A 144,179-nucleotide genomic window follows, 5' to 3' on the forward strand; every position below is an offset into this window, starting at 1 on the left:
ATGTAAATCAACAGCTTTTGCCAAAAAGCTGGGATGAGGAGGAGCTGAAGCTGCACATGGCCACAAACTGTGCTTTGGGAGAGGTAGGAACTGCTCTTTTTCAGAAGGGGTGTCAACACTATGGTGAAAATTTAAACACCATGTAATTTTGCCTGATGAAGGTCAGTGCAGCAGCACCTGCAGATATCCTGAATTAGTGGGTTGGGCTTTTACTGAGCAAAAACACCTCTCCTGCTAAGGGCCACTTGGAAGTTATTTGTAAGTAAAGGAGGAAAGCTTAATCAACCTGTATGACTTTAGTTCCTGAGTCACTTGTTAAAAAAAAAAATAAAAATAAATCACCTAAATGGTTAAGTAGGAGTGGAGGTATAAGAGACTCAACAAAATAGGCCAAATACATTATCAATAAACCTATTCTGCTGCTGCCTAGTTGAGGATAAAGTGCTGAAGACATTGTTCAGTGCCACCACCTGCTCCCTCAGATAGAGGAGTACTTCACTTTTGATTAGATGCTGAAATTCCCTTGAAACTCAGCCACAGGGTGTGATTCTTGGGTGTCCCATGCGGGGCCAGGAATTGCACTCAATGATCCTGATGGATCCCTTCCAACTCAGCATATTCTATGATTCTACGAAAGCAAAATCCTCCCAGAGGAGGTGATTTGGAGATAAATTCATGTTTGGCAAAGCCTTGTCTGGGCTGTGGGGCTGTGATGTTCCATGGTGGCAGCAACCCCACCCTAGGACAGTGCTGAACACAATGATACCACGGCACTTTGTGGCCAGCACAGTGCTTGGTCCAGTGTCCCCTCCTCAGATGGCACAAAATTGCTCTCTGTGAGTCCGAAAAGAGAGCGGTGATGTCCAGGTTCAAGTGCAGGGCAAGTGTGAAGAAAACAAAACAAAGATTCAGCAGCTTCCTGTGATTCAGATGGGCAAAACTCCCACACTGGAGGACAAAACTGCGCTCTTTGGAGAAGTGCTTATCGTTCTTGAAGCTGGCACAGCAAAGCGGAGCAGTCCATGCTTCAAAAAGCAAAGTAATTAATTCTCCTTGCTCTCAGCCGCAGCAGTCTCCGATATGCAATGCTGCACTGCAACCAGGCATGGAGCAACTTTCTTCCCAATCAAAAGAAGTATTCATTTTTTTGCTCTGATACAGCAGGGTTGGTCTTCTCTTTAATATTAATGGAGACAATGTCTTCCTTGCCTTTCCATGACCTTCAGTGTTTGTGCTTTGTGCTAAAATTTCCATTCCCCCTCCCTATTCAAAGGCTGGCATTAAAAGGAAAAAAAAAAAAACCAGATTAAAATTCCTTTTGTTTAAATCCCTGATAAAGGAACCTTAGAGCATGCCAGCCATCAGATACAGGGATAGGTTTTGTCTTGCACTCCTGGCTCTGGACTCTTCACCTAGGCCATGCTGGGACAAACCTCTGGACCCTCACCCCAACACAAGAGCTCTTTGCTTGCCGTTTGCTCAATTGTAGTTAAGGTATGGTGGTAGCTGAGTCTGGGCTGGAGAAGTTTGGAGCTGTGCTTCTTAACCTGTGGTATTTCTACTCACCCTCTGTAAAATGGGGCTGATAGTGCCAAAACCTCTGGCATCCTGTTTCTGTGGCAGATGCTCCAGTTGTGTCCCCTTGCTCTTAGCATGTGCAGTGGCCATCTCCAAATGTGTCACAAACAATAATGAATAACTAGACCAATTAATCAAAATTAGTGCTGATGTAAATTCCTGCCCCAGCTGAGATGACAGGGACTGCTGGGGTTATGGGCGGACTTAAAAAGCAAAGTACGTAAAATTTGAACATCTAGGTACAGATATATGTTACATGCCACTGTGTGGCAAAATGCCTTTTGGTATTACGGATTTGGTGTGAGTGGTTCAGGGAGGCCAAAGAGGCTGAGTGGTTCCATGCTTCTTGGTCTGAGAAGATAACAATGCTCCTTAAACCATGAGGAGTTTAATTGCATGTTCTGATGTGTTTATAAAGAACCCCTTGACATCTGTGACTTCCTACGGTAACGGAAAAGGATGGGGGAATCTTTCTGTGTGGGAATAAAACAGCAGCTGCAGCAATGACCAGAAATGCTACCCAGGCTGGGGGGAGCACCTGGCACCTCCCCCTGGGGTCCCCTGTGCTGATTTTGGTTGTGGTAATTTTCTTTACAGTAGCTAGTTTGAGGGTATATTTTGGATTTGTGCTTCATTGAGTTGAATATGGCAAGGTCCCTTCTAACTCCAACTACTCTATGAGTCTCTAATATCCCAAACCATAGGTCATCCTCAGCAATAAAAGCTGGGGAAGAAGGAAGAGTGGGATGTTCGGAGTGATGGTGTTTGTTTTCCCAAGTCACTGTTAGGTGTGGTGGGGCCTTGTTCTCCTGGAGATGTCTGAACACCTGCCTGCCCATGGGATGTGGTTAATGAATTCCTTGTTTGCCTTACTTGTCTACATGGCTTTAGCTTTACCTATTAAACTGTCTTTATCTCAACCCATGAGTTTTCTCACTTTTAGCTTCCCAATTCTCTTCTTCATCCAGCTGAGGGGGAGTAAGTGAGCAGTTGTGTAGGGCAGAGGTGCCAGCTGTGGTTAAACCACACCACCACCCAAAATGGGTCTCTGGGAAAGGAAAATGGATGATGTTCAGGGAGAGACTTAAAGGTGGAAGGAATTAAGTCAGAATGGTGAAAGCTTTGCCTGGAGGGCTGGGCTGGAGAAGACACATGTCCTGGCAGGATTGTGTGGAATGAGGGTCTCTGAGAATCTCCAGTCCCAGGATGCTCATTTCTGCCCTTGTGCCTTTGCCCTTTGTGGAGGGAAAGGCTTTGGGTGAAATGCTTAGAAATGCCAATGAAACAGCAATGATTTGATACAAATATAAAATTAAGCTTCCTTGCTGGGAAGTCAAGACTAGGCCAAGCTGAGCTCAGCTCTTGCCTTTAACACATTTATCCAGCAGTCTTATGAATACCTACATACATCTCAGTTTCTCTGACAAAAAACTTGGGTTAATGCTATTATTCCTTTAGTTGTCTTACTTGCAAAACTAATTATTTTTTTAGATTAAAATTGCTGCACACTATATTTTGCATGATATATTGCACTGAGATGATCCAGATTTTAAAGAAAGATTAAAAAAAAAAAAAAAGAGGAAGGTGAGGGTGAGTTTGTGTACTGAGGAAACTACAAAGATGTTCCATTTACTGTGCCTGAGCCAGCTTGCTGGATGTGTTAGGTACATGTAAATTATGGTAATTTTGATATAATTGTAACTACCATTTTGGTGCATCTGGCTGAGGGAAATAAGAAAACCACAGACTCCCCTGCTTTTGCTTGCTGTGCTCAAGGCATGCTGTGTGATTTGCTCTGACAATTACCCGGTCACTCAGTTCTCACCTCTGTCCTAGCCAGAGCTTGCAATAATCTGATTGGGATATGGTTCAACTGCTAACACCTGAGGAACCCTGCCTGGTGCTTCTTATGCTGCTTTTTCATTCCTTCACTGCATGTCTCACATTCTCTTGCTTTTACTGAATGCACTCACGTTTCCTGCTGTATTAAGAGTATTTTCAGAGTTATGCTCAAGAGCCACAGGCCCCATTCATAACTGCTTTCCATTAGTCTCTGACCAAATGAGTACAGATTTCCCACTCAGGTTTCTCTTTTACCCAGCAGACAGTAAAAAAGTTTCATTTCCATCACTGGTGTGCTCTTTCCTTGTTAACAAGATCCCAAATGGACTTCCTACAATGCTGCCTTATGTGCTTCTGAAATTCATTCTTTTCCTCTTTCTGTGAACTGGTAAATTTCAGGATGCATCTTTTTGCTACCTAATATCTGAGGGGCTACAAGATGAAGAATGTTTAAGTGGTTAAATTTCTGCTGATGGAAAATATAATGCATAAATATTACTTTTATCTTGGTTGCCATTTTATCTGCATGTGTATGTCTCTGTTTAAGTTATCATCACATAATTATCATTATGCTCATAATCACTCAGGTTTCTTGTATAACCCCATACTTTCCTTCCAGTTTGTACTGGTCCACATGGTGCTGGAAGACTTCTTCCTAGAGTGATCGCTGCTGAGTTTCACCCTGCAGGTGCAGGTTTCTGGCACCACTCACTGGCTGACTTTCAGACTGACACATTAAATGAAATTCCCACAGGTCAGAATTGGAAAGTTGGTTAGAATGGTGCTACTGCAGAATTGTGATTGAAAAGTGATGATCTTTTTGTTCTTTTCCTTCCTTAAAAACAAAAAAAAAAAGAGAAAACTGAACTGAATTATTTGGACTGCAGGGAGTTTACAATTGCTTAAGTTGCTCCCCAAAACGTTCCCAAGGCTTGGTTAAATGTGGCTTTGAGCCACCTGATCTAGTGAAAGATTATCCCTGGCAAGTGCAGTGGTGATGAGATGATCTTTAAAGGTTCCTTGTGATCCAAACTATTCTGTGGTGCTCTTCTCTGTTGTCTGAGCAGTCTCTCACTATTCACATTTAATAAGGCTTTTGACATGTCTAAATTGTGCCCCCAGATCTCTAACACTGGTAAAGAGCTTCCCAGCATCTTATGCACCGAGCAGAAGTAATGTGTGTATATAATGAAAATCCATCCTCTTGTCAGCAAAAATCGGACAAAATTAAAAAGTCAAGGCAACCTAATTCAAGTCATTACCGATTTCCCAGTGACAGATTTTTCTACAAGCCACATTTTAGTCTTGTACAAGTTTAAAAATATGATTTATTTTTATTTTCTGTTTAACTAGATTTCTTCTGATTAGAAAATTTCAGCACTTAGGTGTTAAAAATGCATTGTGGAAGACATCAATCAACACCTGAGCACTGGGGCCTGCTGGTGCTGGGGGACCCTGCCCAGGAAAGGCTGTCCTGAGCCGTCTCCTCGCTGCAGGACTTTGCCAGGACAGGCCCTGCCCTCCGTGGTGCCAGCACCAGGCTCCGGGGAAGCAGGGCTGTGTGGGAGGAAACTCGGTGTCAGCAGCCTGTTTTCATCGTGTGCAATGAAACCCCAAGGCCACGGCCGTCCCTACTGGCTGCCGTGCACAAACAATGTCCCGATTGTCCGTCGCCGCTTGGACTCTCCTAGAAGCACAGTCACTGTGTCTGTATTAATTAAAAACAAAGCCTGCTTCCAGTGCCCAGCTCCTGAACCCATTCTGGCAGCCACACTGAAGCAGCCTCTGTGGGGAGCTGGGTTGCTTGAAGCTCAGACAAAAAGGGTCGTGGGCTCGGCTCTTCTGGGCTCTGAAAGTTTGGTACCACAGCACGACCTGCCCGCACAAACCCCCTCAGTGCTGCCAGGCTGCCCACGCTGGCAAAGGCTGTGCCGGGCTCAGGCCAGCCTGTGTGCTGGGGGACAGCTTCAGACTTATTATCTGCGTAATGACAGACTGCAGGGCCACTGCTATTGTTTTATTTGAATTGCAGAAATCTCAAAGAGCCCCAGTCTTGTGGCCTAATCCACTGTATCTGGGATGTACAAATACAGAAAAACCCAGGTGGGTCTTGTTCCTCCTAAGCTCCCTAGGAGCACTGCTAGTTAAGCAAAGTAGGTCAGTGCTCCAAACACACAGATGTAAAACACACATCAGACTGGAGAGATGCAAACTGGATTATTAAACCATCAAGTGGCTGTTAGAAACTTCCTAAGCGCAATTAAAATATTACCATCCTTTCATACAAGCAATGGAAACTAAAGTGGCAATTAGTTTCAGTTACAGTTTTGGAGTTCTGGACAAGCATCTTCAGATGCTTTTTCTTTCTGGTCACCTGATCTGTACATCCATGACTGCACAGGCATCTGCCTCCACCCTGCAGATGAACATTTGAGCTGTGTGTGATGGGACAGGTGCATGCTCCCTGTCTGGCAGCTTTTGTGCAGGGAGCAGCTGATGTCACCTCCACACCTTTTGCTGCTGACTTGTGACACACAAATGGAGCAAGCGAAGTGCTGCCCCATCCACTCACTCCTCTTTAGCAATGGGCCAGACAACTTTATTGCAAGGGAATTAACTTGTTGCCACTCACTGCAATTCTCCCTCTACACTATGTTATATGTTGTGCTGATGATTAATAAAAATAACTATATATAGGTGAATCACAGGGGTGATTTCATTCATTCATTGAGTTTGTGTATCTGCAATCAAAATAAAAGGTGTTCCCCAAAGGCTTATTCCCAGGCACTATCTGTGTCCCGCCTGCAGGAAAGTGCTGACTGACACGGGGCAATAAACTTTAGTATTCATGGAGTTCACTTTATAATAGAGTTAGTATCTGCCAAGTCAAATACTGCAAAACCAGTAAAACCCTCACTGCAGCTCTAATGACATGAAGTTCCTGTGCATAAAGTTTGGGCTGAGGTTGGGTGGGGTTTGATTTTTTTGGGTTTTATTTATTTATTTTAAAGAGGGGGGAAAAAAAGAAAATAAAAAAGAGTTGAGAAAAAAGTTAGCAAAATTTTTAGCCTTTGTTTTATTGAGTTACAACAAATGAGCAACAAGTTAGAAAAGTTGGGTTTATTCAAACTCCCTAGCATCGCAGCGTACTGAAAGGTGGACAAGTTTTCCAGCCCAGCTCCTCAGACAGCTCTTGCACCCAGGCTCCTGCTCTCCCTCCATTCCCTCCTCACACATGCACAGACAGACATCCCCACACAAATCCAAATTAGCAGTATTTGAAAAAAAGTGCACTCAGGAACCTAGGAGTGATCTAAAAATTTAGTGGCAAGGATTAATAAGGAACTTCTGCTGTGCGCTACAAGGTCTAAAGCTGGAGGGCAGGCTGCTGGTTATGGTGTCCATCGCTGTACCAGACAAAGAAACACAAATAAGTTTGGATTATGAAGCATCCTAATTTCCTCATTTCAATCCCTCTGGGAGTTGTACTGCATGTTTAAACAAAAAGTGCTAAAAAAAAGGACCCCAAAACCAAACCAATAATCAATTAAAGTCATTCCAGCCAAATCTTCAGAGACCCATAGGTGGGGCTGGCTGGTGAAAAGTGAAGTACAGGAGCTGGAGAAGACTTGCCTTGTAGGAGCATGGAAAAGCAGAGATTTAAATACTTCAATCAGTAGCAGGTGGCCATAGAACAAAACAAAAAAGTCAAAACAACATAACAAAAAAAATCAAACCCCACTGCTCCAGAACATGTTTAACTGGTCTGAAATGTAAACTGGAGTGGGGATCTGGGCTCAGGTGTTGATCTGCACCAAGACAACTCCAAAGGATTGCAACTCTTTCTTAGAACACTTCAGGAAAAAAAAAACCAAACCTCCCTCCTCCACAAAAGACACTTCCCTCTCCCCAACCAACCCCAAAATTTCTCAATTGCATTATATGCAAGAATAACTTGCACCTATTAAAAAAATTAACAAAAATTCTTATGTTGTACAAATCTGTTGCAGTAGAGGAAGAGGCTGGGCAGGAAAGTGGGTGGGAGAGAAACTAAGAGAAAACTATGTACAAGAACCTTTTCCTTTTTCTTTCTTCTCTTTTGCAATGCAGTAGTAGGACTTTGGCACTATCAAGAATTCCATGACGACGCTCCAAGAGAGTATTTCTTACTGTGCCTCCACAAGCACAGTTTGAGACCTGGAGTCACAACACACTCTCTCACCCAGGCAGGAAAATAGAGTTTTCTTCTATTTTCAGACAGCATTTCCCCTTCAACATCAGGACAGTGCAGCTGAGGAGTACCCCTGCAGAAATTATAACAGCAGCATATTATTTTTTAAGGCACTATGAACTGTTTGAACTATGTTACTACAAACTGTTAACTATGATGAGATCTGGTTTATATCCCTGCACATATGGTAACACTATTTTGTGTTAGCTGTACCCTGAGGCCTATCCCTATCACAGCCTCATGTGGTAGGGTGTTGCATTTTTGCTGCATGTAACACCCAGCTAATAATCCCCTACAGACTTCCAAAGGGATATACGGTCCAGCCTTGGCTCCGGCAGATTCTCACACTGACTCAAAGATGATGCATGCACACGTTTGGGGCAACTACTTTGCAACCACAGGACAGACAGTGCTAAAACCAAGAAGACTTCAGGTCTTTCTCCCCCAGTAAATCCCCTCGAAATACCTTTTGTTTTACGTGATTTTTGAAAATTATACAAACTAAAAGACAATGGAAAAAGTTGGATGTGCCTGTGCTCTGCAGAGCAACTTCCTGGTTCTGCTATGACTCCTGCAACCTACATAAAGGTTCCACAACCAGAGATTAAAAAAATGACCTCTCAAAACCCAACCTTCAAATAGCCACCAATTCACACAGATCACCAGTTCCCAGCAAAAAGCAAGAGCTCTATGACAGGGATTATGCTCAATTTTTCCACACTGAGGTGTGAATGTGCAAGAAGTGCAAACATCCTTTTCACCCACCACCCTGCAGCAGTGCTCACTGAAACCTGAGCTAACTTGTTATTTCACACCTCTTATGGATGTTGCTATCTGGTCTGCTATTTCCCACAAAAAGAGTGAGCTCTATCTGGCATCTGCAATGCAGTCAAGCTCAGGAAAAGGCCATAGGCTTGTACCAACATCAAGGGGAAAAGTCCTTCCCCCACCCTTGAGACCTTCCCACACAGACCCCTGTTCATCCTGACTCACTGGAAAATTTTAATTGCTGCACTGGGTTTTGCTTCTCCCTCTGCAATCTTTCATTATATTAGAGCTTGGGTCTCTAATGCACTTCACTTGTTTCAGGGGAAAAAGCATGTCCTCCCTACTTCAGCCTCATTCCATCAGATGTTTTAGGGTGACCTGAACTCTGCAAAAACGACTGGTCAATCCATGCTAAGTTACTTCAGGATGCTGACTTGGGGCCCAGCACCAGTAGCAGACACTGCTGAGAGCTTTTCTAAACAGAACCCTAAGCCTCAAGAGAAGTGAGAACCTGGGCAGAAAGTGAGAAACTCCAGTGATGTTCACTTTTAGTGGTTTCAGATGCACTGGGTCACTGGCAAACAAGTGATCTCGGCTCCTGCAACAGTGCAGAAGGGGCTGGAGATGCCAAGAGGACCCAGCCTACCTCTGATGCTCAGAATCATGCATTCAGCAGATGCAATGGATGACTGCCTTCAGGCCTCTTTTTTTCCTACTGTGCAACCTTCACACATGGTTTGACTTTGGCAAATCTCCACAGAGCAGCGGTCACAGCCATCAAGATTCAGGATGTTCAGCTCGTTCCCACCATGAGCCACAGGCTTTGGTGCCTACATCTTGCAGGGCTCATGCTTAAAAAAGGAGGTAATGAAATAACTCCAAAAAAAGACAGTTTACTGTGGAAAGATGGTGATGGGGGAAAAAAACCAAATCATTCTGAGAAAAACCAAAAGCTCTGATCTTGGGAAAACCCCACAGGGAGACAACACTGAAGAAAGCCAGCAGAATCTGCCAAACGCTGGGATGCTCTGGTCCTGCTCTCCTCTCTGAGCTGTAGTTTGCTGTATTTAATTCAGATTAACCAGTTTCTGTTTGTCGAGTTTGCACAGAGGAGGACAAGGGAGCTAATTCTGACCTGTGCTGTAGGAACACAGGAACCTCTCTACTGATGGAAAGGGAGCTAAAGCACTCTCTTGACAGAGCAGTTGGGCCTCACTACAAGAGGGACACAGAGCTCCATTAGAGTCTCAGGAACACTTTCAGAGGTGGCTTTAGTGCACCTTACAGAAGCACTCAACATCTGGAAGGCCCAGTACCCTATGGGGGCAGGCTCCCAGCCTCTCTGTTCAAGAAAGCTGACGTGCTCCATGGAATAAATCAAATTTTGCCAGAAGCTTCAGATACAGACTTAGTAACAGAGCCACTTCTTAGTCCCAGGATGGTATTGCAGAGCCTGGCACGGATCCTGCTCTCACAGAGGCCCAGTCCCTTGTGAAATTCCTTCTAGCTGCAGCAGCATCTGCCAAACATGGATCAGTTTCAGAAAAACTCCATTTTTTAAAGCATAAGGTCTATCTAGGCTGTAACACAAATGCTCTCTACATAGTTCCAAAATCTCCTAAAGCTACATACTGGAGAAGAGAGTGACTGAGATGGTCTGGAAGAACTGAGTTTTACAAAAGCCACACACAAATTCAGTCAAGAAGGTATGGAGGTAAATCACCAACAAATATTCATTTTAGACTACATAGATCAAGCTGGCAAAACAGCAACACCAGGAATATGAAATGAGCATGCTTCTGCCTGATGCATAGTTCAGCAGTGAAAGACTCACACATTAAGTGTGGCTGTGTGAGAGACAAGAGGAATCCCTTGTCAGCTCTTCAGTCCACCTCTTACATATGGTACCTGAGGAGCATGTTAAGAAAAATCCAGCTTTTATGACAACTGACAGAAACAAGCTCTCTGTCAGGTCATACAAAAGTCTCTGCTTTGGAGTCATACCCTGGATGTCACTTAGGGTAATACCTTGTTAATTTAACACCAAAGCTTTAGCTGAAAATTTCTAAGCCTGGCTGCCCAGTAAAAGCTTAGAAAAAGTAGCTGAGATTATTCCATGAGTCCCATCAGTGTGGGGTATAAAGATTCCAAATTGTGTGTCACAGCGACTGTGGCAATGCCTCCATGTGCACCACAATGCACAATGCACTTGCATTTCTCAGCTGAGACTTACAGGCAGAATATAAGAAAATTAGAAAGACTTTTTCAAGTCCACAGGCCAGCACACTGAGAAACTGGCAAGGAGCAGAGGACAAAATGTCCCTCTGACCATTACTGCACACTCTTTGCAGCACAGGTCCTGCTCCAGTGCACATTTCTCACTAGGTGTATCTTTACAGACAATCACTAGAAAGCTCCTCATCGAAAGGATCACTCGGCAACAGTTTAACTGAGATTAAAGTTCTTATAAAATTCCTCTCTGATAATACTTGAGCACCTCCAGAGCCATGAAGCTTCATGGTCAACATCTGTACCAGGGCACAGAAACAGGAGGTTCACTCCAACGTACCTGACATTGATCACAAGCACAAAAGCGCAGGCACCAAACCTATGCTGCTGGAAGAGAGCTGTTGCAGATCTTGGTTCCATAGTACAAGAGGTTTGTAAGAAACAGGGATTTCAGGCAACTCCCCCTGCTCCTGCCTTCCTCCCTATCACCTCTCTGAGGCCCTGATCTGCTCCCTCTCCTCAGAATCAATATTTGTACCTGGAAGAGGGAAATGTTCTGGAATAACAACACAGAGAAAAATAATCACTCAATGCATTTATTCATCACACATTTGACGTTAAAAGGCAGATCAGATCCTGGCTCTCCCTTCTTATGTGGCTGCAAAGCAGTGGCACCCCAGTGTGCCTCTGGCTGATGTTCCCACATCCTTCTTCCTTTAATCCCTGCCTTTGACACACAGGTAACACCTGTTCCTCACATCCCTAATTACCAACTTTTTCAAGGATAATGCAGTACAGTGCCTTGCAATGCAGTCTGAACCTTTAATATTTTGTTATATAGATGTTGTCAAAACATTTCTCAAGATTAGCTAACAGAATTCACAGATAAAAATAATACTATTTCAGTTTTTTTTGTTTTCAGCTCAGACAATCTTGGTCAAGTATTGCACACAGAGAAAGTGGAGTGCTAGCCCGCAGTGCTCACTACCAAAAACTGCACCTCTGTATCAGGTAGTTCAATCCAAGTACTGGTAGCTATAATATCAGAAGTCTTAAATACAAATGTGGAGGTATTTCTATCAGTCCTGACTTTTGTATTTCTTTTTTTTAAATTAATGCTAAAGTATATTTTACTTATTAGATACCAGAAAATTACTAATTTTCTCAAAGAAGTGTTCTCTCACAATGCAGGATGCTTTGTTTTTAATGCAGGATGTTTTTAATGCAGGATGCTGAGCTTTCTGTAGGATAAGCTCTAAAGCTGTGGTTTAAGGAAGCTCTGGTTTGGGAGAGACAGATCCATTATACTGAGCACAAAATGTTACAGGCTCCAGTGAACTCAATTCAACATGCAAGAAATACTGACAGTGCTCGATCCAGATTTACACCTGTGCAACTGTGATCAGAAACAGGTTTCAGCTCTCCAAATAACAAGTCCTTTCACACTGTGAAAGATCATATAACCTTCCCTTTAAAGCCAGGCTCTGCAGCTTGCTTTTAAATTCAAGATCCTGTGAAGAAGAGCTGCTAAACACCCACACAGCTTAGTCTCGGGCATTTCCTAAGCCTCTAGTGAGAGCAAGCAGAACAAAGCGGGACTGGAGAGAATTCTCACTTGCAAGAAGAAGAAAGCACATTTGCATGAGCCACTTCAGTCCCCCCCCCCTTTTCTTTTTTTGCTTGCTTTTGCATAAAGAAGCATCTGTGTCCTAGGCCCTTCCCCCAGTGACCTTTTGTTTTCAACATGGCAGGATGCTGCAAAGGAAGGACCTGAGATGCAAAAACAGGCACAGCCTCTGTTCAGTGATCTCTCACCAAGGGGAATATTAGCAACTACTGTTAGTTACTATTTCTTCGTGTGGCTCAGCCAGCATGTTTTATGTAAAGTGCTACAGAGGTTACATAGGTTGTTTTAAGACAGAAAGTTTAAAGGTTTAATCACTTGTTGCCAAAAAAATATAAATAACGAAAACCTCCATTATCCAGGACTTGACCCACAAGGAGACAAGAAACAAAGCAAATGGCACTAACCCCTCCTCTACCATGCAGTTGGCTTTAACCTACAAGGGGAATGGGTCTCCCTTTTGTTCAGGCATCCAGCAGGCACAAGCATCTGGCAGGGACGGGCTCCAGGGATTTACACTGAATCAGGGCTACAGAATCTGGAAGCACACCCCAGCAAAGGCAGGCTCAGAGAAACAGGGCACCCTCAGCATTACCTGTCTATACGTGGGAATTGTCTCCAGATATACTTTCTGAGTCCAAGTCTGCCAGCTCCGTGTGGCCCTCGGGGGCTGTTTGGCTCCAGCTGTCTGTACAGTCCGAGGCAGCGTCATCCTCGCCCACCGTCACCTCCACCCAGCTGACCTCTGCCGGCTCCTCGTTCTCCTCGCTGCCGTGGCCATCGTGGCTGTTGCACTCCAGCCTGTCCACACCCTCGGCTTGATTCCCCAACAAAGAGTCTTTCAGTGGTTCGCAGTCTCTTTTTGCTCTCACCACCGGCTTCCCCCCATTCTCTTCATTCAGTTTTTTGTGCTCCTGGTAATGCTGTCGAGACACCTCATTACCATTCTTTGGACTCTCACCGTGTTTTGAGGTCTTTTTCTGGCTTTGCTTGTTACGACCATCACCAGCATACTGCTGCTGGTACTGGTCAATCCACTTAAGTGACCCTGTTCTTAGCGAAGACCTGTTTTCCTTGAACCAGCGAACTATTTCAGTTCTTGTGAGCCCAGTCTGAGATGCTAACTGGTCATACTCCTGGGGTGATGGCCACTGGGTCCTTGCAAATGTGCTTTTCAATAGATGAATTTGCTCTTGTGTTTTCTTCAGTGTGGTGGAGGACCCAGATAAAGCACCAGGGAGTTGAGAGCTACTCAGAAGTTCTGCCTGGCTTATTGCACCATTGGGAGTTCCTTGATCCTTAATTTTTCTGTATGATCCCATTGAGTCCAAGACAGCTTGCTCCATGCTGTCCCTTATCTTTCTCCGCTCAGAGAACCATGAATCTATCTCCCTCCTACTCAGCTTAGTCTCCACTCGAAGCCTGTCCAATTCTCCCTGGGTAGGAAAAGAGCATTTTAAGAAACTCTCCTCAAGGGCCCTAAGCTGCTCTTGAGTTTTCTCTTTGAATCTCTGGGGAGTGAAATCTGTGTACGGGTGAAACGACCGGCCATGTCGCCCAGCTGAAGGTGCTATTTGATCTTTCCCTAAAGCATCACCAGGAATTTGCACAATGCCCCTCTGACTTCTGTACCTGTGGTCACTGAACCACTTCTTGATCTCACTCCTGGAAAGACCTGTTGCCTCTATAAGCCGGTAGACTTCTGCATCGTCAGGAAACTGGCTTGCCATGAAACTGGCCTTCAGCTCTGCTATCTGCTCCTTGGTCTTTTTCCGCTCGCTGGCCGGTGTCACAGGAACAGCAGTCAGCTTGGCAGGAATCTCAGGCACCTGAACTATGTGAGGACGCTTGGCCTCTGGGGCACTTGATAAGGTCTGTATCGTCCTCTTTTGCCCCTGGTTTGGGGCAACAGCAAGTGTAACTGGTGAACAGGAAACAGTTGAACCATTTGACACAGGAGTCAAAACCAGGCCAGTCTGGCCCAGTATCTGACAAGGCAAAGCTGTCTGTATGATAGGCTGTGGCATTTTTGCAGTTGCCAAAGGGGCTGGCAGGACAGTGATGGTCTGGGGAACTGCTTGGATAGTACCATTGAACATCTTCTTCCTTGCTTCCTCCACTTCTTCAGGAGACCAACTTATACCATGTTTCAAACGTTGTGTAGCAAACCAGATTCGGATTTGTTCTTCTGGATGTTTTGATGCTGCTGTCAGCCACGACAACTCTGCTTGTGTTGGGTAAGGAAACTTATTAAAGGAGTTGATCATGGTTGCATTAGTGTCCAGTGCAGAGTTGTATTTGGTGCTGTTCAGAGGGACTGGGACCTTGGGGACAAGGTTGATATTTGGTGGCAGCTGTACAGAGGGCATAACATGGGCTAACACATCATGGAGAAGGTCTCCATTTATACAGGCAATAGCTTCAGTGGCTTCAGTTATGATGCGGGGGAGAGCACCATCCGTGTGGTTTTCCATAACTCCCTCTTCTGACTTTTTAGATCCCTTCTTGGTTTCCCCTTTAGGCTTCCCCGGTTTCATCACTGGCACTTTGTTTGCACTGATTCCCCCATGAAGCGAATCATCACACTCTGCATTTTCTAGCCCACTGCTTGTGACAGTGCCATCGTTAGTGGTGGTCTCAATGGACTGCTCTAAAACAGTCTGATTATTGCGTTTAATTAATTTCAGTTTAAAGTTAGTCTCTCCTGGGTGGTATTTTGTGTTGTGGTCAGATAAAGAATCGTATTTTTTGGTTGTGAAGTTGCATTCAGCACAGACGTACAAGGGGTTGAGAATGACATTTGGATGCTGAGTGTCCACGTGCTCTGTGAATTCATTTAGGTTTTGTGTCGAGTAAGGGCAGTATTTACACTCATAACCGCCCTGGGGTTTCTTAGACTGATTTTCAGCTGGGGGCTTTGCCTCAACCACTTCGCAGTCTTTGACTGAGTTTTCTGAAGGCAAATTTTTTTTGGAGTCCTGCTGCAATGCACCAGTCCCTTTTTCTTTAGGGGTCTCCACGCCCTCGGCACCTTCCTGCTCCATCACTTCAGAGGTTCGCACCATACAGGGAGTTGTGGACTTCCTTTTGCTGGCCATGGCAGCTGCTGGCAGTGTGTCGTTGTCCCAAATGGTGACTTCTTTTAACAGGGTGAGCAACCAACTCACTAGATCTTGCAAACAGCTCCAAACTTCCCTGACTATTTGACTGTTTTGTTTAAAGAATTTCTGCCCTGGCTGTGACCATCAGCTCTGCCAGCAGACCTGTCAGCTGCATGACACCTGTGAAACAAAGCACATGTTGTTAGGCACTGATCAATACAACACAGATTTAGCAGAAAGCCACAGCTCAAGGTGTGTAAATTTGCAAGGCACGTGCATATTTTGGATATTGCTGAATTCTTCCTCCTCTCCGTCATTATTTTAAGAGTCAAAAATCTCCCCACAAAGAATAAAAGCAATGGGTAATTAGCAATGAAGTGCACCACAGGAAGAAAATGACTGGAACAAATAAGATGAACAGACAGGGGATTTTAATTTCCACTAGACTCAATATGTTTAGTTAGGAAAAGAAGATACTGCTATAAATACTGCATCTTTTTATAGAAGCTGCAATTCTATTAATTACTATTTTGAAGCCTGCAGACTTGAAATTGAGTGTGATTTATATTAAACTTAATTACTTCCCACTGTCACTTACCTTGTAAATATGTCTACTAAATGATTGTGGTTACTAATGATGGGTGATTTCTAAATAAAGCTATAGTATAAGATCTGTCTTGGTTGTAAAAGTAATGGCAGAAAGAAGAGTTAATGCAGATCAACACTTCTGAAGGTCTGTGTTTTGAGAAAAGGTGGGCTCAAAGAAACTGTAGCAGGAAACTACAGCAGAGTTGTGGAGGCCTATCAAGTCTTTTCCAGAAGAGAAGTTTCCTTAAAACACCGCTTGTCACTCAACATTGACAGAAATAGCTACCAAAGGCCATGGAAGCCCTCAGATTCCTTTTAAACAAGATCCCTTCCTGTGACCCCACTGATGGAGTCCCAACTTGTGCATGTCATTCCCTACAGAATTAAAAAAGCCAAACCAAAACATTTTAAAGCTTTATTTTTATGCTGAAGCACTTTTTAAAGTTCCCAAATGTGAGAATTCTGTAAAATGTAATTTTTGAAGGATTTGAGGCAAACATCAGTCAGAACAAGCACAAAGAAAAATTACACCACCATTTTTAGGATCTACCTGCACTCATCAGGACTGGATGGAGGGAAAAAGAGCAATTTAGTTGTCAAAAGAGTTTCATTAATCAAAAATAAGATTAAAAAGGTCACTTCCCTATTTGACAAGATGCTTTTTTAAATATATCATTAATTCCAATTTTCTATTCTTCCTGATCAGATGGTCTCTGGCTTCATAATACTTCTATAGTCTTGACAGAAAATTCAGATTTAACAATCAAGAAGTTCTTGGAATTGAGTGGGAGACGCACTGGTGTTTCCGTCCTCCTCCAGTTTGTAAAGTGGAGATTTGCAGAGTGGGTCAGGCCTGCACTGAATTCTGCAGAAGTATTCTAAATGGAGAATTTGAACTAGAGATCCAACAGAAGATACCCCTACCCACTTCAGGGGGGACAGACTGGGTGATCTTTACAGATCATTTCCAAACCATGATCTCGTATCTAACCAAATGTCCACTTCCTTATTGTGAAGATTGTAAATGATAAGCTGCATCCAGATCCGAAGACACAACGATCTAACAAAATAAAATATCACTTCAGTCCCATCGGACACATCCAACATCAGCAGACGCTTTATAACCACCTGAGTGCTGTCCCTGTATCTGCTCCTCTTGCTTGAGCCTTGGCATGAGAGAAACTGTGAAAGCAGCCACCAGCTTCTCGGCTGTGTTTGCAGCTGAGGAATACTCTGCAGGTCTCCAGAGCATAGTGCTGCTCTGCCTGTCATATATCATACCATTCCTGTACATATGGAAACTCAGAGTGGTATACTGCCAGAGGAAGCAGCTCCAGCTCTACGCACTCAAAGCCCAGCATGAAGCAATTCCCCGTACACAAAACACTCCATGTGCAAATTTGACATGCAACACCTTCACAGTAAAACTCAAGCTGTGCAACCCCAAACACACCATGGAGAAGACCCCATGCAGACACTATTTACTATGGTGCAGATGCCTCTGCAGAACTGCAGGGTGCTTTGTGTTCACAGCCACTGGCACCCCTGCCCCTCCCAGCCCTGACACAGCCCAGGCATGCTCCTGCACACTTGGTGAAGCACAGAGCATCTGGCTGACTTTCAAGGGTGCATTTAAGCTCCAGGTGCTTCCCTGGGAAACACAGCATATTTGCTGAGCTCTGTGAAATAGGGATGGGACTGCCCACAGGCTTATAGCTCTGCCTTGGTCAGGATGACCCAGTGCTATTCCCCCTTAACCTAGGACCACCACCATTGTCACCACCACTCTTCAAAGCATTTGTCTGAGCCAACATTTCCTTTTCTTTTTCTTTCTGCCTTTTAATGATAAACAGAAGAACAGCGCCAAGGATGCCTGGTTTTCTGTATGTTTGTGCTGATTGACCATTAAACTGGATCACACTGAATGTTCTTCATGATTTCCACATATGCCTTCAAAATTCCCCTTCTACTTCACCTCACATTTGTCTGTCCACAGATATCTTGGCTGTGATCTGTGACTTGCTGCATCCCACCAGAGGTGGGATCCACAGCTAGAGACAAACAACTGTCCCAATGCCCATCTTCCTGATCACCTGTTTTCAACTGTGCTGGCAGAAAATTAGTTAGCTTTGAAGCTTCTTCCCTTATACCAAATTTGTCTGAAACAGGCCAAAAGATGAGAGACAGGGATAGAATAGGGTCTGTAAGTCCAGCTGGTGCTGGAAACAGGGTGAAGGTGATCAAGTCATCTCACTCCTCCCTGTAGATCCTGTAATATTTGTGATACTGACTTAGATGAGGGAAGAGAGGTGCCAGGCAGTGTCCTGGGCCAGGGTAATGAAAATGGAGCCATGGCTCCTGGGATGCTCCTCTGAGTTCTGCTCTCCCTCCCAGGCCACAGCTGCACCTAGTGGTCTGCTCCTGTTTTAATGTATGATTTCATGCAAAATTCATGTGGCAACATCAGCAAAAGAAAGAAAATTTGAAGGACATCAAAGACAGAGCAAGGCTTATTTATATTTCACTGAACTTCCCCCTGCCTCCACAGGAAGAAAAAGCTAGGAACATAAAGGAAAGTGATGGAAGAGGAAGAGTGGAGAAGGAGAAACACTAGGTTACAGCTTTGAATCAATCAAAGGTTTTTTAAAAGTCAGACTAAATGTTTTGAATTCCCCAGTCTCTAGAAGCTCAGCAAGCTCTCTGCTGCACCAAGCTCCCAACTCTTCTCAGGACAGGAGGACTGGTCTCAAACAAGGATGCTCCAATACAAAGGAAGGGCCAAGGTCCCTTCAAAACATACCTAAGTGTGTGGAAAGATGAAAAATTGTCTGCTACAGTTTTTCTAGAAAATTGTACAGATTGTTGCTTCTCTTCCTTCTTAATTTCCACAGAGTGGTTTTCTGCATGTCTAATTGCTGGCTTTCTAACCCCCCACTTTGAGTAGCTTTTTTTTTCTGCCACATGAGAATCACGATGCACCAAAGAAATCAAGCTCAAGTCAAATGCTTCTTTTTAGAGGTCAATTAAAGTAATAAATGACTTTTAGTCTAAGATGTATAGTCTTGGGCACTCATAACTAGCTACAGACTGTCCCTTTGACCCACACCCTAAACGATGGGGAGGAGAAGCTCAACACTTACCCGAGCAAGAAGGATTTATTGGGATCTCCATGCAGTAGCTCATCCAGGACCTCAGTAAGGATGTTGTTTGGGATAAAGCAATACAAGGTTCCAAAAGAGGGCTGGACTCCCCCCCCAGACACATCCTTGGGAGGTGCATCATATACATTTGCAGGGACTGCCACAGCTCATCCCAGAACATTAGAGAAAGCATCAAGAGTATCTCACAGCTTTCAAACATGAGCCACTTGCCAGAAAACCAAAGCCCCAGCAGACAGCTTTAAATATGCAGCGTTGCTCCAGTCAAAACTGGTAAATGATGCCACTTCAGCTCCTCCAATGCAATGGCTTAGCAATCCTGATGGGAACCTGAGCTGCACTTTGTCTCCTGAGCCCTGTCCACAGGACATGCATTCCTTCAAGCGGCAAAATCCACGTCTGATAGTCAATGTGGGGCCGCACCACAGTCACATCAACCTCTATCCTTACAGCTGGTCCTCTTATCCTTATATTTTGTTATGGGCAGGACCATGGACAAATAACCTCTTTTTTTTGGGCTGCTGCCACTGTGGAGTGCCCACAGTGCAGGGTCAGCAGCTGCCTTGTGAGCTCACTGTGTACTCACCGCACATGGGGAGGGAGGACTATCCTGATCCCTCCAGCTCACCTGCCACATCTCTTGTTTGCCTCCCCATACTGCAGGGGGTTGAAAGGAAAAAAAAAGAAAAATCTCATTTTTTGAATTTTCTTTTTAAATGAGCAAATACACAAAGCAGCAAAAGGCAACCAGGTGAAAAACAAAAGTGTTTGGCTCCAAGCAGAATCTGTCATTGTGAATGAGGTTGAAACCAAACCACAGAGAACCTGTGTGCAGGAACAAAAACTTTCCATTTGCTTTGCTTCAGCAAAGCCATCCAAGACAGGAGCACACAAGTCAGAAATGATGCCTTCTTTTAAACTTATCTCTCCAAAAGTGTGCCACAGCACTTATGATTGAAGCCCTAACCAGTCTTAATTTCTGAAATTTGTTTAAATAATGAAATAATCCAGCCACAGTCCTTGCATCTGACAAGAGAATGAAGTGGGATCTGTGCATGACTGAGGAAATGCCAGATTTCCTATCTGGTCACCTGGCCCCAGACTGGGGAAACTGCAGAGAGTCACACAGGAAAAATAAACTATGCTTTTAGGCCTGGCTGGCACTGGAAACTGCTTGCCTGTGGAGCAATGCCACCTTCCATCAGCATAAGGTAACTGTACAGCTCAAGCTAGGGGACGATGAAAACAAATCCAAAAGTTTTCTCTTGCTGAATACTGAAATCTTTTCACTTTCTCCCATCTTTAACCTTGTGCACACAGCTAAATTTTTCACCCTACTTCCACCACAACAAAAGGCAAATATTTGGGTAGAAACTGAACTCCTTTTCTGCAATGCTGTTCCCACAGGCTCCTCCAAGGTGGTGGCAGAGCAGGAATTCTCCACCTGGACACAGCTCGGTTGTACAAAACATCACTCAAAACCCCACGAGCTGTGGCTGGGGAAGTGGTAGGGCAGGGGGGAGACAGGGCAAGATGCTGCTTGTTTTCGCTGTCTAAAGACAACCAAATTTGAAGATACATCAAATTAAAAAGCATGGAAAACTTCAATTTTAGCAGAAAGGAAAAAGTGCATCAGAAATATCAATGCTTTGTGCTGCATTTCACTTTCAGCCAAGGGCTGGAATAAAGTAAAGAGAGCCTGAAAGAGGTTGAACCTCCCAGGCAGTGCAAATGGATCTTTACTTTTCACAGATAAACCTTACTTTTTAAAAACAAACAAACAGAAAAACCCCAAACACGTGGGGGACATTTGTGTAATTTGCCAGTAAAATATTTTTTTTTATTTTTTCATCTTGCTGCATTGTTTGCTCTGCCCTGTGCTGGCAGAGAGTTCCCAGCACCTGGCCTCATTTGAAAATGAACAGTGGGAAAACCACCAGCATGAGGATAACTGCAAATAAGCACACAAATATATAGCAGTGCTCATTTGCAAGGGCTGGCTGATGTTTGAAGAGGATGGAAACGTTTTATTGCTTTACTGCTTAGGAGCTCAGTCTCCACAAACAGCGTCCTCTCTGCTACACAGGACAAGCAACAGCAAATTACACCCTTGTAATTCAACACCCACAGCCCCCTTGTCTGAACATGACATTTAACATCACAAAGGTAAAAACTCCTCCATAGCGCTTTCCCACGCCCCTTCCCCAGCCTGAGGACACAGCAGAAGTAACAGAGGAGGTATACAGCACAGAGCTCACTAGCAAGGACTTGCTGGGCACAAATTGTCCAGTCCTGGGTTCTTCTGGAATATCATCCCACATTATCTCACAGTAAGTGGATCTCAGCAGACCTCAACACAGCTGCCATGCTCTGCCCTTGGACACCAGCCAGGCCCTGCTGATCACCACCCTGCAAACACTGCAGGTTGCTTTTAAAGCAGAGACACCTGCACCACCCTTTTTCCTGAGCTGAAGAATTTGCCAGCCTTTCCAAGACATGCGACCAACCACACTGTGATGGACCTCAGTGACTGCTCATTCCTGGATATCTTCAGTCATCTCCTCTCACAACCTTCCAAGCCTGTGGGTCCCTGACCTGCCCAGGATGCAAATGCTGTGTCCCTCTGAGCATCTTAACACTCAACTCCAACCTGTGTGGCAGCCCAGAAGTCTTGCTCAGGTTCAGAGTGGAGCAGAAATGAACTGATACTACTTGACAGCATCATAATCCTCCCTTGACCACCTACTCTTTGTCCACGAAGGCTGCAGCAAGGCAAACACAAGTGGCACAGGGCAGAACTGCCATCCTGCTCCCCCATCAGAGATGCTGAACTCACATTCATTAAAGATGTGGCAACGTTTTTCTCCTACAAATACAAGGATGAGAGGGGAGATACACGTTTCACGATGCAAAAAAGGGAACACGCCTAGGGTGATGTTCTTCCTTCCTTAGAACTGTTTTCAGCATGCAGCTGCTACAGTAATATCAAAAAGCACATCAGCTAGCACAGCAAAAAACATGCTGTTGCTCTCCTCTGTGATAAAACACTTAAAAACATTGCTTAATTACATACAGAAGAATAAGCGGAAGCAAACCAGGGCAAATAATTCCTGCATGATAGATTGGGACTCTAACGATTTACAAAAAAAAAAGAAAACCACAAAAAACACACAGAAAGAAAGGCAGGTTTTGTGAACTAGGGCAGAGCTTTTAAAACAGAATTTAAGTCAGACCAGCACAGAGCTCCAACACGTCTACAGTTTTTTGTAAGCTGAATAAACCCCAATTTAAGGGGGAGTATACAGTATATTGTTATAGCAAAATTTTTGCATACATGAAAAAATAAAATTGAAAGTTTGCATATGTTGGTGCAGACATTTCTAATTATAAAAAATTCCCACATAGATGTCTGTAACAGGATGCCATGACCATGAATATTTTTCTACAGGAAAGCAGCAATTAGTAATTTTTATTTCTTTTAAGGATGAGAGACTCACACCTTTCAAAGGTGATCAGCAAACCAAACTGCCTCTGGGACTCCTGACTTCTCCAGTAACATGCCCTGTGAAACTGGATGTCAACACATGAATGGGGGCAGAAGCAAACCCAGTGCATATCTCTGCCCTGCACCCCTCCCAAAGCACAGTCACTGAGAGACTCTAAAAACACAAAGATAAAACAAGAATCAGAAGTTTTGGTGGGCTGAGGGTAGAATGAAAGGGTTTTTAAAAGGCACCAACAGCTGTAGAAAATCCTGGAGAACTGCATGATGAAATTAATCATATGAAAGGTGCCTCTTAACATTAACAGCTCAGCTGTGATGTGACCACTGTGTAGAGATAGAAGAACTTTGAAAAACGCAGGTAATTTTGGGGGGAAAAAACCCCCTTTGTAGGTTTCACCAAAATAGGTTGTGTGGCAGCACCATGCAATAGGTTTACTTCAGAATACACTACTAACGGGCTGTTCTTTTTGAACTAAAATGTTCTCATTCAAGCTGCTGCTAAGCCAAAGATGTAGAGAAAATGGTGGAATGAACACAAGAGGCCAACCCCTTCCCAGAAAAGGGGAAGATGAACATTGCATGATGTGAATTTTCTATTACAAGTACCAAACTGCAATCACTGGCCTGTACTTTTTTCCCTTTTTTTAAATGCAGGCTTGCAGATCCAACTAGCTTTTTTGCTTTGTGAAAATATCTACTAGTGATTAGAAACTGCACTTTACAAACCGGTTCATGCCCTGAAAAAATACTTGTATTGTAGCAACAGTCACTTATTCCACCTAAGACAGTGGCCTTAATCTCGGTGAAAGTAGGAGATGGTCCCTCTCCAGGAGGGCACACACTGGAGCAGGAGGGAGAGCACCAGAGTGCCGACGTGGGGACAAAATCCAGATTTCCTTGCTTCCCAGCCACTGCTTTCTCCACAAGAAAAAGGGCTGGCAACCCACAGCTTGCACACAAAACGGGACATGTGGGTAACTGCGATTGCTGCAGCTCACACTGGTTTGTGAAGTTGGTGCAGTCTGGGAAAAGCTTTTTTTTTGTGGTGTGTGCTTCTGCCAGAGGCACGTGCATCCATGTCCTGCTGAACCTGTGACTTGGCTGGTGCCCTGATCTGGAGTCAGAGATGCTCAGGGACACAAAAGGACCCCAAATCCCAGTGCCACCTGACTGCACACTCCAAACCCAGAAGGTGATGGTGGATGCCCTGCTGAGGCCTTGCTCTCTCCCTTGGGAAGGAGAAATACAAACTGAGCTCTTCCAAGCAAGATGATGCACGAACAACCCATGCAAGGTACAGTCAGATCAGCAAATGTTCTGAACACCCACAGAGGGGCTGATCCTCTATCCAACACCCTCCACTGGCGGTTTCCAGGGGCAGCAAGCTCCAAAATAATAGTCATGTACCCTGTCAAAATAATCTCCTCTCATCAGTGGTGTATTTAGTGTTTACTCCTAGGGTGGATACTTGCATGTTCTGAAGAGAGAAATAAAGACCAATGCACTTCCAATGAGAGAAATAGAAATGCTATAAAAACATTCATTCTAATAAGTTTAATTGCTTGTCTGGGCAACTCATGGAGTTCTTGCCATTGGACAAAATTAAAGTCACTGGATATAAATAATTTTTCATATTGAGTTTTCATCCAGCATCATGTGGTAGGTGGACAAGAGACGCACAGACACAAAGTCAAAATTATCTGTAGACACTACCTTCAGCTTAGTGGGTTACACCCTGGATGCATCTGTCTTTTATGTTATGCAGAAAAGAATAGTTTATCCTGTTAGAATGTTCAGCTTAACTTCTTTTCAGATACACTTTAAAGAGCAGTATTTTTTCTAGGAAAGGGTGGGTATGTTAAAAGTAAGTATTCTTTGCTTAAAACAGTTTTTAGTAATAATTTATTTGTTTAGATCAAATATCTTAACAGCAACAACTGGTCCACTTTCTCCTTTGTGTCATCTGTCATTCCATAACACTGCCACCTAGACAAGGACCAGCTGTACACATTTCCAATGTATTATATATTATCATGTATTTTTTCTCTTCAGATTTATTGTTACTATAGAGACACTCTAAGTCGAATTCTTCCAAAGCAGAAAGAACACGAGCTGAGACAGAATCAAGACATTTGATTTTTTCACTTTGCTTACAAAACTCAAGCAACAGTGCAGAAGTTTTCCTGCTTTACTATTACTTGTATTAATAGTACTACTACTACTACACTACTTGTCTCCCTTCTCAAATCAAATTCTTCTGCTCTGGAAACCACAGCACCCTGCCTTTAAAAGTTTAGTGTTAACTTTTTCCAAATAAAATTATCAAGGCACTCCAACACTTTTTCAGGTGAATTGCAAAGGAGAAAACAAAATAAAAATCACATGCACATTCTAGGTGTCCCTTGTACAAGGCTGCAAGGTAGAAATGAGCTCCAAATTTCTCAAAAAAACCCCAAAAAACCTAAGAGCTTTCACTTCTCAAGAAATAGCCCCTAGTGTCCCACGCCTAGGCTCTGACACGTACATGGCACACACCACAGCAGGAAAAGGGAAAAAGCGCCCAGAGGACCTGATGGAGGGGAAGGACAGAAGGCTAAGGCCACAAGACTGTTTTGGTGACCACTTCTAAGAAGTGTTTCGATTTGAGTGTAAAAGGAAACAGAAGAAACTTCTGTCACCAGCATGTCATGTCTGAACGAGACAAGCAGTACACATACCTCTGGGAGGTTTGGGTCAACCCTATTTGTCCAATATGGGAAGCAGCCCTTCCATCAGCCTCATTCACCCCAACTGCAGTGCTGAAAGAGTCTAGGGAACTCCCAGTAGAGAGGAAAGAGCTCAGTAATTAACAGAAAACATTAGTAACCTGTGTGTCTATAGCTGCATAGCTCCCCATTTGACTCATTCACGATGTGTTAGAAAAACGCAGATGGTTTGTGATTTGTACCACTGATGAATCACTGTACCTCTTTCCTCCCTCCCCAACGGCTTCTCTGTGTATCTTCACGTTCCCCAATGAGATGCACAGATTGGAGGATAACATGCTACAAGCAGAGCAGCATAATGTCTCCTCCCACAGGTTGGTTTTACCTGTGGCCCACAAGCACTGCTGTTCTCTCCTGTCCCCATTTCCCTGTCCATTCGCCAACACATTGGTGAATTCAGCAGCTATCTCTTCAAGTTGTTTTGACTGACACTGCTTACTTACACAGCCCGAACCTCTGCACTACTGGGAAAAGCTTCAGTACACAGTGATTTTGCCTTATAAAACATCAGGTCTGGCTTATAAACTGTAACAACCAAAAATACTCATTTTCTGAAAGGAAGCTCTTGAGCTACAGTACCAGATGCTATTCAAAGAAGAAACCCAAAGCTGTGTTTGGGGTACAAAGATGTCTTGAAGCCTACCACACTGAATATTTGCACAGCAATGGAAACATTTCCACCTCAACACTTCCACAAGCAGGAATTTAAACACATCTCTTTCAAAACAAGACCACTCCTGGAAACTGCCACACGACTTTTCACAGGACCTGAACACCCAGTGACCTCCAAACTCAGCCAGGGGATACCAAACAAATCTGATGTCCAAGGCACTTCAGGGCAGCTCCAGTTTTAAGCACACAAAGAGTCAGCTGTTGGCCTTACAGAGTTCAGTGACCTGCTCCATCAGGAAACTCTTGTGATACAGATGAACCCCAACATTGCTAGGAAAAGACATGTCCTTTCTTGAACCTGACTTGATTTTTTCATGACTAATCTTCTAGCCAAGACAGAGACAAAAAGCAGCATGTGGGAAAGTTGGCTACTGCTGGTTAAGAGGAGTGAGATGCTAAGGAGAATTGCATCAGTCTGATCTCCTGGGCTTCCTGGTGATGAGCAGATTTGGTTCAACTGAGGGGCACTGCAAATATCATGCTGTAAATAATTTTCACTCACTCTCATCCTGTCGCATTTTACATTACCTTTTGTTGTGCTCTACTTGCTTAAAGGAAGGGCTGTTTTAAAAGTGATCTTGTATCAGACTGTGAAAAACAAGTTCCACATTTAGAGGCTTTCCTTCCCTACAAGCAGTGACGTGACCTCCACCCACCACGTAAAACAAGTATCTTTTCTAGGTCCCTTCCTCTCATGTAGGAGTCTGCCTTGGATAGTTAATGACCCATGGTGATCAGAGGATCCCACTGGTCCAGTATGTGGAGGCTTTACAGCTGTTAAGATACCTATGCTCACAGCAGGCTTGTGAGTTAAGGCACTGCTATTATTCCCATTGCTCAAATGGGCAATTAAGGCATGAAGAAAGCACAGCAGAGGCTTTGCTAAATGGCCAAGTCAGTCAATTTACAGCTTACTGCCGCTGAAACTGGGTATCAGAGTGCAAAAATCATGCCTTACCCAAGGTCTTCAGCAGGGCTGGAAACTGCATCGAGGTTTTTGGCTACTGCTCCAATCTCCAGTAAATTCAGGTTATCCTCCCAGCTCACAAGTGGAAAATATTTAACAGCGCCTGGGAAAATGGCTGGTACTCAGATTAAGTCCCAGCAAAAAAGCACAGAAGTCACAAAACCACCACAACTTTCACCAGGAGGTTTATGGGAGGAAGCAGAAATCTAAAGATAAAAGGTCTGAACTCCTCTGCCTCATTTCAGAAATCGCTCATTGGGCCAGGTGCACCTATACAAGAGAGAAGCTTCTCTACTGACGTTGCTAAATCTCCTCCTGTCCTTACACAAAATAAAAGCTGTCTTCCTCTGCAGCTGCTGCAAGGCCTATCATTAGCAAACCACACCAATTCCTCCTGGTCTTGCTTTGCTTGAATCCTACAATTCAAGAACTCTTCCCCTTTCCACTTTTCGCCAAAATTCTGTGGAAATAAAAGTATTTTAGGGATGGTTTCCATGTGATGAAGATCATCTTGGAGCAATCCCATCTCACACAAAGTCTGTGGGCACCATCAATACACTTGTTCCCTTCTCTCTCTGGAGGCCCTGGATGAGTTGAGCCACACCATTTTCAGTCAAAAGCATACATTTTGTTCTGATTGCTGGTGATGCAAGCTAAGCATTCCTAGCATGCATCACATTATCTCTTGGTCAGTTCCTCAGTCAGCTCCGAGGACAAATCCTGAAAAAGCAACCATCTAAAAGATACTTAGTTACACTGCTGCTATGCCTGTGATTGCTGAAGTTGCTTTATTACATCTGCTGTACTTCATCTCTTGCAATTCCCACTCAGATCATCCCTACACATAACTTCCTCTTTATTACCTTCAAGTTTTATCTCAGCACTTTGATTTCCAAGTGTATTTAATTATTTCTCCTTCTCTCAGTAAACACCCAGTTCTCATATGCATACAAACCACTTTGTTTTAGCATACCCCTATAAACTGTGAGACAGAGAACCTACCACACGTTCCACAGAAGAGGCTGAGAGATAAACAGCAAGTCCAGCAAGATCCTTTTGAAACATTTACATGCTTTCCCTTCACTGCAGATTACGTAACACTTCCCTTAGCTTACTGGGCATCTAAGGCATCTAATACAAGACCAAGACACCAGCTCCTGTCTGCCATCAGAAACCAGCTGAAGCATCACTGATGTTCCAGATGTCTACACCCTATGAAGTGTGAAAACAAAAGCTGTTTGAGGTTATTCACCAAGTAACACTATTCTAATCTCTACAGTCGTCCAACAAATACACTCCCAATCAAATATTTATTTTCCTTAGGAAAATCACTGATTATAAATAAAATTTTTAATTAAGCCCCCCAAAAGCCAAACGAAACCCCCAGAGTCAGAAAACCTTTCAAAACTGTGCTTACTTATGGGGAAAAGGCCTGTCTTGCCACACAGGATGCTGAGGTTTCAGGTGGGGTATAAGAGTTTAAGTGTCCCTACAGGCACCTGTCAGGCAGGCACACAAACGCCATTTTCCCCCTGAAGATCACGGGATCAAACGAGCTTCCTCTTCCTCCCTGCAGCACCCGTGGCTGCTGCAGTTTGTCACAGGACAGAGCCACTGCCCTCTGTGCACTGTAACAGTTTTGCTGCCGGGAGAATTTGGCACGGCCACAAAGGACCTTTGTCCGTGCCAGAAGTTGAGCACACAATGCAATCCTTCCCCCTTGTCACAGAGTCAGGTTTCCGTAGCTGGGTTAGAAACGCTCTCCCAGTGACTGCAACCCACAAACCCAAACACTTTCTCCCTCCCCAACATGAGATCTCCTTCCCGTATCAAGTACTGCAGGCCAGCAGAGTCGCTGCTTTTGGGAGCCTTCAGTTCTGATGACCTCTACCCAGACTTGCTGCAAGGATGAGTCTGAGTGAGTGTCAGAGCTCTGCCCTCAGCCTCTCTGCACAGCTTTTTCCACCTAGATACTACAAGACCACCTGAACATAAGGGTCTCCAATTTCCAGGTATATTCTTGCCTTCAAGAGTCCAGAAACTCGGCAGACTGATCTGATCTCATCTAACAACATGTGACTCCTTTTTGCAACATTTCCCAGTTTGTGCTTGATCTGCCAGCCTGTGTATAGATGCCTGCATGTATATATAACTTTTTTTTCCATGCAGCACCTCTGAATCCAGCCTGTCCCATGCTTCCCTCAACTGGTCCTTGAAATGAGGGTCCCTAGGCCAGGACAAGAGATGCCACCGCCTTGGAGCTCTGGGAAATGATGCCAATGTGGGATGTAGGGGACAGAGGATGAGCACGCCCCAACACTACGCTGCTGGAAAAAAGTGGGATTTAGCAGGATACAAATGTTTCTGTGTTTTCATTTCACTCCAGAAATACAAAGAGGAAATCATTACTGAATAATTCACAAACTATTTAATACCAGTTCAAAAGAACTAGGGATTCTTCTGGAAATATACAGTGAAAGAGTGTGAAAAGGATATTTGGAAGTACAACTTGATATGTATTAAAAAATAGTAGGAATTGACACAGTTGTAAATACAGGATTAGCACAATCCATGCCTTTGGAGACTTTTTCCAGCACGTGATACAAAGAAGGACATGTTTTGTTTCTTCTACTTCTCATTTTAAGCATCAAGGGATATTGATGAAACCAGTTCCCACTTTCATACTGAGTGTGATCTGGACCATCCATAGCCTGGATGCTTTGGCACAAAACACCCCTGGAACACCCCTTACAATCCCAAGCCACAAAAGGAACCATGTTTCACATGGAGAAATCATTACCATATTGAGGAATAAAATGCCAAGGAAAACAACAACAAGAGAACTGGCTAAACCTCCCATTCATTTATTTCTAACCAGTGGAAGAGTTTGCCATCAGAACACCTAAGTGTGACAAAGTACTTGGCAGTTGCCTCCTCCCATCTCCTCCCACACGTTTTAATCCCAGCACACTCAGTATTCCCAGCTCTGCCTCAGAGAGTCAGCGCAGGCATCAGCCTCTCTGTCTCCCTGGTGCTTGGATTTCCCCTAGGGCTACTTCACAGCTCCTCCAGATGAAGAAACTGTAACAATGATGCTTGAGCAATACTTGAGAAATGCAGAAGAGGAGGAGAAGTGCTCCATAAACCAGTTTCTCACTGAAGGGTATTTGTTAAAATATTTTTTTTAGGAATTTTTTAAAACTTGGTTTCTCCTCCTGTTTCTGGGATGTCAGGACCAGGCCTGCAGCAGCACGCCCAGGGCTTACGCTCACCCCCACCATCTCTAGCAAATCCTCCTCTTTCCTGCTCTCCCCTCAGAGCTGCAAAACAGGCTCCAACCACCCAGTCATCAAAATCCAGTGTGACACTAACATTCAGTATTTGTTTGCCAAAACACATGTGCTCTCTTTCCAAGGGAAGGAACAAAAAAACCAACCAAACAAAAAATCCTTAACGATGTAATTTCAGGACACACCGATTCTGTGACCAGCTTGAGTTAATTTAGATGGTCACCTGGTTTTATAATGCGTGTGGAAATTCTTCTCTCAAAAAGGACCAGTCACCAAACACTCCACTCTGAACTCTGTGCGACGTGGCAGTTCTTTCCATGGCAACCCACCAGCACCGGCGTGCTTTTCTCCACAGACTGTGCTGCACAGAGGAGGAGGGCAGGGAAAGAGCCTGCTGCAAAGCTCCGGCTGTCGCTGCCATCCTGGCAATCCTGTCACCCCGGGAACCAAACACACTGGGGACAGGCAGCACTCCCACAGCCTCACTGCTCAAACGAGTCTTAGCTCCAACTGCTAGCCAGCTGCTCGGCCATTTGCAGGTTGGTTGGTTTGCTTGCTTTGTAAATCCCAGTCAATGTATTTTGTTTTCTAGACAACATGAAATACCACCTCTGTAGTCCCCAAATCATTCTCCACACCAGAAGGGAGTGGAATTCAGGCAACTGGACCGTGCTCTCAGACAGCCTCCACACGCAACAGCAGGATGCTCGCTGGGGGCATCTTCTGGAGGACAGAGCTGCCACTGCTGTGGGCAGCCTGGCCAGTGTGGAGGGCAGGCAGGGCACCCACGAGCTCCCTGATGTTCTGCTAGGACCAACTAGACACCAGTGAGGCTCTCAGGCTTGTCTCTGCAACTACACATTCTCCTTCTAAACACGCCCCTTGCCCATGCCCTTTGATGAACACTTTGGCAGTTCAGCTCCCCCACACACGTGGGAGCTAAGCTAAGACCTTGCCTTTGGCTAGTCCTCAAGCTAGCCATGTAGCCAAACCTCTTGTGTAACTACAGGCAATCCAAAACTGACAGCAAGCCAGTTCCCCAGGACTTCCTTCCCTCCACCTCATCTCAGGCACTCCCTCCCTGTCTTGTTGCCTGCAACGATGCCTTATACACTGTGACAACCCACACTGGAGTCGTCCTGGGTTATTTCTCCTGAAGCTTTATGTGAAAATTTAACTACACAGCAGTTTCTGAAGTTTAGGAAAAACTATATTCCACAGCAAGAGCTGATGCTGTCATTTGAAGTCACCTGATCCCAAAATCCCAATAAGAAGCAGGAAAGGGGACAAACAATAGTGCCATTAGTAAAGCTGGAGATGGCAGAGACTTGAAACTAGATTTCAGAGGAGTATTCATCAGCCATGACCTCTCATATCATCTGGGTTTCAGACCTCTTTCCCAACAAAAGCATTGACAAAACAGATGCTTATGTGGAGAGCTTCATTTCCAGCGTATCAGCTGCCTTCTGGCAGGGAAACACTCATTCATGACCATTTCCTGAAGCAATTCCTACCTCAAAAGACTTTTGTGACATTCAGGGAACTAGGTCAAGACTTACTTTATGCTTCTCATCTGAAAGAGGAGCCCAAGAAAAAAAAAATTAATTACTGAATTACTTTTGTCTTTTCTCCCCAAAATTCCTCTTCTCATCATGATTTCTTTGCCTTGTGGAAGTGATCTGTGTCTTCTCCAGCACCTTTTGTCTTCTCTACCCTCACCAAAACGTTCACAGAATGAAGAAAGCTTAGGTGGAAGAAACCAGACAAAATGTTTACAGAGTTCCTGGCTTGTGTGGTCTCTAGAAATGCTCCAGAGACGCAGTCCCTGCAGAGAAGGCCTGCTTTGGGCTTGGAGGAGAGTTGGGCCATAAATGACCCAATTCATTCTGTTTCCCTGGTATGTCCTTTGGACTCACAACAGATAATTAAAGGGTAAAAATCAGAGGAGAGAGAAAGGGAACAAACAAGGAATCCTTAAAATCCCATCTTGCTCATGCAGGTGGATGGGCTTCTGCTGCCTTTTTGAAAAAAAGATCATTTCTAAAGCAAAGTTATCCCATGTGCAGTACTGCAAGAGGAGGAAAGAGCCAGGAAGCAGGAAAAGACTTCAGAGCCTGTGATGGAAAATCCTCACTTGGTCACTGAGCAGTCCTCTTGTAACACTTATTAAAATAAAGTGAATATGATGAAACACAGCCCAGTTGTACACAACGCTGCTGAGAAATTGGATCCAGCTGCTGAAACTGGCTCTCAAACCCCTCCTCTCCAAATACTGGCAGTTCACATCAGTTAATTGCATCCAAACCACCCCCAGACAAGAAGGGGCAGGAGAAACGAGACAGGATGGGTTGCCCCATATTTGATTCATCTTCAGAGCAGGGCCAGTGTGTATATCTTCACTGGTCTCTTTTGTCACTTGCCAAGGTTCAAACGTAGCATCTCTGGCTATTCCCTAATGATGAAAGGTGACACTAACTAAAAGACTTCAAGGACAATGTCTGTGGAACTTGGCCTTAGCTACTGCATGAGCAAATGAGAAAATAGCCTTAATATTAGGTATAAAGAAGCAAATTAAGAAAGGGCTTGATTTTTCTCATCATTTGCTTTTAATTCTATATCTTATTCTTTTAAAACTGAATTCAAACAAGAACAGACAGATTTTCTTCCTTTTGTGGAATAAATCAGCCCAGCTGCTGAGGTCAGTGTTTTCAGACCAACACACGAAAGCAGAAGATGTGTCTGAGGAAATTCAGTGCTGGCTCATTCCTCCTTTAGAAAGGATAAAGAACAACCATCCTGGCACGTCAGGTTTGTTCCTTTGAAGGCAAAACAATTTAGGGTTGGTATCAAGATGGCAGGAACTGGAGGGGAAAAAAACAAACAACAGGCAACCCTGTCCAGACTGCCCTAAAATATCTTTTCAGGCTTTAGATGCTGAACAACAAAAGAGCCTCTGTGGCTCAAGTCTGCACTGAAGAGAAGTGAGGTGAAAGGCATCCTTCCTTGCTCACTGCTTGTATGGTGGCTGAGCACTGCTGCTCTCCTCATGTCCCTTGCCACAGACATGCACACCAAGACCAGGGCAGCACAGGAAGAGAACCACTAATTATATGACCCGCTGAAATGCTTCTGGATGGAATCCACACCTGATGTTTCAGAGGAAACAAAGCACAGCCTGAAACTTGTGAAAACAAAACTGCACAGAAAAAAGTCACCAAAAGCAGTGTGAGAGAAAGAGTGAAGAAAAAAGGTGCACTCAGATTTCATTCAGATTTGGAGAAATCAATAAGGTGTTGGTAGAGAAAAAAAAAAAAAAAGTCCTTGGACAGCCCCATTTCAAGATGCAGGTACACATACACACAATGTGTATTAAGCTATATTAAACCAGCACATGCCATTGCTATTTCCTTAGAGTGTAAATAGCATCAGGAAAGAAACACCTTTCAGCCTGGCCCTCTGCTTGCTTTCAGTCCCAAGTGATTCATAAGAAGGGCTGTCTGAAGATGCTCAGTAGCAGGTCAATCTTTCCCAGCAGGCAGAAGAGCTATAAATCAATTGCTTTAAAAGAAGAAAAAAAAAAAAAAAAAAAAAAGAAAAAAAGGGACAAAAAAAAGGCAAGAAAAAAAAAAGAAAAGCAAAAAACCCCTGAGGCTTGCTGGGAAGAAGTAAAATTGGGGGGAAAAAAGAGGTAAGATGAAAAGAACCTGTAATCTCTTTAATGCAGCACTGAACTTCTTCTGAACAGAAAGCACAGAAATGATAAGAAAAGGAAAGAAAGGGAAAGAAGAAAGCAGCCCATTGACACTAGGTACAGATTTTTTTTTTAATGGGCATTAGGTCAGCAGGGCATTTTCCATCTGCCCTGCTTAAACCAGATGATGTTACAGGTGTGATTTTAATACAGCATTTATCCTGGTGGGACTGTAAGTTTGTTTTATGTGTGTGCACATGGATATTTTGATGGGTTTTCCTGAGGGGAAGGGCAATTTGTAGGCAGATGATGACAACAGCAGGTGCTGGGTTGCACCTCTACTGATTTTGGGGCTGCTTAGAAGACAGAGAGAAAGAAATCATCAGCAACAAAGGGCTATGAGGGCTTGGAGAAGAAGGGGAGAATGAAGAAGAAACAACTTTGCCCTCAGCCTCCTAAAGTCTTTCTGAGTTTAGCTCAAATGGCCACAAGGGCAGCCTTGCTGCTGCTGACTCCCACCAGGCAGGGGCAGCTTGCCTTTACCAGCAGAGCCCTGGTCATAGGCTCTGGGCTTTCTTCTCCCATGCATTCAAAATGCACAGGAACTGCAATAACTCTCAGTCCTGCCCAGTTTTTAGCCCAACCTCCAGGCCTGCCCATCTCAACTCAGAATCCTGATCAAATGATAAAAACACATTTTTTCCTGTATTTTTGTTAGTCATTTGATGATTCATACTGATAAATGACATTGCAGTCTGCCTCCTTCAAGAAGTCTACATAAAAAAGAAAGATCATGATTCCACATTCTCCTTTTCTTTCAAATTCCACAGTGCTTTTCCAATCTAATTCAATGAGGACTGTGCAAACTCACTGGAGCCTGCAAGAGTTCCCAGCTAGCTGCTTGACTAACACAGTGGAAGTTAAAGAAGATTAGTCAGAAGCTGAAGTCAATGTTTAAAACACAGATTACAGACAGATAGGTTTGGAAGTCAACTCAGAAAACTATACCCTATAACCTCAGTAATCTCTTAAATTTAATTACCATAGTTTTAGGATAGGCTGCCATGATTAGATTATACATTCTCTAAAGGTGTAGAAGATCCCTGGAGAACACCACCATTAGTGCCAGCACCAGTTCCCTACACAATTAACTACATGCAATGCCTTCTAGTTGCACATATCCTAAATAAACCCAAAACAAGTCCAGACTCTTTTTCTGCCCATTGATATGCATCAGTGGTATTACCCAAAATGGTCACTGCGTCAGGAGCCCTGAAGACTTAAAAAACATCTGGTGGACCTGAAGAACAAAGCAGAAAACATCCACATCTGTGGGGAACCTCCATCACATGCAGTACAACTGTGTGCTACAATGGATGGTGCAGAGATTCACTTTGTCCTTGGCATGTGAGGCTGGGGTGGGAAAAAGAGACCCAATGAGAAGGCTTAATCTCCACAAGCTGCTGTAAGAACCACCAAGGAGTTAACAATTTCCAGTAGTTTCACTTTTCAAGGGGCAAGGCAGAAATGGGGATACATTTTCAAAATTAATTTTATGATCCCTGAGGATTATATTCCAGGAAATTACTCTCTTATGTGAATATCGTTACTGCATGACATTTTGGACACATTATCTCAGACTCTTTTTGGCACATCTGTCAGATGTGACTCACCATATTTTTAACGACATGCAACACTGGTTCAAATATAATTTACTAATACAACAAGGTAAGAAAACCTTTTTCTTATGCTTCAGGTTACAGCTTAATTCAGAAATGTCTTCACACAGTACTCATACAATTTTAAGATCTCCCTTGTAGATTTCTGGAATTTTAAACAAGAAAAGAAAACACGCCCCACTCAAGACAGATAAAACTGCTTTACATAAATTAGAGAAAAACAAGATACAGTTTGCACTAAATCATCTCAATCCTAATAACTTCTCTAGCATTTTTGCATTATTCATGCTAAGTAATTTCTCTTTGGAGAAAGGATTTCTATGGAAGATCAACAGCCCCACTCCTTGTCTCAAAGAGTTTACACACTATGTCCCTGCTAACATGGGAGTCAGGAGGACTATTAAATGTAAATTGCTTTGAAGGTTAAAAAAAAGTGTTAAATATTGCTGTCTTCACCAGTCAATATACTTCAAAACTCTCTGCTAACACTATGGTAAAAATAGTAATTTTGAGCAGCAAGCTAGAGGTTCTACAATTGGTGGCTCAGGAGCAACAAGCAACACCAAGCATAACTATCTCTGACAATAGCCCCATGCAGGCAAATTTATTTTAGGGTTAAACCAAACAAATTTCAACTCATGCAGCCAGACAGATTTTGCTCAAACCCTTCAGGCAATGAGCTGAGTGTGCTTGTACCCTGCAGAGGGCAAAGAGCAAGTGGTAGCCACCAGAATGACACCAAGCCTTGCAAAGGGAGGAGTACCCTCCTGGAGTTCCAATGAAACATGGCTCACTTTGGGTCAATTGCTGCTGTGCTGAAGGTGCACAGGGCAGTGGCACCCAGCCTTTGATGAGGAAGGTCTTGGAGAAGGGGATAAGGAGCAGCAGAGGAACACCAGACACCTCCAGTAACCCACACAGGGAAGGATGCACAGACTGGCAGCATGCATGGATCTAGCCATGCTGTCAGCCACTTTTTGATCAAGCAAACAAAAAACCAACCCAACAAACCAATAAAAAACCAACTCACCAAATACACTGACAGGAATACAAAGCCCTCCCACCCCCAGCTTCCAATTGCCTGGGATAAAATCCAGCCTTTGTAAAGTAGACACAACTTAATTCTCCTTTGTGTTCTGTACTCAAATCTCCAACATTATGTGGGTCAGTGCTGCCATCCCAGCCGAGGATCCCACCAGCAGGAAGAACCAGGGAAAGCCCCAGGACACACAGTGAGATCTTTAAAGAACACCCTGGCCAGCGAACAGGACAGCTGGCTCCTTGACTCAAGCAGATTTGGGAGTATCTAAAAAGGAAATTGCAGCTAATTACGTGAACTCTTTGAACATCTCTGTTTCCTGTGAGGTGACCCAGGGTTGTCCTGCCTTTCAGAGCTCTTAAGGCTGAGTGTTTGAGGGAGGGCAGAAGCACAGAGCACTGTCACGCTTAATCCTGCTGGAGTCCTCTGGAAAGTGAACTGACAGCAACCAAGAAGGCTGCACAGAAGAGCGTGGTTTCTCCCAGAAAGAGACCTGGTGCTCCACAGTCGTGAAGATGACACAGAATGTGAGCACACTCAATACAGAGCCCAGGAGCCTCCACCTGAGCAGACACTACACCAGGATCAAATGAGGCCACAAACATGCACTGCATGGGGAAAGAGCTGAGGCATTTGAAATCTCATGTCTTGCAATATTCTGGCATTTGAAAGCAATACAAAAGCAGCACGTATTAAAAGACAATTCAGTCAGCAGCCAGTTTGTACAACATCACCCTGGTGGCTCAGGGTGTTGAGAAGGGGTCTTGTAAGGAACAACTTCTGGAAAATTGCAGAGTTGATGCTGCACATTGCTCAAGGCTCATTATGATGACGTTAGCACCAATGAGTTTACTGATGTGTTTCAGCAGCCAGGGAAAAGGACCTGAGCCCAGTGCTCCAGTCCCCTGACATATCCCAGAGCACAGTACACAGACTGAGGAGGAGAAGCCACATTTAACAGGTATCTGTATCCATGACTAGCCTCATAGGCTAGACCCTCATAGGCACAGCTATGTGTTTGCTGGCAGGCAAGTGAAGTGTGGCAGAAGACAGGTGCCAGAAGCAGGAACTGTGATTTACAGGGGTAATTCACCAGCTGTACCTACCAGCTGCTTTGATGCGTTTTCATTTGCTAAGTGGGAAGCCCCAGTCACTGGCAGTGGCACAATAAGCCTCCTCTCACAGACCCAGCACCTCTGGGCAAGGAGAGTATGGATGCACAAGAAGAAGGAGGTGCTAGACAGGTATGGAGCCAAGCTTCCATGAGACTGAAGCAAACTAAGACACTAGAATGATCACATGGCTCTCCTTAACCCTGGGATGCCGCTGAGAGATGTAGCCTTGAAACTCTCCACCCTTATAAATGAGATTTTTTTCATGTTTATTACTTTTGCAACTAGCTTATAAAACCCTCAAAATACCTTCTACATGTTTTGCTATTTAAATGCTCTCGAGTCACTCCTCTATCAAGAGCAGCTAAATCACTGTTTCCTTCCCCTCTGCCACCAGTGCAGCTTTTTGGAGGTCACCATCTCCCTTCTCTCCATTTATCCTGTCCCTGAGTGCACAGCTTCATGTGTACCAGATATACCACAACTGCAGAGTGCTGCTGGGGCCATCTCAGGGGCTGAGCACAGGGATATTTTTTTCCTGGCTAGCTTCAGGCTTGAAGGACACACTGAAGCCATTCTCTGCTGGGAAAGGAGATGAGCACCACCATCCCCTCATGCTTGCCAATGCCACCACCAGGGTGGCATATCATATCACATGCCAGGAGATGCAAACCTGACCCCCAGCCTACTCTGTCTCCTTCCTATGCTCAAAACTACTCCTAGGAATCCCCAAAGGTGATGTAAGGTACAGCAGGCTCTGGAAGCTTTACACTGCTTTTAACACCCAGGGTGTACCTCTTGATTTCACTGGCAGTCAGGGCTAGCACGAGGCTAATGTATGCATCAGGAGTTTGTCCAAATGACACAATTACTTATACAGACTTGGCTGGAAAGAGATGCTCAGAGATCCTCATGACATGCACAAAATGCACCCTTCAGATTTTCACAGACAGCAAAGGAAGGTGCTTTTGGATCTTCTCTTACAAAAAAGGGTCAGTTTCTACAGTAACAGATCAAAACTTACTGCTGCCACAGACAGCCCTACATGTTATGCCACTGCTGAAGAAATTTCTTTCCTTTTGGTAACATGCAACAAAAGAAACGTATTCATAAAGAAGCAACACTTATTAATAAGGATGTGCTCCCTTCCACCCCATAGGCACATAAGGGCTGCTTCTCACCTACTCACAAGTGCTTTCCCCTAGTGCCTGGGGAGCATTTTTAGAGGGCTGATCCTGGCTTATTGAAGTCCTCTGAAATTTTGCTACTGATTCCAGCAGTGGCAAGATCAAAGAAGAAAGCTGCTTCTTCTCTGCACTTCTCCAGTATCAGAGGGATGTCCTGTCCATGGGCACTCAGAGAGCTCTTTTACTGAAGGCAAAACCATTGGAGATGTTGAGGAATACATTCAGAGGAGCTGCAGATTTGAGCTTTGGATGGAGGGAGCTGGAGGCAAGAGCTGGCACGACCCTTTGCACAACAAAGAGCACAGAGAACCCCTGTGCAGCCAGGTGACCTGATACTCAGAGAGACAGCAGGAGCCAAAAACTCAGCAGGAAGAGCCCAGACTTACATGCATATAGACTGTGGGGATGTAAAAGCCCAAGGATTCCTTGGTTGGAGGTCCCACCTCCAGAGGCATCAGTTCAAGCTGTTATTCTGTTATTGCATCATGATTATTTTAAGAATCCAGACATCTGAAACTCTGCTATGGAAAAGCCTGGGTTGAGCTGGTAAGGAAGCCTGTCTGACTGTCAGGAGGCAAGAGAGGCACCCTTGGCCCACTGGACCCACCCGTGGTGAAAGGGCTTCGGTCCCAGCTCAGGTGCTGGGGGTGCAACCACCAAAGTGAATCCTGGATGGTCAGACTGGAAAATTTCCTGAATAGGAGAGCAAGGTCACATCAAGATGGGAATACAGTGAATGCTTTATAGAAGAGCTAAAAAAAAACCCAGTTCCTCTTTGCATTCACATAGTATATAACAGATAATATATACTCACTAGATACTATTACATATATAATGTAAGTTATATAAAACACATTTTAATCCAATATTAATAACAAAGATAATGAATGCAAGGCCATTCCCTGTCCTACTAGAGCTCAAGTCTTCTCCTGTAGTAGGTGCTCTTTCTGAGCACTGCACCCCCTTCTTGCCCTTCCCTACACACACTCACAGCAGCGTCTGAAATGCAGCTGTCCCAAGCACTGCGGGGTTTGATTCATCTGTTGCAAGCCTGGCTGGATTTCAGAGCGTGGCAAACACAGCGATAGTCTGGTTTGAGGCACGCAAGCAGAAGAGTGTACTTGGAGAACTGCAGACAGGAAACATGCCAGATTGTTTATACCTGAGTCATAACTAATGTTGACAATAAAAACTGAGTCAACTCAGAGACCACCACTGTGCTCAGTGCCGATGGGATGTTCTACCCTAATGCCACTAACAGGGAAATTGGGACTAAGCACAAATTACCCATACAAATATCACAGTTGTTTTGTGAAACTGTTGGTGATGCAAAGCATGCGATACCCCCGCTGCATCTGCTGCATTAGGAGACAGGAGCACATTCTCCAACACACAAGCAGACTCACAGGTCCAAGTGCTCCTGCTTTCAAGACATCAGGCTCCTGATTTCCAACAGACATCTTCATGAGTGAGCAGCTACTGAGAAAATAACACTACCAAAAACTACCAATGATGGCAAAAAAAGAGGAAAGGTCTGGAACAGGTGGAGATGGAAATCCCACTGCAATTTTTGTCACTTCCAATCCCTATCCTTTCAATTCACTGAACTCTGTTCTATCTCTTGATTTTCTTGTTTACCAGGCAGACATGGAAGTAGCAGTGTACCTTTTAAATCCACTGGGACCAGTGAAGAGGAAAGCTAGCAAAGCCTGGTCTAGCTTTAAGTGGAGGGAATGATGGTTTAAGTGAGGGGAGAAGACCCCACATTTGGTTATGTAGGGATTTGTGACAGATCACAGACTTGCAATACAAAGTACGTACATGGATCCCAAACCATATTAAAAAAACCCATAACAAAATCCCGTAAGCTTCGGGCTTCATTTTGGGGGAGTCCTTGTTACTGCAGTATCTCTGAGCACTCACCTGGGCAAGATGTGACCTTCACTCCCATACAGGGCTTTCTGCCAGCCTGGACCCACCCTTATCCTCAGGGGTGGGAAAGTCAGACCTGAGTGCATGTCATACCTCTCCAGACTACATGCAAATTACTGTAAATTGAAAATCTGTATAGCACATTGCACCCATACAGGGAGGCTGAGTAGTTGATGCTGAGCTGAGGAGCTGACAGGTAAACTCTCTCACAGCAGTCTGTGCTCACAGTGGAGCATTTATTTCCCCTTATAAATCACATCTCAGCCCTCCCAATACAACTCCCGTGCACATCTACCCAAACAGAAATACAGGCTCCTATCTTCTACTTTTTCCCCTCCTGATGATCCCAATTTCCCTCCTTGGGAACAGCTTTCCAGACCTGCCACCCATCACAGCACTCAGGAGCACTGTGCATCAGGGACTCCCCCAGATCACTTAGCACCATGTCTGCCTCACCACACAGACTCCTGGCACAGCCATCCTTCCCCAACAGCCCACTGCTCTCCTCTGCACCACCTCTGCTCAGGGACAGCAGAGCTGTCCTGACCTTCCCTGCTCTCCCATCTGCTGTACTGCCAGTATTTTCACTGTCAGCCACATCTCTCTCACCCATAACCTGGGGGCACTTATCTTAGCATGTAGCCCAAACAGGACTGCTATTCTACAGCACTTTTCTCTGTGTCCTTTGCAAAATTGAGCCATACGATGAAAATTTCAGGACAGAAATGTTATTTGTGTATCTCCCCGCAACAATTCTCATTTCAGCTACTTAACCCACTGCCTTTTGATATTCAAAAGCATCACTGCTCAGACCTCTACCTTTGCCAGTCACCATCAACCAAACCCTTCCCACCTCCTCCCAAGAAACAGTTCCATAAGCTCCCTTTGGTCAGGGCATTTGGTTCAAACCCCTCAGCCTCCCTTGTCCCTCTGAGGTAGCCTGATCACATCTGTTAACATAACAGTACTCACCTCCTCCACTCCACTGGTAATGCCAGCTTCATCCATCTGCTTGTCAGGTTCCCCCACAACAGCCATTGCCTGTCCCCACCCCATGCTGCCCCTCCAGCATGGCAGGGCCTCCCACCATCCCACTGCAAAGCTGGTCCTGGCTATTGCCTTCCAAGTCCCATGGAGACCCACGTTTACCACGAAAACACTAAAAGTTTTTGTAGTGTCCTTGTTTGCAGAAAAGAAAAAGGATTCTTTCCCAGACCTCTCAGGGAGCAGCAGCTGAAACAGGTGGCTGCAAGCATGTGCTGCTCTGTGGCTGTCACTATCCACCCAGAGACCCTGCTTCCATCACAGCTCCTGCCACATCCTGGGATCACCACTGGATTTGATGAGGTTACCATCAGCTAGTAGAGGGGTTTAAAAAGACATCAAATAACTTAGCAAGAAGTATGGGATGCAACTCACAAGGATTTTTTGAAGAACTGCCTAACACACCCATGCTACTTTGCTGTATTACTGCAGCAATAATATTATCACTCTAATTTTGGTCATAACAACACACTTTCAGTGTAAATAGGAAGGAAAGCCTTAGTTCTCTTCCTGGCTTGCTAGAACAGTTTAGACAAATCTTTAGCACCCTAGTTTACATGCTGGGGACTGGTTTTGCATATCCTTCTGAGTTGTTAAATCCCAGATGTCCAGCTGTGAGCAATGTGTAGCAGAGCTTACCTGTGCTGCTTTGGGCACCTGACACTGTGTGACCAGATCAGTGCAATGAGCAAGGACATCCTGCAGCCTGGAACACTGTTACAGACCACCCACAGAAATTGTATAGGTCATCTTTGGTCAGGGTGGCATTCCTCCTGTCTTCTGTTTCCCCATCTAGTTTATGGCTCAGAGTTAAATGGGGAGAGACAGACAATTCTGAGGGCTATGCCTGTGACCTGCCTCAAACATCTATCAGGGTGAAATATCTCTAGAAATGGTGCAGTCTTTCAAGTGATGCTGGAAGTGGTTAGACAGCTACTATAGAATAACTGCTTAACTTACAGGCAGCTGGGGTGAAACAAATCCTAATCTATCTCTCCAGGTTTACTTTCACTCATTTATAAAATGGGATAATAGCACCATCCCAGACTCTCAGAGTGAGAGGTTGAGCTCATGAATCCTCAGGTCTTGGCCAGCCACCACACTGATACATGATGGAGGTACACATAGCCTCAGACCCATCTGCAGAAGTCAAAACCTTTAACACCCTTCCCCTCCCCTCAGGAAATAAAGGTGTCACCTTCCAAACAAGGTTTCAGTACAATATTAAGGAATGTGATAGAGATGAAGTGTGCAATACTGAAGTTAATCACAGGAAATAGGGGCTGGAAGGGAATCCCATGAGAGCGACACATTTATTTCATTATTATATCACAGACGACATTAAGCATCCACTGAGTCCCTCAAGGCAGAATTCTTGCATAAAAAGCATCCCCATTTACCAAGCATGATAGAACCTGCAACTGTTCTATAAATAAAGGTTATTTACAAAGAGCTGTTAAATATTTATTTTTCTCTGGAGACTGAGTTCTCTGTTCATTTGTCTCGTTGCAGAATCACTTGGTATCAGGGAGCAGAGGAGCTCACCTAAAAAAAGACTAGGAATCTGTCCAGAGCCTGATCCGGACACAGCACCAGCCTCCTCCACAAGCTGCTGAGGAAAAGCATCCAACCTGACACAGAGGGAACACGAAGCAAACAAAACAGGAATGATCTCATTCAGGAGGCAGAGGTAGAAGAAGGAACACCAGTGACACAGCAGCGATTAATAAATGCTATCACACTGCTTCATCCTTACAGGGCTGCCTTGGCACTGTACATTCAAAGAAGTGACAACCTTCAATTGTGAAGAGTAACTGCAGATTTGCATTACATTTGCTTTGTGTCTTAGGAACAAGAATACATTTCTCACAATCAATAAATCAGTGATTTTTTGCTTGGCTTTTTTTTTTTTAAATTTTTTGAAGCTGACAGATCAGAGATCAGAGTGGGGGACACATGACACAGGCTCAACCAAAAAAAAAACGTGGCTCTGGAATACACTTCATTGCTAACCCTTTGTAGTAGTAATTGTAATAGTTCTTACTCCAGCTTGCCAAAAGCTGAGTTTTAATTAAATATTAAAAAGCTATTTGTTAAAATAACGTTTCCATAGCAACTAGAGAAAGCTAAAATACCCTGGCGCTTCTGACTCACAGCATATTAATCAACCACCAGCTATTATATAATGAGCACCTCCCTGCAAGCACCAGCAGGAGCCACCGAATGCCTGAATCCAGAGCCGGACTCTGCTCTCTGTGTGCCTCCTGCCTGCTCCCAGCACAGGCAGGCCTGGGGAGTTACTTCAGCTCAGCCCAGGAATCACATGCCCAAATATTTTGGGGAAAGCCATGCTGGAGTCGCCAGGGTCAGTGGGTCCCTGTGGGGGCACAAAGGGGGGTGGCACTGGGCAAGGAGAAGCTGTGGCAAGGGCTATGTGGACGGCAGCTCCCCATGTGCCTGCAGTGGTGAGGAGCTGAGGTGGCTCCTTCCCACCAAGCCCCAACCACCTACCTCTAGTGCTTGTCTTGGAAATGCAGTGCTTATACCACATCTATTTCTGTAATTTATTTAAATTTTTTTTATATTATTTTTTGTAGCAAGCACCTTCCTACTATTAGGCCAACTGTGCAAAACTGAAGGAGTGATTAAATCTTGCAGGGACAAACAAGCTCTGCTGCTCAACCAGAAAAGCTTATTTTACAGATTAAAGAAACAAAACAAAACAAAGAATGACAAACAACTACCCCCTCTCATCTAATGCCCCCAAAAGATGAAAAATCCCTTCTATGCTCTATCCATGCACCACAACAACAACGGCAGGCTTGGCCATCCAGCAGTTAAACTGCCTGACATATGGCTGCTGCTGGCCCTCACTGCCAGCCTCTGGGAAGCTTTGCCCTGGGGACACAGCTCATGTTAGAGGCAGTGGAATGTCTCCCATTGCCTTGTCCATGAGGAGCATCATCCTATGGTCTGAAGTGATGGGAACAACTACTGAAGGGAGTTAAGCAGTTGAGGCAAGAGCAGTATTACCTCAGGGGAAGAGTACTGGGAGGGAGAAGTGCAGCTACATTGGTCAGATGGAGTTGCAAACCACCTTCCACCTCCTCAGTGACTCAACTTTTTGCTTTTAAACCCCCTTCCTCCTTTTTCCCCAATAGAAAATAAATACCTAACCACACAGTTATTAACCAAAAGGAATGTGATGAATATTACAGCATCTGTATGCCAGCTTTGGTTTCCTGCTGCTTTGTTTGGGTGTCACACACTGTGGCTATGACAACCACAAGCAGTTATTGGACTGAGGTAATTTGTGACATCATACTTAATGGAAAAGGAGACAGTATCAAGAAGTATGGAGCAAGATCCCAAAGGACCACCACACTGGGGCTGCTGGAGAGCCAGGCAGAAGCAATCCCATCCTTACCAAAGCCCAGGCAGCCCTCAACTCTTAGGAAAATCTGCCCTGGGCTGTAATATGAACTGCAGATTTGCAGCTACATGAATGAAATCCTCTCACCCCTTTTCATCTTGGAACTGTAATGGAGGCTTTTGGCTAAGCCTCATCTTTCCTGACTAAATTTCTCCTGCTCTCCAACCAACTTCTCCTCCACAGCTTTATCCTTCAGTTATAATAGTATTTTCCCCCTTCTTAAAAATAAAACAGTCTGTCCAAAATTTCCAGAGTCACCTGATCGAGCATTGGGAGAATGAGCGTTGATTTTGTGAGGAGTGCACTGTTTAGAGAGGTGGCTTTGCTGGTGACAAGTACAAGTGACAGTTTCAGGGCTGCCACAGATACAGCCCAATCTCTTGCCCCATGTAAGAGCAAGGAGACGGCACCACTGCTGCATTTGGCAAAGCAGTTTCTGTATGTAGTTCTGGCATCCCTAAGACACACTGTTGTGATTTTCTCTGCAGAAAATGTTTGCAAATTCACTGCTCAAACTCTAAGAAACAAAAATAACCCCAAACACATCTAAATCTCATCTGATAAGAGAACAATTTACTGCAACAAGTATGTATTTTTTAAGTTATACATCCAGAAGCCTTGACATAAGCGAGTTAATTTTTCCAAGCTACTTTTGCCCAAAGGACAGCTTCTCTGTCCTTCCTGCTCCACTACCAGACCTGCTGTGTCTTTGCAGTCCAACACTGCAGCCTGCCCTGGGCACCCTGTGATCACCAACCTGTCCTGACACAGGGCATCCTGGGGTGGGAGAGCAGCCACACAATCGTGTGCCAGCTAAGTATGCTTGTCCCCAAGCACATACAACCTGAAGGAACCCCTCCCCTGCATCCTCCCAGGGCTTGGTTCCCTTCCAAGAGATGGCTCTGCCTTGCAGAGAACAAAATTCCATCAGGTGAATTTTATAAAGTGAGTATTCCTTTTAAATAGCAGGACAGGGATGCTGCCTTACAAAGGGATGGTGAATTAGAGCCTAACAGGCGAAGCAATCACCACTCACAGCTTGCTCATAAATGTCCAGGCCCACTGGAAGTGGCAGGAGCTTCCCAAACCATCACTTTCCCTGACAGCTCATATAACACTGTGTGTCAGCTCTTGGTCTAGGCCCTTCTGCAAGGATGTCAGTCAGAGCCACCCCAGCCACTGCTGACACCCACACTGTCACCCCTCACAGGGGACAGGCACCTCTGGAGCAGCCACTGGCAAGCTTCATCTTCAGCTGCTGGTGGTCAAATGGAGAAAGGGAAATGACAAGAAACTTCACTCCATCAGCTCTCTCCTAGAGCAACTGAAACATTTTGCAGGGCAATACAAGAGGACAGAGAGAGCAGACATAAAGGAGCCAAATTCTTCTAGCTCTGGGTTTTCCTGATCTTCTAAGCAGGAGGTAAGCTTCTCAGTCAGCATGGTCCCACTGCAGCCATCTCATGCTCCCCAGTTCCTGTCATGCAGCCAGAGCATAAGAACACAGGTAAATGGGAACTTCCAGTCTCCTTTCATTGCTGAGCTGACTGTATCTTGCTGCAGTAATTTCAGAGCCACTTAAGACCATACACCAGTTGCCTGGGGAGCTTCCAAGGCAGCTACTCTTGGCTTTATCTCTCACCCTCTTAACACAGCTGCAATACATCAGAGGCACCTGTGGACTACATGCCTGTATCAGCAGTGCTGTTTTACTTTGATTTAATGACATAGACATCTACCTGGGACCAGCAAGTCCTCCTCTGAAGAGAAGGAGCATGTGACCAAGTTCAACCCCTCTGTGGAACCAATCACCACAGCGATGCATTAGGATGTAGATTCATTAGGTTCTGAGAAAATGATTCCCAGATTTCAACACTGCCTACCTAACAGAAAAACAATCAAGTTTTGATTTTGAGATGAGCAAAGAGCTTTTCTAGGATGTGGATATACTTTGAGAGACACAATATATACAAGTGGTATACTTCTGCTGAATTTTGTTCACTTAAACTGGTATCTATTCATCACTCTGAAGCCAACACAGTTGTTAAAAGCAGAGGCCAGAGCCCACCCTGTGCAATGCTTTGTAAGTGACTCACAAAAAGTAAGCCCCACAGCAGGGTGGGTGTGACGATTAGCAGGTCTTGTGTGACAGTCTAAACACCAAGGAGATAGAAGAAACCATTTGTGATTCAAAGGAAGAATATGAACCATGGACCTTACTGAGGGAGATCAACACCTTTTTTCTCCAGTAACTGCACTCATTGCCAGCAGCCTTCCCAAAAGGCTGAAAGGAGGATTCAATTTTTCTGCTTAGCAGTTTCTGAATGCTTGATAGGTGGTTATTAGGGAATTTTCACCATACCTTTACCAAACATGGATGAACTCAGTTTTTCTCCTTTAACAAAACTAGCCCTCTTTTTTTTAGGCTGATTTCAATTTGGGATTTAATTCTACTCTATCCCAAATAGATTTTGGTTGTTGTAACAGAAAACAGGCTTAAGCCACTGAAATGAAAATAGAAACAAAACTCTGCTGATGTCCAAGTAACCACAGATTGCCATCACCACAGAACAGGGAAAAAACAGGACAGAAGTTGACCTGATTATAAAATCCTCAAAAAACACCCTTATTCAAGCCCTCTGCTAATAAAATTTACTTACAGAAAGCAATGAAGCCCAGAGCAACAGCATCCAAATTTGAGCCATTATCCAGCCTCACAGCAGAGCAACTCAGGAGCCCACACTGTGGCAGCTACACAGCCAAAGGCTTGAATCAGGACTTCCTGAGGTTCCTTAGCACAGCACTGGCTGGACCACCTGGAGAGCTGCAGACTAGCCATAGCTGCTGGGAAATCCCAGCCCATACCCTTTAGCAATGCATAGGAAAAGGCTGTAGGGCAGCTGCTCTTCAAATATATACTTTCAGGGTTTTTTTTGTTTTTTTTTTTTTTTTTAATATATATATATAAAGAAGCTCCTGGCTAAGCTGCTTTGAAGCAAATGTTCAGGTGTCTCCTGTGATATAAAACTTCCTTTAAAGTGACTTTATCACATCAGTGAAGACCCAAATATTGGATAGTTTCCTATTCTGATGACAAGAATGGGGTGCTGTCCATACATACAAAAACAATCTCACAGCCAAGCTGTGCGTTTTTCCCTTGCAAAAAGATGCAAGCTCACTTCCCAAGGAATGCCTCAACTCTTCAGCAAGATTCTGTCTTTCCATAGCTGGTAAAGCCTGGAAACAACAAACAAGCTTCAGATGGTGCTAATGGTCCATTCTGCTGACCGTATTCTCAGTTAAATGCATTCATGTGGTTTATATCTGTAGTGAGATAATTATTTGGCCTGTGTGGTAATACAATGGTAACTTTATTTTGTGGGTTGCAAAGAGGTGCCAAAGGCACTCAACTGGTTCCAAAACACTGGATTTGCTTGCTGTAAACATTTCTTGAAATGTCTTTAAAAAAAATAAATTACAAGATTCTCCTTCTGTTTGGGCAAGCTAGGATTTCTCATGTAAAGGAAAATGGAAAGAAAAAGCTACTCACAACACCTGATTTCTTACATCCTGGGAATTTCTCAGAAGGTGAGCAGTACTTCTGATCCCTACAAAAGTAGAAAAAAACATGTAAGTCAGGGAGAAAAATAAAATAGAAGAAAATAGCAGCCACCCGTTCCCCTTTATGACTGGTAATTTAGTTTTTTTTCACCAGCACCAGGAATGCCAGCAGGAATTCCAGCAATTCCCTTTTCCACTGACCACTACTGACAAGCAATTTGAAAGATTTGGTCCTATAGCCCTTTTACAGTAACATGATGAATCTTGGGAGCCTCTCGGGGGGGCGGGGGGGAAGAAATACACATTTCTTAGGCCAGGCAGACAGTGAAGAGCACTCACACTGATGTCCTAAGATACCACCACCATGGTTTGCACTAGAAATACCCACAAAACATCTGCTGCAGCTGTCGTGTTCCAGAATGAACTCTTTATCTATTGGGAACTTCTACAAAATACCATTAAAATTGTCCTTTGCCTCCTTAAAAGGTCTCACCTGCTTTCCTCTTCCCCCCCCACCAGAAAAACAGGAGAGGAAGGTTTAGCTTCAACAGCTGCAAGAGCAGAACTGAACAGAAAAATATTCCTCTTTGGCACTGGCTGTATACACATCTAAAAAACACTGTGCCTGCAGAAAGGCTAAAGAGATAATAAACAGCCAAGGGACTGCTCTGAGTAAAAGAAATACAAACAGAAAACCACCCCAGAAGCCCCCCAGGAAAAGAGGCAGAAGCTTATTGATTGCTTCAGCAGGACTGCGAGCACAACCTGCACTTCCAGCTCAAGCTGAAGTATTTGGGTTTGAAACTCCAGACTCCTCTTATCTGGCCTGAGGAAGGTCAGCTGACAAACCCAAAAGAAATCACTTGGAGTCTTTTGCTGCTTCCCAGCAGGTTAGGTTGATATTTTTTGGGATCTTTTCAAAGGAATATATGACTTGATTTCCTGAAAGAGCACACTGGCTACTGGAGGAGCTGGGAAGCCAGAAGCTATTACACAACCATAACCATATTTTAAGAGCTTAGGCTAGAAAAAGCTGCATGTTTATTCACAGATAAAAGGGAAACTGCTTCCCGCTTTGCTCCATCTAAGAGTAAGGCAAAAAAATGCTAGTTTCACTGAATTGTAAAAGAGAAATAAAACACATGGGATAGCTGCAGATTTTGTGCTATTTATACCTCCAGCACTTTGGGACCCAGCAGGCCACCTTCTGCTGCACTTCCTCCCTCTTTCGGGTCACATTCGCCATTCTCACATGGCAGGCTTAGGATGAAGCTGTTTCTGTATTTAATGGGTTTACTCCAGTTATATTTTACTAAAACTGCTATCTGAAATCCTGCTTTTTCAGTGCTGTGTCCAACACACAAAAGCATGTGTTTTGCCAGCAGAACTAAATCCAAACCTATGAATAAAACACTTCTAAAGAACAACAAAATCACCTACAATGCAACACAGCCCTGTCCTTCCACGATCTCAAACTTCTGCTTAGAATGTTAAGTAAAATAAATATATATGTGCATGGTGCTGTTGCTTCTTGGGACTGTATACTGACCATCACAATTTTTGGTACTTCTCCTAAAGACCCAGCTGGTGAAGCTTCTGCAAGGATCTTCTCCACTTTTGGAAACATAAAGCAGAAGGAAATCTTCAGGGTTATTACAGCCAATCCCTTGCTGTTGTAATTGTACTGCATGATCCTCTTCAGAAAGTATGCAAAAAGTTTCTACCCCTCGTGGCTATGAGAATATGATTTGGGTTTAATATAACAGCTCAGAAACAAGTTGGTAATATATGTGTATGTATATATATATATATACACACATACATATTTTAGATCTTTCAAACTATTTCACAGTTCTGGGAGATCTGCTACTGCTTTTGAATGCTTAGAGTTAGGCAACAGTGAATTGAAGGAGTCACAAACATGTTTCATATAGAAACATCAACTTTTTTCAACAGGTAGGTAATTACTATTGAAAACTCTTGCCTGAGTTTGTTTGTCTTGAGCATCCCTGCCATAGGCAGCTCTTGAACAGCCTCCCATGGGGACATGCTTATTCCAAGGCAGCACAAGGCAGGAGAAGCAGCTTTCCTTGCCGTGAAAACATCACTTCCCTGAAATGCATTGCAATGTTGGGATCGGGCAAATTCACAGCAGACCTCCCCTCTGCACAGGAGACATTCCTACAGCCATCAGCATTTCACCCACATGGGCTGTGCCACACCAACACCCACAGAGTAATGGACAGGAGCTGGGGAGATCTGTATCTGCTGGCTCCCATGTGGTGTCATGGTGAGTACACGTACAGAACACTTAATGGTGCTTTCTGAGTTACCACACTCCTCCTGGTTAACAGGAATTGCCTGTTTGTGTGTTTACGTGGCCCACAGCATGCAGTGAATAACTCCAGCTATCCCAGCCAATCTTCATTCTCTGCACACTGAGCAGGAGACTCAGCCACCAGCTGCTTCATCATTCTAGATTCTTTCCAAAAAAACATCTCATGGCAAAACAAAACAAAATAAACAAAAAGGCTTTTACGTACTTTATAAACACCAGCACTCCACATGGTTTCTGCAACCCAAACACCAAAGCACAAACCACCTGAAAATGGGATTGTTTTGCTTTATTCACCATGGAGTTTTTCACAAAAAAGAGAGATTTTCAAGATATCTTCAGAGAGCTAAAAGGTAAATCTCAAGCTGCTGTTAAAACAGGGAGGAAAAATAATGGTACTTTTTAGATGCTTGACAGAAAAGTTCCTTTGAGACTCTCTCAACCTACAGAAACTATCAATTTTTCAAAAGCATCTTTTATAGAGAGGAACTGCTTTGTAAGCCCTGAAAGCACTTGCTTTCCCAGGCTATGCTTGAGATGAAGGAAAATAAACCACACACTCCTCCCGACTTCCTAAAGGTGCCAGTTTGGTGGTTTAAATCCTGGGGTCAGCTGAAAGCATCCCCATGGATTAGGTCATGCCAGCTCCCACAGCACTGCTGATCCATCAAATGGCCTGACTGCCCCAATGCCCCAAATTGGTGGTACAGGCAACAGGTCAGGAGAAACTTCCTCCACCAAGCTAACGTGCCCAGGATGTTGCCTTCCTTTGCTGCTGGCTCAGCAAGGCAGAAATACAGCAAGCCCAGGATGCAGCAGGGTGGGGTGCTGGCAGCCACCCACCATGTCCCTGCTCCTCACTCCCTGGTGTTTGTATCATACTAGGCATTTATTAACTTTTCAGTGTAGCTTACACCTATATTTCCCTAAAAAACACCATGATCAAAATTACCACCTTAGCGATCTGAATTACTTCTAACAGCAGACTAGAAATGCCTTCTATCAAATTAAATGTGCACAGCTGTGTTGGAAATGGGGGGTTTGCAGCCTCTCAACTGCAGACTGTTATTATAGCATGATTAGCAGATACAAATGTTCTTGAAAGTCGTCTGTCTCCACACACTGAAAATCACAGTTATCCCAACAGATCCCAAGAGCCCAAACAGCTCCTGGCTGCTGGTCCAGTCCTCGTTAAACATTCACCAAGCCTAGCAGACCACAGCACCATGGACTAACATGCTCATGAGCATCCTTGCCTTCAACACCTTTCTGTAAAGCTATTAAAAATAACCCATCCCTCCCCCCATTCCTACAACAGACAGAATACAACTGAAAGTTTACATCAAAACCCTAAACATGCAGTGAAAAAGCCACTAAAAACCCCTAAAGAGCTCTGAGGTCTCTAAGTGCACACACACTGTGTGGACAGTAATGCTTGGACAGACCACGGAGTATCTCCCACAGCACTCCATCCCCAGAGGTCTTATCCCTGTCCTGCTCAGCATCAGCTGTCCTTCTCCAGCCTTTTGAACAAAGCTTAAAGAGAGGGGTATTTCCACCCCAGAGCAGCTGCTGCTGGCAGCTCCTGAGCTCCCCTGGAAAACCACTGGTGCTGACCTGGAAAACACGGAGGAGGCCCCTGCCAAGAGTCATCTTCTCCACCTCATTAGTGTGACAACCACTCGCACAAGATCCTTATCCACGCTGCACACTTTCCAGGGATCTGTGAGCAGAAGCTGTCCCAGACAGTCAAGCCAAGGCTGCACTATGCTGCAGATCTCCAGACTTAGCTTCCTCCAGGAAAATTTCTATAAACTACAGGAATAGACCAAATCCCTCTTTGCAATGCTTTTGTCGTATTACCAGCTGCTTTTGAAAATATTAAGAAGCATAAAAATAAGTAAAGAGAAAATAACAAAATAAAGAGTAAATAAGATCTAAAACCAAATCAGCTGCCAAAAAAATAAAAAAGGAAAAAAAATAGGAAAAATCTCATTGTTTTAGCACATTTACACTGTGTAGCACCGTCCCAGAAATGATTCCTCCTCTCTCAGAGGTTTAGAAGATTTCAGAAAGCATGTTCTCTGCCAGGTTGAAACTGATATCCCTCTAGGGAGAAGCAGGAGCATGATACTCCAGGGAAGCGGATGAGCCAGGCAGGCTGGGCAGCCATCGAGGCCACCTTTGCCTGACTGCCACCCCCAGGGGACTGCTCCAACTCCTCGGGCACAGGCTGCTCAGGGCCAGCTTGTGTCCATCCATAGAAGCTGGTAAGAAATGGTGTGGCTGCTGGCAGCAGCTGCAGTTGGCCTTGGCTACAGGGTGAGACAGGGGCTGGCAAGGGTCCTGGCCTGGCTTCCCTGGCACTGGACAGACTGACAGACAGTGATCCTGCCACTGCTCACCTCAGTGCTTTCTTGAAAAATTTGCAAATGACAAACAACATTAACTCCAGAGCCCCAACTTCTCCCATGGGAAGATGACCACCCATTTCTTCACAGAGGTCCTACAGCCTTTCTGCACTTCACTTTCCAGCACTAAGTCTAGTTCATTGGGAACTAGAGCATTGAACCAGAATGAAAGAGAATGGGAAAGCATTGCTCAAAGCAGATTATATTTACTTTTCAACACATCCCCCAGTTGCAGATGTCAGCACAGAGAAAGGTACATTAGTTTCTTTCCTATCTCCTTAACTGTTCCTAACTTCCTTCAACAAATCAAAGTGTTTTCTTGAAGGGTGAGAAATCTCAGTCTCATACTATTTTAAATTGGCAGCAAGGGGTTTAGAGCAAGGAGAAGAACATTTGATCGCGTAAGAAAATTCAGCCAGAGAAAGAGAGTGATGTCCTGTAGGGTTCTGGCTAAGAATAAGTTCGTTGTTAATTTATTTGGCTTTTAGTAACGTTAAACTATTTCACATTATTCCTCTTAACCCTTGCATTTCTGACTGTTACCCTCTGGTTAGTTACCTACATGCCCATAGTAATAAAGGTGTTGGAAAACAGTTGTCAGACCCCTCCTCTGCCAGGGCCATGACTAAGAACTGTTTTCCAGCACAGTGGTTGCTGCACTGTTGTTGGACACTACTTCTGCCCAACATATGCACAGCAATAATTTTTTAAACAACCAAGCTGTGGACTGTTAACTTGCTAATTAATTTTCAACACCATGGGATGTCCCCTTATATAATCACAGAATCATTTATGTTGGAAAGAACCTTTATGCCAAGTCAACCACTAAACCACTTCCCTAAGTACCACATCTACATGTTTTTTAAATACCTCCAGGGATGGGAACTTCACTGGACAGCCTGTTTCAGCGCCTCACCACCCTTTCTGTGAAAAACTGCTAATATCCCATCTAAATCTCCCCTGGTATAACTTGAGGCCACTTCCTCTGATCCTATCACTTATTACGTGAGAGGAGAGACCAACCCCACCTGGCTCCTTTCAGGGAGTTGCAGAGAGGGTAAGGTCTCCCCTGAGCCTCCTTTTCTCCAGGCTAAACACCCCCAGATCCCTCAGCTGCCCCTCATCTGATCTGTGTTCCTGACCCTTCCCCAGCTCCATTGCCCTTCTCTGGACACACTCCAGCCCCTCAGTGTCCTTTTTGCAGTGAGGGGCCCAGAACTGGACACAGCACTCGAGGTGTGGCCTCACCAGTGCTGAGCACAGGGGGACAATCTCTGCCCTGGTCCTGCTGGCCACACTGTTCCTGATCCAGGCCAGGATGCCATTGGCCTTCTTGGCCACCTGGGCACACACTGGCTCATGTTCAGCCACTGTTGACCAGCACCCCCAGGGCATTTTCCTCTGGGCAACCTTCCAGCCACTCTTCCCCACACCTGTAGTGTTGCAGTCTCTGTGTTAGATCTACCCAGGTGTCAAACAAATCTGATGGAGATACATCATGTAAGCTGTACACTGGGGACAGAGCCAAAAATCACATACTTCTTCCACTACCCACCAAATACCCAAGCTCATAACAACAGCAGTGTTAAGAATAGGAAGAAACAAAGAGAGAACTGAACACAACAGAAAAATATGCTACCATACACCAGTCCCCATGGTATCTGCCGATTCGGGAAGGACAGGGGTCATCATCTGAGGCTGTCTGTAAGAGCAGGCAGGTGAGGAAAGTGCTGTGAGCAGCAACCCATCAGCACAGCTTCACATATGGATGATGCCAGACTGCAGCCAGAAACATTACCAGCTATTGCCATTGTTTAGATCCACTGTCAGAGTGACACAGTTCAAGGCCTCCCAGTATGACTGTTAGGTCTGGCCTGGTCTCTCCAGTTTCAGCCTGATTTCCTCACCACATGACAGAGCCCAGCAGCAATCACTCTTTTCCCTTGCTCTTTATTAATTCCCTCTTTTGTTTTCCTCAACCCTCAAGCTGAAAAGAAAAAAACAAACAAACAAAAGGGAAAAAAACAAGACTGATCAAGACCAGACAATAACTACATTTTGCTGCCATAAAAATAAATACAAGAGGATGGGGTTTCCCTTTTCCAGCTGTTTACATCATGCCTACTTTTGGCTGAAAGCACTGATGTGTTTGCAAATTCCTGCCGAACACAGCAGCCATCGGTGCAAAAGTGGTGCAAGAAATGAAATGAGCACAGAATATAAACATAAAGCAGAAGATCACTTTGCTCCTCTCAAGTAATTGTGTCTGTGCTCCATTTGCTCATGAAGACCAGCACTGTTAGGTGTTACTGAGTCTCTCGTTTTTAGTAAGAGTCCATGTCCCTATACCTGGGAAGTTCAGTGAGAGGTACCTGGGTCAGCTACAAGTAAACAGAGCCACAAACAGACTGCAGGAAAGGTTGCCCAGAGTCCCTTATATGTTGCTATACATTCCTGCTTGGTCCTGAGCTTCAGCTGCTCTCATCACTGTGAACTCCTGGAGCTCCTGTTTGATGGGAGCATCTCCCAGGGCAGGCTCCTGCCCGCTGCACTTCTCCCAGCTGCACAGCCCCAGCCCTGTCGTTTCAATTTCCCCATGCTCCAGTAAATGGAGCCAACAGGGGAAAGTCTGCTTACAGGCCTTAAAAAAAGTGACTGACCCCTAGGACTGGGAAGGGTGGTGGAAATCCCCACAAAGAACTTGCTTCTGTGGCCTTTTCTCCCTATCCTGGGGACAGACAACACAGCCCGGGCAATTAATCTGCTTATTCTGTTAAGAATCAGTAACTTTGGGCCCATCCTTCCCCTCCAGCTAGACTTTAACTTTTAAGGCCAAGAATACAAAGGGCTGGAACAAAACCCTCCTACAGCCTGTCAGTCTTGCTGTCCCACAAATTTATCCTATCAATTTATCACCTTCACTGTACTTATGTCTGTATTGAACAATAATTTGTTATGTGTCCGGGTACACAGCCCTGAACAGCCTGGGATGTTTTTGGAAAACAAAGCAACAGAGGCTCACTGAATGTGTGATTCCTCCAGATCTAAGTGCCATACTGAAATAAATTTAAGGTTTGGCTCTGCCTTAGTTTGCAAAGTGGGCCCATGGGAATCTCATGAGGTTTAACATGACCAAGTGCAAGGTTCTGCAACTCCCAGTATCAATCCAGGCCAGGGGATGAACAGGCTGAGAGCAGCCCTGCTGAGACTTGGGGGTGCTGCTGGATGAGACACTGGACATGTTCCAGCAATGTGTGTTTGCAACCCAAGATGACAAAACATCCTGGGTTGCATCAAAAGCCCTGTGGGCAGCAGGTTCAGGGGAGTAATTTTGCCATTCTACTCTGCTTTGGTGAGACCCTAGCTGTGTCCAGCTCTGGGACCCTCGACACAGGGAGGACATCAAACTGTTCAAGTGAGTCCAGAGGATGTCACAAAGATGCTAAGAAGGTAAGAAGGATAGACCACCTCCCCAGTGAGGAAAGAATGAGAGAATTGGGATTGTTCAGCCTGGAGAAGAGAAGGCTTCAGGTGACTGAAGTGGGAACTGTCCCTGCCCACGGCAGGGGAGGTGGAACAAGATGATCTTTAAGGTCTCTTCCTACCCAAATCATTCTATGATTTTACTGGAATATATCTGGAGCACCAGATACTTTTTACAGCTTTCTTCCTGATTCAGGATTGAGGATATAATTACATTTCTGAGAGAGAACCCTGCTACTATTTGAATACACCTTTACCACTCACTCCAGCAGAAGCAGGTTTGAACCAAGGAGATAAAGCGCAATTCACATCTTGCTTTGAAGACTGTTGAGGAGAAATGCACTTTCACCTTTTAAAAATCAGACAAAATCAGATTTCATACAAAATTTATGTTATCCTTCCACATAATCAGCAACATGACATTAAATTTCTTCTGTTTCATGATATATTTAATGAGAGGGAGAAAACCAGACAAGGGCACACCCCTTTCTCCAGTACTCCTTGTTATTCTTCCAGAACAATTCTTCAAAGCTACTGAGATCACTGTATGTTACCTCCTTTTTGAAGGATCAGATACATTGCATCAAAAAGCATGCAGGAAAAGTTCTAGGGCATGAAACCAATTTTTGCGCACTTTTATCTGGGTCAGCTTTTCTATTGATTCTGCAAATACTGTATCATTTTTTTAAAGTTAAGGGGTTTTTTAGTTTAAAAAGAAGAAAAAGAGAACATCAGAACTTAAGTCAAACATCCATCTGAGCCAAGGACTGGTTTTGGTGGGTGACTCCAAATCAAATAGATTTTTTTACAATAAAATCCGTCTAACAGTGAAAGGGCATCTGGATCAACTTCTAAATTCAGTAAATGCCCTCTTCCCATACTGCGGCTATTTTCAATAATACCATTAATACCATCTCTGCTGTTAGGTGTACAAAACTTAACAACAGCTGACAACATCTAAGAAAGCTAACATGAAACAAACACATCAAAACCACTCAGACACATGTTTTAGCATTAATTCCTCCCTTCCTTTCTCTGCTCCTTTGCCAAGTTTTCCTCCATGGTTATGAACTATTTGGCACAGCCTCCAGCTTTGCTCTGTGTTGTTTCATCAACTGATGTGCATCTTGAGGTGCTCTGAAATAGAAATAATAAGTAAGAACTGGCCTCAGGTAACATCCTGTATTAGGAGGAGATGACTTAGTGCAGACATCCTGAAGATCTTGTATCAACTTCGTATGTAGACACACATGGTAGATGGAGAAAGGACCCTTCTTGGAGGATTCCTACCAAGAGGTGACAGTTTGTATGGACAGCTCAGAAAATTTGCTTACAACTTTGGATGACATCAGAAAAAATAAAATGGTTGGAAAGAAATAAATAAGATAATAAAAAATAAAATAATTGGAAATCCCAATTAGGTTGGTGAAAATAAAGAGCTAATGAACTGCCTCTCAAAGGCTTTTCCAGAATGGAATGCTTTTACTTCTGAGAGATACTTTTTGCGTATTTTGATGGTGGTGGTATGCTAGGAACACCACCACGTTGTCCAAGAGCCTGATTATCACATGCTGCTGGAAGCTGGGTGCCTGTTTTGACAAAACGCATTTCACAGAGATCTGGGCACATGGGAAGAGGGCCTGTGCACTCCCAAGGCAGAACTCAAGAGGGGTCTGACTAAAATGAGCATTTATTCCCTGGCTGTGGGACACTTGTCTGGCATGCTCAAGATCCAGAGGATTGTCTGGACAGATCCATCAACCTTTTTATACTTACTTTTCCAAATCTGGAGAGCTCAGATGGAAAGATGAGTAATCATTTCCATCACACCCACTGTGTGACACAAACAAAGCCCCCAGACTGATTTCTGATATGCAAATGATTAAACCCCAACACTTTCTTGCCATGATTTTACTCCATTAAGCCTTGTCTTTATTAGGAACCTTGCCAGTTCTGGCTGGCTCCTCCAGCATTGCACATCTATAACCAAAGAGCTGTAGCCAAGTGAGCTGCCCTCTCTGAAGAAGGGCTGGAGGTCCCTTTGCCCAAGGATGGCCCTCCTTCCACCACCCCACGCTGCTGTACTCCATCCATGGCCCAAGTGCAGTTATTAATATACTTATATTGCAGGAATTATTGCTCTGTTACACTATGTCTTCACTCTTCCCCCATGCATTAACTGGTTGCTTGGAGCTTTGCAACCTTTCAAAGAAAATGCTTTGAAAAATAAGACTGAGGAGGCTCACGTTAAATTGGGAAATGAGCACGCCTTGCTGGCTACCCCGAGAAACTAGGACAGGCTTCTCTCGACCAAATCTCCAGGTATCTCTGAGGCAGTAACAGTCGGCACAATATTCTTAAAATACGCACAGGCTGATTAAAGGCTGGCTTACAGCACTCACTAGACTCGCAGCATTAGTGCAGGCTTTTAAAATCAAACAGGCGTGACAATTTATGAAAGAAACCTTCACTAAATGCAAGGCTGCTTGCTGGACCCCCTTCCTTGCTCTCCCACCTCACAACACACCTGAAGCTCCCCTTGGGAAAGCGTGAAGTACTGAAGTGGGCACAAGCAGAGGTACCCACACCTTGGATGTCAGCCCAAATTCAAACTAGCAGCCGTTTCAGTGTTAAAGTTGGGTTGTAATCCACACTTCTCCAGGGCTTCTAACATCCAGCCACTATCCTGCTTTGTCCCTTGCTGGGAGATGCAGCACAGATGTCTGAGGGGAAAGTGGAGGGCTGAGCAGGGACAGTGGGCCAATGGATCTCCAAAATGTCAGACAAAGCTGCAGAGCAGACTTTAAAACACATATCCCTTCCCAACAGGACACTTTCTCTGCAGGAAAGGCTTTCCCCCGTGCACCACACCCCAGGCCCTCTCATTCATGTGCCTGTCTCACACTGAAAAAGCTTCCTAGGTGGAGAGGAGCCGAGTGCTGCCGGGCCCTACACTCCCCTCAGTGACTGATTAAAGCCAGACCGAGTAACCAGCAAGTACCTTCCTCTCTGCGCTCTCGCAGCAAGGGCAACAAGGATTGCTTCCCTTCCACTGCTTCTCCACCTTCCTCTCAAGTATCAGAGCACCCCCATGCCAAAATGAATTTAATATGGTGTTTTCAACCTCTTATTATGGATGAAGCAAAGCAAGACTAATAGTTTGGATTTACTTACGTCCGTTTAAATTAAGGCAAGGTTGCAAATCTGGCTCTGTCGCACCCATTACTCGACTGAGCCCACCGCATCCCAGCAGCGCCTGGTTACGACCCTGGCAGACCCCAGCTGTGGCAGATAGTGCCCTGGCAGGGTGTCACCCTGGCCATCACTGTTAGCTGGCACTGTTTCTGTGCCAGGCTCGGGGCTGTGGCACTCCAATGCCTCTGGGAGGAGGGTGGGCTCCTTGACACCATCACCCTGCACTGACACCCCACAGCCACGAGCATGCAATCCAGCCAGCTCACTGACACCTCCTAATTTAAATATTCAGGCCACTTTGCCACAAATGTAGGTGCTTTTGTTCCTCTGCTCTTCCATGTGGACTTCAATAAACAGCTTTCAGCCACCTGTCCCACAGGTCACAATACAGAGGACAGTTTAGCATCTTGAACAGAGCTATCAGGCAAACAGGTTTATGGATGAATGTTAATGTACAAATCCGCTGAACATAAATGGACTCTCTCAAATGAGATTCAGAAATAACTACAAGAAATATAGTCAGAGGTCACCAGAGAGACCTACTCGTAATGCTCAAATTTATACAGAATCATAGAATAGTCTGGGTTGAAAAGGACCTTTAATTATGTATTAATTACAATTAAAATGGATCTTAGTCCAATCCTCTGCATATACACAACCTCTCAGTGAAGGAAACATTGGCTCTAAAAAATCTCCTATAAAGCAAATTAAGTAAACACCTTTAAACAAAGCTCAGCAACCCTCCAAATCCAGGCAGGGAAATTACAGCTCTCTTTAGCCTGTCCTTCATGGATCTTCACAGCAGGCTGTGGAATCAAACCACATTCGTCCTTTCCAACACTATGACAATTTCCAAATAACCGGGAAGCAGCACAGAAGCATCAATTGGAACATGCTCCACTGTCCAAAGGCAAATTGCATAGTTTGGATTTAAGTTGTATTTATATGGCTGTGTTTTCCAGATGAAATGTGTGGTCTAAGCACAAAACACATCCAGAGTCTTCAATGCCTTCATCAAAAACAACCAGGGCCCCACCTGTGCCTCAAGATCCCGTAGGGCATTCTGCCCTTCAGGAAGCTCTGTACTCCTCTGTTGAAAGATGAACAGTGCTCAAAAATTTTATTCTTCATGGAGGCTGTATTTAAAAAGATTTTCTACAGTCCTCGGTGGAGTTTCACATTTTGGATGTGTGACAAAGCAGACATTATGTGCAAGGAAATATAAGTTCTGACTGCACAAAACTACCCTAAAGCTAAAACTTCAGGACTGGATATGGACCAAATTTGACTCCTTGAATCAAATTGCTCAGATCTTCTGAACTGCTGCTAAAATAAAGGCATAGTTTTGTCCTGAAACCTTCCTGTTGCTCCTCAGCAGAGTTTAACTAGAGACCTGTCAAGTTTCTAGTCCACACCTCAAATAGCCTTGTCAAGTCATACAATCAGCAAGAAGCAGTCATGGCAGGGTTTTATTGTCAGGGAATGTAAACAAATAACAGGCAGTGCTGTTCATCTATCTCAGGTTGGTGCACATAATTTTAATTAAAGCATTTATGTAAATACAGATGCAAATTAGGTTCAATATAGCATCTGGCAAATTACTATCGAAGACCTGAGGCTACTGGCAAATTATCAGCATGAGCTCTCATGATGTGAAGGCATGAAATACAATCTTGGTCCAGACACTGTATATTTTATTTGGCTTAAATTGGTAGTAAAATACCATACTGACACATACAAAAGAAGTTAAATAGTCTTCCATTTGAAAAAAAGAGCACTAAGGAGGTCCAACGTCCTTAAAATCTGTCCTTTAGACAGCCTGTGTCTAGCAAGAAAAAAACCCTTTTTGTACTTCTGCAACACATACCAGAGAAACTCAAAGCATCTCTGAAATGGTAATTAATCCATACTCTCCCCAAGGGATATCTATTTTAAAGATGGTTGTATGGAGCCTACATTCATCTCTCATTTGCCAAAGACTCGCAGGGGAAAAGCCATAGAGATCAAATCTGGACCTTGGCCCTGCTCCTTCACATTCTCATCACAAGACTTCCCCTCCACAAAAATCACAGGAACTCACTCATGCCAAAGAGGTGTGAACTTCTTTGGCCTAGATATCGCTGCCTCAAACTAGTGTTAACTTCAGAACCTTGTTTAAATTGCAAACATTATTACAGGACAAGAAAAATAAAGGAAAACAAATTACAGGAGAAAAAACAAAACACTCTCAACATCTGAAAATTTAAGGAATCTTTAGATCATGCTGAAAGAATCTTATCTTTAGAAAATTAAAAGGTATGACCAAGGTAATCCTCATAGGAGTAGCAGCAGCAACTTCTGCTACTTCTTCCCTCCAGGTTGAATTCCATCTTTAGGGCCTTGGAAGGGGAGAGCAATTCTCCTTCCTTCAGAAACACCCAGTGCTTGAAAAGAGGCAATAGCTCCTAAGGTTCTATGGCAGACTTGATCAACATCAATGATGCTTAAGTACAAGCTTGGTATTTTCCCTTGCACATTTCCCAGGGTATGAAATTCCCACTGGCACTGACAGAAGTGAAATCACATTTCCAATTTATTTGGAACAGATGCATTAAGCTCCTTGGAAACAATTGTTATTACTAGCGATGAAGAAAAGAAGGGAACACAGTAAGCTTTGGAGTTACACAGGTACATTCACAGCTTGACAAAATGTGACATATACGTGTCATATCATTACTATGACAAGAGTGTTTGGGGGACGTGTAACTGGCATTTTGTAAGCATATGGTCACATAATGGCCCCTTCCTTGGCTCAAAATTAAAATAACCCAGAGGAACAGGAGCTAAAGCAATGAAGCCACAGACTGGCCAGTTTGCATTCCTTTGCCCTGATATCAGTTATAATGACTGCACAGTCATTCAAATGCTCTGCTTTTGATGTGTTTGTCTTTAGCACCTTGCTTCCAAAAAACCCCAAGAAAGATATAGAAATAGCAAGCGTTGGTTTTGAACATGGGACACCAGTGTGAATTCCTACAGTAACTGTGATTTCATGGCTGCAGGGAGTGTGTGGAAGAGGGGAACAAGAAACACTGATGTAATTAAGGACATGATACTGAGGTCACACCTCCTATTATCTGTTAGAACAGGCTAAATGAGAGAGCTTTATGCTCCTGGAAATTGGATATCTCTACTTTCCATGGCTATTAAGAGAACTGGTGCACACACACACACACACACACACATATATATAAATATATATATATATGTATGTATGTATATGAAACTTGCTGGAGAGCAGTTAACATTTCAAGCTCTGCTTCTCCACAGCACGTTTGCATCTTTAATGGAGTACCTGCTGCAGCGAAATAATTTCCTGGGTCCCCTTTGCAAGAAGAAAAAGTGCAGAATTTCACTAGAGGCAAGGAGGGATCAAGACTGTTACAAAGGATGAGACACCTCCTATACTTATTTTGGGTAAAAAACCAAGCCAAAATCACAGCCTTACCTTGTACTGGTTCCAAGTCAGAGCCCACATTCCTAAAAGAGGCAAAGTTGGCAATCTTGACAATTTGTTGTTGATAATCACATCACAGTCGACTTTTTTCTTATCTGATGACTTAATCAGGCAATTTCAACAGATTGAATGATTGCACTAGTTTTGCCAAAAGCAGTAAGTGACTTTTCAACATAAAAGCAAACAGATAAATAAGAGACTTGCAGGTCTGATGTGGCCTCAGCTGGCACATCCTTAGGGAATAGTTTGGAAATTGGTGATCCTATACTGTACTGAGAAGCTAAGCCACTCAGGCAGCAACTCATTACCCAGGGACATGGGTGCATCAGAGGAAAAGGAGAAGGCTGGAGGGTATGGTTTCAGCCAGGCTATGGGAGAGGTTTTAATTCCCTGCCTTTGTGTAAGCCATTTTTACTCCCCAGCGCTTCTTCACTTAATTCTTGTAACAAAACCTTTCTGTATCACAAATACTGGTATGGTAAATACCCAAGAGGATACAAGGTGCTTATATTTTAAGAAATATGAGCACCAATAAACCACTCTCCTACTCTTCCAGTGAGGCTTGGAATAACCCTGAAGTGTTCTTCTTGAGCAAAGAAATGTGTAACTCTAAATGCTAGGGAGGAAGAGCAGTATTTCATCAAAGGACCTCTACTAGCAGTCTAACAACATAATCTCTTGAAGGGAGACAAGGATTAGAAGTTGGTGCGGAAAGACATAGGAGTTAGTAAAATTACAAGAGTTTCCATCTTTCAAAACTCAAGGGATCTTGAAAGAAGATGCCAGGAAGCAGGAAGGGAGTTGCTCTGCCCAAGAGGTAAAGTTGTCCCTTGTTTCCTCTGCATATTTTTCCACCTTTTATTTTTGGATCTCGCAACATTATCCAGCATTAGATGGCACATAGCTAGAATAACAGCCACCGTGCCCTGCTCCAGGGTGCAGCAGGAGTACTGGAACCACCCTGCAAAGAAGGGGGGTAAGAGGGAACATTAAAACGCATCTCTCACCTGTTTTGCTTAGGAAGATTTGAAAACACACCTTAAAAAATTTACAGGAACTAATTTCCCAGAAGTACTCCAGCAGCAGAGAAGCACCCATGTAACCTCGGACAGGGCTGTTGTGTCAGAGCCTGTGTGCACAGCCAGAGTTCCCTGCAGGCTGCAGGAAGGGCAGCCTCCCCGGCACAGGCACGCTGTGGCTCGGGCTGTGCCAGCACCGCCACCTCACCCGGCAATCACACCTCTCCACGCACTTGGCCAGGACAGCTCTGCTGGCAGGAGTCTGCAGTGTAGGCACGGCTTAACCCCGAGCTATTTTCAGCAGAAGGCGCGATGCGAGCTAACTTCCCAGCCTGTGTCGTAATACAAAATCCAGCCTTTGTGCCTGGCTACACAGAGCTGCTCAGTCCATTGGAGGTGGGGACCACCGGATGCTTTAAGAGCCAAGATGCTGATGCCATGAAACAAATGATTTTATAAAACCCCCAACAGGACAGTTTTCATTGATATATAGCTCTAGATGAGCGCTGTTTTGGGCCCCATCACATCAGGTTTGTGCAGAAGGACCCAGCTATACAAGCAGGGCAGTCAAAAGGCCAAACTGCAGTCCTTAAGCCAAGGAAAGCAAAATGCATAAACAGCATCACTGGAAAAAATGTGGAACTAACCCATCTCAAAGGAGATTAAACTCTTCTGAAAAGGCCATGTTTAGCAGGTGTCCCAGGACAGCCAACTCAACCAGAAGCCATTTTATTTGGCTGGCTGACCTGTTCCCCTGTTTCTGCCCATGAACTGGTTTTGCCCTTTTGTCCCTTGATTTTAGGCCTGGGTAACATTTACCTATATCAGAATTTACTATGACCAAAAGTGGCTGCTGGTTAAAGAACCCACCAATCTAAACACACATGAAAATTAAAACACTTCCAACCCTGTGTATCACCCCTGAGGACACAGGCAAACACAGATATGGCTAATCAATATCTGGTTTCTGCCAAGAATGCAAGAGACCTGTAAAGTTCCAATGAATTCTCAGTATCCCATGGATGACTTAGATGCCAAGACACCATTTCAAAGGCTAGACTTTAGAAACCACTTTTCATAAACCTTAACAATCTTTTTTACCTTGACACAACTACATTGCAAGAAAAAGAAAATTAATTATGATTTGTAGCACCTTCTAAAGAACAGTCCAGTTCTCAGTCTGAAAGTGTTGAAATCAGGAATTTACCCAAGACTGCAAAAACATGCTTTCCTCTTGGAAATGTAGCTTGCAGCTGGGCTGCAGGCAGAAGATACATCTGGAATTTTTCTGCTGCCAACCACTGTTTTAGTTCATGTTATGATACCAAGAACTGAAAGTTGTTGTTTCTACTGAGAACCCCTCCTTCTCTCAGTTATTTTATAGGATACAGTAAGTTTCTACTTACTGGAAGTGTTAATTATCACTACATTTTCTCACATAATTGATACTTGATAATCAATGCCTTTGGCAGTGGTAAGACACTGCCCCCAACATTCTGAATTACACCGATCTTCCCTCTACTCAGGAAAAGATTTTACATCCCTCACCTTATTCAGCTTGATTCAGCCTCAAACTCAAGAGCTGGAGAAATGGTGTCTGTTTTGGACGACAGACTCCTCCTAACTACCAAGGCAAAAGTGAGGAAAAGGCTCCCAAAACTTAGATGGAGCTTTGTGCCCGTGCTAAGAGGCATACCTTTGTCAAGGAAGGGAGCAGCTCTACAAAAGGAGAGGTAATGGCACCCACTGGTAACTAAAGAACACCAAACAATCTGCTCTGCAGCCTCCACTGCAGCTGTCTCTAGAAGAGCTGCACCAGCCAACACCTAGGGACTCGATTCTTACATCTACCCATTTCCCAGCTTTTGCAGGAATTGCCTCAATGAAGAGGCACAAAAGTAGCTTAAGATCTGGATGTTATTCTTGTAGCAGTAGAATCCCAGAAGTCTTCCCCAGAGACACTTATGCTAGTTTTGAGGGCAAAACCAGATGGCATTCAGTACGCTGCTGGAATATTCCTGGAAATCAGCGTGACAAAGGAGTCCCATCAGCGCCTACTGGAATCATACAGGGCACAGCATGACCACTGAGTTGTGTCTACCACATTCACCTTGCCATAGCTGTGTGAAATAAACATTAACTTAAACATTGTTTCAGTGAAGGGATTTGAATTTCTACCCTGGGTCTGCCCTAACTTTGCTCCAGCAATTGAAAGGAATGGCTCCAGGAGAGAAACCAAGCGTCTGTTGCAATTTGATATAATGTGGGATGAAATATTCACACTCTGTAAGAAATAATGAGAAAGTTGTACCAGAGAATGCTTCTGATATAGATTTATTTTGCCACCTGGCTCCACTTCACCACTACCTGCAACCCCAGAAGCTCAGAGTATTCAAGGCTAGTCATTCCTGACACATCCCTCATCTTCAAGACACAGAAGACCTTTTTTACTCTGAAGGCCAGCTGCATATGGGGAAGATGTTAAACACCGTATGAACTGGTCCTCATTCCTGGAGTCATACCTGTTCTCTTTAAAGCATATCTCCCTACTTTATCAAAAAATGCCTCCCACATGTATTTACACCAGTGTTCGCTCTGCAGATGGCTGTAGGAAAGAAATAGAGATTTTAATCTGTCTGCTGCACCACCAGCTGAGCTGCAGTTGGGATTCAGTGGACAGACTCTTTATTGCTGGTAGACTTAACTAATGAGATGAACACAGTTTTATCTCCAAAATCTGGATGGAGAGGTAAAATAGCTTCCCTGCTGTTTCTTGGTAGCAGAGAGAACTAAAACAACTGGCTCCTTCCCAGGGAAAGCACTACTCACTGCTCATTTCTACAATCATGTAGGAGCTCTGTTTGGAATGGGACAGGAATGACTTGTAGTAATGGCTTCAGATGAGGCTTAGCAAGTGTCCCCCTCTTTCACACTAAACAGACTTCAATCAAAAGTATCATCACAGTTTGGAGCAAAACGTTTCCACCCTCTGCTGGCTGTCTATGACTTGACTCCAGGCAAAATGTTCAACTTTTGTGCCTCAGTTTCCCCTCCACTTAAGAGTAATAAAATATCCTGTGGAGGTATCAATTACACCTTGGTGCCTATATAGGAGGATGCAAAGGAAAGCACTACAGGAACCACAGATCATCAATAAAGCATAAAAGACTCTGCCACCGATGCTTCGGCAAACCACCAGTTCACTCAACCTCTAGAGCCAGATGTGCAGCACTAGCTCAGAAAGCCAAAAAACAGGAAGAAGCTGTCAGGTTCTTCATATTCATGAGCTTTTTAATAAAGCTCAACAAAACTTGGAGGCATGTTCTCTGCTGTTGCTCTTGCCCTTTTGCACAGCGAGCAAGTCATAAATATTTCAGGGGAAGAGTCCAGAAAATTTGCAATACTGGTCCTAGCCTTTTACAGCATTAATGAGCAGGCCATTAATAGTTAATGAAGCAGCTGCTGGTGATCTCAGAGGTAAAGGCAAGATGAGAACAGTAGTGTCTGCCCATTCACTACAATGTGATAATGTGAAGGAATGGCTTGATCCTTCTATCAAATTCTCCCCATCACAGCAAGACCCAGAAGCTTATCACAGGACTTGCAGCTGAACCACACACAACCCCCTGCCCTACTGCTGTCACCCAGCAGGGATGGAGGCTACTGAAGTGGTCTGAACCACCTGTCCTGATGCTCTGGCCACATCTGTGGGACTGCAAAGGCCTCAGTGCTGTGTCTTACATTTAAGACTAATGTTCCAAACAATCAGGTAGGACCACGCAATGCCTATGCGCAGGTATGCATGCACCCCATAGCCACACATATGTAAAAATGCCAATAAAAAGAGTGGGGGTTGGAGCCTTTTAAAGGTCTCAACTGTTTGCTCAAAGCTGCACTTTGAAAGCTAAATTCACAATACAACTGGGCAGCCAACTTCCAAGAACAGTTTCTGTGATTTCAGCCTCAGATGCAGCAAGGACTTTGGTGAAAAGGTATTCTTGCTGTATTTACTCTTTCGTGTATCTGAACTGACATCCCTTGGTTGTATGTTTGCAGACAGGAAAGCACCTTGCAAACAAGAAGCCACCTTTTGGCAACTCTACTTGTCAGGAGCTTTACCAAGGAAAGGCACCACTGGCCGGGCTGCTTGGTGCAACTGCAGCCCTGCAGCCCATGGAGGGGCAATATAAATGGGCATGGCAAGAAGAATTGGGTAAAAGTTTGGACACTGCCAAACTCAATTTCCTTTGTTTTGTCCCTGTTAGTATCACCGATTTTTAAAGTATTTTAAAAATTTTCCATCTTCCTCCACATTCATGTGTACGTGGGTCTGTCAATCCCAGCACAGTAATTTCCTACTGGTCTAATTATAAAAGGTAAATTGCGGAGAGACCCCCACCAATTGTGCTCTGGAGAGTGTTTAGTGTGACCCCATGCATGCAGGAATTCAACACCACAAATCAAACAAACTAATAGTGTCAGTCCTGCTGGCTCCAGGAATAATCAGTCTCCTGGATTCCAGCTCACATCACATCTGGATTGTCACAGATTAAGCCTTTTCTGTGGTTTTCTGATAGGGGTCTGTACAAAAAGCAAGGATTGGTAGCAGAGAGGCTCCCTGAAGACCCCCAGGTGGATAGGGACAGCACAGACCCACCTTCTTCAAGAGCAAACTGAGCGGGGTTTGGATGCAATCTGAGTATCTCCCTTTTATATAAGTGTCCTTAGCACAGAGTGCAAAAGTTCATCTGTTCCAGCCGTTTAGGACTGGCAGTCAAGAGCCTTGCATTCAAATGGAAGAGAAAAAGCAAAAGAAAAGCTTAATCTCAAAGTTACAGTCTTAATTCCACCCTCCAAACCAGAGATGTTTTAGTAGTGCAGGAGTCAAAGGCAACTGCAGCACTGGGCCCTTTGTTAAATAACTACCCTTTGTTAAATAACTAGCTACGATTTACCTAATCTAGCCGCAGGTTCTCACTGAAGGGACAAAAAATATCCCCATCAACACCCCAGTCTCACCTAAGCAATGAGCTTCCTACAGCACCTCCTGAGCTAATCCTCTAGTTTTCAACAAAACTGGTCCTTGACTTTTCTCACCTTCAAACGTGATTCTGCTTGCTGCTTTCAATGCAAATCAAAGGCGACCTTAGTAGATCCTTACTGCGCTAAGACATAAAATAAATTTATTAAGTAAAATTTAAAGTAGTTATGTTATTCGGTAATGTTATTAAAAACTATCATTTGCCAAACATGCTCTGGAAAAAAATTACTACTCAGACTTAATAATAAAGTACATAATTAGCAGAGAATGTATGGTGCCTCTTTTTAAAATCCACAGCATGTAATGCTCCTGCATGCTTTGAGTGGGGAGTGTCTTAAAGTCATCATAAGCATTGATTTAAAGACTTTAATACCTTGAACTAATTTATATCACATTAAGGATGAAACATCACATAGGAAGAACCCTGTCAAATCCAGATGTGTGTTGGGCTGTTCCTCACTCTCACACCATCTATTTTACATAATTTAGGAACAAATATTTTAAAACAGCAGACAAGTAAAAAAAATCTTTAATGACCAAAACCACTATCTAACCTCAAACGTTTCTTAATCGACTTCCCATTAGGTGCCTGTTTAATTTAAAAAAGAAGGAAAAAAAAAAGCCAGCATTTTACCTTCTCCTCCAGCTACACGGCAAAACTTTTAATGATAAGTGTGTGTTACATTTTCTGTTTCCAACCCTTCGAGAACCTGTTTTTTACTGATTTTACAAGACAGAAAAGGGACATGGGCCATTCATGCACTAGCAAAAAATTTATCAAGCTGCAACCCCAAACAAGACAAGTGGCCACAGCAGAAGCTGAAGAGTGCTCCAAAATGAGTATCTGTAAGCTGTAAAGACCAGTAATAAAGGGTTCCAAATCACAGTCCTTTTCCACTGCTGTACAGACCAGCAATCACAAATTTGAGCAGGAGAAGGGTCTCTCAGCCTATCTGTGCCAGAAGCTCAGCATGGAACTCACCTGGAAGATGCTACAGCAAGGCCTAGATACACAAGCCAAGCAGTGACCTTGCAACAAACAGTAGCAGCATCCACGCTGAGACTCAGTAAAAGGATCAGGACAAGAGAGAAGGAACAAGTAAAACCCCTATCTACACAGGGATGAACAAAATACAGGCAGATTAAAAAAAAACCCAACAAATAACTAAAGCATGTCAGATGGAAACATGGACCAGTGGAAGTGGTCCTACTGCCTGTGCCAGTGAGAGGCAAATCAGAAAGGATGCCTTGAGTGCAAGGCAGATAACTGAAAAATACAATCAAATTCCAGCCTTGGCTGCAGAAATCAATACAGAGAGGAAACTCGGGTATGAATTCAGGTTTCCTGTGCAAATACACCATTCAAAATGCATCAAACTACAGCTCACACCGCTCCCCACAACATATCTAAAAGCTAAAAGCATGGCAGAGCCCAGGTGATAATTCCCATCCCTCTTGTTGTTTGCTACCATCTGTAAGTAAAGCAGCCTGCAAACAGCCGCAAATTCTTTGCCATACAGTACTGCATACCATTTACATCATCACCAATTTTGGGATGCAGTTTGTGTTAAAATACCCAGACTCACTTTACCCAGAGTGCCTCCTATTCAATAGCACATTTCAAAGCAGATACCTCTCCCCATCAAGCACCACAACAGATGGAAGTGCTCTCCTTGTCCTGTGAGCACCCTGCCAGAGCAAGCTCCTTGCTGGGATTCGGATGGAGCCCTCCAAAAAAATGTCAGGGTAGGAACAGACTGGTAGGGGAAGAGGTGAAGGAAGAGCGTACCGCGAAGAAATTAAAAATGCAAACCATGTGCTCAACAATGATCCTCCTCTTAATCGTCTGCACAGGGTGCAGACAGGGATTTGTGTACTTTATTTTTTTTTTTGATTTAGAAGAACCTTATATTTAAGCCCCCCAGAATTTTTATGGGAGAGTTGCAGAGGGCTCAGCATGAAACTGGAGCCAGCTGGCAAAAGGTGTCTGGTGCCTGCTTACCCCTTGCACGCTAGGGTGGTAGACCCTGAGGTTGAAAGAACTCCCCTTGAGCGCTTCATGGTGAGATCAAAACCATTCACTGCTCACCACAAGGAAAGAACAGAGCAAGGAAAAAGAAGTTCAGATTTCAGATTAACTTTAAATCCATCAACTCAGTGCTCTGATTTGTTGCTGGAGAAGAGATGGGACTAGAGCTAAGATCATTCCTATGTACAAGCTCTTTTCAGCTTAAATATTACTGTGACACTCCTCTCCTAGCTTGGACACGTACTGAGTGTTTGCATGCTCTCCTGGACCATCACACAGAGGGTAAACACATAAAAATAAGGTTGATAAGGCTAAGATCCAGGATAACAGGACAAACAAACAGAATCTAAGGCACTTCAAGTGTATTTAGAGTTGAAAGCAAAATCCTTCAGATAGCTAAGATTTTTTTCCTTTATCTGATTAAATTCGGATCTTGAAACTGGCATTTGCCTTAAGCAGTATTTCCCAAACCACCTCACCCCCTTGACATCACCAAGGCACAGAGGCAAGATGCCAACAGATATACAGAGGAAGGGCATCCTGTGAAAACTATTTTAGCAACATTGAAATTGTGAGGATACTCTAAAGAGACGCCAATTTAAAAGTAGTTAAGAAAACAGCTCCCTCCAAACACATTCTTTCTTGTCATTCCAGCTGTTTTAAAACACATGTAGAGCTGACTCCTCTCCTATGCTGAAGAATCCCAGACAGGCAGAGGGAAGTAGAGGCTGCTTTGGGTAGCACTTTACTCTGAATTTGTTCATCACCATTTGCTCCTGGAAACTTCTTACCCGCCGTAGTTGGGCAAAATCCTGCAGGTCCTCAGTGGCCACCAGCCCCTGTCCTTGGCAGCTTGGCATGGGCACACTGGGGTCTGATGTATTTGCCAACTCTTCCATGTGGCAACCCCTGGCACTTTCCCTGGTTTGAAAATCCCAGGTGAAGCTTTCTCAGCATCATCAGCCAGCTTTTTCAGCTGGCTTCTCTAGGAAAACTAAACCTAGCCCCCAAAATGGTCACCCAGTGGAGCTGGTAGCTTCCTGGCAAGATACTTGTACCTGAGCACAGGTTGGGAGGACCTGTGCCTTAGGTTAAAGCCCAGATAAAAGGGCTACTGTCTCTCAAAAAAAAGGGTGCAAAGCCCTGAGATATGAGAAACAGATCCCAAAAATGGTCATGACTCCTGGTACTCAATATCACTTGTTTGGGAATGAGAAGCAGCATCGTAATGGTAACAGGCTGCAGGAGACGACATGGGGATGCCAGATAATAAATACATGAGTGATAAAGGACTCTGTAACTACCTTTGGCTGAGCAGAAGGAGGGCACTGGTGTCCTGGTCCCACGGGTGGGAGCAGTGACAGTCATGAGGACTTCCAGCCAGGCAGCCAAGCGCTCTCCCCGGGAGGGAGCTGAGCACTCAAACAACTTCCTCGCCTTTCAATCATATGGAAATAAACAACACTCTTCACAGAAGACCAGGAAGGGGAATCTCTTCAGAAAAATGCAGAAAAAAACAGCTTCAGGGGAAACTAGGATTCTTTGGGATAACCCCATCTTCCACGATTTTCAAGAAAGCTGTACCAAAGCCTGGAAGACAGCAAGCACCAAAGCTTTTAACAGCAGTGTGCTCCCAGCATATCATTTAAATAAATCAGTTTCTGGAGAGACAAAAGACAAGGAAAAACTCCCTGTGGTGCCTGACAGTTTGTGCTCAAGAAGATGTTGAAAAAAAAAACCACACAACAAGACATATTTTCTTTTGAGGTGGGCGGTAGAAAGAGGGGCGGGGAAGGAATATCCCCAGAAACACTCGAGGCCAGAACCATCAGGACTTTCCTTCATTTTGTGCAAAAGTGAATCAGCAGCGCTCTGCCAGCCCGGCTACAAAGCCTGGAGATGCTGCCGCTGTCTGCTTCATACTGGCTTCCACTGGCATGAGAGGAGGCAAAAAGCTCCCTTCATCACTTCCCAGGCCACCACCCCACACACTTTGAAACCCTACAAAACTTAACTGCTTCCAACTGGTATCCTCCTGGATTTTCATCTTGCTAGTAGGATTTAAGAAAAAGAACAAGTATTTTCCCACTTCTGCTATCTAAGTGAAGTGCAACAAAAAGTAACTGAAACTAATAAGCATGAAATTAGGTTGAGAAATATAAAATATAAATGTCCAAAACTCAGAGTGAGGAAAGAGAACACACACATCAGAGGCAACGGAAGGGGCACAGAGTCCTTGAGACATACTGGTGTTTTATTAAATCCCTCTGAGAGTGCCTTCAGCAGCAGCTCAGAACCTGCTTTTTTTGGGTGGTATTTAAAAAAACCAAACAAACCACAAATACCAAGATTGTGCTTAAAAAGAAAGGAACCACATTCTTCCCTATTCAGTTTTGCACACAGGATTTCTTCCTCTACTCATGAAACTGGACAAGAGGTTAAATCCCACCGAATCTGAGGCTTCCTTAGTTATGGTCACTGACTCAAAAGAAGCAAGAAAAGCTCTCTCCATTTGTTTGTTCGATGGGGTTTATTTGTTTTAAGCTCCAGTGAATTAATATGCAGTCTTAACGCTTATTAAAAATTGTGGGAACGACATACAATCAACTACAAAAGAGAAGCCAAAATAAACAGGTAATTTGAGGTTGCAAGTTTATAAAAATATTTAGTATTTAAGAGAGGAAAAAAGGTCAGGATAGGCAGAACAGGGGGAAAAAATGAAGGAAAACCCAAGATTTCTTGCCTCTAATAGGCTCAATAATTAAATGAAAAGCCATTAAAGATGTTCCCATCCCATCCAACCCACTGCTCACATGAAATCATTCATCCCCTTTACCAGCGCCAACTGAGACCACACTGCAAATCACAGCATCAAAATACTACAGGTTAAAAGCCAACACTAAAGATTTATATCTCTACATATCACTTAAGAAAGGAGGGAGAGAAGCAGAGGGCTGCTTCTCTTCAAAGCCAAAGTGAAGGGTTTGCTAAGTGGAGTAAGACAAGGCAAGTCGCTTTGCTTTTCACCTTGCAACATTTTTCCAGGAAAGAAGACCAATTTCAGGCTGTGGATGAGTTTACTAAGTGAACTAAAATACACCATGGGCAGGCAATACCGGTCTGGAGGAAACTCTGTGACTTGCACAGAGCCATTTGCATTTGCCAGGATGTGCCCATTGCTGTGATCCAGAGCCTCCACTGCCTGCACCCGCAGGAGGGGCTGCACTTAGCTGGGACTTAACTCCAGCAGTAACAAGGGTTTTCCAGAGCACAGGCTCGATGTGCAGACCCGCACAAGCACATGACAGCAGGCATGTCTGCACGGGCACATCTCACATCAGGTCTGTACCACCACTTACCATGCGTTCTATCAGCCCAGGGCAGGATGTGCCACTGAAGCAGCTGTGCTGGCAAAACCCTCGAGAGAAAGGGCAGCCAAGCGATACTATTGCCAATGTCCCACACTGAGACAGGGTAGGGATGACAAACCCACTATCAGCACATTCACCTGAGGATAAAGTTCTTGATGTGCTTGTGGGATGCTGACCAGACCAAAGCACTTGATAACCCGCCTAATGAGATATTTAACAGTCTCACTTTTTACTGAAGTCTGTAGCCATGGGACAAGGAGCAATGGTTTTAACCTGAAAGAGTGTAGGTTTAGATTGAACATCAGGAAAAAATTTAAAGATCCCTTTCAACCCTAGCTTTTGAGCCATGCAGACAGAAACTGAATCCAAGGCTGAGCCTGGACCATGGCACTATTTAACCTGTAGTCTGTGTGGGTGTGAGTTGTGGATATCTGCAAATTCCTCCCAATAAGCCTGTAATAGTTAGTTTGAGAGGCGAGCAAGCGGTGAGCAGGCTGCAGTTTGCTAAATCAGGTCTCCACTGGACAACAACCTAGAGAAGATATAAACCGCGGATGTTGTTGGGGAGGCTTGTTCTCAGAGCAAAGCTGAATTCCCTTCCCTTGCCCTGCTTCCAGCACCCAGTGTGTGCCTGTGCCCCCTAGCCAATGTGCAAAAGGTCGTCAAAACTCACTGCAAGCTGACCCCCTCCACTCCCGATGTGCAATTTCTAACCATGCAGGTGTTCCAGATCACCTCTTCCCCATTTGCCTCCCAACCCTTCCTCCCCCGTCACCCCTCCGGATGGCAAACGCTGCCCTCCATCAAACACCGACAGGAGTTCCCCTAGAGACACCCCACTCGGGGCACTGCCCGCTGCAGGCCAGGCACATGCAGTCTCATCCATGAATTCACGGAGATGTTGCACCACAATCCACCTCCTCAGCTAAAAGAATCTCCCAGAATGACTTTTTTAAAGTCCCCTCCTAGCTGCCAACACCTAAACCTTCTCTCCTTGCCTGTGTCGTTCTATCTCTGCTCACTAACCAAGCCATCTGAGCCTTCTGCAGTGCTAAATACACAAAATCGTTTCACACCTCTCCTTCAGTTTCACCAGCAGATTCACAATACTGGTCATTCTACATAAACTCAGCTTATGGAAAATTCAGTTTTCACTTTAGAAAGTGGTTTGGGGTCCCACGGTTCTGAAAAAAAGCTTGCCAAATGCATTGTCTTATTTTCAAACTCACACCGGTTTTACAACCCCAAGAGCTAACTTTTAAAAAAACAAAATAACCAACCAACCAATCCTTCTGGCTTGCAAAGGCATGGTGGTTTTGGGGAAAGGGCTGGCTTGGTGTTTTCTGAACTGTCTCTGGAAGGCAAGGCTGGAAACGAACACTCTTCCCTTCATCTTCCAAGCACCCAACTTATTTTATTTCCATTTTGCTACATCTTCACAAACCAAACTCTCAAATATTACCCCATATGAAAAGTATTTGAATTATTCTGCAAATCAACAGCTCTTCCAGCTTTTCAGAAAAAAAACAACTTACTGCTACCCTGGGACTGAACTGTATCATTACATCCTGTAAACTTCAGATCTATTTTTGAAAGGTTGATAAAATAAACTAACCACAATATTAGTTCCAGCTGATGTGACACATGTAAACACACCTTGACAGAAGAAAAACAATTATCTTAATGGCTTTAAGTTAAAGCCTTTATAGATTATTTTAGTGCCAACATTTGTTTATTACATACTTTCAGTATGAACAAATACCATCATGGAGATGTGCAGTAACTTTTAGGGAAAGAACACACTTGCTGAATTACCATCACACTTGAAAGAAAGTCAAGCTACAATTACACTCCATGCAAAATGTGAATGCAGTTTTACCTGAAAGTCATGCTGAAATCTCAGGGAATTCAGCTGTGACACTGCATGTTTCTGAACAAATTCTAATTAAAATAACTCTATTTATTTTCAGTGGATATTTCCATTCCTTAAGTGGACACAAAGAAAATTAATTTAGACATGGATCAAAATATCCCAACTAGAAGAGACTCCAAATAGTATTTCTGAGGATCATCCAAGTTAGGGCAAAACAAAAAGAAATAAAACCTGAAGATGTCACACATGCAAATACAGTGATGTCATGTCTGGCATTAAAATCTTTGTCTTTTACGAGGATGAGCAAAACCTGCTGTGTTCTCATTCCAGCCTGGAGCAGTTTTAAACTGGTTTGAAAATGCAAAAAGATGCCAGTAACTTTACTATATTTAATGTTGGCTTTTTTTGACTTTTAATAAAAACACAATAAAACTTTCGCCTCCCCACAAGAAAAAACACAAATATGACACTACAGACTCAGGCTGCTTCATATGACGGATTATTCATTTCACAGATACTGACTAGAAATTGCTGATTATAACTAGAGTAAAAAGGAAAAAAATAAGTGGAATTTTGAGAGAAAGCAATTGGAAGGAGTGTGCTACTTTCAAACACTGACAGCAGGAAACGTCCTGTGTGACAAAACTCTGACAGCTGAACTCTTGGGGTGGACAGGCAGGAAAAATGTCATTTTAAAAAGGTGAGTAATCACAAGGTCTTTGGGCTGATGACTGAGATCTAAACACCTATCCATGCTTTCTGGCACTGAGTTTACAAGAAGAGAGGACAGACATGGGAGAGTTCATGGCCATTGCTTCCTGCAGAAGCCTGAGGGGATAAACATGCATATGGGGGCAAAGTAAAATAAGGACCAGCCAATCCTTAGCATTTTTATTCTTCCCAATTGCTGGCCAGTCCCTTGCTTTCACTGATCTAGAAATCAACTTGCAATTCTGTTTCAAAGACCTGCAGGGTTCATACAACACACCACTACAGAAATATATCACACTGGCAAAGCACTCTGGTCACAGATACCTCTTAATAATACTGCTCATCTACTGGTCTAATAAAACCACGGCAGCACACACCACTCTTAATTCATATGCCATTTCCCAGTGAGGCTGCATGCATGAGGTTTCTGCTAGAGACATCAGATCTCCTCTAGTTACATCTGTGCCTCCGCAACCCAGCCCCAGATAGGAGAGAAAAGCCCCGCACAAAGTTTAATCTGTAGATTAAAAGTAAAAGGCACCTCACTGGCAGCCTTGTGCTGTGGCCCCGCTAGTGCTGCAGGAGATGCCCTGTGCTGTCACACGAGCAGCTCCTCAAGGCAATGCACATTCTGCGCTGCTGCTGCGGGACCCGGCGGGCACGAGCTGCTGATGCCCAGCAATCCTGACCACCAGCTCCCCTTCCCACCCAGCCGAGAGTCCTCCTCTTCCCTCCCATTCCTACTTCTTTGGATGTTTTCTCCCCTTTTGCTGTCCACCTTCCAATCCAGAACTTTTGCTCTGTTCCCCTGCACGGCAGGACCCTCGCAGGTTCACAGGGTTTTCCACGGAGCACCTGCCCCAAGAAAGGATGGGAGCCGCCATCGGAGAGGTGCCTGGGCAGCCAAGGGGCGAGGAAATCAGAGCCATGCTCCGCCTCCCCGGCCGTCTCCCTCAGGAGGGATTCCCAGGCTCTGAACGAACAAAAGTGCTCAGGAAAGAGCTGGGTATACGGATACCACAAAGTCAGACAGGTACATCCCTGAATCATTTCCAAGTTATATTCCTAGCAAAGGAGGGAGGGGGGAGGAATCAGTTTCCTTCCCTGTCGCCTTCATCCCAGAGAGAAGGGAAAAAAAAAAAAGAAGACGGTTCTGTGATGTCTTTGAAAACCGGCTAAAACAAGTCACCCCTCATTAAAAAAAAAAAAAAAAAGTGGATGCAACGTGCCAAAGACCGAATTTTCCCAAATCTTCCCATTCCGGGGAAAATAAAATGCCACGGGAAGGCAGAGCCTTTCACCGAGGGTGGAGGAGGGATGGAGCGGGGCGCCCGACTCTGCCCCGCCGCGGTCCCGGCTCGGTGCCGCCGCTCCGCCTCGCCGCTCCCCGCAGTTACCGGCAGCGAGCCCCGCGCCACGGCCGCGGCGTCACGGGTGGGAGGGGGGCTGCCAAAGAGGGGAGGGAGGGCAGGAGAAAGAAAAAAAAAAAAATCAAAAATTAAAGCAGAAGAAAGCGCTGCCAAGTGCGGCCGCGGGCGCGGAGCCACGCGCGGCGGCGGCGCCGGGCCCCTCCCGCGCCCCGGGGCGGCTCTGCCCCCCCGGCCCGGGAGCCCGCGGCTCCTCGTCAGGGACCGCGCTGACAAAATCCCCTGCTCGCCTCTACGTAACGCCCTGTCGAAAGCGGACGCCATATTTTGTGTTGCTGATGTCGACATAGACAAACGTAGACATGTTTCCCCCCCCGCTCCTGCTTTTCCCCCTTCACCCAAACTTGCGATCGGGAGGCGGCGGGGAGCGGGAAAAGGGCGAGGGGAGAGAAGCTGCATGGCCAAAAATGAAAAATGTAGCTAAAATAATTAAGAGCCCACCCCGAACAACCCTCCCGGCTCCCACCCCCGGCGGTGTCCCTCGCCCTCCCCCCCCCACCTCCCGGCCCCCGCCGAAGTCCAGGGAACCGGACAGTTTCTCGCAGGAGGAAAAGTTGGGTGCGAGCGGTCGGGGCGGGAGCGCCGGCGAGCGTCCGTGCGCAGGGAGGGGGCGGCTGGGGAGCGCCGCGCACCGGGGGAGGGGGCCCCGCCTGGGAAGTTTCCTACCTGCGCCCAGGGCGGCGGCACCGACTGTCCCGGGCGGAGCGGCACCGGGGCTCCGCTCCGCGCCGCTCCGCTCCGTGCGCCGCCCGCGGCCGCGGGACCCCGCGCCCCCCCCCCCCGCCGCGCCGGCCCGCGGGGAACACGCGCGCCCCTCCACACGCGCACGCACCGGCCCGGCCCCGCCGCGAAAAAAAAAAAAAAAAGGGGGGGGAGTAAAAAAAAAAGAAGGGAAAAAAAAAAAAAGGGAGAAAAAAAAAAAAGAGCCCTCGATCGGCGGGGATCTACGCCAAACCCCACATGATCTCTGACGTCAGCCTGCGTATTTGCATACGATACCACCGCCGGCGCGGCCGCCGGGGTCCCTCGGCGCGGCGGAAAGTTGCGCGCGGGGCCGCGCCCGCCCCATCGCCCGCCCGGCCCGGCCGCGCCTCCCGCGGCTCAGCCCCACCAGTTCTCCACGCAGCCCCTGCCCCGAGCGTGAGCTCCGCCGGGCGCCCCGCTGCCCCTCTGGTGACGCCGCCAGCCCCTGCCCGGTGCCATCGCCGCTCCCCGTCCCGCTCCACGGGCGGAACCACGCGGACCCTCCCGACCGTCCAGGTGGAGCCGGGGCTCGCAGCGGGGGACTCCCCTCCCCGCCCCGGCCCCGGGCGGAGCGAGCGGCGGCGACGCCGAGGGGGATATGGACCCCCGGTAGAGGGGCTGGGAGTGAGGACCCTCGGAGCAGTATCCCGTGGGCTGGAGCTCCCCGTGTGGGGGTGGCAGCGGCTGGACCCTCGTTCTAGGACGTGGGGACGGGACCAGCGTCTCGGCATCGCATCCCTGCTGTAGAGACGGCGGGGGTGACCCCCGCTGTAGGCACGGCGACGGGATCCCGAGGGTCTGGATGAGGCTGTGCCACTACCGTGAGACTGCCCCTCGGAAGCGGGGCAGATTACCTAGGGACGTGGGAGGCACTTCATCTTCGGCTTGTGATAGAGGTTTTCCAAGCCACAGTCTTCTGGGTGGGCTTCAGGCGGTGTTTTTTATATGCTTTGAAGAAGGTAGTGTGTATTTCCAAGGGATGCTACCGCAATCTCTGCTCCTCTGCTGCCACGCAGGAATCCTTTCCCCAATTTAAAACTGCCGTTGAACTCTTTGCCTTTCTTCCAAAGAGATGTAGACAGATAGGACCCAGGGTATTTTCTGTTTACTTCAATGAATTAATTAAAAGAAATAATTTACCGATTATATCTTGCTACTAGATAGCAGATCTTCCAACAAGTCCAGGCTAACAAGATTTAAGAGTAACATAATCTCACTGTAACTTCAGGGATGTTCTATCTAGATGTGGTATCTTTGATTAGGTCACATTAGATTAATATTTTAATTGTATACTCAGTGCTGTACGGGCTTTAAATCTCAGCTTGCTGCGGCTCTCACCCTAACCAGCCCCTAACCAGCATCGTTTTGTTTCCCTTCCCCGTGTAGGGCTGGGGACTGAGGACTGGCTCGTGTTTGAGTGTCAGACGAAGAGTTCTAAGTTATTGCAACTGAATAATCGCAGAAGAACGTAAATATGTCAAAGCAGTGTCAAGAGATTTCTTTGCAGGGATACCCTTATCTGAGTAGGCGTGTTTTTGACTGCCTGACTGAGTATAGTCTCTCTCTGTAAGTACTTGATAACAGGATGGATTCCTTCCTTGCTGCCACCAGCCCCGAGATTCCTGCTAACTTTGCTTTCCCGATGGAATCTGTCAGGCAGGGACAACCTTGGGCATCCTCTCTGCACTTGTTAGGGGCAGGGAAGATGCCCTTTAAAGCTTGCTGATGCTCATCAAACTCTGGTATTTGTCCTGAAAACTGTTAGAGGCTTTGGGTTTTTTTTTAATGGAAATTTCTTTCTCTTTTAAATATTTCTGAATATATTTTGTTTAAGTCTTCAGTAGCTGTCCAACCCTGAAAATGTTTTTGGTTTTTGAATACTTGGGTGCAAATAGTTATTTTAGAGTGCAAAAATTTTCCCCCAGGATACACTTTTTTTTTTACTGTCTTGAAGTCCTAAATTCCTTTTCTAGGATCTAGAAAAAGAGACAAGCCTAAGTGTTTTAATAAGAGTACTATACTTTTGAGTATAAAATGTTCTTGAAAGGGCAGATCAATGGAAAAGCATGTAAAAAATCATCTGCTTGCTGTTGTCCTAATTGACATGTACTTTAAGGCCTGTTCAGCTTTTTTTGCATTTCCAAATGCAGAAGGCTCTTTGACTGATTAGGTGATATGGCAGCTTATGCTGCCTTTCAAGTGCAAAAACGGGCTGTCACTGGGAGCCAGGTTCGGGATTTCAGACCTTAAGCCCGGGTTGTAACAAAGGAAATTCTGACCTGAGGCCAAAGAGATCCCTGCACCAAGTAAGGTCGCAGTGAGGCTTAGCCACCTTCCCCAAAATCGCGGCTGGTGCCACACAAATTAGGAACTGGAAGATCATTAAAAATTAGGCATAATTCGCTGTATTTAAGATGAAGAGGATGTGGGTTTAAATTTGGAGCAATTTTTATTACTATCCTAAACGAATAAACTAAGGATAACTTTTTGGGCAGCTGTGTGTTCAGTGTTACTGCTAGAGAAGCTGCTCACACTGTGTCATCTAAGAATACCTGCTTGTGTCTGATTTGGCGTTTTCCCACACGGAGGTACAAAATATAGTGCACAGAGGTTGGTTTTGTGAATGTTTTTTGACTTGGTCATCGAATTCCTCCTCTGAATCTTGAATAATGGGACAAACAGCTGTGTGGCATCTCTACTCAGATGTTGTCTTTTAGGAAACTTATAGTTGGTCGGTTAGCTCTGATTCTGTCAAATTTAATTGAAATTAAGTGAAACGATCAAAGGTTACTGAGGGATGGGAGAATGGTGTTTAAGATTAGAGTTTATAATTACAAAAGCCTTGATTCCTTGGGAAATCATGCAATAAAAAAAGTATCAGTGATGAATGCAATTTGAATACTCTTACTAAGTCTCAGTATTCATTTATAAAATCCTAACATTAACACGACGCAGGGTAACATAGCAAAATGGAAATTGCTTTTGCAGAATATAGAAAAGGAAATTTGCAATTTCAAATTTCTTTTGCATAAGGCCTCTCTTTATAATTAATAACACAATGAAAGCCACACTGAGTGAACATGCACTCACAATTTCCCAGGAAAGTGAAGGCAGAGTACTTGCTTGCTTTAAATCTAGTGCTCTCTCTGTTCCTTCTGTGCACTGTTTCTGGCTTTAAAGTGACATCTGCTCCATAGAGCCCTCAGATGAAGTTGCAGTCTCGTCTGTGAAGTAGTGCCTTGGTCAGACACAGTGAACTGTGTACTGATATGTAGTTTTCTTACCGTGTGGATATGAGTGTCTGACATATGTATTGTTCCATATATTTCAGTCTTTTTCAGCTTAATGGTTTCTTTCTGACTGTTTAATCCTGTGCAATTGCAGGCTGAGCCAGCACTACAGATCTAATTCCCTGTCTTGGAGGTCCAGCTCTAACTTTTGCTCTGAAGATACTGCATAAATATCCTAAAAGGGACTGTACATCCTCTAAGAGCCACAACACAGGCATGCAAGTAAAAGAAGTGTTTTCTGTTGAGTGCATGTCTACATGTTTCTCATTTTTATGCTGGCCTAACTTTATGAGAGCAAGTGGAGTTTTTCCTACAAGACGTAGCAGCAGGCTAGGCTGTGAGTTTTGGAATGCATGTGTTTGCTTCTCCCAGGGCAGGTCAACCAGTCCTTGGCTGGTGGGCCAAGCTACTGCCTTGGAGCTGGTTTTGGGAGGAAAACCAAACTCCACTTCTGTTGCTAATTTTGCACCTTGCTCCCATCTCCTCTTCTGCCCTGTTCTTCTAACCCTGCATGGACATTGCGATTTACTGGCTCTCTGTTTTTAATGCCAGCTCAGTAGTAGAATCAGGCTTCTTATACAATCAGAAGGAGAAATTAAGGTAAAAACGAATTAAAAAAAAAAATCAGCAGACAAGCGCTGATACCTTTTTTCCCATTCTTGTGGAGACCTTGATCTCTGCACTGAGGGCAGGAAGTGGTGCTCGACTGGTGGTGTGCACATCAATGGCAGAGAAACAAAGCTCTTTAGCCTGGTGGGGTTTTTTCCCCACCCCAGCAGAACAGCTTCCCAAAGCAAGCTTTCTCCTTTGCTAAAATGATTTGTCGCTCCTATCGGTGTTCTCAATCACAACGTGTGCAAATACAAGCTGAAGTAGTAAGCACCAATAAGATGTGCTGTCTGCAAAATGAGATGATAATATGAATGCACAGAAAAGGAAAACAATATCAAAGTCTGATCCAATTATAAAGACTAGTCTTATGATTTGTAGTGCCCTTAAGCTGGGGGAAGCTGTCAGAAGGCAAGATGCCTCCCCTCCTGGAAGAAGGGCTGATAGGGAAGATAAGTTGATAAGCCTGAATGGAGAGAATCTCCTGAATACAACCTCCCTAAGCATTTGCACTCATCGCCTGAGCTTAAGATGGGTCCTGGCAAGAGGCACGCAGGCATCTGTCTTTTTCTGTTTCAAAAACTCCAGGAGAGCTGATCACTTATCACGGGCACCATCTGGCTTATTCTTAGAGAGATCAACAGTTAGTCACTGAATGAACAAGGAACAAGCTGCATTGAAGTCTGCTCTCCCCATTAAATATGAGGACTCAGCCCAAGGTCTCCGAAACACCACGTGCTTTGCCTGCTACAGGCAGAAGGGAGAGAGATTTAATTCTGCCTTGAGGTTGCTGAGCTGCTGTCATGTGGAAGAGAGCGTCTGTGGTGAGCTGGGGGACGTCGGCGTCTCTGCAGCGAGCTGTGGTGGCCATGGGGATGGGGACCTGAGGCTTTTCTTCCTCAAGGTCACCTCTGCCAGGGATGGAGAAACCCAAGGAGGGAGGAGGGAGCAGGGCTGCACCATGGCTATCTGGAGCTTGACTCCATCTGCTCTGCCTCCAGTGTTCACTGTTGATCTCAGTTCCCAAGTGCCAGGGCAAGAGGTGGGAAGGGGGTATCATTCTGTGAGAGCTGCTGAGGTTGCAGGACAAAGCCAGTGTAGGCTGCTCTGGGTCAGTGCTGCCCGGCTGTGAAACTTAAGGAGCTTAGTGTAACTTAGTGTTTCACTCTTACTTTGAGGAGTAAAACTCCACCTTGTCCCTGGAGGGATGCAAGCATATCTGTGTGACTGTGTGCTCTTCGTGCTTCATTAAGAAGGACTGTAGAAATAACTGAGCCAGCTCCTTGCTAAAAACTTCTGAAGTCAGGCCACTGTACCTCCTCTTGTGTCAGGCAGTTATTGTCTTAATAGAGCCTTTGGCAGCCTCTGCCTGCCCTCTGCCATTCCTGTCAGGTCCCTGCGAAGGGCGGCTGGCTTTGAAATGCACTGATGGGCCAGGGGGGCTTTGCTCACCCACCACTGCCCTGGGCCTCCTGTAGCTAAGCAGGCTCCAGCCTTTTTTGGACCTATCACTGACCTGACAAGCTCAGTGAACTTGGAGCAGTAGCTTGGCCTTTCTTGTGGATGGCCTGCAGATCCCACATGAATGCTATAACCTTTGCTGAGAGTGACAGTTTGGGGATTTTTCTTCTCTTTTCAATTTTTTTTTTTTTATTTTTTTCTATTGCTCTTGCTAATTACTAAAGCAATTTTTAAAATTTAAATGAGGGCTTCCTCCCTCACAGCCCATCTGCTGTGAAATCACAGCGCACATCCTTTGTGACAGTTCAAGCATTGCCATGGCAACGTGCTGTGATGTGATCAGCCCTGAGTTATGACCTCACTGTGGGACCAGGCAGGCCAGGTTGCTTTGGCAGAAGGAATAAAAACCAGCTTATGTATTAATGAAAGTGGTATCTCGTCTACAAGCCGGTGGGATTTGTCCTGGCCTAAAAGCCCAGCTAAATCCCTTTCTGGAGCTTTTTACAGGACTTCAGTGCTAGGGCTTGGCAGGGGCATCCACTTAAGAAATCATCTATTTGTTTCCTTAGAGAAAGTTACTTTCTTTGAAAAGTCTTTCCCACCAGTTTATGGCACTATTTCCGCAGAAATTCTTTGAATTTTTAAGACTTTTTTGTCCTTTTTTTTTTCCCCACCCTGTTCATCCATAGTCCTGGAGACCAAACTCTTTTTCCTGTTTGGAGGCAGGTGCTGCATGGCCAGTGGCAATGCATACTTCACCTGTGCTCCCCTGTGGCTTTGCCCCGACCCCATCCAGATGATAACAGGGCTGGGGTGAGTGGTTTGACTTTCTGAGGCATTCATCTCTCACCTCCCTGCTGAGCCTGGCGTGAAGGGTGACAACATTGCAAGCCTTTGTGGACAACTGGAGAGGATTAGTGACCAAAGACTGCCCAGCAGGTGTCATATCCAATGTTATCCATTTCCAATTAACCAAGGACCTGGTTCAGAGCCCCTGGTTCAAAGTAGGGGACTTTATAATTTATTTTTTTTTTCTTTTGTGACTCCTGCTGATTTTGGATCAGATTTTAACTGTCAAACTGAGCTTGCTCTTCAGGAAGCTATTTGCACATGTAACTAATTCACCGAGACAGCTTGTATATTTATCTCTACTGTAGAATGTGTTTCGGAATGTGTCTTTATCTGTCCCTTAGAGTAGAATACAGCATCTTTAGACTGATGGTGCAAACAGAATTGATGAGGATATTTCGCAATTCTAGAGGGACTGGTGGTACAATTTTCCACCTCTCTGGAGACCTGGAAAGTTCACAGGCAGCCTGGTTTCTCTATTTTATTTCATGCTGTTTATGAGGATTTAAACAATACATGGCTATTTAATTATATGTTATAGCTGAGAGGTGTTCTGGGAAGGGGTGGGGGTGAGTCTGGGGAAAATGATGTAGTTCCAAGTGGCACACTCTGCAGAGAAGTATTTCACAGTATTAGACTTACAAGTGTTAAGACTTTGAGGGCCCTTCTATATGATGGTATTCTCTAGGGGACCATAGTGGGTCTGCCTTGCCTGGCTTTGTGTGCTGATGGAAGAGCACACAGCCCTTGGTTGCTTTAGGTTCTCCTTTCCCTTGTGGCACAGCTGGTACATAAGGCTTACAGTCCTCACATGTCTCTTCCTGCCCTGTCCCTTTCTGAACATATGCAATCAATATATCCCCAGTGCTTTATTGATCAGCCCATTTAACTTGGTTCTTATGACTCTGCTTTACCTGTTGAGTCAGAGAGCTGGCAAATGGTTGCTGTAGTTTTGTCTTTAAGCTGTTTTGGAAAGACATCCTTGAAGATCTCCATAACTTTTAGGCTTGCAACCGAAAAGGGAGCAGAGAGGGAAGGACTCAAGTATAATAATTTTCTCCGTCCAAAGCTGTCTTTAAAAATACTCCCTGGTTTAGCCTCTTTATGCCATTTTACAGCCTCCAGCAAATTTTTACAGTTGAGCTACTTTCCAGCCCCAGAAATTGTGGTACAGCCCCTGAACTATTGAAGTGCAAATGACTTGACCGTAATCTAGGAAGATTCAAGAGAAACAGGTCAGATGTTACACTAAACACTTATGGCAACATATTTCAACAGCAGGAAGACAGAAGCAAGTTTTACCCTGGTCAGATTTAATGTGAGAAGATAAAAATCTATTTTCTGAAGGTGAATGTTATCAGTTTACTGGTCTTTGGCTGTGCAGGCTCAAAAATAAAAATCCTTCTGTAACTCTGTGTAAACCAGAGTCTTAAGGTGCTTAAAATATTATCTTCATAAGCTTCACAGCACCTATGGTTATCCCAATTTATTGGTGGGAAACCAGAGCTTGAGAAAACTGGAGACAAGGTCTCCGGTGGCTTTGGCTGTGGCCGAGCATTCATTAAATTCAGTGCCAACACTGGGGCTCCTGAGACTTTTGGCAGCCCCATGCAAGGACTCATGGCACAGCCAGATCCCTGGGGTCTAAACCCACTGGCTTGGCTGTGCTGCACATTGTTCACCCCGTCACACCAGGAGGAAGGCTTAGCTGGGCTTGCTGCAGGTTGAGGTAAATATTTATGAGATTGACCTGGATCTCAGCAGTGGCAGTAGGAATTTTCCTGCTTTCACAGAAAAATATGTCTATACCAGGCTCAGAAATATAAAAGCAGTATCACAGTGCTACAGAAACAATTTGGAGTCTTTATCCTACTGGGGCTCAGCCAAGAGTTTGTATCATTTTCTTAGTAAGACACCTGCCCTTAGGTCCTCAGCACACAGATTTTCCCTGCATGCTGGGTTAGCTCCAGGATTTTGTTTTGCTGCAAGGCCATGCTAGTAATAGCTTCTCTGAGTTTTGGAAAGCTGGATTTGCAAAGCTAGCTCCTGGATAACATGGTAAATTACAGGTTAGGCTATGTGTATTTACTACAACTAAAGGAAAATGTTTTTTTCTGATCTTGAAAATCCTAAAAAGGCACCTTTCTCAGTGAAAAATATTTTGTCACAGTAGCCACCTTAAATGTCACCCTAGACCAGTGACAAATTTATGGTCATTTATGGACATTTTTCAACAGAGATGGTTAACTTGTGTGTTCCCTGTAAAATACTGATATTCCTGCACTTTGAGAGTGTCTGGAGGAAAAAAGATACTGCATGTAAAACTTGATTTATAAAAACAATGTGCCTATTGCTTCAATCTGTAGGTGCATTTACATTACAAGACACAAATTAAATTTAACATCATCCTGCCAGCAACTGTGTTTATCCAGGATTGAGGATAGGATTTAGATTTTCAATAAATGGGTGGCATTTTGGGGAAAGAGTGGAGAAGGTGGGGGGGACACAGTAAGAGAATAAGAGATAAAGGTGAATACCTTTATAAAGACATGGACATGCATTTTGCTGCCTATGACCTGTAAATTACCATCTGGTTTCAGAAAGACTCTTTCCAAGATTAGAAGAGATGAAGATAAGGGAACCCTCTGCCCCAATACAGTGAATTTATTTTCAAGAGTTTTTGGAAATCAGTAATAGAAGGAAAAATAATATAGATTTTCTATACATTTTCCTTAATGCTCTAATATTGATGCAGACCTTTTAGAGGAATGCTGGGATCTGTTGTCTGGAGGGGAGGTGGGAGAGGGGTTAATTCCTGTCCAGGTCCTATTCACTGCTTTTACTTATGTCTTAACACATTCATGAAATACATTTAAAAATAATTAGTGTGCTAAGGATGGTGTGATGGATACCAATTTTGATATATAGTGGTACAAATGAAGATTAATATTAGTCATATCTGTATGATTTAATGAAGGATATAATGCCACCTGCTGTGTGGTGGAATCAAATTACTGCTTTTTTGGTTGTTTTTGACTAGTTCTGGAAAGAAAATTAATTTAAACTAAGCTAATTTCCCTTTAATGTCTTCGATTTGTAATTAAAGATTCACGTGTTGCAGTTAAGCATAAATACTGTGTAAACTCACGCATAGGAGAGGCCTAGGATGTTAATCCACCGTTCCTCAGAGGGTACAGCACCCAGCATCTTCTAGTTGAGATTAGTAGTTTCATTTTCTTCTTCTCTGGGGACTTGTAAGACATCACCATACATTTCCTTGCTTTTTTACAGGTACAAAAAAACATCTCTCGGAGGCCATGTCTTGGTCCTTCATTCGTAGAGCAGTGCCAGAAGGAGATGTGTATTCATACACTCAGTGTTTGGCACTTGCCAGCTCCAGTGCAGGGCCATGCTGGGTCAGGACATCTCTTTGGCGGCTGCTGCCCCAGCATCTTGATGCCTTAAGTTTAAGCTTTTATGTTTTTCAGATTCTGAGCTGCCTAGGTGTGTAGTTACGAGCTTCACATTTAGTGAGCTTTCTTCACAGAGCAGGTAGACAAAGCAATTCTTTTTCTAGCTTGATATCAAGGACAATCGTTACAAGTTTCAAACCCAAAAGCATCAACAATGATGGACTGAAGAGAGAAAACAAGAAGGATGGGACTTCATAATCTGAAGCTGTAATTGGATAATTAAACCCAATGTGCAAATGGACCAAAATTTATAAAAGTGTAAGACTTTGTGACTGATCACCCATTTTGTGGCCATTTTGGGTCCATCTTGGGTGTAGTCCAGACCAGGCTCTTGTACTGCCCAAGGTGTATCCTTTAAGGCCTTTTAATAAATTCCTACTTTACCCTTTAACTGTCTAGTCTCTGTTCTAGGTCAGCCTCTCAAGGCATCAGTCTCAAGCCAGGGATGGCATGTGAATCCCAAGAGGGAGCAGTGATGTTTGGAGCAGGAGTCTCTGCTGGATGCAGACCCCAAGTGGCATCAATGGAAGCCATTAAAACCCAAGCCATGGCTTGGATCTGTTGCCACTGTGGACCTTTCTGGAGACTTGGAGGTTTTGGCTAATGGGTTACTTTGCAGCTCAGGATGGCCAGCGTAGCCTGAGCTGCTGTGCTGGAGTGTGCTGTGCCTCCTTGCCATGTCTAAAGGCTGCATGGCCTAACTGCTGCATGGCATATTGTATATGGCAGACTGGCAAGCAGCAGTAACAAAATGATTTTGTCCCCCAACAAAGTTAATTGAATGAGATTTAGTGTTGCTAAGAGATTTGGACTGCATCCCTCAAACTTCAGGAGATTAGGCTGCCAAGCAGGAGGCACTGCAGAGGGGCTGGCACCACGCCAGTAAACAAAGCTTTATCAGGATGATATGTTAATATTTGTGTGTACTGTAAAATTAAAAAAAATAAGAAAGGGAGGGGCAGAGTGGTGGACTGCCTCATCTGCTACTCTGGCATAGAAATTCCCATTGAAGCTGAGGGTAACACACTAATGCTTCTGCAAAAAATGTGATTTCAAAACAGCTCGGTTGCAATGGAAAACAGATGCCTAATGCAGCCCACCTTCATCTGTGGTCCCAGCAGGTCTTGCATGGGGAAATACTTGTCTTACGAGAAGGCCCAGAGGCCCCAGTTGACATCGGAGTTGAGTTTGGCGAGGGGCTTCTTTGGGATGCAGCAATGCTGACTCAGCAGGGTGGGTATGGATACAGGATTTCACTGCCTGCGCACCAAGCTGGCCATGCTTGGGTTCACCATTGTCAAAAACTGTGTGACCATGTGAGTGTAAGACTGCACTTGAGGTGGCAAACCATGACGAAAAGCTCAGCCTACAGGGAAAAAAAGTGAACCAGCTGATAAGAAATGCAGGCAGTGGTGAGACCCTTGGTTTCTTCCATCTGACACAATATGGACAGGGAAAATGCCAGGAGCACAGCAGTGGATCTTGCAGGCTGTGAAGGTGCTCTTGAATTTCATCTGAACTTTGGACAATTAAAACATCAAAGCTGGTGCCAAAATAAATTTTTCTGAATTAATTGCTGGAAAGAAGTTAGTAGGGAGAAGGTGATGGAACAGATGCTGAAAGTAAGAAACAACAGGATGGTCAGGAGGGAATTCCCTGTTGACTTAGCTAGTGATGTGTGCCACGGTTAGAAGAAATGTTTTCTGGGTGTGGATGTGTGTGAGATCTTTGAGAAGGGCCCCTGGCAGTACTCCTTCCTGGTTTTTACTTGGTTACTGATAATAGGTTTTCATCCTGGCGATGTGGGGAAAGTGGATCTGAGTGTGTTGGATGCTGGAAACACATGGATTGGTGTAGTGTCACCACTTCAGTGACAGCTGACCTGAGTCTTACCAGAATCTGTAGTGATTTTTTCATCTGAGGACCATTGCAAATGTGGTACATCTGGTGACCATAACATCTAAGTGTAGCATGGACTTTTTTACCATATGAAAACTGCAGGATCTGCATAGGTTTTTGGGAGGAAGGGGAAGACCTTGGGGTTTCACAAGATAAAGGACAGCGCAGTTTCTGCCCACAGAGCTTAGCAGTTTTAGCTATGGTTGTAACACAGGAGCTACAGCTTTCCTTTCTTGCCTATAGACAGGTGAAGCCCGAGCTGTCCAGGTTACACTTTTCTCTCTCTTCCAACTTACTGCCTGCTTTCTTAAGCACTTTGCCCGAAATCCCGGTCCCAGTGAAGCAAAATGGCAAATATCTCACTGTCTCCAGTTGGACAGATGCTATTTCTCAGCTACAATGACACACTAGCCTTCTTCACTGGCTAAACTCTGAACCTACACACCCAGAAGTGACACAAATTCAGCACTGAGATCACGGGAAATGGACATTTTTGATATAAAGAACAGTCTGTAGGCTGACACAGCTTATCACTGTGACTGTCTGTGATCTATCAGCTTAGATCACTGACATGAAGAGTAAGACTTGGGAGCCTTGTGTAGCTCATCTCAGATACAAGTTCAAGTCCAGCCTGATTAAATGTTGTCCTCTGTCTCTTCAACACAGATCAGATGTGTTTGCATGGGTTTTAGTAGACACGTTTTACACCTACAAGATGTTTCCTCTTTGCCACCCCCCTGCCCCACCTGCCAGCGCTGGGGTGAGGTACAAGTGTGACATTTGTGCTGTTCCTATAGCCTACAAGCCTGCCCAACCCCTAGCAGACCCAGACTCCAGGAGAGGACATGAGGAACGCATCAAGCATTGGCTTTGCGACTGGTAACTGGGTGAAGATAGATGCTGTGTATATCCTGTTATCTGGCTCTGGGAATAAGGTGATGATTCACTCCAAGTGCTTTATCACAGCTCCACATCAGAAGGGAACTATACAGAAAACTTATCTCAGGACTGTCCTGACTTTTTCAGATCTGAATACTTATGTGGATCCAATTGGTTGTAAGTTTTATATTCCTTTAACGAGGCTTTTCCATCTCAATAGTCAGTTGTTTGCACAAGAAAACTCCCACTTCACATAATTTTTTATTGCCCTAGGCTGCATGTGTCTAATTTTTTCTGTATCCCAGAAACAGTCTCTCCAGTATTTTGGGAGGATTCAGCTTGAGTGCTGACCTGCCTTCTTGAGTGCTCAGGAAACAGAGGCTTGCACAGAGCAGCACTCTCTGCTGGCATACAACAACAGGAGCTAGAAAGCCTAAAGCTAAACTCAGATTCATCCTGGTGGAAACTTTATTATAGTGGATGAACTACATCTCTGAAGAAAAGCTGGATTTATCTCCAAACACCACATCTTGCAACTCCATAAGAGTTCAAATGAGCTAATCCTAGCAACTTTAAATGATGTAAGGCGACTTTAACTCCAAAAGTCTTTTTTCCTGTCAGTTTTCTCCTGTGACTTTTCTCCATTTGTGTGTCTTTCCATGCTCAGCTGGCATCAGCAGCAGAGAGGGAAGAAAATAATTACTGCAGCAGTCACTGCCAGAGCAAAAAGGGAAGTATGCAACTTTTTTTTGTAACATCCTGAGAGAAAAAAACTATGAGCACAAACCTGTATTCTGAGTTTAATCTTAACACTCCTAGTAAGCTCTGATGTTGTACCTAAAAAGTTAATCTTAATTGATGAAAACAGGCCTTATATTAAAAGTATTAAAATGATATTGAAAGTATTTTCTCTGGTTTAAGAAATACCAGAAGAAAGTTCTTTGTTCATATTTTTCTTTGTCTCTGGGTTGCAAGGATTGATTTATCTGTTCGAATAAAATGCTGGTACTGAGACCATCGCCAGGGCTGGCCCCTTGAAATAACAGCTCTTCATTTCACTCCTCTGTATTTAGCTGGGAAGGATCTCCTTGGCCATGCACAGAGCTCCTCACTGAAAGCCTCCTTCTGCTGGTGCTTCAGGAGCTGATGGAATGAGGGGGAATGGAGAATCTAAACCTCCTTCTCCTCTGGTTTTAATGTCATTTACAAAGAAAGTATCGGAAGTTCTTAGTTTCACATTTTGATCTCATTTCCCATTTGGCAGCTCAGTACAGATGTGGATTTTCCAAGCCATCTGATATGTTTGGATAATAAAAGCCTGTTAGGTCTTTTGGGAAAAAAGCTGATATACATTTGCCAACATTTTTGTAGATGTTTTCCAAGCACAGTTTTCCAACTGTCCCAGAGGGTGGACAGGCTGGGAGCTGCTGGAGGGCTGTGTGCTTATTTTCATCCATTTTTAATGTGCTTAAAAAAGATAGAAAGAAAACAATGCCCTTTCCTTGTGACCAATGTCTCTAAAATGATACAGTTCTGGGGGTTTTCATACTGAAGACTTTCTAATAAAATCTTAATTCATATATTTTAACCTAGTTTTCTGTTTTTCTGCCAAAACATTGAAAAAGTTGCGCTCTCTTCCCCATGCATGAAATGATGAGAGATTCTCACATGCTCTGAATCAGAAAAGCAAATAAAAATTCTATCCTATGTTTTTTAGAAAGCCCTTAGAGCTGTCAGTTCCCCTTGAATTCTGGGAGTGGTGATAAATGTGTAACATTTCTAGAAATAATGTCATGGATGCTAATCCCTGAGCTCCCAACACAGCTTTCCTCTCTTGTGTTTTATGGACTCTCCCAGTGAGCCAGGCTGGTAGTGTTGCACCCACCACATTCACAAGTAGTCCTGGCATAAGTTACATTTGTCTTGTGGGTCTTGGGAGCAGTGAGAAGCTCTGACCTCTTCTCTGGCATGTCTGGATATACTCACAAGGTAGAAAAGAGTGAGTGTTGATAATAAGTGATTCTGGACTCCCTTGTGCTGGGATGCTCTTAGCACTGGTTCCTAGGACACCCAGCTGGAGATCCATGGGGAACACCCAGGACATGATCTACAGTGCATTTTGGACCACCTTGCAGACCTATTGTGAGAGGTTATTTGTCCAAGGAGATGTACTTTGGTCCTCTGTGTTGCATTTTGCTTCCCACGCCCTTCTGCCCTTCTGAGTACCTCTACTCCTTCTCTGAGAAACATCCTTTCCTTCTGAAATTGATCCTTGTCCTTTCAAGTTTCTTCTCTTCCTGTGTTTTCAGTAGTTCTACAGAATAAAAAAGAGGAATGTAAATTCCTCCTTCATCTTTTCTACCTTCTTTCTTATGATACGTTCTCCCACTGAAAGGGTCAGCACAGTCTTTATAACTGCTCCTCATGAGCTGGAGAACTTGCATGCCAGGCTTTGCATGGATCCAGTGCATGCAGGTCTAGAAATCAGCACATCCAAGTGAATCCAGGACTCAGCACACACAGATTTTTCAAGACTAAGACTGAAGAAACTGTTCCTTTATAAAGCTGTGTGCAGTGAGAACTACTAGAGAACTCTCATTGGCCTCAGATGTCAAATTCAAACTTCAGCCTCATCACAGTAGAGAAAATTACATAAAAGCAGGTATCTGTTTCCCAAAAAGCTGCTTTGTTTTGCTGTTAGATGTGAGCTGAAAAGCCTCCTGTGCCTACTGAAGAAGGAAGATTTTTTTTTCTTAGAATTCTAATATCATTAGAAGATTATGCTCTTAGAACATAAAAACAGCAAAGAAACTTTAAACTGTAGGCAAGAAAACTGTTACAGGTGACAGAGGTGTAATTTGCAGACATTTTAATCAGGACAGTAACACTGGAGATCATGATGCTTTGGCCCATTTATTCTTTCCTCAGCAGTTCAGTTAATGGATGGATTAAATGGTAACTGTCAAGCTTGAGCTGAATGTACTGAAGGTTTTTGCAATACAGCTCTGTCCACTTGAAGGCGAGCAGTATGGTTGGTTTCAGAAAAATGTCAATTAGAAAGTAATTTCCATGCATTCACAGCTTACTCAAAGTGTTATAATTTCACCTGATGCTTTCTATGCTGCTTGCTCTTTCAGTGCTCATCTATTTATTTCTGTTATCTACTTTATTGTGAACTCCAAGAGAGCAGACTGTCTCCTTTATTGTATACATGCGAAGTGCCCACTGCAGTCTGGCTCTCCTTCTTGCAGGAATTCACTCCAAGGTGTTGATGCAATTAATGTGAGGATGGAAAGTTTGAATAACCTCCTTATAGCTGCTCTGAGTGATGAATGTGTGTGAGGAAGTCTCTGAGGATTTCTCCTGTAATAAAGTATTTTTCACATTAACAATTCCAAAGTAACTGAACTTTGACTTGGACTTTTCAGTCCATGTTTCCCAGTATTTGTGTTCACTAAGCTGTTCTGCTGCTGAGAGTGAAAATCTGGCCCCTGTGAGCCTTGCACAGTCCCAGGCAACAGAGGCCAACCCAAGCTGTCTTTTGCTGCATGATTTTGAGGAGCAGATTTTTTTGTTTGCATCTCTATAAACTTCCAGATCATGCTATAGCTTGAGCACATCTCTTCAAAAAGCACGTAAAAATATTTTTAAAAATTGAGGATGCATTTTACAAATAAGTATTTTTAGTTGGTCAAGGAAAGACTGCTTATTAAAGGATAATATTCTTTTCACAGGTATGTCACAGTGGTGGGGGTTTAGGGATGGACCTGGTGAAGATTAGTGGCTTTTTAGCTTAATTTGCAGTCTAATGCTTAAGATAAAGTGTTGGGACAGGACCTTGGAGAACTGGACTCTGAAAATAATAACCCTACCCCATACTGGTTTTGGTAAATCACTCATAATCTCTTGCTACATGAAAATCTTGTCTGTAAAGTGAGGACTGCAGACAAGAGTGGGAGATGTCTGTACCAACCTGATTGCCGCTGCTGCTTCTGGAACTGCTGTGCCACCGTGCCCTGGGTGCTACCTGTCAGGAGGAGGGAGAGGCTGTGAACATCTGTCAGGAAGTTTCTAAGGCAGTGCTTGTTATCTGGTGGGCAGGGCTATGTCGTGTATCTGGCGAGGTCTCTGCTAACTCTCTTGTTTTGCAACTTATCTTACCTGCACAGTGAAGCAGCTGATATCAGCAGGTTTTGATGCTTCACTAAACCATCAACAGTGCAGCATCACAGTGCAATATGTTGGACGACTCTTGCAATGATCATTCTCTCAGAACTTCTTTCTGAAAGCATTCAGAAGCATGTGGAAGGGCATGGTGGAATCATGGTGACATTTGAGAGATGTGGTTGTCTGTAGGATTTGGTCTTGGCACCCATTTAATGTTCCCAAACTATGCCTGGATCCCTCTGTATGACCATTATAAGGGATCCAGCTAATCTGCAGAACCTCATCACTTTTAGCCATTTCTCATTGAAAGGCTGAGAAAAGCTGAGATGAGAATGCCTGTGGTAGTGCAAGCAGTGGATGGGGTTGAGTGAAGCTCACTTGGATGTCCAGTAGTACAAAATGTTTGAAAAACTTTGGGTCAGGCCATCACAGGGATATGGTCTAAATCACCAGATGTGAGGAAAGCCAAGTGATATGTAATTAATGCTTCCTAGGTGTTTGACTTATGCCACAGAATTTCAGAGCTGTGGATGGTCATCCAAACTGTGTGTGTTGCAGAGAGGACAAATCTGAGTTACTGGAGAAAGGGATTACCTGTTCCTGGGGCCTGGGTCAGGGCTCTTCATCCAGATTAGCCCAGAGAGGGTTTTATTTTTTTGGTACAGAATAAAGATTATACTATAAAAAATACAACAGATGCTTAACTGTCATGTTATGAATGGCATCACCATAATTAAATGCCTCAGCTTCTTGCCTTAAACAAGTTTCTTTGAGAATTCATCCCTGAAAAAAAATTTTAAAAAAAACAAATGGTGTGATATGGAGAGGGCAAAGGGGAAGACTTGCTTTTCTTCCTCCTAATCTTGATTCAGCACCTAAAACTCCCCCTAGCAGGACCTGCTGCTGCATATGTGGAGGTGATGTGGGCTGCTTTCCCTGGTCTCAAGCCCTGTGTTCTCTCAGGAGCTTTATGGTGGGGTGCGAATACCTTAGCCTCACTTTTCAAATGGATGCATCAAGACAGAAATCTTAAGTTTCAATGCCATGACTCAAATGCTGCATCACTGTGTACCTGTGAGTGTTCAGGTGACCTGCTTTAGGTCCTGTGAACTCAGACCTCCCACTTGGGAATTCACAGTGGGAGTGGGAGCCTAAGGCTGGGATTTGCAGACATCTGCCCAGGCGGAGGGAAATGCCCAGGTGTTATCCTCTTGTGTGAAGCCTCTTTCTTCTAGTAGTTCCTAGCTGTGAGTGGGGAGAGGCTCAGCTCTTTCTTCTGACATGCATAAGGTGCTCTTTGAAGGCATGAAGACTCTGGTCCCTGTTTATTCTTGTCTGTCCAACCACATCTCCAAGGCAGGCACTGATCAGTGGGTCTGCAGGGCAGCCTTGGCTTCTCTGCTGAAGCTGCATGTCCCCAAGCCCTCCATCTGCTTGCACATGGTGTTTTGTCTCTTGCTGAAACACACCTTGAAAGTGGGGACAACTTCTGGTCTGAAAGTCCCCTATGGAGCTACATTCCCATTTGGGGACTATTAAAGGGCTGAGTGTTACAATTGAGGCAAAATATGAGTGTCAGGAATACCTGAATGTTAGACACTGCAGTTAGAAAAAGTAGGTTAGAAGCTCTCATTTCCTGCAAATCTGTATCTAAAATGACTTTCCAAGGTGAGGAAAAAAACAGTCAGGCTCAGTTTCTTGTTGGTGCAGAACAGCCTCTTAATTTCCTTCTTCACAGTGTTTTTTTTTTTTTCTCTCCTTTCTTTCTGTCACTTGATTCAGCACCTTTCTGTCAGGGCCAAATCCTTTCAGCTTCCCCAGAGAGGGCTGTCCCAGGTCTAACATGCTTCCTTTGGTTCAGTTAAAACCAAAGGGCCTCAGGCCATGAATCTCAGCTTGGGACCCTGGAAGTTGTTTGGATTCCCAATGGCCAGGGTGAAGGACGGCTTCTTATCAGTGATGCCGTGCTTAGGAGGGAAGGGCTTTGGCACACAAGGCAGTTAAAACTTCAGGTGAGAGATGTTAAAACACTTGGGCAGGATCTTTGGGGATCACATGCAAACTTGAAACTTAGGGAAAGGCCCCTAACCTGTAAATCCCAAATTTCAGCCAATTTGCAGCATCTCCAGGTTCTTCTGAACAGCAGCCTGCCCTCCAGTGTATCCCTATGCCAGTTTGGTGACTGCATCCTTGCAGAGAATGTTCCCAGTCCCATCAGGCAACCCATTAGGGGAGACAAGAAGCAGTAGTGGTCCCAACACTGGTCTGAGGGATGTGTCCAGTTCCTCGCTAACAGCTGGACTTTGCAGTGCTGCTTATACCTCCCTCAGCCTGGTGGCACAGCCCATTTTCCACCCACCTTAATGTTCTCTTATCCAACCCACATTCCACCATTCTGATGATGAAGACACAATGGGAGACTGTGTCAAAAGTTAAGGGGTGCAACAACACCACCATCTCCTTCTCCCTCTCGGTACTGCTGGTTGCCTCATCACAGAAAGCAGATCTATACTACCTTAGGTGTGGTTTGGCTTATACCTGAATTCAGTCAGCTCTGCACTGCACTCCCTTCACCTTCCAGGATGTGGTTCCATCTCCTTGCCTCCCCTGGAGCTGACATCCCTCCAACATCTCCTCATACTGCTGTAAAAGCAATTAAACCTGGCACTGAGCAACTGACTCCAAAACATTCCCTACAATTATCCAAACCACTTGTATTCTGGGAGAAATACAGATGATGACATTCAAGATGGAATAATTACGTAGGGGAGTCTTGCAATATTTATGTGAAAGGTTATTACACCAGAGCTCCAAATGTTAGCAAAATCACCTCAGGAAAACAGCATGCAGGGTTGGCATGTCTGTCTCCTGCTCTCATAATGCTCACTCATGTTTATGTGCAGACTTATATAGGATTTTATCACTAATATCCTTCTCATTAATAGCCCTTTTGATTTTTATGGTATATCTTTTTGGCACAAAATCAATTGAGAGTTTCCAATTACATTTACAGAGAGAAGATGCTGTTTACATGTTGCTGTGTAAATATTGGACAAAGGGATTTATGTGGGAGCATCAGGTATGGTGCTGGGTCAGAGACACCAGAGGGTTATTTGCAGGACTTCTATGGCCAAGAGGACAGAGTTTGCTGCCAGTTACATCATCTTCTCTCAACTGGATGAAACAGCAGGACTGTAGCTGTGGGAGGGACAGGAACTTCAAACACAGTTTGCCCTGAGGCACTGCGGGCTGGGAAGTGCTGGAACTCATATCCAGTGTTTAGCTGGAGAAGGGCAGGAGCACTACAGACAGAGGTCTGGGTCTGGCCCTTGATGAGTGGGACCTGCCTTAGTGCAGAGCTCTCCCTGTGCACTTGTGAGACCTCATACGGGCACACAGTGCAGTGTTAGGCAACATGCCACATGAATCACTTTGCAGAGGCTGGAAAAATGTAACAACATATGGAGCTGAGTCTGAGGAAAGAATTGAAAACAAACGTCATAACTTGAGCGTTTTCCTCCCATTACAGCTATTCACATGTGCCACTGATGCTTGATATGGGCCTCCCTGCTCACTGGGGAGATATCTATCTGGAAGTTGTCAGTGGAGCACTTGCTCTCCAGAAGCCTTTCACCAACTCTGTTTGCAGCTGCTTTGGATGAGGAGAGAATTCTGTGCTGACCTGAGTAAAACACAGTATCTGCTTCCCTTCACAAGTTTCACGAATTTCTCTGACATCTCCATAGCCTGTGAGCTAGATTACATCTAACTCCAGCAGATTTTAAATAATCTGCACTGAGGGTGTTCAGCATGACTTGACAAAGGACCTTATAACCAGGCACCTACCTTCTAGAAACCAGGTTCTAGTGGACACAGCACAGGCACATACACATCTGGTTAAAACATCATAATGACTCCAATGTAGTCCAAGCAGGCAACACAGCTCCAACCAGGAGATTTTGTTCTTTCCCCCAGGAAGCACAAAACCGTGCAAGCCATGTGGAAACCAAGTGGGTGGCAGTCCTTGCTCTGTTTAGGATGCTAGAGGATACAGGTCGGGGGAATATCAGAATATGTCACAGACTCCATGTCACACTGGCTAACTGGTCTCTTTGGACCTTGGGTCTCTAGCTGCAAGAGGAGGGAGGATTAGTGCCCTCTGCCTTAGCTGTTTGCACTTTGATTTTTTCAATGGGCATGTTACCATACCTGAGGAGATTCAAGCCTTACTCTGGGAACAGAAGCTTCAAGGAAATGAAATCATCTTAGGAAAAAATCAATTTCAATTCAGAAAGGTAAAACACAAGAACAGAATAAATTCACCTGAAAGCAGGAACTCAGCAAGAAGTTGGATGGACTAAACCCACAGCATTGCCAGCATTAAAGGTATGTCTGTTTAGGGCTGTCAAACAGTTCCTGTTGGGGTGTCTCCATTGGTCAAGCTGCCACCCAAGCTGTGAACATGCACATCTGGCTTACTTGTCTCCAGTCTGGAGCCCTGGCAATCACAGAAGCAATCCTTTGTGATTGTGGCTAAACTCTTCATTTCCTGACTGTTTTTTATCCTCTCTCAGGGTATTGTCATTGCATTCAGCACTGCATTACACTAATGAATGGGGCTGGGGGGGGGCAGTTAGTTAACCTCTCTCCAGAGTTGGTTTTAGGTGTGGGAGTCCTTGGGAGTAACTCACTGATTTCACCATCAAAATTGTGCTCAGTGCTCTTGTGATGTCCATTCTCCGTCTCCTGAAAGTGAAGTTGGTTGTGCAAAGCCAGCCAAGCACCTCCTCAGGATGTGGACCTCAAAATACAGCTCTGTGCCACATGGTGACACCATTTAATGTGTCACTGTCAGATGGGACCAGTGGAGAGAGTTTCTGGGACTGCCACGGGGCCCAGGGCTGGGGAAAGGCAAGGAGGGGGTTCCCCAGCTTTGTGCTGGGTGGGCAGTGGAGGGGCAGAGGGGTCTCCCCAGCTCTGCTGTTGCCCTGTTGCTGGAGGCCCTCTTGTGGAGCTCCTGCCTTGCTCGTCCAGGGTCAGGATAAGCTCCTGTATGGAACAGGGCTCACTGGCTTCTTTTGGGTTTCACAGTGGCTTTTTTTGAGAGACAGAGATTTTTGCTTAGGTGGCTCCCCAGAAAGTGGTGTAGCAGCTCCAGTTTTACTGGGCTAGACCAGGTCTCCTCACTGACCCTCACAACTGGGCTGGGTCTCAGCTCCTCTGAGGGATCTAAGGGAGTGATCAGTGCCTGCCTTTTTGCAGATAGGTAGAAGGATTCATTCTTTAAAGAGAGCTTGTCTATCTGGAGCTGGCCCTTTTATGACCAACTGAATGCTACTCAACAGCAGCCCTGGAGAGATCCTACAGTGATCAGATGAAGAACAAGAACACATTATTTCTCTCTGCTCCCTATGAAAGGAGTTGGAGGTGATGAGCAGATGTCGACACCTATGTTGGAACTATCTGCCATAAGTGAATTGGATCCCACCATTGCGCCTGAGAGCTTGGTGAGGTCTGAGCAAACTTTGTGTCTCTTCTCAGTCTGAAGAAGAGCCCTTTGTGGTAGAGGCCTTTCTGCAAAGAATTAGGTGTTGATTCTTTTGACTACTGCTATATGCATGAGTATTCTTACTCACTATGGGCTCTGAGCCAGCAAAACTTGAGTGTTAGTTTAATACCTAAATGGGAGTGGGATGTACTTACAGTTATTTAGTAAATGCTCTGATGGAGCGAGGGGTACACAAGAATTAGCTGCAAAGTTGGTTGCAGCAAATAGAAGCCAAGGTGGAATCTGGCCAGGGATTCTCTCACTCATTTCCTTATCCCAGAGCACTTCACTGAGCTTAATGGGCAAAATATGGACAAGATTATTCTTTCCATAGTCTAAGTTTTCAACTAAAAATATCTGTAATCCAAGCTCATTTTCCTTTAACACAGATAGGCTTTAGCTTCTGCCATCTGGGACCCGTACAGACCTGGTAACTCTGATCATGGCTGTAACATATTTTCCTTTGTTTCCCAATATAAATCTCTAATTTTTTTCCCCCAGTTACTTTCTGTGTCTGAAATTTGAATTTGTGCAGGAAGATGTATCATCCTAGCTTTTTGGAACAGGGCAATATTGACCCTTCTGTTGTCCAGCTTGTTTTCAAACAGTTGGAAATACTCCCAACACTTTTTGCACGGTTGGCTCAGCCATCCATGCAGCAGCAGCAGCTGAATTGCCATGAATTATAGCTTGATATACTGAAGATTCCTGAAACTGAAGCCATTTTACTCCAATACCCTGTGTTGCAAATGATGGTAATTCATGCTCAACAGCTTGTGAAGCAGCTGCTGGAACTTCATGTTTGGGCTGTGGTTTGCCAGCAAGAGAGGTGGTCCTTCTTCTTCCCCAGCTCCCCAGTGCAGCTGCCTGCACGTGCCACAGCTGCGGGAGGGTAAAAGCTGTGACACAGCAGAGCCCTGACCCACCAGAACCGCAGGAATAATTTTCCTGGTGAGTGGGCAAACATCTCATATACAGCAAGGGTCTCCTATCTTGTAAACAGAGGGCTCTGGTTTAATTCTTGTGAGAGCAAACCCGGCTTTCACAGAGCTGTTGCTGCTCCTTGCAGGGCTCTGCTGGCCTCAGGTGTCAAGGCTCTGTTGGTATAAAATGAATGGTTATTGCACCAGAGGCCTTCAATCTGCAAGTGCAAATGTGACATAAATGGGTCTAATGAGCATGGGGCTTGTAATAGGTGACAGCTTAAGAGCTGCACTATGAAAATATGGTCCTCTGTGTCCCATTTTCTTTACTTGGCTTTCGTTTACTTTCTCATACATGTGGGGGAGATTAAGAACAGAGCACTTACTACTCTCCAGCATTTGTGCATAGCTGATGCCTTCCCTTTCTACACTACAAAAAAAAGCAGGGGCTACCTCAGAGTTCCACTGTGGATTAGCCAATAGTCTAGAAGAATGGCACAGAGATTCCTGGTTTTCTGCAGTGCTGCAAGTCAGATCAGATGATTTTTATCATCATCTGAAGTCTCAAATCTGTGCATCTGCAAAATAACCAGGGCACACTGTGAACAGTTTTAAATGGTGCTCTGCATATGCAGTGCATCTCCCTTCCTAAGAGAGCACTGACTCAAATGGGCCAAATACCAAAATATAAGATTTTCTGAACGCTGGAAACTGTCTTTGCTCTCTGCTCCACATCTTGCAACAGGCACATGAGAATGTTGTCCTTTAATGTGCATCTGGAGGCATTTCACATGAGGAAGGGGAAAGAGTAAAGTATATTTCACTGAGCACTTTGCAGGTGTGAATGAGGCAAGAACAGTGTTTAATTGTTCTCATGCCACATACTTGCAGTTACTGTTCCCTTTCAAAGACATAATTTCAAGCTGTCACTAGGTACACTTTCCTAGAAAGGTCAATTTGGTGAAAATGACAGATGCTATGTGGTACCTTCCCACCGGTGCCAGAGCAGCTGCTCCTGTCATTGCCAGTCCTTCCCCTACCTTTTCTTCCAGAGAAACACAAACACAAATATTACAAGCTCATATTACTTGCAACTGTTGAGACAATTGTCTCAAGGGGAGTGGTATTGCTTTTACCTCTATGTATGCTAGTTTAGGGAGATACAAACAGATACTCTGTTGATACAAACAGAGTTGCTACCATCTTTTCCAGTAATGAGGGAAAACTGGATATGTCCATGGAGGTTTTTCTTTCAGATACCGTACCAGCTCTGCTCCCATCCCTGTGGGGCCCAGTCACCCTGTGAGCTCGGCAGAGGATTAGACTGGAAGAATGGTCTGGCTGTGCAACCATTGAAGCAAGGGATCCCAGCAAATCTGATGGCATGAAGTTCTGGAAGTCTGTACCCAAGCTCCTGCTCAAAGCAGGACAACTTTAGTCCAGGTCTGCTGTTGTTTTGCTTGAGTACTGAAAACATCCAAGTACCTTTCTGGGCGGTATTCTCCACTCTGCCTACACAGTCCAGCCTGAGCCTTGCGTGCCTGCCCCCTGGTTACTGCCCAGCCAGGGCTGCTGACCTCTGTTAGGCTGTCCCTTGGACTCCTTTCGATCAAACTGGACAAGCTCATCTCTTCCTGGATTCTTTTCTTTACCATGATAAGTCTTCATCTTTCTGGTTTGGAAGTTTAAAAAGAATCCTGCTCTCTATATTTTGTTGCTATTCTGCTCGTTAATGTTAATGTTATTAATTAAATTTAAACAATGCTTAACTTATCATTCTTGTTGGTAATTTTCGTAATTATGTCATGATCTCTAGTAGTACATAAAAAAATACACATTTGCAGTATATAAAGGCCCATGCCAAATTTACAGAGGCAAGTAAGAGAAGCACAGTATGAATTACTTTTGTGATAACCCTTAATGATCAGAGGACTGTTCCTCTTAAAACATCTCGCACTTGCAAAAACATTAAAAGTGGGTCTTGCAATAAGTGTTAGGTATTTATGTTGAATTCACTTACTGGAATGTAGAATTTGTTAAAGTGTCTTACAGTTTTTCTTTACAGATTTCAGTTCAACATTGAGATGCCATTTTAACAACTTAGTACTGAGATGTCATTAGTTGTTCCACTGCCAACCTTCCATTCAATAATTAGCCACCCCACTCATAACATTTTTTCTTGATCCTATCAAGCTTGTATTCACTTTGATTGGAGAGAGTGTTCATTGGCAGAGGCTACGAGGAGGCCCATAATTCTATTTATGTTCACCCCTTAAACTATTTCTGCTATTTAAGGGATCTAATAATTCCAGTTCTCTTTCACCCATGATTCTAGCTTAATTTAGTAAATTCTTATGCGGTATTTTGTGAAAAAATTGAAGACTTTCACTCCTGAAATGAGCTGCTCTATTTTTTGCTGTTAAGAAAACATTCTGCAGATTGAAAGGTATTCACAACTTTTTTATGATTAAGAATATTAAAGTTTAAACCAACCATGCAAAAATAACCATTTTTTGTTTTATACAGTAAGAACAAAATCTCCCAGGAAACCCCTGCAATATGAGGAACTGTGCTCCTTGGAGTGTTTCTCATCTGATCAGGTGAAGATGTGCATTGCATTAATATCTCTATCTGAGCTTGTCAGACCCTCTTTATATCCAACAAACAGCAACAGACACATCTGTGACTCTTGTCATCACAAAGAACCTGTCTGAAGTAGCTGGTGTGAGCTGTTATCTTCTCTCCAGTGAAATAAACCAATACCATTTGTGCACCAAGTGCCATTTGAGATGCTGTGCTGCATTTGACAACACCTGCAGGGGCTGGCAGATATGGTGTGGGACCAAAAGGAAACCTGCCACCTTTTGGGACTGTAGCTGGAGATGGGCACTATGGGTGGCACTGGGTGCCTGTGTTAGGGCACTGGATCAGGACAGCCTGAATCAGTGTGGTACTCTGGGATTTCAGCTCAGGAGATCGTGCTTGACCTCTGACACTGCTCCTGTGACATCTCATGGGTGCAGGGTCATGTCATCCAGCCCTGTGTAGATCTCCTGGGTGCCCTGGAACACATCAAACATGGCACAGTTACATTTATTCAACAAAATCAAGTCCTGGAGCAGAGTGAGTGCAGTACTAGTGCACATGTGGACAGCTAAACTTCTGCCAATGAATCTGGAGGGGAATTCCACTGCAAAAGTTAGGTACCTCTAATTTCCAATCTTTGTCACAAATGGTTATTATTTAGGGTCAGGTACAATTGACATCCTCACACTGATTTGCTTCAGAAGGTGTCTGCTAGTAGAGCTCAGTGTGGTGTAGCAGTGCTGACATATCCATTCCACTGGAGAGATGCCTGCAGTCATTCTTGGGTGGTGACTCACTGAAAAACTCCCACAGTCGAGACTATTTGTCCGTTCTAAATTAAACATCTTACAGCAAGAACAGAAATCCTCCCTTAGGATCTGCCAGAGGCTCTTGCATGGAAAGGTATGACTAGTTAGCTTCACACCTGGGAAGGGCTCTCAGTGAAGACAGAGGGACTATTTGTAGGCCTGGTTGAGCAGGAGTGTTGGACAGATAACCCTCAGAGGTCTCTTCCTACCTCAGCTGTCCTGTGATTCTGGGATCCAGTTGTTATACAGAACTGGACTCTGACAGCCTGCTGTGAAGTCAGTACAGCTGAGGTTTAAAATTGGATACCTGCACAAATCATTTCTGAATCAGATTTCATAAAAGCCTAAATGGAACAAAAGGCTTCCATGAACTGGTACAGAAGGAACAAGATTGTGCCTGCTTCCACTTGGGTACTGAGATCCTGCTGATTTCACTGAGACTTCCATATCTGCAGAGCAGTTAGTAATTCAAATGCTTGTTTGGATCTGGATCTGAGATCAGAAAAGATGACAGCTGGAGCATACCTATCTCTTGCTAATACTGTTTTTATCCATCACTACTAAATTAGTTTCTACATTAAAGCTGTTTTTACATTTTTTTCTCTCAGATTTTAGCGGTTTATTACTAAATCTTACTCTTTTGGGATAATCCAGTCATTAAAATTAGGTTTAAAACTGAGATTTAGCACAGAGCTTAGTGCAATCCATGTCTGACTATTGTGTGACATTTTAAAAGGTTTCTTCTGAAGTGCATAGGACTTGCTGTGCTAAAAAAGCCAGGACAGTGAGTGTAGAAGCCTAGAGGATAGGGAAGCTAATGTGTATGTTTCTAACACTGGTAGCTGAGTGGCTCTGGGCCCAGCCAAGGCTTGTCAGTGTTAACAAGCAGGGGCTGTAGGTAATACCACACTGTGAGAAAGAACAGGAGTGGCTGGAGATAGGGCAGCACTTTTCTGGGACAAAAGTCCTTGATCTGGCTCCTGGAGATAAGCACAACACAGTACAGCACAGGTGCAGGAATGAGGCTGAGACGTGGGCATGGACTGTAGGGGGGGATGGAGACCACCAAATATCCCAAATCCTGCCAAACCATTTCCAGAAAGGTCTGGAATAACAGACTGCACATGGTAACTGTTTTGCATAGAAAGTGAAAAACTTTTTTCCAGGGTGGAAAAAACTTGTCTATACAGGGGTACTGTGAGGAAGAACAGTGCACTTGCTCCATATATGTGCCCTAAGACCTGGACACCCCAGCTGGATCGAGCTGGAGCCTCAACGGGTGATTTCTTTCTTTCTTTCTTTCTTTCTTTCTTTCTTTCTTTCTTTCTTTCTTTCTTTCTTTCTTTCTTTCTTTCTTTCTTTCTTTCTTTCTTTCTTTTTCTTTCTTTCTTTCTTTCTTTCTTTCTTTCTTTCTTTCTTTCTTTCTTTCTTTCTTTCTTTCTTTCTTTCTTCTTCTTTCTTTCTTTTTCTCTTTCTTTCTTTCTTCTTTCTTTCTTTCTCTTCTTTCTCTTCTTTCTTTCTCTCTTTCTTTCTCTCTTTTTTCTTTCTTTCTTTCTTTCTTTCATTCATTCTTTCTCTTTCTCTCTCTTTCTCTCTTTCTCTCTTTCTCTCTTCCTCTTTCTCTCTTTCTCTCTCTTTCTCTCTTTCTTTCTCTCTTTCTCTCTCTCTCTTTCTTTCTCTATTTCTCTCTCTCTTTCTCTCTTTCTTTCTATTTCTCTCTTTCTTTCTTTCTTTTTTTTCTTTCGTCTTTCTTTCTCTCTCTCTTTCTCTCTTTCTCTCTTTCTCTCTCTTTTTCTTTCTCTCTTTCTCTCTTTCTTTCTCTCTTTCTCTCTTTCTCTCTTTCTTTCTTTCTCTCTTTCTCTCTTTCTCTCTTTCTCTCTTTCTCTCTTTCTCTCTCTCTTTCTCTCTTTCTCTCTCTCTTTCTCTCTTTCTCTCTCTCTTTCTCTCTTCCTCGCCTCGCCTCGCCTCGCCCGTTTTTAAATCCTCCTTTTTCTCTCTCTCTCTCTCTCTCTCTCTCTCTCCCCCCTTTCACCCTACCCCATTATCCAAAACCTACTGCTGTGTCCTTAGATAGGAGATCTGACTAACATATCCATGACAAGTATGTAATTTATTAATGGAACTTTGTAAGCTTATGCAGATCCTCTGAGTTTTGCTGTTCCTTTTGACCATGGGCATCTATGAATCTTGCATGCTCCCTTCCCCTTAAAATGGGATGTCACAGTGATCTAATGGAGAACTGCTCTGAACCAGGATAGCAGCCCTAGAACAGTTTTTGCCCAGTCCACTGAGATCTTTTGTATATCACAATTATAGCTTACTATAAAAATGTGATTGGTATGTGGCCCTGTAGTCTGTTTGTCACTTTGGCTTGCACACAGCAGATGGAAAAGACTGATATCATCTGCATTTGATTCACAGCAGATTGCAGGGGTCTAACACTGGTCTGGAACCCTGGAAGTAAGGTCTGGTTTAGTGGAGAGACTCCAATGAGACAGACACTGCAGACATTGAAGGAATGAAGCAAGCTGATAAATTAATTCTGATAAATTGATAAATTAATTCTCTGCAGACAAACCTTCCAGATTAACAGGTACCAATATTAATACACAAGTAAAAAATGACTTCTTAAATAAAAGGGTGTGGGAAAAAAAAACCCAATGCAATTGGAATATTTACAGAGTTTCACCTGATAAGTTTTTCATGTTAACTTTTATGACATTAATAATAGAATTTCAGCCACAATTCATGTTTAACCAAGTCATGACACACTGCAACTGATGTGGGATGCTGCAAACCTGCAGTATCAGTTGGTTTGGATGAAACACCCGTGTATGTCTGCCTGGGGAGCTTCCTTCATTGGGGAATTTCACAAATAGGTCAGAGAAAGATGAGCTGAGAAGCTTCTTATGCAGGATTGCTTTTACTTCAGTGTTGGGTCTCCTGGGTTCCTGAAGCCTCTCTGGGAAAGTCACTCTCTGCAGTCTGCAAGAGTTTTTGAACTGTGATATTTCTTCGAATTGAGGTATTCAGTGATGGTGGAGCTCCCAGACTGATAACCCAGTGAAGGCCAACACAGTTGGTTTCTATGTCCTGTCACAGTCTTGATATTTAATGAATATTAATTGAGTTAAACATTAAATTTACTTTCATTCTACTGCCATTAGACTTGAAGATTTACAGTACCATGCTCTTTTCATACTTTTTTTCCAGTAGTTGCTTGTATACTTCAGTATACTTTTCCAGTTCTCCTTTCTTACACCACTTTCTCCTTTATGATATACTTCTGTAATCATAATACCACACTGATGATATTGATTTTGATTCTTCAAATTAGGATACGAGCATGAAACATCCAGGGGAGCTGTGAGCAAGAGTGCAAATGTGAGCAGTACAAATAAATTCAGCAGGGCTTTTTCACATTAAGCACCCTGGAAGCTGTCAGGAATCTAATGCTGAGCCTGAAAACACTTTGACCCCACGGTCTGAGGCTTTGCCTAAGGATTCTACAGCCTCAGGGGTCACACTGGATTCAGGGGACCTGCCTGGATATGGGGATCTTCAGGCAAGGGCTGGGCAGTGGCAGTGGGTTCTCGTGAAGAGGAGAAACTGAGGAAGGAGTGTAATCCTCTTCTCAGACAGAAGTACTCTTAAGTAACATGCAAAATCCATTTTATCTGAGCTTGGCAAGGGGGCTGCAACTAGATGATCCTTAAGGTCCCTTCCAAGCCATTCTATGATTCATTCTGATTAATTTTATGATCCTGTGATTTGATGACAAGAGACTGTGACATTTTCTGCAAGCTGTGTATCCTTTACCTGGCACTTCTGCTTTCTTCTACCTTGTCATGCTGGTGATGTTTTTTCAAGTTGTATCTATTGCATTTCTGTTTCCTTTGATCTCTCTTCTTGTTGCTTAAATATGCATGTTTACAGAAGAATAGCAAGTAAAACTCTTTTGCCTTTTGTATATGCTCCTCTTTTGGGTGATGGCATGTGCTATTATTGGGCTGGCAGTGGATATTATTTCAGCTATCCTGTCATATAGAAGAGTCTAGCTTTTTTTCTTACAACTCCTAGAAGATCATGAAATTGTTTCCACAGACTTTAATCCAACACATAGTACTAAGGTTAAAATAATCAATATTGGCTGTTTTATTGAAATACAGAACAATATAAAAATTGATTACGTTTTTTCTTTTGTGAATTGTTTACTGGATTACAGCTGTTGTGGAAGTTAATATACCTAATAGGTCTATTACTGTATAAATTCTAAAGCTTATTTAAGTAGTATAATAAAATATAATAATACTGATAATATCTTGGAATTTTTAACAAAACCCCTTCAACACATCCAGTTTAAGAAGTGGTCACAATTCTTAGATTTATTGTAGATGTTTCTAGCTCTTTATGAATTTCTATGGAGGGAAAGATGGTTATTCCTGCTTTGCTGATACTACAATATACAAAAATTTCTCAGAGTTTTTTAGAGGTTCCACTTAATTTTTTACATAATTCCTAATTTGTGCTGGACGTAATACTGAATATTCTGTTTTATTTCATTATTCCTTGTGACTCTCAGTTTGTTCTGATTGATATTGCTGGAATTTCCAAAGTTCAAATTACAGAGTAGAGAGAAATATTCATAGTGCTGAAGGGATGATGGATTTTGTTCTGACTCATTTGAAACAATTTTCTCTGTTCTGAAATCTTAGATTAAAAATGGTGATCTAGCTAATTGTCCTCAGGAACTGAAATCAGTGAACTGTCCTGATTTACGCTTGTGAAAGAGTTTCCTTGAGCCCTTGCAATGAGCAAGAGGAAAGTCCCACCATCCAGGATTAGTTCAAAAGCAGACTGCAGTAGTGAGGGAATTTGTCATCATGTAGCTCCAGAGACCTTTTGGAGGTCTCCCCAAGTACATTAATTTTAATCTATTAAAATTCTAGGATAGGGAAATTATTCTTGAAATTATGCAGAGAGAAAGTCACTGTCCCTCCAGTCTAATAAGAGAAATCACCAATTGCAGAGGGAGGATCCAACAGCCAGTGCTAGCAATAAGCTTTTGACTATGTCAGGACTGGTTCTTCCGCTGTTAATATTGATTGTTTGATGGTCACCTTCAACCAGGACACCCCTCCTCACTTTCTCATCTTTGATCCCAGCCTCTGTTAGAAACACGGTGAGTAACAAGCCAGCCTGTCAATAAAACATGCTGTATAGCAGGGGCTCATTCTGATTTGCCTCTTGTACCTTGTGTGGCCATGTTTTCACTGTTGCCTTGTTGGTTACCTTTGTTTTATTGTGGGCATAAATCAACTTCTTGAACTGGTTTAGCTTCTTAGTTATGTGCTGTTCAGATCTTGCCCAGTAAAGTGTATGTCACCCAAAATGGACCACATATGTCCTGCTGCCACGTGCACCCCGCAGTCATCAGCTGACAGCTAGAACATAGCTTCCCTGACTTTCATCAATACACAACTTCACTGTTTCAGATTTGTCTCTGCTATTTCAGTGCAAATGGGTCACTTCAGGCTGGAAAGAGTTTATACTGACATTTTAATCAATGGAGAAATTTTCACTGTCTTTACTTTAGTAAGGTCAGGGTATAAGCAGAGGGCTGACTCTCAGCAGGCTTTGGTGGGTATGCATTTGATATTTTTGTTCCTAGTGAGATTTTCCATCTTTTCCTCATCAGGATAGCATGACTGATTTTCTTGCTCTTGACTTATCAAGCGCTGGTTTCTGTCTTGGGTTTCCTCCTGTTCCTGTGAACTGCAGAAAAGGAGAGAGCTGGAGGCTGCTGCTTCTGGTTCCTTCTTTCTGGACACCAGTTCCCCCAGTACAGTGAGAAACTGGAAGAGACCTGTGATGTGGCAGTTTCCTGCTGCTTGGTAGTTCATCTGCTGCTGGAAAAGATTAATGAAGGCAAAGCATATTTGAACAGTGTGCAGCACTACCTGTGGGCTGTGCATGCGGAAACAGAACAGCTCAGCTGGGCATGGCAACGCACAATCTGCCATCAGACAGGACATATTCTGGAGGGAAGGTGAAGATCTGTCCCCAGGGGACCTGAGGAGGTTGTGTCTGCATCATGGCATGGCGGTGGGACAGCAGGTCCTGGCTTAGTGCATTCTGGATGGTCTGGGTGGCCTAGACCCCTCTATCAATGACAGGCTGCAGTGTGAGCTGCTGGGATGGGGTCTTGAGGTCTTTGAGGGATTCACAACCCAGCTCCATTTCACCCATCAGGGAGCTGAATGATGTCAGATGATTTGTGTGAACTAAAAAATGGGTGTCAGCTTACTGCATGGTCAGTAGTTAAATTTTCACATGTCCCTGCAGGGAAAGAGCTGTTCAGTAGAGGAAAGGGGATGCTTTCATGGGATGTCTGTGTATCCGTCCACATTGCTTCTCCCTGGTTTTGTTGGCAAACTGCTTTCTCTCCAGCACTACTTCTACTTCTCCATTTATAATTTTATGTTTGACTCAATATATATTTGTCCTTCTGGATGAACACTATCTTTTTGTCCCTCATTTTTCTTTCAAAATGCAGTTGAAGGCCCGAGGGACAGTCACAGTGTGCTTGTAAAGCTCTGGAGGAGAACAGTCCTGAGCTAAGGAAATGGTTGCTGCAGAGAGCCCTCAAGTCTTTGTGGGAATAGAAACTGCTCCATCTCACTGCAACTATCGAGGGAAAATTACTGTTCTGCTTCAGTGAAAAGCTGGCACACTTTAGTATTTCTATGTACATCAAGTCACTAGTGGTCCTGTTTGGTCTGTATTTTTAATTGCTGGAGTAGAAATAAGCTTCCCTCTGATTTAGGAGGATTCCCAGCTGGATAGAAGCCCCACTCTCCCAGGCAAAGAACCCACCAATGGCCTTTCCTCACTGAGCCACTCTGCCTGGGTCGGGAGCAGGCAAACACTTACACACCTGGTTAGCACAAGTCTGCAAAAAGCTCCTTTTATTCAGGCTGCTGTTTAGTTTTGTTAGACCCAGCCTTGGTTATCTGCAGTAATGCATTATCGATCTTCCCCATCCACACATGCAGTGAGAATTTATTATTGCAGCTGTTACCTTGCTGACTTATCCATTTGTAGTGTCACACATGACAAGGATTTTGAAGGACAGCAACAGCCCAGCTGGGAGCACATGAGAGCTGCATTTGCAGCAGTACAGCTGACACAGCAGTAGTGACACAGCCAAAATTAAATCACCACTCCAGGAATACTTGGCAGCACAAGCCCAGATTGGAAGTACCCAACAAGTTTGCTGACATCACAGGTATCTTTTTGTTGTCCTAAAAAACTCCAGAATGATGTGGAATTTCATGTAATACAATGTGACATTCTTCAACATGTTGTTCCGTGATTCATTTGTATTGGATGTGGTAACATCCCTCTCAGTGTACTACACACTCATTAATCTTCTCCCAGTGGAGAAATTCCATCTTCTTTGTAATTATTCAGGGATGGAAAAAAAAATAAATTCCAGTTATGTCATTTTAGTAGGACAACTATTTGGGAAGATTGAGACCAGAGGGTTTAGCACTGTGTGATCCAAAGGGTATAAGTGTCAGTGAGTTCATTGGCTTATTTGTGCAACAAACTCAACCTTCTATCCTATTTATTTTTCAATAGTAATATTAAAATAGTAATTATACTTCCAGGACTATGGTAAAAGTGACTTTCAGAAGTGTGTCCTTCTGAGATGGGTTAAAGTTTCATCACATAAAAACTCACTATTTGCAAAAGCTGCTACCCTCTTCTGCCAGTGTTGCATGTGATCAATCTTTTCATGCCTTACTCTGGGAAAGCTGGGTGTTACTTAGACATGTTGGTTAATCTTGGAGTCTTCCAATGGAGCAAGGCACCAGGACAGACCTGGCATTGGGAACCATCTGCTCCTCTGTGGGACTCTGCCTGATCACAGTGACCACAACACTGTTCCCTCTGTGTAACACAAGTGAACTTCTGAGCATTTATAGTTTGTTTTTATAATCTGAAAATCCTTTCCCAGCATTTATAAGCACATTCAATGGCAAGTAGTATGGGTGGAGATTAGATATTCTGTTGCAAGGAAACTCTGATTTTCCTTTCTGAACTACCCTTTCCAAGTGAAATTCCAGGAAAGCAGATAAATGAGACAAAATATTTGGTCTGAATTTAAGTATTTTGTAACTTTCATAACTGAATTTTGTTCAAAAGTCCATTTCAGGAGAAGGAAAATAAAAACTGTCATTCCAAAAGGACCAAATAGAATACATAAACTTCACAATGTGTTGTTCAATTTTTTTCTAGGGCAAATGCTATCTGAATAAACAGATTTTTGAAAATGCATAAATTATAACAAATACACATTTTTTTTTACTCCCAAAAATTCTTTAATGAGATCTCATTAACCAGCTACTACTGTAGTTGTACCCTTGGGCTGAATATCCTGGAAGACCTTCTGGAATGTGCTTGCCAAATGCACCTGTAGAGCCTAAACCTGAAGTCAAAGCAAGAAAACAGTAGCACAGTTATATCAGACTGGGATACTTTGGAAAAAAACCCTGTTTACTGTTTTAAAGGAGGGTTTAAAGCTGTTTTCAGCTGCTATGAAGGCTGAATACTCCTGTTAAATTTTTTTTTTTTTTTTTTAGGACTGTCATTCTCCAGTTCCCTCTTGTAACTTCCTGAACCAATTTACATGGCTGCAGTAGAATAGGGATTTTATAGCAATTTCATTTTTATTGAAGAACAGAGATGGAAAATTTAAGTAAGAGAATGAATAATTCCATTTCTAGTGGAGTATGCTGTGCCTGTTAATCTGGTGTTGCATGTGATACATGATGTTCTTTCTGTATAACTTCTTACAAGGATTTTAGTACAGATACCTCAGACTGCCTGTCAGGAACCAGTATGAGTCTGAGAGACAGGAAAATGGGGTTTAAGTCAGCTGGATAAACATGGTCAGGACTCTGTCATATCTGGTTTTTTTGGGTAGGTTGAAGCTGTGAGATGGAAATGTGCAACTTAACTGCTTCTTTTTGTGAACAAGAGTGAATTTCTACTGCTTCAAGTATGAACATAGCCTTAAGAGTATGTAAAATTCAAGAGCATTTAATTCTGAAATTCTATGAGTTTTGTAGTTTAGTGTCAAACTTTTCCTAATTTTCTTAATGTTTGTGCATGTATGTGCATGTGAACTACAAGTAGAAAGTCAGCAGCAGCAAGTCCAGATTTTAGCTTTGGTAATCAATTTTGAAAATGATTATTTGTTTTATAGCACCTGAAAATAAATTAGGTTCTTGAAAAGAAATTGTATGGAAAAGGAGATTACAGTGCAATGAAGGATTTGACAGTTCAGTGAGAAGAGAGTGTGGGGAAGAAAATGGGTTATGGAAATTGGAATATGTGGTTACTGAAGCTAGTGTGGGTGGCTAGAAATAATTTTGCATGTGAAGTGTATGTACAACCCTTTTCTGAAAAGCATGTGAAAAGAGTGAATTTTTATTTTAAGTGTAAAGGCTTCTCTCAGTAATGGTATTTAAGATCTGTAGATGAACAAGAGCTCAGAATTATTTACCGAGGAAAAGATTTTTGGGAAAAGTGAAGCAAAATGCACTCCTCATGATCGGTCATCTTTGTCTGACTCTGGAGCTTTTGTGTCTTGCAGTGACATTTCTCCTTTACTTTATTGGATAAATATATGAGTTGCTGAAGCCAGTTGGAATATTCCTTTGGAAATACTGCTGAAAAGAAATAATTTCATTTTCAAAATAAAAACTGAGGAGAAAAATTCCTGGTTTTATCGAAACAAACAAACAAATAAAACCATGTAAAGACCAAATGATTATTTCTCTTGGTTCATGATAACTGTATGCCTGAATGCTTTTGTCTGTGAACTGGGTTGAGGGCCAAGGATTTCTCTTGTTTCAGCGGATGAAACCTGGATCTTTTTGTGTAACACAAACAAAAAAAATCTTCCTCTGGACTATTTTTGACAGTACAAATATTTGATTTCCTAATAATGCAAATTCGTATGCATTCTCTACAGAAATGGGTGGACATGGTCATGCAAACACATAGTCTAGCAACAACTGTGAGTTCAGAGTTTGCTTGCCATAAATAATTAATTGCTAATCAGACTAATTCCTTTACTGAAAGATTTGACTTGGGTGCCATAAAGACCATAAAATGTGATGCAAAACCTCTCAGCTGTTTCTTTTTCTTTCTGGACATGCTGAGATAACTTTTGAATTCAGTGGGCTGAAGTAAAGGAGACCTTTATGTGCATAGCTCTTAGGTATCTCTGGTCTGCCTAAGCCAGGCAATATTAATTGTATGGGAGGAAATTGAGATTCTTTTCCCATTTAGAGATCATGCATCATTTTCAGAATTAGGCATCCGAGCAGTTCTCACATGAAAGTTAAGGAATGGAAGGAGAGTCAGCTTAATAGTATGTGATTGCAAGATAATGAAACGTTCTGGGGCTCACTCCTTAATTACCAGAGGTTTATCTGCCTGCCTAGTCTGCCCTCCAAAATGCTGAGACAGATGGCCCAGCAGTCTGCTGGGAGTGCAGTGCCATTCCCATGGGAATGGTGCACTGATGGAGCTTACTAACGCAAAGAGCAGGGCTGTGTGTGCCTGGGGAAGGGGTTTGCAGGTTTGAGTCAGTGTGGGCAGCAGGTCAGCTGTGCATGCCCCTGGCAGAGATGGAGCTCGTGAGCCCTGGAAGCGCTGCCATAGCTCTCCCTGCATGTGTTCCAGTGCATCCAGAGGAAGAGGCAGGACCAGCTGCAGGCTCACCAGCACCAGATGAAGTAGGAAGGCAGAGCCTGTGGGGCTGAGGTGCAGGGAGAGCCAGGCTATCTCAGCTTGGAGAGGTGCACCTCACTTATCGGGTGCCAGGTAAGTCTCTGCTCAGGCTGAGGGGTAGGTCCAAGGTCGAGATCACCCCCACACCCTTGAGGCAGTGACTTAGCTGCCCTGGAAGAATAAAAATTTTACTTCTATGACTATTATACCTCATCACACATACAGCTGAAAGGCTAAAGCTTCTGTTTCAGATGTTCTTCACTTGATTAATTATATGGCCTTGTAATGATTAAGCAAAAGAACCATTTAACACATCTGGCCAGGCTGAGACAGCTGCTGAGGTGCAGCTCTTAGCTGTGTCCCCATTGAAGCTGTTTGAAGATGCAAGGGCCACCTTTCCTCTTTGGAGACTTCCAGCACTTTGGGACCAGACTTCAAGTGTGTGCCCTGGGTGTACAGAGCAGCCAAACCTACTCCAGGAGTGGAGGTTGTGGTCAATGTTCTTTTTCAGGGTCCTCTGTTTTGAGCTCTCCTGTTTGACAGTGTGAGCTCTGCATTGTCCCTTACAATCAGGCTCGTACCCATTAAATTTTGGTGGCAATCAGTGTCCTTTCTATCACTTAATAAATGTTGTTTTGAGGATAGGTGCAAGGAATCTGCACACTTACTCCAAAATACCATGTGCTGAGTGTTGCACTTTGGGAAAGGGCAATACTAAGATGAAGCTCATTCAGAACCCTTTTTGTCTTTGTTATCCACAGAGAAGAAGTTTTTGTTACTTCTTGATGCATGTTGCTGACAATGTTTTAACAGGTGTCATCCACCTCCATTTGGCCAGATTTGAAAGGTGCGCTTTGGCATTGCAGGTAATGGGGTGTAATTCTTAGGTGATGATAATCTCTGTACTACAGAGCTATGTCAGGCTCTGGAAAGAGCTGATGACCCATTTTATAGCTTTTTAATCTCTATCACAACTGGCTGACTGTTGGGGGGAAAATGTTTTGAATTCTAGAAAAAAGTGTGTTACACGTCATATCTAGACATGAAGGACCTTGAGCAGTGCTGAAACTTCCCAGTAATTGTAAAAGGCACCATTGCCTGTCATGTTGGCTACAGCTGAGGTATCTGAATAAATAAAATAATAATGATCAGCAGTTATTAAAAGTATTAAGAATCACAGCTGCTGTCATTCGAGGGCTGTGTGGTTATTGAAAGTTACCTCCCCCCCAACACCTCATCTGGAGATTCACAGCTCATATCAGGGTGAATCCTTCTAGCCCATTGCAATGTGCAAAACAGATTTCTACAGCCAGCTGCTGGAAGGACCAGAAACGTGCACCCCACATCTGGGCCAGGTCAGGCCTCTCTTCCAGAGCCTGGGGATTGTTTTTCTTCCTAACTGATGCTGTAATGACCAGGATATCCCACCTGTTAAAACATCATAATGGATGCAAGGGGACTAAATTAAGTATTTCAATTTTTCAGGCATAGACAAGTGAAATTACTTCTGCAGAAAATGTAGAACTAATAGGGGCAAGTAACAAGTCCCGATTTTTTTAATTTTTACACTGTGCTTAATCTTTCATATGACAAACCCATTCTTTTAAATCCAAACAAGAACAAATTTTATAAACAGGTGGCCATGAACCTCATGTCTATGTTGGAAACAAGCTGTGCCTATTCACTGTGAGCTACGGTTTTATTATTGACTTGGGACTGATATTACTGGCATTTGACATGACCACATAGCAGCAATACTGGGTGCCAGGCCCTCTTCTGATTTGCTTTTGCAGAGCATATTCAGCTTCACTCTGGTTAGCTCAGGCCCAATTTGTGGCAGTTTCCATGCTGTAGTCCTGTCAAGGTATTATAACATCACTGCAACAAACAGCTCCTCAGTGGTGCTTAGCAGCGGAGCACATGCCCGAGATTCGTGTGAATCATGAGGAAATGGTTCCCACTACTGAGTACATTAAGTTAAAGAAGAAAGCCATTTCCATAGTAACCACATATGGTAGGTCAGATGGTGACTTTCCAGATTTACCACCAGTGGTTTTGATCCTGAATTATTTATACAATGAATTTAGCTTCTTCGGTCTTCTTGGCATGTTGCCTGTGAATATCCATGTTAACATGTGGGAGAAAATGCAAGTATTATATGTAGTGCCAGAAAGGCTTAGACTTGATGTTTTTATTCACAGATGAAACATTGCTATTCTCATGGTAAGTATCAATGCAAATAATAGTGGAAACTCTTGGGCTAACTAATCTACTTTTTGCTAGGGACTCTGCAGTACACAGTAACTTGAATATGTTATAGGTGGAGCTGCTAGCAGTAGTATGTCTGTACTGCCAAACAGTTTTCCACCCTAGGGCCTGCTTTTCTAACTTTAAACTCCTTGAAACTTAAAACTCTTTGGCTGAAATTCATCAGTTCTTCTGTTTCTGTGGACTGTGATTTTTGGAAGGAAATTTTATTCAGTTGCAGTCTAAATTTGGGGGTTAAATATTTATTTACTCATGTCAAAGTTTTTATAAAATTATTTTCCTGAAACTTGGCTACTTCTAACATTGGGAACAAGCATCCAAAAGGATAGTTAAGTAATTTTAGGATCATGATTTGCCTAATTTGTTTTCAGAAATTATAGCCAAATTTGGTGAAACTGTAAATTTTTTTAAAAAATTAATTATTTGCTGCTTTACCAGCCCTCTGAGGTTGTTATGTAGCCCACAATTTCAGCTTTTACTAATAGCAGACCTGGATTAATGAAGGATGTATATTTTATAACCTTGTGGACACCCCTTGTAGAACCTGGTGTAAGATAATCCTGAAACCCCTATTGTTGTTAATTATTTCCAAAACTCACTGCAGTCAAGAGTTTGGCATGGAAGAGTTTCCTGCTAATATGGTTGAAGTCCCAGCCAAGCTAAGACATTTCTACAGTTCCCCAGTGTGGTATTTTGGTTTTTGTTGCCTGAGAGGAGGTATTTTGTTCAGTAAGGGGTAGCTGAGAGCAGTTCAAGGTGTTTAGCACAGCATCAGCACTCTGGCCTGAGAGTTCCTTTGGCAGAATTTGGCACTATTAAACATGAATATCCTTTATACTTTGTCATGTCAGATACCATCCCTGGGCCATAAGGACTCATTGCATGGCTCCAGCATGCCAGTTTTCTCCTTTGCCCTGGAGTTTTCTGCCAGGGGCACTCCCAGCCAGACTCTTGTACATGGGGAAGAGTGGGTAAATAATCTCCTTGAAGGAGCAGAGGGTGCTGAGCTTTTCTGGATCACTTACTGGATCACAGGAAAAAGCAGTGCCACCGTGGAGATCCCACAGAGATGGCAGAGGCTGAGGGATGGTCTGGTTTCTGCCAGAGAGCAAAACCTTAGGCTGGGGAAGTCCTGCCAAGGAAGATACCCAGGATGAGAATGCAAAGTTGTCCTGACTGCTGTGAACCTGTTGTATGTCAGCTGTACACGGGAGGTAAGCAAGAAGACAGCCACTGTGGAATAGGTGTGCTGGAACCCAGTTGTGGGGAGCCATCAGAAGGGCAAACAGCTGCTGAGAAATCAGGGATGGACATCATGTAATTGTGCTTCTCTCTTTAACATTTGCTCTGTCAACTTCTGCATCGTGTTTGGAAGCCCAAAGCTGGCCACTGTTTTCTAGCTGTGACTACACCAGTGCTGAAGAGAGGAAGGATGTCTCCCTTTGCCTGCAGGCTTCAGCCTTGCAGCAGCTCTGAGTGAAGTTGGGAAGGATGCTGACTCAGGTTTGCTTGGTGTTCACCAGGATCATGTGTCCTTTTGTCCAGAGCTGCTCCCAAGCCAGCTGTCCCCTGGTCTGTACAGCTGTGTGGGGCTGCTCCATCCCAGCACACCTGAACGGAGTAGGAGAAGTGGAATAAATATCCTGGAATGTCCTGGAGGCTGGCAGGAGTAATGCCCCCCAGAGCAGGGAGGGCTGATATTTGGCTTCTATCACCACAACAGCTTAATCTGCACGAAGCTTCGTGTGACCTCGTGTTAAATGGTGAAGCAAAGATGCAGAAACGCTGCTGGTTGCAGATCGTGAGGTTCTGTGATGCAGCACGTCCCGTCCAAATTTTGCAACCGTCCTCGGACTTCTTCCTTTTTCCACTAGAGGGACCCAAATGCAAATAAAAGCTCTAATTTATCAACCAGGGAAAAGCGTCTGGGGTTTAGTAGCATTGAATGAAAAGCAGTATTTTCTCCTTGCTAGTATTTGTATGAAAGACTTAAGTCACCATTCATTGTGTCCGAGTTGGAAATACTCAGAGAATTCCAGCTAACACCTGGGATCCCATTCCAGAACTGGTTTTTAAGGCTCAAATATCTCAAAAATAATAGCTAAAGTAGCTGTAAGCCAAAGAAAAGCCTTGGCCATTACTCAGTGTGTCCTTTTCTGGGCAGTGCATATTTCATTTTCCAGGTCCATTTTATCAGTGACCTCTCTGCTCTCTGATACTGCTCCTTTCTGCCAGATGACGGCAGAACATGGTTTCTGATTTAGCTGACTGAGGGGATGGGAATAAAAAAAAATCACTGCTCTTCACTGAGTGTTTGAAACCTATTAGAAAAAAGCTCAGAGGGATGGTGATATGGATATTCTATCCCAGACCTTTGGAAAAAAAGACAAAGGGGGGAAAAAAGCTGAAGGGAAAAGGACAGTATCTGATGTTTTTTGGTCTCATAGTGGAAAATGCATAGGATTAACTCTTCCTCCCCCCCGCACCAAACAAGATTGACTAACAGGCTGCTTTACCTTCAAAACACTGCTGATTAGCTTCAAGTCAGCTGAATACATTTTTTTCCTGGAGAGCTACATACTAAGGAAGGATGAGACAAAACCTGTATTTAAAAGCTGAGTTTCTCTCTTTTTTTTTTCTTTTCTCACTTGGGGAAAAAAAAAAGCTAAACACATTAGTATGGTTTAACTTTATGCACCCACTGGCTCTACTAAAACCCAGCCTTGAACATCTTCTAACTACACATGTGTTTAGTAGAGGAACAAAGTTCTATCACTGCCTGGGCTGCACAACCAGTTTGGCTGCAGAAAGCTGTGACCATTTGTCCTGGTCCCGCAGGACTGCTCAGGGTTTTCCCTAGCACATGATTGTGCTTGGAAACAGTTTCACCGGAGGGGGCTAGGAACAAAACAGTCTGGGTTTAATGACCAGCCACCTGAGCAAGCAGGATGGGAGGGGAGCGGGCAGCTGGACTTTAAAGCAGCAGCTGTTTGTGCTGGTGTTTTGTTGTGTCCCTCTTGATGTGCTTTTCTGAACTGCCAGGCTCATATCTGTCCCTTTCTCACTCTTCTGTCGCTGGCAGGTCTCTTCCTGCACTCCTCCATGAAAGGCTTCCCTGCGCAGACACTTACTCCTCCCTCTTATCCAGGTTAAAAGGGGAAGGTGTCAAAGGTTGCTGGAAATACATCCCCTGGGCAATGTCCTTCCTGTCTGCCATGTTATTGAAACCAAACCTCCTTTCTGTCCATCTGGGCACGTCAGAGAAATTATCTCAGCTGGGAGCTACAACTGAAGAAGAGGATGGTGCTCTGGTCAGTGGCACAGAGGCTGTAATTGAGCGAGGGAGGAAGGCTCAAGCACAGCCACCTTATGTTCAGGTACAGACCCACCCCACCCATTTTCACCTGCCATGTCCTCACACACAGACAAAACCAGACTGAAAATGCTGGAGCATTCTGAGGGAAGTGCCTTCACACAGCTCCTGCTCTTCTCCCTGCTTACATTCAGATCCCATCACTGCATCAGGGAAGGACTGGTGGGGTGGTCAGATCTAGAGGCAGATTCAATCAACAAAACAGGCATCTAGGGTTTGTGGAGTTTTTCTAAGTTCCTGGAGCAAAGAAATTTGTATCTTGATGCCAGTAAGATTGCTTTAGCCAAAAGAAAAGTGCTGTAAAAGTATGATATCCAGTGATGTGATTAAACTGGTAAAAATACCAGGCCTCAGTACCCAGATTCACTGTTTCTTCTTTTGTTTGTCTGCAGGTCTTTGTATTTCTCTTCTGCCTTACCATTACCTGTCCCACACACTTCTCTCATAATCTGCTGCTGACAGTTTTCTATTAGACATAATTTCCTGACCATCTTGTGTATAACTTAGACATGCTGTAAATTTTGAGATTTATATGGAGTTGTATGAACTGTGCTCTTGAGACACTTGAAAGAAAAACACTGAAGCGAACAAACTTGGCAGAAGAAGTGTAGTTGGAGAGCTGTGAGGTCAATCCATAAGAGGTAGTTAAAGCTAGTCAGTGTGAGTTGGTTAAGATGAAACAGGCCCTCAGCTCTGTCACTGCTTGGGACTGAGCCATTAGTGACTGTAAGTGCTATGATGTGGATTTGGGTGGATGCTCAATAAGACAACCCCCTGATTTGCAGCATATTTCTGCTTGAAATTCATCAGTGTCTGGAAGCCAGGTGAACTTGGAGAACCTTTAGCAGCCAGGATTTGCAAAAGCTGGCAGAGTTAAAATACTTTCAAGCAGCAAGGGTGAGCTCTGCTATTGAGGCATGCCTGCCTTAAAACTGCTTCCTGCCTCTGTTCTCTTTTATTTTTTTTTTTTTTTCCTTTGGAATTGTGCTGGTTTGCAGAAGAATTTTGACTTAGCAGTCACAGATGTACAAATGGACTGATTCTTCACCAGTAAAAACAAGCAAGTCATTAGTGGTTTTGGGATGGGTCTCATAATCCTAACAACCCCCCCAGATCTGCAGAGCCTCTTGGCATTGGTACAGGTTGGTACTGGCACAGTCCTACTTAGTGTGTTAGGACTGGTCTTGCCTGATCTTACAGCAAAAGACTTCCCCTGAAGTTGGACTGTCTCAGTTCCATGCTCACTGATCCCTGCTGCTGGCTTTGCAGACCTGGGCAGGAGAGACTGAAAGAGCTGATGGCCCTGGTGGCTGTCTCTGTCTGTGGAGTCTTTTTAGATGCTGTGACCTGCAGTCTCCAAAATGGAAGGGCTAAAAACCATCCATTTTAAAACAGGAAAAATTGTTAAAATCAAGGTCTTCTCATGAGCCATGGGCATGCTGAAGCCTTGGTTTCAGATAGATCAATGTGTATCCATGTACATCGCTGTGCCCTTGCTGACTCAGCAGAAACTCAAAGGGGATTGTGGAAAGAGTCTGTACCTAATTAATTGATCAGCCACCACAAATCCTTGCTGAAACAGCTGACAGATACGCAAGAAAGACAATATAAAGAACTCAGTGTGTCCTGTGGGTCAGTTCTTATACGTGAAAATGTAAGAGGCACTGGGTGTATGGGGTGAAAGCTGAGGTTGTGGCCTTCTGTGCAATGTAGCGTAATTTGACAAGGCAGGGCTCTCTCTCACTTTCCTGGGGCCTACCCTCCACCTTGGACATAATATCTGAGGGACTAAATTTCTAGCCTTCTGTGGCATCTCAGAAGTAGAGCTGAAAATATTTATCACTGATTCATTCAAAGGATTCTGCTGAAAGAAGAGTGTATTGAGATGTTTAAAGACTTGGAAGGCTTGAGATGAGTTATTCCTACTTAGGTTCATGTCATGAATTAAGTCTTTGGAGCAAGTTGCATGGTGAAAAAGTCATGCTGCTTTTTCATTTGCAGACTCCAGTGAGAGGTTTTCCAAGATTCTAGGGTAATTTGCCTTTGTCTCAAAACTCTAGATCTTTGAAGGTTTAGTATACTAACTTCAACATACTTGTGACTGGTTTGTCACCGTGAAGTGCTTTTGTCATGGCTAGGGGTTTGGCTGTTTTTTGAAAAATAATCTAGCCTGCATCAGACATCTCCTTATGGCAGGAAAGATTTAGAACAATCAGACCACAGAAAGAGCAGTAACTCAAGACACTCTCATGACAAAGACTTCAACATTAAAATAGCCAGTTAGCAACACAAGCTCCATTGTCAAGTGGTTTTATTTCTAAAACTGTATATCCACTGATAAACGTCACTCTTTTCTCAGTGGATGATATCTCACAGAGAACATCAAGATCGCTTCTTGGAGGAGATAGACAAACTCAAAGGAAGCAAGCAAGCAAGCAAGAATCATTCTGTTTAGATTTTCTAATGCTCATCAAAATGAAATATATTTATCATGTTGTTGATTACCAAGTAGTTATGTTGGCTTTTATTTAATGTGGTTACTAGGATTGTCTCTTTTTCAAGGGTCACCAAATGAAAAAGAAATCTTTAATTTCTCCTTTGCTGAAATCAATTTAGAACTTTCTCTTGATCTTACTGAGAACAGGGTGAGGCCAATATTAATTCCATGTGATAAATAAGTAAAAGAAGAGTTCTTTGAAAATGGTTTTTGAGCTGGCATTGTTTTGAAGCTCTGACAGAAAATAGTCAATGGTGACTGATGTGCTGAGGCCAGGACCATTGTATATGCTGTTCATTATATCCCTTATTGTCAACCAAAAGCACAATGGTATTCCTGGTTTTGAGATCCTTTTTACCTACTGCTATTCACAGACAAAGAAAACTCCTTGCAGCTTCTCATAATTGAATGCCAGGAGAGATATCAGAAATTTTCATTTTGTTGCTGCTTTAGATTACAGAATGAAATTAGTTGCATATGTAATAAGGCTACTGGTGCCATGAGAAAATGATTTGTGACTCATGAGAAAACTTCTTAGCCAAAAATATACAAAGATAATTGGGAAATGATTTTTTCCCCCTATGTGGCAAGACATGTCAGCCATATATTTCTCACCACATAATTGGCAGGAAAATAAAGCAGTTTTATAGTCCTGTATTATTCTAGAATATGTTGGTTACTGTAAACCTTTGCAATCACGCAATTACAAGGTACCAAAGAGAAATGAAATTCAACAATAGTTCAGGACTTTACTCAGAACTCCAAAGTTCTGAAAGTGTCCCAGTTTTCACATCCACACATCTACTACTTTTCCCCTGAAAATGGTGAGGCTAAAAGCAGTTGGCTCAACCCAAATGTTTAAGTCTGTGTGCTTAAATCAGTTAAGCATTATACATGCACTGCCTATTTCTCCAGAAATTTCCATGGATTAAACCATAGTCATTAAATAATTTTAAAAGTACTAATCTTCCAACTCAGACATTGCCAGAGGCATTTTCCATATTTTAGCAGAGTAAGGACAGTCAAATCTCCTCTTTGAGAGAGCCAACCTCTTAAATGTGTAGGAAGTACCAGAGCTAATATTGCCAGCCTTTGGATGATGCAGGAGGAATTCTCCTAGGAAGTATGTTTGCACTGACAAAGTTTTGTTTGACATTGCAATGCTTTGTTACCTCGAATAACAACATGTACTTTGATTAGGAGGATATTCTCATGATTAGCCCATGGAAATGTGACTTACAGGTAAACAAGAGCTGTAAAATGCATGTGGCAGAGTGAAAGCTCAGAACTTTATGAGATTTTATTAATTTAAATTTATAATAAAAGTAGTCAGTTTGAGAATTATGGTCAACTGCAATGACATAGAAGGCTTGGAGTCCACAAGATCATCTGTTACAAAATACAAATCATGTTTTCTCTTATTAGGATAGACATACATAATTATTTAAACTCAGTAATACAGCCATCATTCGCTGGGCTGTCTGACAAAGGACCAATAATAAAGGAGAGCTAATCCATCTTGGGATAGGGATAGTTAACAGAAAAAGATTATACCCAGTTGTATATTATTTCTTTCACAGAGTCCTATGCAATGTGTAGGTTGAAAAATAATAATTGAGAGAGTGTGGGACTAAGGCTATTGTGTGTAGAGTCCCAGCCTCATTAGCTGCAAAATTTGGAAGGTGTGGAGGGAGAAAATGAAGGGATTTCAGAGGCAGAAAGTGTTCAATGTGCTCAAATACCACCCTGAAGGTTTGGACCCTTTCCCAGCATCCAGCCATACGTAGCACCGAGCTGAGCTTTCTGCAGTGGAGGGAGGTGGCCCTGCTGCTGGTGCCAGAGATGGCTGATGGTTTACCAGGAGCTGGGGTTCTGGGGATCAGGTCTTCCTACTGCTCGAGAAAACTGAAAACTCTGCCTTCCTGATCCAGGATGATGGGATGCAGGAGGGAAGAAGGGAGCACTGGGACCACTTTCTTGTGTTATCCAAAGAGTCAGGACAGCAAGCCTCCTTGGGTCAGTGCCATGGATCCAGAGAGCAGCCATGCTGCTGGCCCAGCATCAGGCAAGGACTAAAACATCCAGACTAGTGTTTAGATAGGGCTAATGTTACCTGATGCCCAAATCTGACCAAAGTTTTGCTTGTCTCTTTAGCCTATGAACATGTGGAGGTGAAGATGAGGTGAGTTGATTTGATGGAAAACTTAGGAACAGCAGCTCAATCCCACCATGGTGCGTCAGAGCTGGGAATAGAAGACAAATTCCCAGATTCTCCTATGCCTATGCTTGGACAGTGAATTCTTAATTAAAAAAAAAATGGTTTGTGGTCTGTGTCCATTCAGCATCTAGCAATGGACCCAGAAGTGCTGGTACTTTACCCCCTCAATTAACTACTGATAGATGAGCCATCTCTCACCTGAGATACCAGGACTTGCACATTAGAAGATTCATCATTGAATACATAAGAAAAGCCCTCTGTTCTCTGATTTCTGCTTCATTTTTTCTAAGTGAAAAGAGAACTCCTCAGATTGAATATTAATTAGGCCAAATAAATGCAAAGCAGAAGAGACAAAAAAAAGAACTGCTAGTGAGATTCCTGTGTGTTGGCAGTTGAACTGAGTCCAGATAGGGATTGATCCTACATCAATGCTGGAGGGTGCTGGTCTCCACCTCTGCAACAGCCCTGCCTTCCCTGCCCAACCATGGACCCCATTCCCATACCTATGGCCCTGTCCAGCCATTTCAGAGCTGTGCCAGCCCAGGTTTGCCTCACAGGTCCTGCTTCTGTCCTCATCCCAACATGCCCTGAATTCCCAACATGGCCTAGACCCACCCTGCTCCCCCAGTTAATGTCTTTGCTGTTTGGTTTAGGCCAGTGTTGGGATCCATGTGTCAATGAAAATAAGCTGTACTATAAATGGTCACACCAGAAGCGTTGGCCTGGAGACAAGTACCACAAGCAGCTTTAATCACAAATCACACTCAATGGGGCAGCACAGCAGCCAAAATGGAGACAAACTGAGAAACTTTGGAAAAAATATTTGAGCTGTCTCAAATACAGAAGCTGATTTATTATTACTCATTTTCTATGCACTTCATTGAACAGATTTTTCTGTTTATGAATTCTGTCTTTAATATTTTTATAATACTGGGAAACAGGTCTGTCCTAATCCTTATATTCCAACATTCCCACAATTTTAGCAATATGATGAATCTATGTCTAATTTCTGGTTTTCCAAAAGACCCCATCTTTCCATGGGAGTGAGGCAGCATTCCAGAGCCATACAGACTTCAGACTTGAAGAGTTCCAAATGTTGAACCAGCTCTGCATGTGACTAGCTTACAGCATAAGTCCCTTCCTTTTCTCTCCTCTGTCCCTCTCTCTCTCTCTCTCTCTCTCTGATGTGTGGTGTATGTGTATGAACATGGTCCTGTGAGGTGTAATGAATCTTACAGTTTGCTGCATGGAAAATGGGCATTGCCAGGTGCTGTTTGGATTCCTTCTCTAGCTGAAAAGCTCTGATCCTCCGTGTTTCTGCATGGGATTAAGTCAAGGCGAAGGGCAAGGCTTGGTTTTATAACACATGAGATACTTTCAAATACTCAAGGTGTTTGGATGGATCTACAAATTAGGAGAGTCTCAGGCTGTTCTGCAGTGGTGCCTGAAGGTCATGTGGGATCTCCTAGGGCATTTCTGATGGCAACAGTCAGCCCTAGATTGTTCCTGACCAAAGATGCCTAGGGTGTGTGTAGCCACATGGGGACATTTATCTTCAGGTGTTCCAGTTTGGAGCTGAATCTCCTTTGTGCTAGATGAAGAGGATTTGCAGGGCACAGACTGGAGCACCTTGGTATGATGCTGCACAGAAAATGTCCAAGGGAACAGCCCAGCTGTGGAGGAGGGGGTGTGGGAGTGCCGTGCTTGGCAAGAGAGACTTGACAGGCCTGTAATTTATTGTTGTCTGGTGCAAAACTCTGTTTCAATATGGGCTGTTGAAACTGCTTAGGGAAACTGTAATGTGAGTGCAGGCCAAGCAGAAAGGTCAAGTGATATTCGGATTAAATCGATAAGCCATTATCATTACTATCATTATCATCTTCCTGCATCTTGAATGAATAGAGCTTAACAAATAATTTTTTAATGGGAAACAAATCCATGCATTGCATACAGTTCTGAAAATTGTCAGGCTGGAAGCCAAGCAAAATAAGTTTTAGGATTTTCTCAGCTTCATAATTGTGTTATTACACTGTATGATAGAAATTGGGCTGTGGCATTAATTCTGCTCTCTGGCACTAAAAAGAAGAGGAATTATTTCTTTAATTGACAGATAACATTTCATTCATGGGACATTAGCAGAATTAGCTTTTTGCCTACTGAAATCTCTTCTGTGATCCTGATTATATATGACTTAACTTTGGTAATAAAGAACTCTTTTATTTGTGAAACACTAAACTGTATCAAGCAGAGAAGAAGAAAAAAATCACTTAGAGGAGACAGGGAAGAACTGCCAAATTTTGAACTAAAAATTAAAATCTGCTATTTAAATGCTCTGTGACGAATATTTGGAATCACCCCTAAAGGTCCCTGTAGAGGTGACTGGCATTTTATGGTCTCCTTGCCAATGGGTTCAGCTCTTTGCAGGTTCTTTTCTGGATCACAAGTCTGGGGTGCTGTGCAGCAGGGAGCTTCCCTGAAATCACTGTCTGGAGGTCACTGCTGGATTGTGCACTAGTCTTATCAGCAAGAAACACTTTTCCTTCTGTGCTCAGTATAGTGTATCCATTTACTATTATTATTATACTTACACTTTCCATCTGGGCACAAAAGTCTATGTTTGCAGTTGTGCTTTGTTCAAGGAGGGGGAAAAAAGACAAATGGCTGCTATTTATGAGAGTAAGATGGAGTTTCTGGCAGATACCACTTGAATCTTTGTTCTTTGGGAATGTAGATAATTTTGGCAAAGATTTTTGTGAACATTTCATACCACTTCAGTCGTGGCAGGAGGGTCAAAGTGTCTTGAATAAGCATGGGTTGGTCTCATCTCCCACACGAAAGAGTCATGGGGAGACCTGACCTTTGCACCACTCTGTTGCTTTAATCAATGGCCCAGACTTCTGAAGGTTGGCCAGAAATTCCTTTGGCCATGGACTATGGAGATTCTCTCACAGTCAGTGTGATGTGAGTTTGGTGGGGAAAATGGGTTCACTCCTGAAAGACATTGGCAATGTGCTGGCATTATTGTATTATTTAGTCAGTGCTGCAAATTGTTCTGAAGACAAAATTATCTTTTCCTCCCTTGGAGAGAAATTAATCTGAAATGTCAAAGCACAATCATTGAGGCCTCTCTGCTCATCCTGTCACCAGTCTGATTCTCTGTGCTATTTATGTAAGTTGATGTTCAATGTTTCTTTTTCTTGTTCTACCCCATTGTGATAAATTGTCCATAAAAGCTGAAAAACCCATCCAAATCTGTTACACTGATTTCCCTTTCCAGCACACTGTCTAGGGATGGTAGAGAAAGGTACTGATGAGTTGTAGAACATTGTTTCTTGTCAAAGTGCTCAATACCTTGCCAAAAAATATGAGCTAAAATCTGTGGAATTGAACAATCCTAGGGGGGGAAAACCAATCTTTGTTGTTGTAACTCATCCAGATAATGTGAAGGTGAAACAGAGCTTGGGGCTTGTTTACCATTTGCTGTACCTATTCTTTCCCTTTAGCAGAGGCTGAGATAACTCAGCAAGCACTGGAAAGTTGTTTGCAAGACAAGAATTTGAACACCCTCTGGAGCAAAGAACAACCCTCACTGCTGATGGGTCATTAGCAGGTTAGAACATTTTAGCTCTGACCTTGTCCAGGGAGTGGGACTGCTTTTGAAATGATGCAGGGCAGTTCTTCATCACTCCTGGCCAATGAAGATGTCCTGCGGCATATTGCAAAGGACATCATGTCAGACCTCAATTCAAGAAGTAGACTGTGCTTCACTATATTTTGATTTGTCATTTAGTTTAGTGATGTGTCATAGAACAGAACTTTAAATAGAATAAAGAGATTTTTGAATTACAGGAACTTTCTATGAGGTCTCTATATACAGATTTCATTAACTAAAAGCAAATTTTTTTGCTTTCCAATCACACTGAGAAACCAAGAGTTTCTAGCAACATCACTTGAAGTTGCTGAGCTGTGCTATTTAGGTGTACTGGAATGAATTAGGAGATTCTTTCCAGGCAACATTTTCTGACAGAAATGCTGATGATGACTCTTCCTAGTGAAATACCAACACATAAGGACAAGCCACATTCCTGCAGCGCTTCCCCTGTCTTATCCTGAACTATGTCTTCCTTATTTTCTGCTTGTGCTTAAGCAGCTGCCAAAGCTTTACCAAAGAAACAAAAAAAACAAACAAATAACCACTGGTTAATGCAGGGTTATTTGATATATGTTTAAGTGTGTGGGGGATCTATTCTGCTGTAAGGAACATTTAAATGCAAGATATCATATCTGGTTATAGAATAGCTCTGAATGTCTATTAGTTGTTCCCCAAGACATTAAACAAGCAGCAGCTGGTGGACTTTCAGGATGGGCTGACAGATTTATCTACCCCTTAAGTTTTGAGGGCAAAGCTGAGTGAAAAGCCCTGCATCATTATGTAATACTAATACTTAAAAATTAGTAATTATAAATATTTTGATTAAACAGACTGAAGTTCAAATGCTGAGGTTCTGACTTGAATAAGAAAAATATACTTTCAGCATAAAGACAGTCAGAGACAATGAGAGCAGGTTTCCCAGAGAGGCTGTGCCATCTCCAAACTGGATAAAACACTGAGCAGCCTGGTCTGGTCTTATGAGTATCCCTGCTTTGAGCAGGAATTTGGGCTAGAAACCTGCTAAAGTGCCTTCCAACATGAATTGTTCTAGAAGTCTAAGATCCTATGTACTTTGATGGTGCATTAAGATTTCAGTTAAACAAGTTTATTTGTGCTGGGTTGTCAAATGCCCTCCACACAGGTTTTCCAGATAAAAATTAGTTGCAACAGCTGGATCAAGAAGATTATCTGGCCTGGGATTTGGGACACAAATCATTAGGTAAGTCTAAGAGGATGCACAGAACTCTCACTGCTTTAATAGCAGCTCTGTTCCACAGCTCTGCACACCTGCTTACCTGGTTAAAGGCTGCTGGGTGCATGTTGGAGGGATGGTTGGGGGTTACACTGCACATATTTATTGCACAATTTCCCTGCTTGTTAATGGCAGGGTGGGAGAGTATACAAGACAGGGAGTTTATGGCCCAAGTGGCCACAGAGCTATTTTAATGTCGTGCACAGAAATAGCACCACTGGGGTAGTGGTTCTGAATATCTCAATGTACTGGTGCACTAAAGGGCTTCCTGGGGAAAATGGGATGGGGCTGTTGCAACGGGCAAAGCCTGGATTTTAGTTGATCTTGCAGTAATGGATTTGGATCATTACTCATGACTCCTGCCAGGACAGACAGTGCTTTGGAGGACTTTCAAAGCAAGGAGACAAAGCTTGTGCTTGATGAGGAAACAAGGAATACAGATGGAGATTTGTACTAGAACAATAGGATGAACAAGAGAAATGCCTATTGTTTTAAATGGACTCACACATTTATTTGTTATAAATAAACAAATATAAGAGAATACTACTGGCCTCCTTTTAACTTATGCAGCTTGTATTTTTACTGACAATACTGGGCAACTCTTTCATAAAGTCGGTGAGTGTACCAGCATTGATCTCACAAGAAATCCCATTCAAATAAAAAAAATCTTAGTTTTGAAATATTTCAGGCCACTCTCCAATAACAATTTTCATATATCACGTTCTCATCCCAGCTTTGGGATAGATCATGGGAAAGTTGGGTGAAATGACTGAGTCCAAATGGATGCCTAAGCTCCCCTGAAGAGACCCAGGTGGTTGTAACAGTGGATTTGCTTCTGACCCTACTTCAATATCTCTTTATTTTCAGCAGTTTTGACCACTTGCTTGGGAAGTTTCCCCTCTGAAGTGCTTGTGCTGCTTTCAGACCCACCATCATCCCAGTCAGGAGCATTCCAGGAACGCCTCACGTGGTCCTGGCCCAGAGTATCTGCCCTGTGATAGAAACACAAATGCAGCAAAGGAATGTTGCTACAGTGGACACCTTTTTTTTGTTGTTTTTTTAGGATGTAATTTAGGGGGTGATTTGATGCCTGAAGTATCTCAGAATTGGCTCAGCAGTTGCACAGTCCTTTGCTGCGGCTGGGTCTGGGGGTCTGTACAACCCCCAGCTCTGCCAGCAACAATCCCAGATAGACATCTCAAGAAGGAGCAGCCATCCAGAGAATTCCAGGCAGTGTCCAGCCAGGGGTAACCCTTAGGAGTGTGGCCTGAGGCTTCAGGTGATCAGCTCTTTTGGAAGTGATTTCTGCTGTGTGATCAGCTCAGATCTGCCCAGCCAGCTCCGTTCAGGGGTTACCCCAGCCACGTGGAGACAAGAGATGGGAGCCCCTGTGGTGTTCTGCAGGAGTTCTTTAATGCAGGCTTCAGCAGAGGGGGCCAGTGATGTTCTACTCCTGAAATGGGCAAAAGCTGGGTTTTCTGTAGGGAAGGGGAGAATTGGAAAAGGGGCCAGTGGTCTGAGGCTGGGATAAGATGACCAATAGTTAGCAGGGAGATAACATGGGATCCTGAAGCAGGAAGGGGTCCACACCTTAGTTGTCATGACTAAGTGGTTTTGTCTTATCTTAGGGGGCAGATCTCCAGGGAGGAGGCCTGTCAGAGGACTGGGCTTCTTCCAGAGTATTTGTGCAGTTAATTAATTATTAATGCTGCTCTTAAGTACCTGCTGACAATAAATACTAAATTGATTTTCTTTATTTGCTTCTGCAGAATATGTTTAACTTTCAAAATACATTCCTATATGAGACTATCCCTTTTCTCCAGCTACCCTTGCTTAAATTCACTACTGATCTTGGACACAAGTAATGCATGCAGTTCTTAGATTTCATCCCAGACTGCGGTCATTTACATGGACCAACTTCAGAAAAAGTTCCTGCTAAAAATGAAGGTCACCAAATCAAAACCACATCTGTGTACATTAAAAGCCCTCAAGCACAGTGTTGACTGCCAGGCTGGCTGGGAGAACAGCACTGGTCCATGCAGTTAACTGGACAGTTTCTTTCCCACTGATTCTTTTCAAGAAGGGTATTAACACAATGGAATATGTGTTGCTGAAATGTACAAAACTGAGCTCCAGATGCAATAAGGTTGCTTGATTTTTCTCTTCCCCAATGATGCCCTGATGAGTTTGGAGTGAGATCCAGCAATTTAATTTGTGATATCTTTTAGATCACTGCAACTACTCAAGAGCTGTGGACAGAGGCAAATAACATTTTGTAATATATTTATTGAATGGTAATGTAAACCAGAGAAATCTATAAAGAAGGGAGGAAATTATATTCCCTGTCTGGGAGGTACTGAACTGAATTTTAAACCAGAGAACCAGACATGGTTGAGGCTGCAAAGGGAAGAGGAAGAGTTCAGCTAACTTTCCCCATAAGAACTAAATTACTGGTGAGACCACACGATATTTTTCTAGTTTTCTGTACTTCTGACCTCCCTTTACAAATAGACATGCTCACATTTTGACAGTCTCCCCTGTTTTTGGAAGTATTTCCCTTGATAAAGGTTTACATAAGATTTATTTATTTTTCTCCCCAGAGGATGAGTTGTTCTTGCAGCTGATATCCCTTGCCAGAAAGTTCTACCAACTGATTGCTTCTAGTGTGTGAAGAGTAATAGAACACTGAGACAGTGAAGCTGTTTTTACTGTAAGGCAGCAGTTTCCCTTTTCATACCACCATGGCTGCTGAATAGCATGGAATGAGAAAAGGCTCAGTCTCTGTAATGAAGTCAATATCTCCCCATCTCTGAAGAACGAGAGGCATTTCAACCAAGAGAGCAGACTGGCTTTATCTAAATTTCTCATTTTAGTTTCTACTTTGTGTTCCTCAACATGTACAGTACCTTCTTTTTTTGCAGTCACTGGGGGATAAATTAGCTCAAGATCCTGCTTACTACTACTGCTTCAGCATTTATACAATTTCTGATCAACCTATACTTGACATGTAACCTATACTCCTTTTAAATTTGTCATAAAGATTTCCATGGGACTTGTGTTCTCTAGACCAGATTTGTTTTGTTATTTCAGTTTAAACCACAGCACTTGCACTGAAAACCTAACATTTTATATCTCCATCCACATCTATGAAATTTGTGATTCAATTGAAGTATTTTGGATTTGCACTGGATAAGTTGAATATGACTGTAAAGAAGTTTATTGTGTAGATTTGCTCCACCAAATAGCCACAGTGGTTATAAATCTTTTAAAACTCAGGGTAAATGAATTTATAGTCTGATGCTGATATTTTTAAGGCACAAGTTCTAGAAGCTGTTTTCTAATAGACCTCAGGGTTACTGTTATGTAGATTTTGCTCATTTTTCCTTGACTGTAATAGGCAGACTTAATTCATATCTTCTGAATTTTATGTCATAAATGGAATCGTGTAGAAACTTAACATTTGAACAGAGTGGGGCCTTTGACTAACAGGAAGATAGGTTACATGCAATGAAAGACAAGAACATTCAGATAGTTTCTATAACTGTTACTCCTCTAAAGAGAAAATTATCTGATCAAATATTTAAACCTGCCTGAAATGTCCAACAAAACTGTATGAGAGAAAACTGCAGTTGACTTCTGACTAACTTTGTAGTTTTATAAAATTTTCCCCCATTAATTCTTCATATAAATGCACTTAGCAAAAGGCTACATTAGACTAAGTCAGGCAGGCATATTTTAAGGTAACATCTATATAGTAAAGGTTTATTATTTTTCAACAATGTGAAAAAAGCCTTGGACAACAGAATAAACACTCTAAGTCTCATTAGAAATCTAACACACCAAAGATCATTTCCGATAAAGATTTTGGGCTGACAGCCCTCTTTGATGTCAGCCCTCTGTGAGGAGCATGATTTCTGTGTCTCTTGGTTTTATTCTGGAGACTTTATCCCCAGGTTTTGACCTTGACCCTGCCATCATGCTGTGCTTTCTGTTTTGTACTGTATGGTATGTCTGTAGCTTTGGGGACAAGGCTGTGCTGTGTAAAGCCTGATCCTCCAAAGCACAAACACCCTGCCCTTGATGCAATACATGCACAACATTTAACTTGCACAACATTTTTGTCCCACAGATTCTACATTAATAAAATGTATACATGCATTTAGGCATTTTCCTGGATCCTGCCAAGATCAGGAAACAATGGATCAGGATCATAACAATGCTCAGACTTTCAAATTCTGAACCCATATTCTATCTTTAATGAGTCACCATGCATATTGTTGATACAACTTTAGCTGTGATGAACCTCAGCTTCTGGCATGAGTCACTCAGGAGAGGTCAGAGAGGATGATGTGGACTTTGAAAACATAGTCTCCTGAAAGGACAGACACACTTCACCCCTCTGTCTGTACCACACTGATCATTTTTGAGACCACACTTGGGCCTTACACAGGCTACAGAAGAGTCAGAAAAATGCAGTGGTCAGGGCTGATATTCACCCATCTGTGCCCTGGTGTTGTGTGGAATGATGTGGTGTCCTGCTGCCATTCCTAGAGCTGCCCAGAGGCACAGCCAGGCAGTAAATCTCAAGCCACAGTGTGAGAGACAGCCCTTCACTCAGCATTGGATCTTGTGGGAATGAAGGAGTGTTCTTACTGAGGCGAAAAGGTCTGGATGATCCTGAGACTGACGTGTGATAAACACATATTTGAAACATCTTGGTATATATTTGCCAGTTATTTTATGGTAGAAAGGCCAGGCAAAGATCTAAGAATATATTTTTTTCAAGTCCAGACATAATCTGCAAATAAAGCTCTCTGACTGAAAAAATTTGGGCAACCTCAACTTTCCTGTACCTACCAACAATAACTCCTTCCACTTTCTCTAGGAAATACCCCTGATTGTAGTAAGGTGGCTGGAACTCAAAATCTTTCAGCTTCTGATTCTCAGTTGCAGTTTAAATACTCTCGTCACACCAAACCCAGGCCATGTAAACATGACATCTAAATCCTCATGTCCTGCTTGATTTCTCCACAGTGCTAGAGGTTCCTGCCTAAACTGAAGGAGTTACATTACTTTGGTATCTAGGCTCACACCACCAGTCCACAGGCTGTGAAGGGATTTATAAGCAAACTTCTGTTTTTGAATACCTGCCTATTCCAGGACAAAATGGGCTCTGATATAAATGAAGGCAATAAGTACTATAACTGAACACAAACTCTTTGAAAACTGACTGGTAAGGAGATGTCCTAGAAAACTGTCAAATTCAGAGTTTACCATTGGCTTGTTAGCAGAAGTTTCTTGAAAACACCATGTAAATACAGCTCCCAAAGTGGTTAAAGTGCTTTTTAGAGCTCCCACCTCTGGCATAGCTTAGAAGGAGCAGTAAAACTACGCTCCTGGAAATGAGAAGGTGACCTGTGTTAAGCTTGCTTTGAAAGTAAGGCACAATAGGAGTCCAGTTCCTGAGAATATATTTCAAAGAGATCCTATCCTTAAAATTGTGTTTCCTGATAGAAAAAGCTGGCAGAATTGATCCAGATTTATAGCAAAATTGTCTGTTTATATAGTTGCAGTGCCTGAGGGCAAAACTATCTTTGTATGTGCTTTTCTGCAGAAACAACTTTTTTAGTGCTCTATTGTTGTCATTAAAGTGTGATTGCCCTTTGTGTGGTTAAAAATGTTTCAAGAAGGTACAATAATCATGGAGATTAGCAGACAAGAAAGAAATAGTTGTATGTTTGCTTGTGCATGAAAATGCTCCTTTCCGAAAACATTGTAACAAATCTTTTTAGCCATGGCAGGAATAGGCAGAACTGTAGCCTTGAATCAATACCTGTGGGAGATGATGACTAACAGACACAACAGAGTTTTTTGTTTGGAGGAGAGTGCTTAAACTTCTGGAGTTGGTACCAGCTGTTCCTTTGAACAATGCTGTACTTATGATTCAGACCAGGGCAGTTGTGTTGTAAGCAGGCAAAACTGATTATTTCCCTTCAAATGCTTTCTAAAAAAATATTTAAAAAAATGGAAAGAAACTTTAGGTGGGTCTGAAAGATAGAGGAGCCTCTAAAGTACTTGTGAATCAGTTTTCTGGTGTAACTGCATCCACATGTGAAGTTATTGAAAACACATGTGACTTGGATAAAAGATTACATTTAAAGAAGGGACTAGAACTGAGCTACAGACAACAGGGTCCTGTGTTTCATCAAACACTGAGCTACACATTTTCAAATGTTTCATGTTAAGAGAAAATGTTTAGATGATTTTAAACAGGGCATTTCTCCATTTCCATTCACTTGCTTATCACAGACCTCTTATGAGTGTTTCTGTTACAGAATAATCCACCAAGGCCATTCATCTGGTTGCTTGCTTGGGGGAAGAAAATCGAGTTACAGTATGTTTACTCTAAGGAATGGTATTATGTATTTGTAAGGTTTAGAGCTGGGTGAACCAGCTGGGGAGAAGAAACAGCAAACACAAAACTTGCCTGAGATTCATTATCATCATTATCTTGCTCTGCATTTTCAGTATACACACTGATAATAACTGGTATGTGGTACAAATAATTTTAACCAAATCTCTAAGAGAATCTGATATGAATTCAGACAGGTCGGTATTTCAAAAAAGGCTGAGATACTTTAAAGAAATTAACAGGCAATACAGAACATGATCCAGTTCCATCTGAAAAAAGGTGTTTCAGATATCCAAAGCTAAAATCATGGTAACTGCACTGTAAATTGTTTATTAGTATATAAGCTGCACTGTATTTTAAACAACAGTATTTTGGGGCTGTATTCAGCTTTCCCTGTGTATACAAAGTGCTTTTAGCATATTATACTTAGATTCTTCATGGACTGAATCGTTTGTGAATTTCTCCCCAGCTATTCTAAGTTTCCTAATGAAGCAAGAAGACAAAATCTACCAAAGACACTTGGTATATTATTGGTCCAGACAGGTCTGGTTCTGTAAGTAATAGCTACAGGAATAAAGCTTTAAATGCATCTTTACCTTTGACTTCTGCATCCCAGTCATGAAGTGTTTATTGCTGGAGGCAGTGGTGTTACCTGCCTGAAACACGGCCTGTGCTCCTGACTTCATTAGTGCTGTTTTCCTACTGAGCCCTGTTGGTAGGGATGTGAGTGACATATTGGTCCAGAAATACAAGATTATTTTAGATTCGTGATGAACAGCGAATATGCATCAAGGTCAATAGGAATTATAATTATTTTCACTACTGTGTTTGGCAATTTATTCTGTCTCAGGAAGCTAATAACCACAATCTGAAAAAGCTCCAGTGATTGTAGGATGCAGCAGCAGCACCTCAGTGTCCCAGGCAGCCTGTTCCCATTTAATGGAGGTGAACCTTTGTCCAAAGGTACCTATATACTGAAGTGCCATTTGAGACATGAAAGGCTAGAATATGACTGGACCTTTTTTTAAAATTGTATTTAGTGCTTTATAAGGAGACAAAACCTGACCAAGCTATTTTTCAAAATGAAGGAGATAAACAGTGAAGACCAGCTGTGTCCTTAGAGATTTGGAAGAAATAAAATCCAGCTGTGAAAGTTTCATGCAAGCATCCCAACTCAGCTCTAGACTGCCAGGGTATCAAGCAGATGTCATTCAGCTCCTCCTGTGTTTTCACAGAGCTGCTCACCTGTCTCATGAAGAAGGTTGAGGTCTAATAAACACCAGTGGGAATTTTTAAGGAGACTGCAGGGGGTCAAAGGGAATTCACAGGGTGGGGACATGGCCTGCTATACAACAGACTAAAAAAGATAACTCTCATCCTCTGCTCTAAACCCCATAGTCAAGCACCTGTTAATGTCACCTGACACAGTAGTATTAAGCACAGGCTGCTCCCTGTGGTTATCTGGTGGCAGGGGTCAAGTGGCACCACTGTGGGGCCATGCCTGTGTAGCCACACAAATACTGTAGGAATGGAACAGTTTTGAGATTTCCTTCCTTCTGTGCACTTTGGCTTTTAGACTCATAAGTTATTAAGGAGAATAGATGTTATAAATCAGTCTAAAATAACCATTGCCTACATTAGATGAAATCCAATGAATAATGTTGCAAGGCACTGATAGCAAATTTGTGAAGGTTTGATTTCCAATGACAACTGTGACACAAATGTAGACAGAGAGAATTGCAACAAGAAGGGAAACTTCAAGTTCTGAATTTCAGCTTTCCTCTGAACTGGAGGAAGAAGCCATGTATGCAGAACTTTATAAATTACTCCCTTCTGGTTATTATCAGCATTATTTTCAAAAATCTAGTTTATGATTATTTGTTTTGGATAGCAGAGTAATCCCTGACCCTTCCCTTGAAGGCCTCCAAAGTGTCTATTAGCAAACATAACATTCATTAGAGGTCATTCTTCAAATCAAAAATGCATATTGCTATTTTCCTTTGCCAAATGAAGATACAGCCTTCAGGGCCCCAGTTTCTGCCACAGTCTCCTTCCCTGGTCTAGTGGGGTTGGGGCAGTTAATTTTTATATCTCAATAAACTATTTATGTATAACAGCAGGTTTTCCTAAAAGGCATAGGAACAATTAAACCTATATTAGACATAATCAACCCACGCTTCTTCCTAAACCATGGAAACAAAGGAAGGACTTGTGTGTCCTTTACATTATTATTGTCTGTACTGTCATGATGTTTTCTAGTCCTGACTGCTGTCAAATATCTGGTCTCACCATATCTTTTCTGCCTAACAGAGGAACTTTCTACTGTCTGTGGTGCTGTCCCAGTGGTACATTTAGATTTTGAGTGTCCCATTAACATCATTCAGTTTGGCATGTTAGACATCATGAGATGCAGCTGTGCAGCATCCTTCATAGCCGAGGCCACACAGTATTGTTGCATATGTGGGGACATGTTAGTTTCACAAGGATAGAGTGGGAAAAAAAAAGAAAAATCACTTTTGTGTGGGGCCTGAGGAGCCCCAGGGTTGCTCTTCAGAGGCTGACAAGCCTGCTATGCCTGCCTAGAGCTCATGCTATGGAGAGCACTGACTTCAGGGCTGGGCAACTCTTGACAGGTGGGACCAGACACGCTCCATCATTGCCTACTTTCCCCCTGCCCGTCCATGCTGCTCCTGTTACTTCGAAGTTTCAGCCAGTCTTCCTAGTGTCTGTTGCTAGGGGTTATTAAAGGTCCTGTAAATAACGTGGTCTACAAACAAAGGCTGAGTTGAATTTTTCAGCTTTTGAGTTTAGGGAAAATAATTGCCTTATATTCTGGCTACTTTGTCTGTGTCTATACTAGTAACTAAACTAAACAAGGCTGGGACTAGGATGAGGACTGTCCTTCAATAGCCTATATTGTGTATTTTTTGGCATGCTTGTTGGTATGGTGTTGGCCCATGCAAGCTAATATTCTCCCAGACAGAACCCTGATGTGGTTCAGGAACAGGTCAGGCACTGTTCGTAATAGGAAATTTAGATTAATTAATCTCTTTTTTTTATTATTTTTGGGGGGGGGGTTGGTGGGACACTGTAGCCATATGGATACAAACTGTGTTATGCTACTGCATGTAATGCCAGAGAACAGCCCTTGTGCATTGTTTTAATTTGTCTAGATGTAGCTTTTGATGCCTAAGAAGCAGACAGTTGCAATCGGTGGAGCATGGGCTAGGCTCTTTTTTGACTTCCTCAGCCAGTATTACATGGTACTAAATGAAACTAGGTCGAATACCACATTTTTTGTTAAACAAACCTGGAACAATTTCTGTTGCCAGGAGATTCCCACATGCTATGAGCAGTCTGGTATAATCAAACTTGTACCTAAATCAGAACTCTATCAATAACAGAATATAATCTGAGTTTTACTAACAGATCAGCATAATTAATATTGTGCTGCCCACTTGTTTTGTGATGGTTAAGATTAGACTACCACTGTCATACCCTTTTACATTGGTCTCCTGAGGAGGTAAATGGAATAGGAGTTATCTGATTTACATCAATCCAGCATCTGACTGGCAAGTGTAAAAAGTCACAGCTTAAAAAAGAAGCAAGATAGAACTACAATTTCCAGTGCATTTGCATAGGGGGTTAGATAAATCTAAAGTACATCTGGTCACCTAAATGGTAGGTGCTCAGTTCAACTTTCCAGTCCAGTTATCATCTCTAGAGGCTGATTCATGTTATTCTCAGAGAGGCGGGAGAAATGTATTGTGCTCTGCTGAGCCCTGATACTAGATTTTTGGGTTGCTGTTATCCAGGCATAATTTATTCATCATTTATTTGCTCTTTTCTCAGTACTTTATTTTTTTTTCCTGTTACAAGCCCAGATATTTCTTTCTCAACTTTGATTCTACTTATCTTGCATGGCTTTGTCTTACTCTCTGACAGCTCAGGAATTTCTTTCACGACTGGTCAGTCAATAGATGGGTGCCTCTGCCTCCCCCAGCAGGGAGCCCCCCTTTACAAGGAATAATAATTTTGTCCTCCTAGTCTTGCCTGGTTTAGGGTTAGATGTGTTGGGTCCTTTTGCCTGTCCACCTAACCCTAAATTTTCACAAGCAAAAGACATGTGTGGATTGGTGGATGCTGTCTGGATCCCATACCACTGTTAAGCCATTTTCTTGTTAAAGTCTTTTCCATGCCTTCTATTCTGCTACAAACAGCTGTGGGGTGTTGGACCATACAATGAAAATAAAAGTACTGAAAAAGTCTTTCTTAATTAGAATGGTCTTTCTCAATTAGTCTTTGGATTTAGAGACTACCGTTGATTAAAAATGTAATTCCATAGGCAGAGCTGTGCTTAGAAATGGGTGTAAAAGAAAAGGCAGTATTTCCACTCATGAACTTCTGTGGAGAAGATAGAATAACAGGAACCTTCCAGCACATGGAAGAAGGCAGTCTGAAATCTTGAAATTGAAACAGAAACATCTAAACTGTTGATAGAAATAAAATCCATCAAAGAGAGAAAATGAGCACTGTAAACCAGAGTAAAGGAAAAACCACATAATATAATCCATTTTTTCCATAGTTATGAGGCAGGACAGTGAATGAAGAAAGGCCATAGGAAAATTGAGTAAATGGCTAGGACAATTGCTACAGCAAATTCATGAGGAAACTCTGCAAAGTGAAACTAAAAAGGGTCCCTACTTGGCCTTCTGTTTGCTGATTGCCTGCATTTATTGTTAATTTCAGAAAACACGTTGAACAGAAATAAAAAAAATCCAAACAAAGAAATTACTGCTTTTTATTCCAGCTAATATATAGAAAGTCACCGGAAGATTTAGGAACATTATGAATGCCAAGTAAGATATTATATTTGTAGTTTAGTTGGCTTTAGTGTTTTGAAGATGACATTTAAATGTCATATTACTTCAATTCAGGAGTGGGAGCATATATTTACAAGAAGATCTTAAATAGAGCATTCACTTTAGATTTGTTTAAATTTCTTGCTCTCTATTTTTTGAAGGAAACAAAACAAAGCAAAATGCAGACTATAAATTTCCATTGCATATGTTTG

At 43.5% G+C, this 144,179-nt stretch overlaps 1 protein-coding gene across 4 annotated transcripts; it reads right to left on the bottom strand.

Annotated features, from left to right (window-relative positions):
• Nucleotides 1–6,472: 6,472 nt before the first annotated feature.
• On the bottom strand, nt 6,473–80,158 carry ZHX2 (zinc fingers and homeoboxes 2). 4 transcript variants are annotated; one of them, XM_014257056.2, is made up of 4 exons: nt 80,054–80,158; nt 48,991–49,043; nt 12,868–15,553; nt 6,473–7,724 (listed from the first exon to the last, which is right to left on the bottom strand). In XM_014257056.2, exon 3 carries the CDS (start codon nt 15,368–15,370, stop codon nt 12,872–12,874), a length of 2,499 nt encoding a protein of 832 aa, XP_014112531.2. In that variant the 5' UTR covers nt 15,371–15,553; nt 48,991–49,043; nt 80,054–80,158; the 3' UTR covers nt 6,473–7,724; nt 12,868–12,871. The 4 variants fall into 4 exon arrangements, with proteins under 4 accessions (XP_014112531.2, XP_005516989.2, XP_087908135.1 ...); XM_005516932.3 differs by having other exon boundaries at nt 48,986–49,043; XM_088052009.1 differs by lacking the exon at nt 80,054–80,158 and adding an exon at nt 50,546–50,688 and having other exon boundaries at nt 48,986–49,043.
• Nucleotides 80,159–144,179: the final 64,021 nt, after the last annotated feature.

This window comes from Pseudopodoces humilis, chromosome 1 (assembly GCF_049639895.1).
Source record: "Pseudopodoces humilis isolate 2021_Gansu_Grassland_sample_001 chromosome 1, ASM4963989v1, whole genome shotgun sequence".
Lineage (NCBI taxonomy): Eukaryota > Metazoa > Chordata > Aves > Passeriformes > Paridae > Pseudopodoces > Pseudopodoces humilis.

Bases quoted from the DNA above. Each gene is read 5' to 3' on its own strand.
- ZHX2 (XM_014257056.2), bottom strand. From the start codon at position 15,370: ATGGCCAGCAAAAGGAAGTCCACAACTCCCTGTATGGTGCGAACCTCT.